At 38.2% G+C, this 105433-nt stretch overlaps 10 protein-coding genes across 24 annotated transcripts; 5 read left to right on the plus strand and 5 right to left on the minus strand.

Moving 5' to 3' along the window:
- The first annotated feature begins 2821 nt into the window (after positions 1 to 2821).
- Positions 2822 to 3764, plus strand: LOC126621707 (uncharacterized). The gene has a single exon (XM_050290273.1). It carries the CDS (start codon positions 2919 to 2921, stop codon positions 3591 to 3593), a length of 675 nt encoding a protein of 224 aa, XP_050146230.1. The 5' UTR covers positions 2822 to 2918; the 3' UTR covers positions 3594 to 3764.
- Positions 3765 to 6799: 3035 nt separating this feature from the next.
- LOC126621705 (protein CHAPERONE-LIKE PROTEIN OF POR1, chloroplastic-like) lies at positions 6800 to 8917 on the minus strand. Of its 3 annotated transcripts, none has more exons than XM_050290265.1 (4): positions 8482 to 8917; positions 7597 to 7957; positions 7374 to 7419; positions 6800 to 7226 (listed from the first exon to the last, which is right to left on the minus strand). In XM_050290265.1, the coding sequence occupies exons 1-4, from the start codon at positions 8809 to 8811 to the stop codon at positions 6818 to 6820; spliced, it is 1146 nt and encodes a 381-aa protein (XP_050146222.1). In that variant the 5' UTR covers positions 8812 to 8917; the 3' UTR covers positions 6800 to 6817. The 3 variants fall into 3 exon arrangements, with proteins under 3 accessions (XP_050146222.1, XP_050146223.1, XP_050146224.1); XM_050290267.1 differs by lacking the exon at positions 7374 to 7419 and adding an exon at positions 7420 to 7466 and having other exon boundaries at positions 7125 to 7226; positions 8482 to 8909; XM_050290266.1 differs by lacking the exon at positions 7374 to 7419 and having other exon boundaries at positions 6906 to 7226; positions 8482 to 8905.
- A 1654-nt stretch (positions 8918 to 10571) lies between these two features.
- Positions 10572 to 66502, plus strand: LOC126621695 (uncharacterized). 4 transcript variants are annotated; one of them, XM_050290250.1, is made up of 14 exons: positions 10580 to 10896; positions 11146 to 11215; positions 11385 to 11491; positions 11617 to 11685; positions 11796 to 11850; positions 12050 to 12097; positions 12205 to 12359; positions 12523 to 12761; positions 13021 to 13111; positions 13399 to 13527; positions 13635 to 13788; positions 14054 to 14148; positions 14256 to 14450; positions 66490 to 66502. In XM_050290250.1, the coding sequence occupies exons 1-13, from the start codon at positions 10669 to 10671 to the stop codon at positions 14439 to 14441; spliced, it is 1626 nt and encodes a 541-aa protein (XP_050146207.1). In that variant the 5' UTR covers positions 10580 to 10668; the 3' UTR covers positions 14442 to 14450; positions 66490 to 66502. The 4 variants fall into 4 exon arrangements, with proteins under 4 accessions (XP_050146209.1, XP_050146208.1, XP_050146207.1 ...); XM_050290251.1 differs by lacking the exon at positions 66490 to 66502 and having other exon boundaries at positions 10579 to 10896; positions 11146 to 11173; positions 14256 to 14529; XM_050290249.1 differs by lacking the exon at positions 66490 to 66502 and having other exon boundaries at positions 10581 to 10896; positions 14256 to 14529.
- Positions 16723 to 21791, plus strand: LOC126621698 (V-type proton ATPase subunit B2). Of its 2 annotated transcripts, none has more exons than XM_050290258.1 (15): positions 16723 to 16886; positions 17594 to 17658; positions 17914 to 17969; positions 18077 to 18175; positions 18401 to 18460; positions 18585 to 18696; positions 18784 to 18998; positions 19516 to 19644; positions 19765 to 19902; positions 20009 to 20159; positions 20249 to 20331; positions 20718 to 20765; positions 20861 to 20914; positions 21008 to 21091; positions 21188 to 21791. In XM_050290258.1, exons 2-15 carry the CDS (start codon positions 17601 to 17603, stop codon positions 21371 to 21373), a joined length of 1473 nt encoding a protein of 490 aa, XP_050146215.1. In that variant the 5' UTR covers positions 16723 to 16886; positions 17594 to 17600; the 3' UTR covers positions 21374 to 21791. The 2 variants fall into 2 exon arrangements, with proteins under 2 accessions (XP_050146215.1, XP_050146216.1); XM_050290259.1 differs by having other exon boundaries at positions 16724 to 16882.
- Positions 29375 to 33762, minus strand: LOC126621696 (probable hexosyltransferase MUCI70). 4 transcript variants are annotated; one of them, XR_007623136.1, is made up of 9 exons: positions 33312 to 33762; positions 32929 to 33031; positions 32582 to 32758; positions 31887 to 31964; positions 31602 to 31801; positions 30910 to 31325; positions 30640 to 30824; positions 29703 to 30465; positions 29375 to 29485 (listed from the first exon to the last, which is right to left on the minus strand). XR_007623136.1 is itself a non-coding variant. In XM_050290255.1 (8 exons), exons 2-8 carry the CDS (start codon positions 33008 to 33010, stop codon positions 30047 to 30049), a joined length of 1557 nt encoding a protein of 518 aa, XP_050146212.1. In that variant the 5' UTR covers positions 33011 to 33031; positions 33414 to 33762; the 3' UTR covers positions 29375 to 30046. The 4 variants fall into 4 exon arrangements, 3 of the variants coding, with proteins under 3 accessions (XP_050146212.1, XP_050146211.1, XP_050146213.1); XM_050290255.1 differs by having other exon boundaries at positions 29375 to 30465; positions 33414 to 33762; XM_050290254.1 differs by having other exon boundaries at positions 29375 to 30465.
- On the minus strand, positions 47283 to 48819 carry LOC126621709 (uncharacterized). Its single transcript, XM_050290274.1, has 3 exons — positions 48733 to 48819; positions 47900 to 48014; positions 47283 to 47827 (listed from the first exon to the last, which is right to left on the minus strand). The coding sequence occupies exons 1-3, from the start codon at positions 48790 to 48792 to the stop codon at positions 47337 to 47339; spliced, it is 666 nt and encodes a 221-aa protein (XP_050146231.1). The 5' UTR covers positions 48793 to 48819; the 3' UTR covers positions 47283 to 47336.
- LOC126621706 (uncharacterized) lies at positions 60570 to 64475 on the plus strand. 5 transcript variants are annotated; one of them, XM_050290268.1, is made up of 5 exons: positions 60570 to 60950; positions 61049 to 61106; positions 62537 to 63233; positions 63328 to 63510; positions 63944 to 64475. In XM_050290268.1, exons 3-5 carry the CDS (start codon positions 62562 to 62564, stop codon positions 63962 to 63964), a joined length of 876 nt encoding a protein of 291 aa, XP_050146225.1. In that variant the 5' UTR covers positions 60570 to 60950; positions 61049 to 61106; positions 62537 to 62561; the 3' UTR covers positions 63965 to 64475. The 5 variants fall into 5 exon arrangements, with proteins under 5 accessions (XP_050146225.1, XP_050146227.1, XP_050146226.1 ...); XM_050290270.1 differs by having other exon boundaries at positions 60570 to 60927; XM_050290269.1 differs by having other exon boundaries at positions 60571 to 60950; positions 62553 to 63233.
- Positions 66503 to 66928: 426 nt separating the features above from the next.
- On the plus strand, positions 66929 to 79972 carry LOC126621691 (transportin-1-like). Its single transcript, XM_050290246.1, has 29 exons — positions 66929 to 67280; positions 67814 to 68101; positions 68805 to 68894; positions 69028 to 69105; positions 69193 to 69273; positions 69520 to 69570; positions 70978 to 71063; positions 71906 to 71972; positions 72075 to 72131; positions 72223 to 72252; positions 72342 to 72401; positions 72545 to 72658; positions 73352 to 73465; positions 74120 to 74218; positions 74475 to 74600; positions 74683 to 74757; positions 74870 to 74941; positions 75030 to 75140; positions 75709 to 75804; positions 76651 to 76758; positions 77102 to 77203; positions 77427 to 77489; positions 77570 to 77644; positions 78211 to 78282; positions 78375 to 78499; positions 78769 to 78820; positions 78914 to 78982; positions 79074 to 79133; positions 79329 to 79972. The coding sequence occupies exons 1-29, from the start codon at positions 67095 to 67097 to the stop codon at positions 79416 to 79418; spliced, it is 2697 nt and encodes an 898-aa protein (XP_050146203.1). The 5' UTR covers positions 66929 to 67094; the 3' UTR covers positions 79419 to 79972.
- A 2177-nt stretch (positions 79973 to 82149) lies between these two features.
- LOC126621701 (serine/threonine protein phosphatase 2A 57 kDa regulatory subunit B' beta isoform-like) lies at positions 82150 to 84639 on the minus strand. The gene is made up of 2 exons (XM_050290262.1): positions 83493 to 84639; positions 82150 to 82689 (listed from the first exon to the last, which is right to left on the minus strand). The coding sequence occupies exons 1-2, from the start codon at positions 84534 to 84536 to the stop codon at positions 82348 to 82350; spliced, it is 1386 nt and encodes a 461-aa protein (XP_050146219.1). The 5' UTR covers positions 84537 to 84639; the 3' UTR covers positions 82150 to 82347.
- A 1668-nt stretch (positions 84640 to 86307) lies between these two features.
- Positions 86308 to 88788, minus strand: LOC126621699 (probable polyamine transporter At1g31830). 2 transcript variants are annotated; one of them, XM_050290260.1, is made up of 2 exons: positions 88557 to 88788; positions 86308 to 87891 (listed from the first exon to the last, which is right to left on the minus strand). In XM_050290260.1, exons 1-2 carry the CDS (start codon positions 88557 to 88559, stop codon positions 86440 to 86442), a joined length of 1455 nt encoding a protein of 484 aa, XP_050146217.1. In that variant the 5' UTR covers positions 88560 to 88788; the 3' UTR covers positions 86308 to 86439. The 2 variants fall into 2 exon arrangements, with proteins under 2 accessions (XP_050146217.1, XP_050146218.1); XM_050290261.1 differs by having other exon boundaries at positions 88465 to 88788.
- Positions 88789 to 105433: the final 16645 nt, after the last annotated feature.

The raw sequence follows: 105433 nt of genomic DNA on the forward strand, positions 1-105433 counted from the left end.
TTTGCTTTTGAAGAAGTAACTTTCCACAGGCTTATTCTTGAACTGAGCTGGAGGGTTTTCTGGTTTCCTCCAGAGTATAAGGCCGACTGAAGAATTTGAGGGTCAAAACAAGTCCATCAAATCTAGAGTACGTTCCACCCTGCTGATATGGGATACTTTTGCTTTTGACAGAGTAATGGATGTATCGGCACGTGTGCTGTTACGCTTGTCTCCACATGCTTCCTTGTATCCTTCGCACTTGCCCTATCTGTTCCTCAAGCAGATGCGGAATCTTCCCTGGAAACATAAGATGATGAAGATGAGTACTCGAGAGCAATGCCAGGTAAGTAATCAGGTAAGGGGTTCCAGGCAGTCAGTTCCTGGCTGGAAGCTTGATTCCAAGTGCTGACATATTGCTCTCTTTCTCCTTGTCTTGCAGGTAAAAACAAGGCCAAAAGAAAAAACAGGGAAAAAGCATGATATGGGATACTCTTGCTTTTAACCCTGATGATATGAGATATTCTTGCTCTAGTATAGCTTGTTTGCAGAGGTATTATCGGGGGGAAAGAAAGCTGAATATTTCGAAAGGCTTTGTTGGGAGTGCCCTCTCAGATATGATGAAGGGTTGAGCATTTTTGCAGGTCTGCCTGTCCGTTGGGATGGAGGTCGACATATATAGGAGTCTCCCTAACAACAAGTAGTAATGCTATTCCTTTACCCTGCTTGGTCATAGCACGGTAGTGGGAGCTGCCAGTTTTACATGTTTTAACTCTGTCAGAGCACTTTGAAAAAGTGGTCTGTGGTATCTGGCTCTCGAGATTCGGAGAACGATGCCTCTTCGATTTTTGAGAAAGCAATCATGCTGGGGGTCTGACTCTCGAGATTCGGAGAGCAGTCTCTTCGATTTTTGAGGAAGTAATCATGTTGGGAGTCTGGCTCTCGAGATTCGGAAGGCGGTGCCTCTTCGATTTTGGAGCAAGCAATCTTGTTGGGAGTGTTGTCTCGAATGTGAGTAAAGGTTGGACATGTTTGCTAGTCTACCTTGCCACGAAGCACAAAGGTTGACACTCAGGGACTTTCCAATTATCCAGCAATGGTACTGTTCCTTTACCCTCTCTTCGATTTTGAGAAAGTAGTCATGTTGGGAGTCTGGCTCTCGAGATTCGGAGGACGGTGCATCTTCGATTTTGGAGCAAGCAATCTTGTTGGGACTGTTTTCTCGAATGTGAGTAAAGGTTGGGCATGTTTGCTAGTCTACCTTGCCACGAAGCACAGAGGTTGACACACAGGGACTTTCCAATTATCCAGCAGTGGTACTGTTCCTTTACCCTTGTGGGTAATAATATGGTAGCTAGACCTTCAAAATTTATGTGTCTAAACTTTGTTAGTGCTGTTTCTTTGCTATTCTTTTACCTTTCTTGGTCAGAGCGATGTAGTGGGAGCTGCAAGCTTCACGTGCTCAACTTTGGCAGAGAACTTTGGCAAAGTGATCTGTGGTACCCATGAGTTATTGTTGCGTGTGGGAAGTGGGTGATTGAACAGTAAGATTCATGTGCTTTCTACTTCACCAGAAGTCTTCGACAGAATGCCCATAATTTCTGCAAAGCTGAGTGTGCGTGTGACAGGTGCTGACAAGGCTAGAAAAGTAGATGCCTCTTCGATTTCTGAGATCGGCCCTCGTGGTATCTGAGCAGCCCAGCTTTTGAGAAAGCGAGCGCCTCTTCGATTGATTCGGAGAACGGTGCCTCACCGATTTTTGAGAAAGCAATCATGCTGGGGGTCTCGCTCTCGAGATTCGGGGAGCAGTGTCTCTTCGATTTTTGAGAAAGTAATCATGTTGGGAAAGTGGCTCTCGAGATTCGGAGGGCGGTGCCTCTTCGATTTTGGAGCAAGCAATCTTGTTGGGAGTGTTTTCTCGAATGTGAGTAAAGGTTGGGCATGTTTGCTAGTCTACCTTGCCACGAAGCACAGAGGTTGACACACAGGGACTTTCCAATTCTCCAGCAATGGTACTGTTCCTTTACCCTCTCTTCGATTTTTAAGAAAGTAGTCATGTTGGGAGTCTGGCTCTTTAGATTCGGAGGACGGTGCCTCTTCGATTTTGGAGCAAGCAATCTTATTGGGAGTGTTTTCTCGAATGTGAGTAAAGGTTGGGCATGTTTGCTAGTCTACCTTGCCACGAAGCACAGAGGTTGACATACATGGACTTTCCAATTATCCAGCAGTATTACTGTTCCTTTACCCTTGTGGGTAATAATATGGTAGCTAGACCTTCAAAATTTATGGGTCTAAACTTTGTTAGTGCTGTTTCTTTGCTATTCTTTTACCCTTCTTGGTCAGAGCGATGTAGTGGGAGCTGCAAGCTTCACGTGCTCAACTTTGGCAGAGAACTTTGGCAAAGTTATCTGTGGTACCCATGAGCTATTGTTGCGTGTGGGAAGTGGGTGATTGAACAGTAAGATTCATGTGTTTTCTACTTCCCCAGAAGTCTTTGACAGAATGCCCATAATTTCCGCAAAGCTGAGTGTGCGTGTGACAGGTGCTGACAAGGCTGGAAAAGTAGGTGCCTCTTCGATTTCTGAGATCGGCCCTCGTGGTCTCTAGGGCGCCCAGCTTTTGAGAAAGCGAGCGCCTCTTCGATTTCTGAGATCGGCCTTCGTGGTCTTTGAGCAGCCCAACTTTTGAGAAAGCAAACGGCTCTTCGATTTCTGAGATCAACCCTCGTGATCTCTAAGCAGCCCAACTTTTGAGAAAGCAAACGCCTCTTCGATTTCTGAGCAGGCGCCTCTTTGATTTCTGAAGCTCCGTCGAGTGCAGATTTTTATAGAGGCTGGCATTAAGTTCCAAAGCACACTTGAATCTCCACCAGTAGAAGCTTCATTCTTGCACTTCTAAGATCTTGATTTGTCCGACCTCTTCTCTCTTCAACACCTTTGAAAATGTCTGGCCCCTCCGACCGTCGTTTTGACTTGAACCTTGTTGAAGAGGCAGCCCCGCCTTCTCCAGACAACATATGGCGCCCATCCTTCGTCTCCTCAACTGGTCCTCTTACCGTTGGGGATTCCGTGATGAAGAATGATATGACCGCTGCGGTGGTGGCCAGGAACCTTCTCACTCCCAAAGATAACAGACTACTTTCCAAACGGTCTGATGAGTTAGCTGTTAAGGATTCGCTGGCTCTCAGTGTTCAGTGTGCAGGTTCTGTGTCTAATATGGCCCAACGCCTATTTGCTCGAACCCGCCAAGTTGAATCATTGGCGGCTGAAGTGATGAGTCTCAAACAGGAGATTAGAGGGCTCAAGCATGAGAATAAACAATTGCACCGGCTCGCACATGACTATGCTACAAACATGAAGAGGAAGCTTGACCAGATGAAGGAAACTGATGGTCAGGTTTTACTTGATCATCAGAGATTTGTGGGTTTGTTCCAAAGGCATTTATTGCCTTCGTCTTCTGGGGCTGTACCGCGTAATGAAGCTCCAAATGATCAACCTCTGATGCCTCCTCCTTCTAGGGTTCTGTCCAGTACTGAGGCTCCAAATGATCCCCCTCCGGTGCCTTCTCTTTCTGGGGCTCTACCGACTGCTGAGACTTCTCCTAAGCAACCTTTGTGAAGGCTCCCTCTTGTGTGTTTATTTTGACTCATGTATATGTACATATTTGTAGCTTATCGGGGATATCAATAAATAAGCTTTCCTTCATTTCAACGTATTGTGTTAAATACACCAAAGCCTTCTTCGCTAAGTTCTTTAAATTTTCTTTTGTTGAAGCTTGTATGTTGAAGCTTTCTGAGTGGAGCATGTAGGTTGGGGTAGTGTTCCCTTAAGTTCCCGAGTGAGGAAAACTTCTTGGTTGGAGAATTGGAAAATCCAAGTCACTGAGTGGGATCGGCTATATGAATCTTAGAACGCCATTGTGCTCGATCCTGTGTCATGTCCTTCGTTAGATCCAAGTACTCTAAGTCTTTTCTTAGAGTCTCTTCCAAAGTTTTCCTAGGTCTTCCTCTACCCCTTCGGCCCTGAACCTCTGTCCCATAGTCGCATCTTCTAATCGGAGCGTCAGTAGGCCTTCTTTGCACATGTCCAAACCACCGTAACCGATTTTCTCTCATCTTTCCTTCAATTTCGGCTACTCCTACTTTACCCCGGATATCCTCATTCCTAATCTTATCCTTTCTCGTGTGCCCACACATCCAACGAAGCATCCTCATCTCCGCTACACCCATTTTGTGTACGTGTTGATGTTTCACCGCCCAACATTCTGTGCCATACATCATCGCCGGCCTTATTGCCGTCCTATAAAATTTTCCCTTGAGCTTCAATGGCATACGGCGGTCACACAACACGCCGGATGCACTCTTCCACTTCATCCATCCAGCTTGTATTCTATGGTTGAGATCTCCATCTAATTCTCCGTTCTTTTGCAAGATAGATCCTAGGTAACGAAAACGGTCGCTCTTTGGTATTTCTTGATCTCCGATCCTCACCCCTAACTCGTTTTGGCCTCCATTTGCACTGAACTTGCACTCCATATATTCTGTCTTTGATCGGCTTAGGCGAAGACCTTTAGATTCCAACACTTCTCTCCAAAGGTTAAGCTTTGCATTTACCCCTTCCTGAGTTTCATCTATCAACACTATATCGTCTGCGAAAAGCATACACCAAGGAATATCATCTTGAATATGTCCTGTTAACTCATCCATTACCAACGCAAAAAGGTAAGGACTTAAAAAAAAAAAAAATCAACACACCTCTTAGGAGAGAGTGAGTTCACCTCTTAGGAGAGAGTGAGTTTTAGTAGTTTTTTTTTTAATATTTAAGTTTTGTTAGTAAAATACAGAACGGTTAAGCACTTGAAAAAAACGTGTGTATTATTCGACAATTTGCTAAATTAATACTTTGCAAATTCGGAAATTTTATTTTTTAAATTATTTATTTATTATTATTTATTCAATAATATGTTTAAAATACAGGTGTAAAGTGTGAATATTAAATATATTATTGAAAAATGTGTGAAAATAACATGTTTTAATGTGAAAAATACGTATACAATTGTTGACCCTAAAAATTATTTAGCCTATGTGGCGCTCAAGCCAAATAGCTAATGAGCTAACTACGTCATTCGTTTGAATGATGCATGCCAACGCGACGATCGAGCTCGTTCAGTGAGTGAATGAATGCGGCGATGGTGGTGTCAAACGCGTTGCCGGCTTTTGTATCTTATGATTGCGGTTGAGAAAGGAACTTGTCTCGGCCTACGGGTTCTAGAACCTGAAGACTAGGTTGCTAGTCTTTGCGAAGTTTCATCTGCATAGGGTTTGGCCGCTTCAATTATATTTCTGCAAATATAAGTGCGCCAAATATGTAACAGATTGTACGGACACAAATACTCAAAGGAGATAAGTGCCTTGATTGTATATGTGGTTTGGCTGTCGAAGTGTCGAACTCTAAAATGTACTTATGAACATCCAACTATAAAACGGGTTCAACTTTCAATGTGCCAAACAATGTAACCTGATAACACATCACTTCGCTAAAAAAGCTAATGGAGTGACCTCTTCCAACAATGACTCAAAGAACCCTTGTTGATAGATACTTGGATAGGTAGTCAACTGAACTTGAAGTAGTGTCGTCCGATGCAAACTTTAAGATACTCCACGACCATGTGACTCTACGGTGCCAGTGTGTCCAATACAAACTCTAAGATGTCACTGGTTGCCAAGCACACTGTTGTCCAATACAAACTGTAAGATGTGTTTGACGAAGTTAGGGAGGTGCAAAAGCTAATGGAGTGACCTCTTCCAACAACTCAAAGAACCCTTGTTGATAAAGACTTGGTTGGATAGGTAGTCAAATGAACTTGAAGTAGTGTCGTCTGATGCAAACTTTAAAATACTCCACGACCGTGTGACTCTACGATGCCAGTGTGTCCAATACAAACTCTAAGATGTCGCCGGTTGCCAAGCACACTGTTGTCCAATACAAATTGTAAGATGTGTTTGACGAAGTTAGGGAGGTCAGTGTTTTCTAAAAAATGAGAGGGTTTCGTGTAGATCGAAAAATTGCGCAGGGCAAATTTCTGTGTTGCGTTGAAGGTCCTTTGAATGTTGTAAACCCTATTTGATTTATTGAAGTGATCCTCACCTAGAGTCCCACTCGGACTAAAACTCCTTAGCGTGTCTTGATCCAATAACGAAAAACAAAAGTTCAAAAAAAAAAAAAGCATAAATATATTTAGCCCGTCACAAACCTTTCCTTATTTTTAGCCGTCGAATTGAATAAATCAAATAAAAATAACCATCAGTATTAAACATCATGCATGAAAAAATAAAAAAGGTGTTTGTTTACCATTTCCCTTCCATGGCCCAACTTAAACAACAAGCATTCCACCCCACTAAAAGCCAATAAATAAAAACTTGTCCCACCGTCCTACTCCACCATGGTTTTGGTTCGGCCACGATTTTCTCTACCGGCCAAAGACGTCAAGCTCAAAGATATGCCAAGGCAACACACTTGGCTTTCTATCACCGTCCTTTTAATCTCTAACTCACGGTCGAAGACGAATGACTTTTTACAAAGACAGTAAATCTTGGGAAATCAGGTTCATCACAACGGGTGTCCTTAGCATTCTAGGTCTAACGGAAATCGGAAGGAATCCAAAAGGGTCATACCGGTATATAAGAAGTGCTTGGCCGGAGAATTTGAAGCTGAATCCAATCTTACAACGTGGTTAGTGAATCAAATGTGGGAAACTGTCTTCCGTGCTTTACTCCTAAACTCCATAAAAATCAGATTTAAGGATAGAAAATAACAAAGAAGAAAACTCTCAACCCCCATAGTTATTGCAGGTATAAAGTTATAAACAAACTCTTGAATCCACAATAGAGCAAGAAAAAGGAGAAGGAGAAACAGACGAGAGAGAAAGGGTGACCGAGAGAACGAGAAGTTCCACTACTTTCTATTGTCAGTTTTGTACAACATGCAACGGTATACATCCTAAATAGAGCTTGATATGATCTTGCCAATGAATAATTACAGATTTCACCATTCAAGTCACAGATACAATGCTGTTTTACCGTAAATATAGGGAGACCACTAATTGCAAAAAAATTATGAATTCGCTTACTACGGCAGCAGGAGAGTGGATGCCAAGAAATGGAACAATGTCTACTTGGAGAAAATTCTCTACAGCTGAACCCACCACGGCACCAGCAACAAGCCCCCCTACAGTTATGATGGTCGCCTTCCCTGCAAAGATGAACGGAAAATTAGTCCAAATTACTTAATGCCTAATCTCAGGTTTAGAAAAACACACAAAAAAAAATCTATGGAGCCCGAACTGCATAAAGTAAATGCACTTATCCACAGATCAGATGCGGAAAATTTCAGAAATACCCTTTTATTAACCAATCGTTCTCAAAGTTGGAGATAGATAACCAACCTGACAAAACAAACCCATGACTTTCATTCATGATTGATGAAACCATGCTAAACGATAAGACAAAAAGAAGTGAATACAAGGATTTATGACATAGAAACTTGCAAGTAATCTCCAATACCGTAAGGACGTCTAATAAGTGACAATAAGGAAATGCCTGTACATAAGAAAACTCCATACCTAACTTAATATTCTTTTTGGTCATGAAGTACAAGGAAGCTCCAAAGCTACCAGCCAGGATCAGTCCAGGAACATCAGCCCCTCCATACGGCCCCGAAGAAGAACCGGAAGCTCCATTGACATAAGTTAAGGCCATCAAAGCTCCATAGACACCAACTTGTACACCCAGATCACTTGTCGAGGGCGTTTCCACTGCAATAGGTGGATTCTTCACAGTAGCCTGCAGCCACTGCGGCACTGATCCAATCCCAGGAGCACTCACTGGCTTAACATCAGCATAACGAACACTGCTATTCACAACTTTCCCTGCCCGTCGCTGAGTTAAGCTTCTCATAAGCAACATGTCGTACGCAGCCTCAACCTAAACTAATTAACATTAGTGATAAGGAAATCATAATCATGGCATTATAAAATTCCAAACCAAAACTAGAAACCACCATAATAAATGCTTGTGAATTGTGATACTACTACAACCCATCACCCTCAATTACCCCAAAAAAATACATCTAAATTCATAGCTTCGTTTGCAAGCACTAAATTTAACTCTTTTGCAAATTTGTGGCCCAATCAATACTTCATTAGCAATTGAGTAAAACAAATCAAATTATTAACTGCTCAAATTATAAACATTTAACATAACATATTAAATATAAACATTTACTTATTTATAAGCTCAGAAACTAGAGCTAGAGTGGCTAAAATCATACATTATTCAATAGAATCCACATAAAAAACGCACCTTTAAACATTAAAATCTCTATAATTTTGCAAAAATTAATTAGTTCAACTTCAACCCAATAGTTGTCGTACACAACCCAGGAAATTACCAAAAGAGATTGACATAAATCTCAGAAATTCGAAAGGAAGATTAAGAGATGTAATAACCTGTGCAATCGCCTCCTGGTCATCTTTACAAGCTGCGACAATCGAGTTCTTGGCGCGAAGAATTTCATCGAACGAGGCGCCGTCTGAGACGCCGAGGAGCTTGAGGGCGTTCTCGACTGACATCTCGAACGGTGCGTTGTCGTCGGCTCTGGAGGCGGCCGTGGCAGCCCAGGTTAATGTGCGGCGGGATGGGGCGATGGAGCCCCTCCAAGGCTCGAATTGCATGGCCGGTTTTCGGATTCCAGTGGGTCCGGGGCGGCGGAGGGGCGGGCGAGGGAAGGAGGAGCCGGCGGAGAGGCGGTTGGGCCGGACGGAGAGAGTGGCTGCCATGTGTTTGAAGAAATGTGAGGCTGGATTTGGTGCGAAAGTAGCGTGCGTGACGATATGGGTTGTTGTGTTGGGCTGAGTCTTTTGCCGCGGAGTGGGTCATCTATAATTGTGGACCGTTGATGGACATGTCACCACCAATCAATAATTGTATTCTTCCTTCTACGCTATTTTCTTCCTTCCTTTTACGTTAAATACTTAATAGACGGCTTTTGGGCCAACTTGGTTCCCGATTATCATAATTCATCATTTTAGTCTTTGTAATTTAAAATTGATATAAACGGTTTTTTGATATTATCATCTGTCAATTATTTTGATCATTCTGCAAAAAAATATCCGTTAAAAAACACCAGTTCACGAAAATGGGCTAATTTGACAAAAATACCTTCAATTTGATGGAGATTTCTGACAGAAAGACCAAAATGATTAACTATCTCATGACTAATTTTGGATAAAAAGCCTTTAAAACAATCTCATAGACAATTTTGGATTTAAAAAAACCCTTAATCTGGATGGTGCTATTTACACACACATTTTTCTTCTCACACACTTCTTTCAATCTCCGACCGTCAGATCGTAAATTGAAGAAGATCAAAAAATTAATAAGGGTGTAAGAAGTAAAAAGAAGTGTGTAAATAACACTACCCTTAAATCTAAGAATTTTAGCTTACAAGTGCGAAAAAATATCATGAAAAATTAGTAATAAGTGGATAACTCAAGTTAGTACTAGCTAAAGTTGAATTTGTCTTGACCTCTATTATTTATAATATGTACGAGTAGGAGTCAATTGAGTTTGAGATTTGATATGTTGGAGCTTTTATAATTTATGAATAACTCGTTTAAAAGTGTTTGCTTGGACAGAAGCATCATTGGAATAAAAATTGCTTTGAAAGTTACTTAAAACAAAAAAAACTCACTTAAGATTTGATTAATTGAAACAAATTTCCACCCGTCCCTAATGCGTTTAGATGTATGTTTAGTTGTGTAGTTCCAAAATCTGTGATGCATCTTCGTGGAATTAACAAATCTCATGCTATCGTGTCGGTTACAAAAAAAAAGAAAAAAGAAAAAAAGATTTTGTTTGGTGTTATAGAGTATCAGATATTTCAAAATTTTTATAATGAATCGAGATTCGGCTAAAAGCATACAAGTATTTGTAGAATTTCACATTGGTTAGAGAAAAAGGAGAAAACCAATTTAAATAGGATTACCCTATTCTAACTAGCCTCGAGGTTTTTTTGTGATAAAATGCCACACCTGACGGATTGTGTAGGTGCCTTTTGTGATGAAACCCTACAGCTGACGGAATGTACAGGGGTAATTAACAAGTTGACGGATTGTACATAGGTAATTAACAAGTTGACGGATTGTACAATGGTAATTAACAAGTTGAGGACAATATCAATGTTGTTGGAAGTGGATATATGACTCGTCTTTTTGATAATACTACAGTATTGTAATGAGCGAAAAGAGTAATTGATCAAATTCGTGAGCGATTTTGTAAAGAAACACTTATGATATTAAAACTTATGCCTTATCGAGCATTTTACTAGAATATCGGAGAAATCCCTTGGATAAGTGAGGCAAAAGCTGAGATCGGACTTAAACTTACAATTCGAGGACCTTAAATTTTTTTCAAATGAAAAAAATACTAATCTAATTTTTTTTTTCAAAGCCTAATCTAATCTAATTACCTTTTCATTACTACCATTCATTTTCGTATGTATTCCTTGTGGGGTCCGCCTAAATTAACCGGCTCTTGGCGCCTCACATCCCTCCTGGATCTCTTTTGCACGTCAGTTACTCGAAGCGTGGGAAATTGGTAGCCTTTGAAAGTGTGCCGTACTGGAAACTCGAACGATGTCGTTGGCTGCCTGTTGGACGCTGACTCTGACATGCCCGCCACCGACCTCCTCACGGACTTCACCCTGCTTCTCTCCCAGAAGCCGAAGTGGGTTCCGTTGCAGAGCTTCTTCTGGGCAAGCCCACGCTGCAATTGGGGGCCCAAACGACAAGGAAAAGAAGAAGGTTGTCGTTGTTGGCTCTGGCTGGGCTGGCCTCGGCGCTGCTCACCACCTCTGCAACCAGGTTTCTCTTTCTATCTCTCTATGTTTGTGGAAGACTGTGAGAATCATTCCCACCTCAATCCACGCATACGATGCAATATATGATGAATGGTTCTACTACTAGTAATTGCACCGATGCTTTTGTGATAAAACTGCGCATATGTTTGGGCTAGTAGGTGATTAGATGATAAGTTAGGATATCGCTGTGATTAGTAGTAAGTTGCTTGTCCGTCTCTCTGAAATATACCGTATTTTGGTATTTCATTTGCAGGGTTTTGATGTTACTGTTATCGAACAAGGTAGTGGCTTGGGCGTACTTCATGAAATTGGTATCCAGCGCGGTAAAAGAAGCAATCTTTTGTTTTTTATAATGGATTTTGGAAACTGGGTTTCTTTTCGAATCTTAATTTGGCAGATACCCTTTTTGATTTTTGAGAAGCTCAACGTAGGGATTGTTGAATTGAATTCTGATAAATGAGGTCAGCATTTGAATTCTGCTGTGTTTTGTAGGTAATTGGTATCCCTTCCGGAATATTTTTAGCCTTGTTGATGAGCTAGGTATCAAACCCTTTACTAACTGGACAAAGTTTGCACAATATTCAGCAGAAGGGTTGGAGGTAAGTTAATCTACATTTTTAGTGTTTGAGCAATGCTCGGTGATTGGTTTCTTGTTATTGTTTTAAAACTTGAGATTGAGTTAGAAGTTTTGAAATGTGTTAACGGAGGCAGTAATGTTCTTCAGGCTGAGTTTCCGGTATTTCAGGACCTTCCTCAATTGCCAGCACCATTTGGAACCTTATACTATACACAGGTATAGTTTGCTTGTACGGTTGCAACCTTACGAATCATAGATTCATTCCTTGTTCCGGTGAAAAAGTTTAGCAGCATAGTGTTAGTCAATAGAGTTGGCATTGTTTGCAGTTTGCTCAGCTGCCATTGGTTGATAGATTAACTTCACTTCCCTTAACAGCTGCAGGTATGTCTCATACTAAAATCTAAGATCTAGATTTAAAAAGTTTAATGCGTAATCAGTACACATTTATCTGTCGAAGGAGCTAGTAGGAAGTCCTAAACAATTGTATATATGAGAAGCTGTTGGAAGAAATTGTTGAAGGTAGTCCTACACATCTTACAATTCCTGCACTGATGAATTTATCTCTGCATTTTCTTTACAGTGATCGATTTTGACAACACAGATACAGCCTGGAGAAAATACGATGCAAGTAGGCCCTCTATATCACAAACTATGGGTTCCATTATTCGGAAAATTATTTTTTACTTGCACTGAAAACACTCAAAGCTAAGTCTAAGTAAGAGGTTTCACTGGTAGTTACTGCAAGGGAGCTTTTTAAGCAGTTTGGATGTTCGGAAAACCTTTATCAGAATGTCTTATCACCATTGATTCAAGTGGGTCTTTCTGCACCGGCTGAACAATGTAGTGCTGCCGCAACTCTTGGTTTACTATCCTACATCTTTGCTCACCAGGTTTGATATGTTTAGTTACTTTTCTAGAGTAAGAGGGGTTTTTTGCATTCGTTTCTCACTGTTTTTTTTTTTGGTCAAAATTCGTTTCTCACTGTTGAGCATTATCTTTTGTTTCTTTCCTTTTTCGTTATCTAATTAAATCGTAATATATTGATGGGTGTAGAAAAATTTTGATCTCGTTTTGTGTCGTGGAACAAGTAGAGAAAGGATTTTCAAGCCGTGGATGGAGTCTTTGACAACTAAAGGTTGCAAATTCGAGAAGGGTATGCAATTAACAGACTTTGTGCTTAATGAGGAAACTGGTTCTATTTCAGAAGTAGTTTGCAATGGAGGAGTTTATAATGCTGATGCAGTTGTCTTAGCTATTGGAATATCCACACTCCAAAAAATTATTGAAAACAGGTATCTTATGAATATCAGGATGTTTAAATTATTTTCTCTTCTATCCAATGTTTATTTGAAATGCATTCCTTTGGATTTGGTTAGGAAACTATAGATTGGTATTGCAGCAATAATGTTACAACTACACTCAAACTACAGCACACATGATAACTTTTTTCGAGATATATTATTGTTTAAAACTGCAAAATGCATCGTAGAGCTTCAATTAAACCTAGACCTGCTATTCTACCTTAATTGACAGTACTTGAGTTCTGTATAGTGCAGTGTTGTGTACAAGGGAGGAGTTTCTCAAAGTCTTGAACTTGGCTAGCATTGATGCACTCTCCGTTAAGCTTTGGCTTGATAGGAAGGTGAGTGCAGCGAAAGTCTTTAACATAGCTTCCTTATCTTAATTGCTTTTTGATGTATACATTTATTCTCCTCTTTATTATTAGCAGGAAAGTTTTATGAAGTTTTTGTGATCACTTCTGAGCTCTGATTTCTCCTTTGCTTTCGTTTTTTTTTAATACAGAATCTAGTACCTACCTTATTAGTTGGCAGTCTGACTTAGCTTTCTGTAAACAAAGCTGGTAAAATGGTATTTTTCCGTTACTATTTGACAGATCTGATTCTTTTCGTAAACTTCACACCTAACCAGGTTAACATTCCAAATGCATGCAATGCTTGCTCCGGATTTGACGATTCATTTGGTTGGACTTTCTTTGATTTGAATGCAATCCATGACGATCATAAAGATAGTTCGGTAACAGTGTTACAAGCTGATTTTGTGAGTATCTATGTTCCTAATTTTTTCCCCTCTCATCTTGTGATTATTCTCAGTCTGCTTTAGAGGTAAAATCTTATCCTTTGTTGTTCCAAATGTCTCTTGAGTAGTATCACGCCAACGAGTTGTTGCCACTGAAAGATGAGCAAATAGTCTCTCGAGCAGTATCCTACCTGTCAAAGTACAATAAAGACTTCAAGAATGTTACTGTGACAAACAAGAAGATTGGCAGATTTCCAAAATCATTACCTCACTTCTTTCCTGGTAAGAGTTTTCATGTCATGACCTATCACCTATGCCATCTTGTTATAGGTATTCAATTGTTTAGGTATGATTGTGTACACATTTTTGTATAGGTAAGTAAATTGCAATAAAGTCTACTTTACATAAACTACATGAGAACTCAGTTGGGAAATCAAAGATTTTTCAACGATCCTTCAAATCAGAGCAGACCGCAGCTGTATCTTTGTTGTTATCATTGATCCTGGAATGCATCATCTTTCTTCGCTGTTGTGTTCTCTCGTAATAGGTTCATATAAGGACATGATGCGTGGGGCTACATCTTTCCAGAACTTGTTCATGGCGGGAGACTGGATTATAACCCGACATGGTTCATGGTCACAGGTTAGACTCAAAGTCTCAAACAAACTATATCATTCCCATCTTCCTGGTTCAAGATAAGCATAAACAAAAAGACTGAAGACATATGCTTTGCTGCATTTCCTCGACAGGAGAAAACTTACGTGACGGGACTTGAAGCTGCGAATCGTGCAGTAGACTACCTAGAAGAAGGAAGTTTTGCGAAAATAATACCTGTAGAGGAAGATGAACCGCACATTCAAGCGCTTCGCAGCCTGAACAGAAGCTTCAAGGATATCACAGCACAGCTTCCGTTGTCCAGTTACTTCCTCCAATGAGCTTGTCTGGTTTGATTGTTTGCTGCAGTTTAATCCCCCATGTATTATTCTTGAATCCTACCATTAAATGAAAAAATCTTTATAATTATGGACCTTTTATCACTAATGCTGAGTATTTGAATTGATGTATTGACCAAAATTTATCCCCCTATCAAGGCATCGATCAACACTAGCTTCGTATGTCTCTCTGTGAACAAAATTTTAGAGCGAAACTTTATTACTTTGAATACTTTCATTGAAGGACAAATTTTAGTACTATGAATACTAAAATTAATAATTCCTCCCTAAATTCATTCAAGGATTAATACCAAATAAAGATTTAAAATTTTTTTTCTTAAATTTGAATTGCATGACATTTGATCAGATTTTTTTTACTTTTTCAGAATAAAATATTTTAATTTTGTTGATTTTTTTAACAAACAATATTACCTACACTAAGGATGATGGTTGAGCTTAGCCTCACAATGGAATATGGTTTAAATTCAACTTTGGCAAGAATCGAATCTAAGACTTTTCACTTACAAGTGAATATGAATACGTCTAGACTGTAGTACTAAATGACATTTGGTAATTATTTTATTACATAACAGGGGTACATTAAAAATAAAAAACTGAATAACTTTTACGTTTAAAAAATGAGTATATTTTATATTAAACATCGGTACAATCCGCATATAACAAAGTGGTAATATTTAACATGAAAAAGATTTTAAAAAAAATATATGGATAGAACTAAAAGTTTAAAAATATGGGGCACAAAAAGAAATTAAAATATATTAGTACAAGTTAAAATTAAAAAATAAAATTGTTAAAGGTTGCAAAAATGATTGCAATAAAAAAATGGGTACAAATTAAAATAGAAATATGATACAAAATTTAGCCGTAAATATAAGTATATCAAATGCAATGTTTCTTATTACTAACTGAATATGTTTGGAAATAGTTAAATAATTTTAATTATGAAATTTAGATTTATAAATGTTTTATCATTTAAATAATGACATGGATACAAATCAAAGGACCTTGAACAAAAATGAAAAATGAATAAGATTTCAATCAATGAAATAAAAAAATTCAAGGATGAGAATCTAATTTCTTTTATTCTAAGTTACTCTAATTTAAAGATAGGAGAATTGATGCTTAAGTGCAATAGAATGGGTATACTGTCTTGACCAACTACGTAAAATTTCAAATTCATATATGCAAAAGTGACTTGTCTTTAGAAATTAGAACTGATTCATGTGTGTAAATATGTGTAAGCTGAGGCATGTTCCACCTCTAACTGAGATATAGTTTGTAGAGTCATGCATTGTATGAACTCAATGGCATACGAACAAATCTAATGGCTCCTAAGAAATATTACAGACAATCGTCCAAATGCAAGTAAGAGATTTCTGACCGTTGATGCATGAGAGTTCATAAATGAATCAATGATTGTACACACAAGTGACGTGCTTAGTACATTTTGTATGTAATATACATAATGTTCTAACTAATTGACCTAACCTACATCTATCATCAATAAACTGATCTTACCTAATTCTACGTCTGAAACATTTCTTTAGCTTACAAGTCTCTACCTTCCTATTATTATACTGGTAAAAGTGAACCACTTAATATCTTCAATTAGAGATTATATACAAGTATGACTTGATACTATTTATTTAAAAATAATTTTTTACAAAGTTATAATTTTAGACGAGATTATATTTAAAAGAACTTTAACGAAAAACACTCGGTACTATTCACTTTAACGAAAAACCATATTTTTACACTAAAAAGTCAATCATGATACTATTCATTTTACCCTTTATTTTGTCCTTATCATTAAAACTCAAAGTTTTCAAATCATTTTCATTAGTTTTCCTTATATTTAATCATTTCGATTGAAAATGACCTTACTAAGTAGGAAGAGTATCAATAGCCTGTCCAAACTAGGAAGCTGCAGTGGGCCCCAACCAGCTGTCCAAATCACCCACTTGGAGAGGATGGATGCCCAATCTTGTTGGACACTTGTGTCAGTCTTTTTGTTGTCTTTCACATTATTCCCATTATTACCACACACCAAAAATAAAAAAAATACAATTTTATTTAAATTTGCAATTAAATAATTTTAATTTCGTAATTCCGTTGAATCAATTTTAAATTTCTTAATTTCGCTAAATTAAAATTTAATGACATAAATTTTTTAATTTGATGAGCTTAATTTTAATTTTATAATTACGTTTAATCAAATTTCAATAACACGAATTCTTTAAAATTTTGGATATAGGGATTAGAAAGGATTCCTTTCCATTATTTATGTATACCTGAATTTCTAATTTATTTATTTTTCTAGTCCATCAGATATTCAGATCTCACTCTTTCTAATTCGTCTTCCTCCTCCGTTCTGCTCCACTCTCTCTCTCTTCCGCTTGGCTCCGCGCGCTCCAGATCGAAAAGTAGGTACGCTTTCAGATCCGTACGCAAGTATCAGCCGCTTGATCGCAGTTTTACTTGATTCAATTTGACTTTAACCGTCTGATCGTCGACTCCAAAAGGCGCAAACTTCACGTGATTGAAGACCGCGTTCATCGAATTGTTGTTGCAGATCCAAATTTGGTTATTTTTAACCAAGTATTGGAATCAGCAATTGGCTTTGTTTTTGTTTATCTTTTAGCTGTTTTGAATCAATTTTGAGGCTTGTTTGGTTGCTGAGAAAATTGATGGTAATGAAGAATAGCGGAATGTCAAAGACTATAGTTTTCGTTGTTTTGATTCGGAGAAACTCTACCGTACAGTTACCTGAACTTTGTCAAGTATTTAGACATGTTGGATTAATGCAATTCAGTGATTTATTGTGTTTTTCTGATTATTTTTAGTGTTACATTATTTTCCCCCAGCAGCCAAACAGAAAGTAAAAGACTTTGAAATTTTTTATTTTTTAATATTTTCTGTTCTCATTAACCTGCGTGCCCCTAGTGATAATTAAGCTCAATCGTATTGATATGATCTAAATCTTCACTCATTTGGTTCGACTAATTGGAAATTTAACTTTAGGAAGTGGTGTTAGTTGTCATCTTACAGATTTGGTTTCAGAATTCGCAGTTCATTTGGATGGCTTCTATTGGTTTTTTGTTCGTAATTGCTGATAATTTTTCTTTTTCATGAAGATTGCAAATGGCTGTTTCACAAAACAATCACGACATGGACGAGGGAAACCTAGAGGTCGGAATGGGTAAGTCTTGGACTGGTTTACTTCATACTTTTGTGGTAGACAGGGTGAAGTAATTTGATGAGGTAATAGCTATAGTGGGCATGCAGTTTTTGGTCAAAACTCATTAGTCGTAATGGAATCAATATGAGTCAGATGTCAAACTCTTCAAATATGTCCTGTTAGAAAGTCTTAGCATTGCGATGATTGTTTTATGGAGTGTTACACTTACATTAATGGTGTCAAGTTTGACATTTTCACCTTACATTGACATTGCAGAATACAGAACTGTGTCTGGTGTGGCCGGACCTCTGGTTATCCTTGAAAAAGTTAAGGTAGGTTATCCGCTCGCTTACTCATTTAAAATGTTTTTAAGCTTTCTCAACAGGGAATTTGTCCTCTTCAGAATAAAAAACTAATGTATACTCTTAAACTGCCCCAGGGACCTAAGTTTCAAGAGATTGTTAATATTCGTTTGGGAGATGGAACAACTCGACGTGGTCAGGTCCTGGAAGTTGATGGAGAGAAAGCTATTGTACAGGTGACTGCTGTGTAATGATTATTGGTTTCTTGTGGTTTTGCCCCTTCATATCATTCTGGCATAGGTGCATAATTTTGAGAATTTGTAGTTTTGGGGGCTTGTGTGCATCTTCTGGGACAGCAGCTGTTTTGATTGTCTTAACCTTTTTAAATAATAGCATCATTAGGTTTTCTGCAATGTGCTTATTATTTTGACTGTTTACACAATCAATTTATATGCTGCCAGGTTTTCGAAGGAACATCTGGAATTGACAACAAGTACACTACTGTGCAATTCACAGGAGAGGTATTAAACCCTCTAATTATATTCTTCCTTCATTGAATTGCGGAATCAAGAATAAATATATATTCTGACATGAACCGTAGAACCAATTATGCTGTTTTGACCCTCCCCCTTGCATATTTGTCAGGTTTTGAAAACTCCAGTCTCACTTGACATGCTTGGGCGCATCTTTAATGGCTCTGGGAAGCCCATTGATAATGGCCCCCCTATTTTGCCTGAGGCTTACCTAGACATATCTGGTGTGTTATTTGTTTCAATGAAAATAACTTATGCTCCAAGTTTCTTTGCATTAACATGCGTGTCAATCTATTGTTTGTCATCTCCAGGGAGTTCTATTAATCCTAGTGAGAGAACATATCCTGAAGAAATGATTCAGACTGGAATTTCTACTATTGATGTCATGAACTCCATTGCTAGAGGACAAAAAATCCCCCTTTTCTCTGCTGCTGGTCTTCCTCATAATGAAATAGCTGCTCAGATATGTCGCCAGGCCGGTTTGGTCAAGCGGTTGGAGAAATCTGAGAGTCTTCTTGACGCTGGGGTATGCTTTATTTTAAATATATATATATTTTTTTTAGCCAGCAGAGATCACATATATCTACTATTTTCATGTTCGACAGTCTTAAGTGCATGTGTAACATTATTTTACAAATAGCCAAATTGTTATGGCAAAACATCTTTGATTTCAAAACGAAATTCATTTACATTTAGTCATTTGATAAGATAGTAATCTTGATGATTCTAGTACATTGGAACTCCTAGTTAAATGAGTAAGTACTAGAAAAGAGCCTGCTCAGCTTGCTCGAAATAGTTTGAGCGCTTCACTAAAAATTTTGATTTGGGCCTCTTTATGTTTTTAAGTTTTGAATTTTCGCAGAAATTTGAAGAAAAAGTAATTGCAAACAAAACAAAGCAACAGTGAGAAAATAAATAACAGTAATAGGCTCCTTTTGCTTTTCAAGTTAATGGATTATTGTACATGGATAGGTGCTTGATTTATCACAAATTATCATTGTCTTCTAGCATTCATGTGACTAACCTACATTGTGAAATTACAGGACGTAGAAGACGACAACTTTGCCATTGTGTTTGCAGCTATGGGAGTAAATATGGAGACTGCACAGTTCTTTAAGCGTGATTTTGAGGAAAATGGTTCAATGGAGAGAGTGACCCTTTTTCTGAATCTGGTATATTATGAAGTGAACATATGAAGCGTTTCATGATATGTTTGTAACTTTTTTTCTTTTCAAATATCTCATGAGATTTCTATTTAGCCTAAATGTGTTTTCTGCCATTTTCTTCTACAGGCAAATGACCCTACAATTGAACGCATTATTACTCCTCGTATTGCTCTTACTACTGCAGAATATTTGGCATATGAATGTGGGAAGCACGTTCTTGTCATTCTCACAGATATGAGTTCTTATGCTGACGCTCTTCGTGAGGTAACATGAAAAAGTTTCTAATTATGAATTCACAAATTACGTGCCTCATTTTCATCTTCGTTCTTATATTAATTTCCATGACACAAACTGCTGATTGCTACTGCAGGTGTCTGCTGCCCGAGAGGAAGTGCCGGGAAGGCGTGGATACCCTGGGTACATGTATACTGATCTGGCACAAATCTATGAGCGTGCTGGACGAATTGAAGGGCGAAAAGGCTCTATTACCCAAATTCCAATTTTAACTATGCCAAATGATGGTAATGCTTGTTGTTACATGTTGATGGTCTCATATCATGCATCCAAGTGATATTCCTTAACTCAATCTTTAATTTCTTTATCTGCCCAGATATTACCCACCCCACTCCAGATCTTACTGGATATATTACTGAGGGACAGATATACATTGACAGGCAGCTCCACAACAGACAGGTTACTAAAATTTTATCATTTTTCATTGGATTAAGAAACAAGGTCTTGAGTATCTGCTCGTGGTCATGCATTCAGAATGCAAATCACAATACAACATTCGGCATGGTTTAATTCAAGGGAATTTACCATGGTTTTATCGTTTGTATTCCCATGGCCTTGGGAGTCTTTCATCAAGGTTTAATTTGATGAAATTGTTGTTGCGGTTGCTGCTGTATCAGTCCATTAAAAAAACTATGATTTAGCTTGATACTAAATCAAGGTAATTAATGATGCTTTTAGAAAGTTGGCTCTCTATGTTTGGTAAAAGTCCAAAGAGGTGGTAACGATCAGATATGTGGAGATTATAAATGAACTGAACTAACTATTAAGTTCTTTAACCTGTGCAGATATACCCACCAATCAATGTCCTTCCATCACTATCTCGTCTGATGAAGGTAATGATACATTGATGTCAACTCTAAAGATAGAGAGCTTTTTCATCCTCCTACAATAATGGGGGTTAAAATAAAATTGTTGGCTATAATTGCAGAGTGCTATTGGTGAAGGCATGACTCGCCGGGATCATTCTGATGTATCAAATCAGGTTTGTTTGGGGTTCCCTGGTAGTATCTATTTTAATCCGTCTTCACTTAAAAGCCTTCTAATCTTTCCCTCTCATGCAATGTTTGACTTTCAGTTATATGCAAATTATGCTATTGGGAAGGATGTCCAGGCAATGAAAGCTGTGGTCGGAGAAGAAGCACTTTCCTCGGAGGACTTGGTAATATTTCCCATATTCTTATTGAGAATGCTTCTGTTTATTAGCAATCACCTTCTGGAAGAAATTGATGTGATTTTTCTTTTGAATGAAACACAGCTATACCTGGAGTTCTTGGACAAATTTGAGAAGAAGTTTGTGTCCCAAGGAGCCTATGACACCCGTAACATCTTCCAGTCCCTTGATTTGGCATGGACGTTGCTGCGAATCTTCCCCCGTGAGCTTCTCCACCGTATACCTGCGAAGACCCTTGACCTGTTCTACAGCAGAGATGCAACTAATTGATGGAGTTCAGAGATCCCCGTTTGTCGAAGTTCTTCAGCCTATTTAGCCATCAATGAGCTCTGCAATTCGTTTATTGATTCTCTGCCCGCCTAGGTTTGCATCTCTTCTTTCCCGGCATATATAATAAAGGTTGCGGTCGGTTCAAGTCCCTGAAAGGTCTTGGCTAGTCCAGATTTTATTTCAATGAGCACGTTTAGAGATCTTGTAGCGCTTTGTATTTTCGTTTCTCATTTGTTAGTTGGTCACCCAGTTGTTGTTTGATTATTTTTTTTTCCTCCCCAAGTGAAAGTTTCGGAAACAGTCGAGGCCATCTAGGATCCAAAAAGCCCCTTCAGTAGTATATATTTGCTTTGTTTCAAGACCCCTATTATTTATTTTGTAATCTGTCATTTTTGCTTCTTATTAAATATTTCCTCTGTCTTTGATGTCTGTCTTGTGTATTTAGACATGCGAACGCGCCCAAGTTTGGTTCATTTAAATCTGAAATAAAATGAGTATTAGTATTCACCCTTTGTTAGTATCTCACCAAATCAATACGAGGTGGTTGGTTTTCATCCCCCGTTATAAGAAAGTCTCGCTGCAGATGTGGATTAGATGCAGTGTGTACGCTTTCTTACATTCAAGTTCGAACCTCTATAGACTAGAGACTAAAGAGAGCTTAGGATATTATTGCCCTAGTGAGAGAAAAAAAGGCCAAAAAAAATTCAAATTTATGCTTGCCCTTAAATCTACTCCAACACTTGGAATAAAACTCAAATTTTAGGTTCTAAACTTGCTCCAACTCTTAGGGCAAATATGAGTTCTAATCCAAAAATTATTTATGGGGCAAATTAGCCTAAGATTTCCCCGGGTTAGTGAGGCTAGGCCATCATATATGTGTACATTTTTTCTTTTTATATTTATAAATTCATTGAATCTAACGGCTAAGGTTTAATATGATCAAATTCAACGGTAAAAAAATGATCTAACGGTCAAATTTTAAATCTAACGGCTACAACAACAACAACAACAACAACAACAAAGCCTTTTCCCACTAAGTGGGGTCGGCTATATGAATCCTAGAACGTCATTGCGCTCGGTTTTGTGTCATGTCCTCCGTTAGATCCAAGTACTCTAAGTCTTTTCTTAGTCTCTTCCAAAGTTTTCCTAGGTCTTCCTCTACCCCTTCGGCCCTGAACCTCTGTCCCGTAGTCACATCTTCGAACCGGAGCGTCAGTCGGCCTTCTTTGCACATGTCCAAATCACCGGAGCTGATTTTCTCTCATCTTTCCTACAATTTCGGCTACTCCTACTTTACCTCGGATATCCTCATTCCCAATCTTATCCTTTCTCGTGTGCCCACACATCCCACGAAGCATCCTCATCTCCGCTACACCCATTTTGTGTACGTGTTGATGCTTCACCGCCCAACATTCTGTGCCATACAACATCGCTGGCCTTATTGCCGTCCTATAAAATTTTCCCTTGAGCTTCAGTGGCCTACGACGGTCACACAACACGCCGGATGCACTCTTACACTTCATCCATCCAGCTCGTATTCTATGGTTGAGATCTCCATCTAATTCTCCGTTCTCTTGCAAGATAGATCCTAGGTGGCGAAAACGGTCGCTTTTTGTGATCTTCGCTAGATTGCTCCGGTCATTAGTGTGGATAAGTATATAAATGGATAGAGATAGGAAAGCAAACACAAGATGTACGTGGTTCACCCAGATTGGCTACGTCCACGGAATAGAAGAGTTCTCATTAATTGTGAAGGGTTTACACAAGTACATAGGTTCAAGCTCTCCTTTAGTGAGTACAAGTGAATGATTTAGTACAAATGACATTAGGAAATATTGTGGGAGAATGATCTCGTAATCGCGAAACTTCTAAATATCGGAGTGTGGTGTCGTCTTGACTTGCCTTATCTGTCTCATAGGTAGATGTGGCATCTTCTCTGGAAGTACTCTTCCTCCATCCAGGGGTGGTATCTTTAACTGGTGGAGATGCACAAGGTAATGTATCAATTTCACTTGAAGCTTACTTGTAGTTTCAGGCTTGGTCAAGCGCGATACAAACCATGTAGTAGGAGTCCCCCAAGTTGCCGAGCTAGGGGGTCTGCTGAAAGAGGTGACAGACAAGGTAAGCAATCAGAGCTCCGACTGATTGTTCACCTTCTCCCCATCTTGCAGCAGCATGAAGGATAAAGAGAAGAAAAATGAGAAGAGATGATATGAGATACTTTTGCTTTTGAAGAAGTAACTTTCCACAGGCTTATTCGTGAACTGAGCTGGAGGGTTTTCTGGTTTCCTCCAGAATATAAGGCCGACTGAAGAATTTGAGGGTCAAAACAAGTCCATCAAATCTAGAGTACGTTCCACCCTGCTGATATGGGATACTTTTGCTTTTGACAGAGTAATGAATGTATCGGCACGTGTGCTGTTACGCTTGTCTCCACATGCTTCCTTGTATCCTTCGCACTTGCCCTATCTGTTCCTCAAGCAGATGTGGAATCTTCCCTGGAAACATAAGATGTTGAAGATGAGTACTCGAGAGCAATGTCAGGTAAGTAATCAGGTAAGGGGTTCCAGGCAATCAGTTCCTGGCTGGAAGCTTGATTCCAAGTGCTGACTGATTGCTCTCTTTCTCCTTGTCTTGCAGGTAAAAACAAGGCCAAAGGAAAAGACAGGGAAAAAGCATGATATGGGATACTCTTGCTTTTAACCCTGATGATATGAGATATTCTTGCTCTAGTATAGCTTGTTTGCAGAGGTATTATCGGGGGGAAAGAAAGCTGAATATTTCGAAAGGCTTCGTTGGGAGTGCCCTCTCAGATATGATGAAGGGTTGAGCATTTTTGCAGGTCTGCCTGTCCGTTGGGGATGAAGGTCGACATATATAGGAGTCTCCCTAACAACAAGTAGTAATGCTATTCCTTTACCCTGCTTGGTCATAGCACGGTAGTGGGAGCTGCTAGTTTCACATGTTTTAACTCTGTCAGAGCACTTTGAAAAAGTGGTCTGTGGTATCTGGCTCTCGAGATTCGGAGAACGATGCCTCTTCGATTTTTGAGAAAGCAATCATGCTGGGGGTCTGGCTCTCGAGATTCGGAGAGCAGTGTCTCTTCGATTTTTGAGAAAGTAATCATGTTGGGAGTCTGGCTCTCGAGATTCGGAGGGCGGTGCCTCTTCGATTTTGGAGCAAGCAATCCTGTTGGGAGTGTTGTCTCGAATGTGAGTAAAGGTTGGACATGTTTGCTAGTCTACCTTGCCACGAAGCACAAAGGTTGACACATAGGGACTTTCCAATTATCCAGCAATGGTACTGTTCCTTTACCCTCTCTTCGCTTTTGAGAAAGTAGTCATGTTGGGAGTCTGGCTCTCGAGATTCGGAGGACGGTGCCTCTTCGATTTTGGAGCAAGCAATCTTGTTGGGAGTGTTTTCTCGAATGTGAGTAAAGGTTGGGCATGCTTGCTAGTCTACCTTGCCACGAAGCACAGAGGTTGACACACAGGGACTTTCCAATTATCCAGCAGTGGTACTGTTCCTTTACCCTTGTGGGTAATAATATGGTAGCTAGACCTTCAAAATTTATGTGTCTAAACTTTGCTAGTGCTGTTTCTTTGCTATTCTTTTACCTTTCTTGGTCAGAGCGATGTAGTGGGAGCTGCAAGCTTCACGTGCTCAACTTTGGCAGAGAACTTTGGCAAAGTTATCTGTGGTACCCATGAGCTATTGTTGCGTGTGGGAAGTGGGTGATTGAACAGTAAGATTCATGTGCTTTCTACTTCACCAGAAGTCTTCGACAGAATGCCCATAATTTCTGCAAAGCTGAGTGTGCGTGTGACAGGTGCTGACAAGGCTAGAAAAGTAGGTGCCTCTTCGATTTCTGAGATCGGCCCTCGTGGTCTCTGAGCAGCCCAGCTTTTGAGAAAGCGAGCGCCTCTTCAATTGATTCGGAGAACGATGCCTCATCGATTTTTGAGAAAGCAATCATGTTGGGGGTCTGGCTCTCGAAGATTCGGGGAGCAGTGTCTCTTCGATTTTTGAGAAAGTAATCATGTTGGGAGTCTGGCTCTCGAGATTCGGAGGGCGGCGCCTCTTCGATTTTGGAGCAAGCAATCTTGTTGGGATTGTTTTCTCGAATGTGAGTAAAGGTTGGGCATGTTTGCTAGTCTACCTTGCCACGAAGCACAGAGGTTGACACATAGGGACTTTCCAATTATCCAGCAATGGTACTGTTCCTTTACCCTCTCTTCGATTTTTAAGAAAGTAGTCATGTTGGGAGTCTGGCTCTCGAGATTCGGAGGACGGTGCCTCTTCGATTTTGGAGCAAGCAATCTTATTGGGAGTGTTTTCTCGAATGTGAGTAAAGGTTGGGCATGTTTGCTAGTCTACCTTGCCACGAAGCACAGAGGTTGACACATAGGGACTTTCCAATTATCCAGCAATGGTACTGTTCCTTTACCCTCTCTTCGATTTTTAAGAAAGTAGTCATGTTGGAAGTCTAGCTCTCGAGATTCGGAGGACGGTGCCTCTTCGATTTTGGAGCAAGCAATCTTATTGGGAGTGTTTTCTCGAATGTGAGTAAAGGTTGGGCATGTTTGCTAGTCTACCTTGCCACGAAGCACAGAGGTTGACACACAGGGACTTTCCAATTATCCAGCAGTGGTACTGTTCCTTTACCCTTGTGGGTAATAATATGGTAGCTAGACCTTCAAAATTTATGGGTCTAAACTTTGTTAATGCTGTTTCTTTGCTATTCTTTTACCCTTCTTGGTCAGAGCGATGTAGTGGGAGCTGCAAGCTTCACGTGCTCAACTTTGGCAGAGAACTTTGGCAAAGTTATATGTGGTACCCATGAGCTATTGTTGCGTGTGGGAAGTGGGTGATTGAACAGTAAGATTCATGTGTTTTCTACTTCCCCAGAAGTCTTCGACAGAATGCCCATAATTTCCGCAAAGCTGAGTGTGCGTGTGACAAGTGCTGACAAGGCTGGAAAAGTAGGTGCCTCTTCGATTTCTGAGATCGGCCCTCGTGGTCTCTGGGGAGCCCAGCTTTTGAGAAAGCGAGCGCCTCTTCGATTTCTGAGATCGGCCTTCTTGGTCTTTGAGCAGCCCAACTTTTGAGAAAGCAAACGCCTCTTCGATTTCTAAGATCAACCCTCGTGATCTCTAAGCAGCCCAGCTTTTGAGAAAGCAAACGCCTCTTCGATTTCTGAGCAGGCGCCTCTTCGATTTCTGAAGCTCCGTCGAGTGCAGATTTTTATAGGGGCTGGCATTAAGTTCCAAAGCACACTTGAATCTCCACCAGTAGAAGCTTCATTCTTGCACTTCTAAGATCTTGATTTGTCCGACCTCTTCTCTCTTCAACACCTTTGAAAATGTCTGGCCTCTCCGACCGTCGTTTTGACTTGAACCTTGTTGAAGAGGCAGCCCCGCCTTCTCCAGACAACATATGGCGCCCATCCTTCGTCTCCCCTACTGGTCCTCTTACCGTTGGGGATTCCGTGATGAAGAATGATATGACCGCTGCGGTGGTGGCCAGGAACCTTCTCACTCCCAAAGATAACAGACTACTTTCCAAACGGTCTGATGAGTTAGCTGTTAAGGATTCGCTGGCTCTCAGTGTTCAGTGTGCAGGTTCTGTGTCTAATATGGCCCAACGCCTATTTGCGCGAACCCGCCAAGTTGAATCATTGGCGGCTGAAGTGATGAGTCTCAAACAGGAAATTAGAGGGCTCAAGCATGAGAATAAACAGTTGCACCGGCTCGCACATGACTATGCTACAAACATGAAGAGGAAGCTTGACCAGATGAAGGAAACTGATGGTCAGGTTTTACTTGATCATCAGAGATTTGTGGGTTTGTTCCAAAGGCATTTATTGCCTTCGTCTTCTGGGGCTGTACCGCGTAATGAAGCTCCGAATGATCAACCTCTGATGCCTCCTCCTTCTAGGGTTCTGTCCAGTACTGAGGCTCCAAATGATCCCCCTCCGGTGCCTTCTCTTTCTGGGGCTGTACCGACTGCTGAGACTTCTCCTAAGCAACCTTTGTGAAGGCTCCCTCTTGTGTGTTTATTTTGACTCATGTATATGTACATATTTGTAGCTTATCGGGGATATCAATAAATAAGCTTTCCTTCATTTCAACGAATTGTGTTAAATACACCAAAGCCTTCTTCGCTAAGTTCTTTGAATTTTCTTTTGTTGAAGCTTGTATATTGAAGCTTTCTGAGTGGAGCATGTAGGTTGGGGTAGTGTTCCCTTAATTTCCCGAGTGAGGAAAACTTCTCGGTTGGAGACTTGGAAAATCCAAGTCACTGAGTGGGATCGGCTATATGAATCTTAGAACGCCATTGTGCTCGATCCTGTGTCATGTCCTTCGTTAGATCCAAGTACTCTAAGTCTTTTCTTAGAGTCTCTTCCAAATTTTTCCTAGGTCTTCCTCTACCCCTTCGGCCCTGAACCTCTGTCCCATAGTCGCATCTTCTAATCGGAGCGTCAGTAGGCCTTCTTTGCACATGTCCAAACCACCGTAACCGATTTTCTCTCATCTTTCCTTCAATTTCGGCTACTCCTACTTTACCCCGGATATCCTCATTCCTAATCTTATCCTTTCTCGTGTGCCCACACATCCAACGAAGCATCCTCATCTCCGCTACACCCATTTTGTGTACGTGTTGATGTTTCACCGCCCAACATTCTGTGCCATACAGCATCGCCGGCCTTATTGCCGTCCTATAAAATTTTCCCTTGAGCTTCAGTGGCATACGGCGGTCACACAACACGCCGGATGCACTCTTCCACTTCATCCATCCAGCTTGTATTCTATGGTTGAGATCTCCATCTAATTCTCCGTTCTTTTGCAAGATAGATCCTAGGTAACGAAAACGGTCGCTCTTTGGTATTTCTTGATCTCCGATCCTCACCCCTAACTCGTTTTGGCCTCCATTTGCACTGAACTTGCACTCCATATATTCTGTCTTTGATCGGCTTAGGCGAAGACCTTTAGATTCCAACACTTCTCTCCAAAGGTTAAGCTTTGCATTTACCCCTTCCTGAGTTTCATCTATCAACACTATATCGTCTGCGAAAAGCATACACCAAGGAATATCATCTTGAATATGTCCTGTTAACTCATCCATTACCAACGCAAAAAGGTAAGGACTTAAGGATGAGCCTTGATGTAATCCTACAGTTATGGGAAAGCTTTCGGTTTGTCCTTCATGAGTTCTTACGGCAGTCTTTGCTCCTTCATACATATCCTTTACGGCAGTCTTTTATGTGTTTCATATTCTTTCATAGTGTTTCATGAGTTTTATGGTATCAGTTTAGTATTTTTCAATACTTATCGGAATCTAAATATTTTTAGGTTAAAATGTTCATAAAATTAAATTAGGATATACTACATATTTTTTTTCTTTTTAAAAAGTTACTTTAAGAAAAAAATTATCTTAAATTCATTCTTTAATAATTTCGTGTTAAAAATTTAACCCACAAGGATTGGAGGAGAAAAATTATTTCTGGGTTAAAATTTTTTTAGTTTGAACTTAAGGGTTGGAAATGGTCTAGAAGGGCTAAAAGTGCTTAGTGCTGGGTCTAATAAGGTCCTTACTCCTTTCTATAAAAGTTTTGTTGCTTTTAAGTTTTCAGCAAAAGTGCTTATAAGCCGAAGCGGTTACACAGAATAATAACGGTACGACAAAAGACAAGAGCCTGGGTAGTGTGGAAGCAGCAGTTACATATTCTCCATTTCAGATCATAGTAAAATACGGAATGGATATAAAAAACGTGGATTATTCAGCAACTTTGCTAAAATAGTACTTTGAAAAATTTGGCCTTTTTTTTAAAAATTTTAATATTTTATTTATCATTTCTTCAATAATATGCTACATATGCATATAAAAAACATGAATTTTATGTGTCAAAATAACGTGTAGCAAACGTACAAGATACATATACACATGTATAATACATTGGAGTTTTAAAAAAACATGCAATTTAACTAATACTTAAACGTGTACGGAAAAGCAGAAGTATTACTGAAAAATATGCACATATGCGTATAATACACATATTCACTAATTATGCTTCAGATACACATTAATCAATCAATCTTGCATTTTTTTTTTCTAGTAGAGGTCGCATTAATCTAATCAATCACTAATTATGCTTCAGATACACATTAATTAGAGGTCGCACTTGGTGCGATGGCAAGTGCCTTCGCCCATGAGCGGTAGGTCTCGGGTTCGAGACTTGGGAGCAGCCTCTCCATAAATGGGGGTAAGGCTAGCCGACATTCACCTCTCCCAGACCCTGCGTAAAGCGGGAGCCTGCACTGGGTACGACCCTTTTTAGTACCCCAGTAAAAACAATATATATACTCTATACTGTTTTTCCTTCCATTTTCTACCATCGGAACTCAAATAGATGCTAAACAAACGGTATCAAAATAGTACACAATGTGTTTCCAGTTTGAATCTCAGTGGTAGCAGAAAGGTTGCTGCAATTTCCTTGTTAATCATCTCTACAACACCCAGACCCAGAAATTTAAACGACCCGACGCTGCTATTCTTCTTCCTCTTCCTCTTCTTTTTATATACCGTTCGAGTCTCTTCTGGGATGACAGAAAATAGAGAACCAGGAGGAGCTCAATAAAAACTTCACACGACCAAATGGATCCAATTCACCCCTCAGCCAGCTTTCGACGTTCTTGCCACAGGGGGTAGGACAACTGAATCAAGATTTGCAGGGTAAGGAGTCCACAAGCCTAAGCCTCCCCTACTTTCTATCAAACCATTTTTTGCATTGGCCTGGTCCCAATCTTTACCCTTATTCGAAATAGTTCCTTTCCCCTTGAGCTGATTCCAACTTGTTACCCACTCTATACGAGAAGAATGCTCCCTTATGTGCGGATGCAACACAAACAGGGAATTGTACTCGCAATTCGGAAACATAAAGAACTTAAACAAACCCCCTAACCGGTACACAACATAACCAAAACTCAGTTGGTCTCTTGGTGTGAAGAGGTGGACCTCATTGAACCACAAGCAGCTAAACAAATTACTCATCGCAGTATGTTCCCGTATGATAATGGCACCCTCTGGTACATCTACATACAATAGCTTCCATCAATACTTTTAATAAATAGTATTATACCAATGCATATGTAGATAGTATTAGACATTCACTTTGTCGGCAGGTGCCTGTAACTTGAAGCAGAGGAGAAAGAAATAAGCAAAACCAACAAATGACACAACTCAAAATCTACGGTGTTCCTTCTTACCACTAACGGTTTTCTTGGTTGGATCCCATGACTCCAAACCCTCATAACGATAAATTTTCATGTGTAGATCAATAAGAGGTCGAGCATATCGCTTCCTCCGCTTGTTTGCATCAGCCTCCTCGTATATACTGTGATGGTGCTTGTGCTGAGAAATGGCAAATGTATGCTTCCCACGCCATAAATATCTGCAAATCAAATTAGATCCCTTGATAATAGCTATATGCGCACAAACAAATATAGAGAATGAGAAAGATAGAGTCGATTTATTACCTTTCTAAAATTTGCAGTGGATCAACCATGAGCTCCATTTTACCATCGATCCAAATGCTATACTGTGCGTTAGGGTACAAGCGGTGGGTTAATATCTTGGGGACCTTCCCATTCCTTCTTGGTTCATCATATGGTGGATGCTTCAACAAAACAAGACGCCAGATACCAACCCATTTTCCCCCATCATTATCCTCTCTGACAGTGACATTTTCCTTGATAAAATTAAGAGATGTTTCATCGACCGCCATGAGAAAACAGAAGAGCTTCTTAGAACGAGGACTTAAATCTGAAGGTTGATGGGGTACATCATAACCATCAAAAATGCCTGATGCAACCACAAACCTACATTTCTTGGCATATTTGATGTCTGCAGGAGCCATTTCAGCACCACCGTTTCGAATAAAACCACAGTGCACCTGCAGGATATAGACATCAACCAACTCACAATGGAGAATGGAAAAAGTAACACTCTTAAACAGACAGAAAAAGAACAATTCAATAAATAGGAAAGGGAAACACTACATTAAGTTGACAATTTTCTCCATATCCACCACCATTATTTTCAATTATTTTAACATAAGAAGATGCTAAGGAAGTCGGGGCCCTATAACTCTCTTACTTCTGATACCAAAACAAATAATTAAAGAACATGCTTTGACTGAAGATAACAGAGTATTGATGTTTGTCCTTACCTTCATGTCTGATTTTAGTCTAAAACTCTCCTCTCTCTGTGCCCAATTTTGATGTCCTCCGAATAGTGGGGATGACTGAGTTCCTTTGGGCAAAATCTCATCTTCCAAAACATAGGTTAAGTTTTTGACAATTTCATCAGGAGTTCCTCCCTTCGGAATTTTTATCTTATCAGGATCACCGACAACAGGAATTGGGCAGCCTATTTGATATGAAAACAAACAACATTATTAAATAAAACTAATAAGTTATCGATAGTTCAATGTAAAATATTTTAATGTTCTTACGGTGTTGATTTTGTCCTTTTGGTACAAACCCCAGGGAGCCTAACATGGAGAAGACCTTGCTCTCTTTGTTACACATAGCTGCAATTCAAGTGGATCAAAGTACTAAGAACACATATTGGTTTACCTCAAATTAAATGACAGAAACCTTATTTACAAAGCATGCGCTGGTAATATTACAAAATTGTATTTAGCAGCTATTGCAAGTTGATTATCTTACTATTGGATCATCGTGGAAACATTTGATACTCACAAGTTGACAACTATGACCCTTCATACTACAGGAAAGTTTAAACCAACAACAGCGATACATTCAGCATTTGTTCATGTATTTCAAGCCAGACCTTTACAGGCTTACTAAAATATGTTACCCAGACTCGTACAATTAAGTTTTAATTAAAAAAAAATCATAAAAAAATGTTTTATCACCCATGGTATGCAAAGAATTCCTAAAATCCACTGTTCGATATAGATAAAATGTATATGAAGACCAAAAACAGTAGATTTAAACACAAGACTTTGCATTTGTTGGAACAGGGTGCACCAATCAACTAGCCTACTTCAAACATTGGGCATCGGGGCTGAGCCAAACAGCAACAAAAAACATATCAAGCTCAAGCACTGTATTTATAAAACATGAACTCAAACAAAGAACCCAAAGAACTTAATGCATGGTTCCAACAGAAAAATTACGATACCTGAGAAGAAGGAGATAGAAGACTGGCAGGACCAAACATGAAATAATGACGCGAGGAGAATTAGCAGCATCCACAAAATGCCACCTACAAGAACCAATCGAATAAAGCCCTTCTTCCAAACAATCTTCATGGGATAATCCTGCGGCACTCTTCCCAGAGGAAATCCCTCTTCAACATCTGCACCACCAGCACCACCAAACATCTTATTCACATTTTTCATGCTACACAAAATATCCATTTCATCAATCCAAAAATCAATGCTACACCAAAAACCACACATCAATATCTTTAGACTCAACAATTAACATGATACAATTCACAATGGGACGACGGTAGGCTTTGCTTACCTTTACTCTGTTGGTTTAAATTACTCCTTTCGCCTCTACGATGTGTGCGAAAAGATACAGACCGCGGACTCTCTTTATCCATAATCAACCACTACAACTTCAACTGCAGCACAATGCATACATTCTACATTATATATCTAAAGTAAGAACCATAATCAAACACTATCCCCATATTGATTAGCATTATATTATACTTCCCAAAAATCTTCAAACCACGAATCAAGATTAATAAACATATTGCATATAAATTGGTTAACACAAATCAATCCAAGCGAATTCCAGATCTGGGTTACTCACAAAATTGATCAAGTTAATCGGCTGCAATTCAAGTTTGGTTTTTGAATACTGAAAAACGAAATCTTGGGTTGTGAAAATTGACTTACATATTGAAGATGGCGTGGTTGGAACCTCTCCCCATTAAAAGAAACTTCAGGATTTGTAAAAAGAAGAAAGAACCGCAATGTGAACGGTAAATATAAACTTACTCAAAACTTTCCAGAATCCAAAGGTTAACAAGGGAAGGGATTGAAGCCAAAAGCTTGAAATTTCAAAACCCAGATCAAATCTCAGCTGCAGATGCCACCTGAAGCGTGAAAGCGAGCTCCTTTTTCTGGTTTTACCTCAAAGAAAGCACCTTTTTTTTCTTCTGGGTATCCTCCAGAGAGTAAGAGCTGAAATTTAAAAACTTGCCGAGATTGAATTAACCCAAAAACACTGTGATCGAGAGAGAGGAGAGGGAGTATAAATGCCATAAATTAATAATTGGTGTATGAGAAATAAAAAAGATACGTAGATAACACATCTCTAATCTTTGTTTCTGTTTTCTTTGCTTGGGGGTGGTTTTTTTGGTAATTAGCTGACGTTGCCCTTTATGAAGGTTTAGATTCTTGATGGACGGCTCGGATTAAAAAGCAACTCAACAACATGTGCCTCCAAGTTTTCAGACCGAGTAAATTGTAATAATGATTATTCAACTTTAATCAAATTGAAACAATAATCTCTCAACTAAAAATCCATTACTATTGGTCTCTCAACTCATCAAAATGTGTAGCTACGGTCATTTTCATCAAATTCGTCAGAATTTTGTCAAAATGAGTTATGTTGGAAGAACCATTGCTACAATTGGGTCTCTCAACTCATAAAAACGTGTAGCTATGGTCATTTTTATCAACTTCGTCAAAATTTTGTCAAAATGAGTTATGTTGGAAGGACCATTGCTACAATTGGGTTAAAGTTGAGGGATCATTGCTCCAATTGGGTTAAAATTGAGAGACCATTTCTCCAGTTGGATTAAAGTTGAGGGACCAATGGTAATAGATTTTTAGTTGAGGGACCATAGTTGCACGTTTTGATGAGTTGATGGACTAATGATAATAGATTTTTAGTAGAGAGAACATTGCTCCAATTGAGTTAAGAGATTATTGCTACAATTTACTTGTTGAGCTTGTATGACATTTTACTTGAGAGCATTTCCATCGGGGTGCAAATGTGCCAGCACCCATTCAAAAAATTAAGTTGGGGGTCAGTCCATTCACTCCGGTCCACAAACTTGCCTGGCACCCAGCCCAAGCCAGGCAATAGACCAGCCCATTTTTGACAGACCCAGAGACCGGCCTATTTAGCTGGCATGTGTAGTGCACTTGCAAGTGGGCGCGACGCGAGTAGGGGACATGGGTGCAGGCGGCGGGGCCCTCTGTCAGCCCACTTGTTCTTTACCCGGAAGTAGGCGACGTGGCCCTCTCAGCACCGTTGGATTTCCAACAGTAAAAAAAAATTAAATTTTACTTTTAAAATGGACCGTCCGATCACATATCAACGGTCTATGTTTTTTTCCCCAAAAACAAAAATGCACAACGATCATAATTATGACCATTGGCCATGTGATTATGACCATTGGCCATGTGGCAGCTCCTTGGCTCTTGGATTTGAATATTTTCAAATCCAACAGTCCAGATTAATTAACTACATTAAAATTTATTAAAAATACATAAAAAATATTAAAAAATTCAAAACAAATTAATTTTTTTTTATTTTATAAATACCTAACCCTCATCTTCCACCTTTAACCATATTTCAATATTTTCTACACTTTGAGAGAAAAAAATGTCTGTGTGGAAGCTCATTGAAGATGTTGTATTTCTTATTTATTTTTATTTATAGATGTAATTTCTTATTTCTTATTAGTACTTTGTGTAATTTCTTATTTATTATTAGTACTTTATGTAATTCCTTATTTATTGTTAGAACTTTATGCAATTTCAATTTTTTTTTTGTACTTTATTTAAACACATCAAATAAGAATACATAACCTCACCAAATAAACTTAAAAAAAAACAAACAAAATAAAATTACATAAACTTAAAAAAAAATACACTTTGTTCTTCAACCACAAGCTCATTTTAATTATCTTCACTTTCTTGCAATCCCCATTTTTCACAAAATAGTACGTTCGGATAATGACATGTGGCGTTACGAGATTGATTAAAAATCTTATCCGAAATTAAAACTATTTTATTTATTTATTCTTTTATAAAAAAAATTTTAAAAAATTTTAAATGGGCTCGATGCCAGCGCATTTTGTAGGGGTGGAGATCGTTTGTGCTAGCGCATTTTTAGACTGGATGTCAGCGCATTTTTTTAGGGGTAGAGATGCTTTGGTCTATTACTGTTCACTGGGGTATATTATTGTTCACTTGAGTAGATAAATGTGATGGGTGCTGGCGCAAAGTCTTTAGGGGTGGAATTGCTCTAAGAATCCTTCCTATTTTTATTTATTTTTTGTTTCCAAAATCCCCTAATGTCATTTGTTGCCAAAATTATATGAACTTCCAAGTTTTTAGATTTTGATAGGGTGAGAAGCAAATAGGGGTACAACTCGAATGTGTTAGGCGAGTTGGATGGTCAACCCAACCTTGGATGGTCAACCCAACCTTAACCCAACTTTCATAATTTGAGTTCAGGTTGGGTTCGGGTTCATGCGAGTTCAGTCGAGTTCGGATTTCATTGTGTTCAGGTTTATTTGGTTGGGTTTGGGTTAGCCCAACTTTATTGAGTTTAATCTTATAACACCTTATTTTGGATGATTTTTCAAATTTTGAACCAAACAACGTTAATATTAGTTAAAATTGCATTCACATCATCATGCATGCAAAAGTTAAAACAAACAATTTGTACTATTTCTAATGTTTCAACCATGCAAAATAGAAATTAAATTAAAAGACATATACCAAAACTTCAACCAAAAGAAATGCAAAATTAACTCTATTATCTATATGAAAACTAACAATAAACATCAAGTATAGTCATTCCAAAACTTATACATAACTTATAGGGTAAATATTAGTTTACTACCCTTAAGTTTCTTGGTTTTAAACATTTGGTACATCAAGTTTTTTTTTGTCCCAGAGTCATACCTAAAGTGTTAATTTTGGGACAGTCTCATACATCTGTTAGTCAAACTGTTAACTCTGCCATTAACTGATGATGTGGCTCTTATGTGGACAATGACTGGATGTCACGTGTCATTAAGGGATCCACGTGGAAATTAAAAATTCAAAAAAATAATTATTTAAAGAAAAGTTAAAAAAAAGAAGGCAAAACCCATATCGTCTTCCCCAAATCCCCTCGTGCCCACCCTCCCACCCACAGCCATATCTTATTGTTGACCCGTGTCCCCCTCCCTAACCCAAACCTTCCTTCACCACCCTACTCTCGCGGTCCCAGGTGACGCAGAGGGTCAGGACTCCCTCTATCTCTCTCTCTCTCCCCGAACCTTCTTTTTCTTCTCCCAACACAGAAAGCCATGATCTCCCTTCCTCCTGCTTCACCGGCGCTGCTCCCCTCCCAGCTTTCTCTCGAACCCTCTAATCTAATCCAACGACCAACCCCTCTTTCTTTTCTCCCTCTCTGCTCGTCCCTTGTGCTCGCCACCAGCGCTGGCACCATCGGCCTGAGTTCGCACTCGATTTGTTCGAGCTTGCCCATCATATCGTACGATGGGCTCTTCCAAGCCGTCGAGATGCCAAAAGGGTCGAAGAGGACTCTGAATTGGTCCCCGTCTCTGTCTTGAGCGTTGGTGAATTGAACGGTGAGGCTGTCGAGGAAGAGGAAAGGTTTCTCGAGAGGGTTTCATGGCTTGAACGACGTTGTACGATCTGCGATTACATTTAGGGATTATTACAGATTATTGAGATTAGGAGATGAATTGATGTGGAAATTTTGAGATGATTAGGAAATTGGGATTAAGAAAATACAAATGATGGTTTTGGGGGAAGAAAAGGCAAGCTGCTAGAGTGGGCACACTGTAGATTAGGGTTTGGTGGGTTGGATGGGTGGAGTCGAAGATGGAGAGGGAAGATGGAGGGGGAAGGGTGGGTGGATGGGTGGAGTCGAAGATGAAGGGGGAAGGGTGGATGTATGATGAGTCGAAAAGGAGAGAAAGGTTTGGTGGGTTGGTGCGGGGAAGAAAATGGAGGGATAAGGGAGGAAGAAGATATCGTTGGAGAGAATGGAGGGATAAGAGAGGAAGAAGATGTCGGGGGAGGTAGAAAAGGACCAATTTTTTTTTTTTTTTGAATAATGGATGTATGAGACACGTGGCGCCCAGTCATTGTCCACATGAGTGCCACATCATCAGTTAACGAGAGATTTAACAGTTTGACTAACAGATGTATGAGACTGTCCCAAAATTAACACTTTAGGTATGACTATGGGACTAAAAAAACTTGATGTACCAAATGTTGAAAACCACGAAACATGAGGGTAGTAAACTGATATTTACCCTAACTTATATAATATGAAGTGGTATGGGTGATATGTACATGAGCGAATTCAAGCTCAAAATCAGGTTAGGTTTGGGTTGACATGGGTAGGCAAGATATCAGCCCAACCCAACCCAACAAATGATCAGTTTGAAGTCGAGTTGGGTTTTGGCCGATTTTTTCTTTATTCTAACCCACCTAATCAGATTTATAATCAAGTTGGGAATGGACAAATTCGGGTTGACTCAACTCAAGTTGCACCCCTAGATGCAAAACACTCGGGACACTAGGTTTCACTTTTCAAATGGCACTTTAGGAATAAGCCTTTTTGAAAAATGAAACGATTCAAATTGTTTTGTATTTTTATTTTTTTTAACAAACAATATTTCTACACTAAGGGAAAGGGGATAAGCTTAGTCTTATAATGGGCTTAGCACTACTTTGGTTCAAATTCGTATTTGGCAAAAATTGAATCTAAGACCTAACACTTACAAGGGAAGAGAAATACAACTAGACCGTAGTATTAAATGGCTGAAACGTTTCAATTATTGAAAACGAGTCAATAATATGCTTCTCTCAATGAATTTCAAGAAAATTGAAGGTCTCATAATGTGTTACGTATATAAGGAAAAATTCATTAATCTCAATAGGCCAGGGTGTATATGGTATCTTTTAGAGGTGGGCACGTGTTGGTTTGCGTCGGTTTTGGACCAAAACCGAAACCAAACCAACCTAGTTGGTTTGGCCAAAACTGCAAACCGAAACCAACCAAGTTGGGTCTAAAACCGATCAGGTCGGTTAACCGAATGTGGCGGGTTGGTTTGGATTGGTTTTTGGTTTGTATAAAGAATAAAATACATAATAAATTTCTCTTCCTAAAGCTACATAAGATAGCACCAATATGAGTGATTGTTAAAAGGAAAATATAAATGAAGCAGCCTAAGGATAGCACCAAAGCAACAACTGCTGCATTCTCCAAATGGTGCCCCTATTCTTCTCGAAAGGGACTCTTAAACTAATTAGGTTTTGTTTTCATGTGGTGGAAACACGGTAACTCGTAAATAACTAACTATTTATATTACTACACATATTAATTATGATTAAAAAATAAAATTAAATATATGTAGATCGGTTCGGTTAACCGCACCCTAAGAATTTTGGGAATCGATTGCCAAACTGATTAAGGACAGTGTGGTTTGGTTTAACCATTGAAAATTAAAATAAAAAAAAATCAAACCAAACCAAACCATTCGGTGCAGTTCGAGCGGTTCAATTTTTTCTTTTCTTTTTGTAATTATTATTATTATTATTTTATTTATGGGTAAATTACATAGTAACCTCTCAAGTTTGAAGTCTATTACAACTCCATACAACATCTTTAAAACATTTCACTTTCATACCTCAAGTACTATTTTATTTCAATATAATACATCTGTTAGATTTTCCATCCATTAATCTGTTAAATGCTGACGTGGCTGCCACATTTGTGCCACGTGGCTGCCAAATATGTGCCATGTGGCAAAAAAAATAATTTTTTAAAAACCTAAATCTTCTAAATAAATTATAAAAAAAAAAAACCAAAAACCAAAGCCCACTTCGTCTTCCATCCCTCCCTAAAAAAAAAAACCCAACCTGCAACCCAGAAGAAGAAGAGAGAGAGAGAGAGAAAAAAAGAAAAAAAACTCATCTTCATTTTCCCCGACCCCTCTTCCTTGCAACCCACCCCTTTCTTCCCTGTTCCTATCTTTCCCAAACCCATCGCACCCATCCTTCACGTCTTCCTCCGCACCAACCCTCGCACCCACCACACACCCACCCTCTTCCCTTCTCTACACACCCCACTCCTTAAATCCATACCCATTGGGGAAGATGGGATTTGGGTTGCAGGGAAAGGGAGATGGGTTTTTTTATTTTTTTTATTTTTTATTTCTTATTTTTTTATAATTATTTTTCTTTCTTTCTTTCTTTTTTGGGTTACAGGTAGTGTGGAGGGGGGCTTGAGTGAGGTGGGTCGTGGGGTTGGGGGGCGCTATGGTGAGGTTAGTCGCATAGGGGGGTTGGGGGGAGGGATAATTGTTGGGGGTGGGATGGGGGATCTGGGGAAGGGATAATCATTTTTTTGGGGAGGGGGGGTGATGGGATCTGGCTTTGGGGTTTTTTTTTTTTTTTTTTGGGGTTGAAGATTAAATTTTTTTTTAAATTTTTAATTTTTAAAATATTTTTTTGCCACGTGGCACAAATGTAGCAGTCACGTCAGCATTTAACGGATTAATGGATGGAAAATCTAACAGATGTATTATATTGAAATAAAATAGTACTTGAGGTATGAAAGTGAAATATTTTGTATGAAATTGTAATAGACCTCAAACCTGAGGGATTACTATGTAATTTACCCTTTATTTATTTAAATGCTCAGCCATATTATCTTAAATTAAAACCTATTTCGATTGAACTTAATTATACACTTTAATTTTGTCATATTAAACACAAATTTAAAACTGCTTCCGATATCTTTTTTCTAAAACTACACCCTATTTTAGTTTTTTTTTTCTTTTTTCGTACATTGATATTTTTTTTACACCAAGGGAAATGAGAGTTCAGCTAAGTCACACAATGGACAAACTAATTTGGTATCGATTTCGCCATCCACGAGATTCGAACTTAAGATCTCACACTTCTAAGTGAAGAGGAATACCACCAGACCGTAGTACTGAGTAGCACACCCCAATTTAGTTAAGAGTTAGATAAATAGACAAAGTTAATGAAAATTGATCCAAAATTTAATACAACCAACCCCAATACATGGAAGATGAATTAAACCTTGATCCAAAAGCAAAAAGTGAAAGCAAAGTGCTAATTCAAATAATAACATGTTTGATCCAGATTCTATATATCTAGTACGAAAGCATCATCCCCGAAATAGCATTGGATTGGCCAAATAAAGGGCAATAGCCTTATGTATGAGTGTGATTGAATGCTTCTGTAATTGAATCCAAGAGAGGAATAGAGAGCAACGTACTCTCCATTTTCCGAAGTGTTACTGGGACTAAGTTGTTTAGTCTGGAAACATCTGAGTTATAGTGGTCTTTTTCTAGAAGGCTACAAGCTACTAGAATGTGTGGCCATTATGCAAAAGTCCAAGTCGGTGGCAGTGCATGATCAATGCACTAGCTAGAAAGTTCTATCAATTCCTAGATCAACAAACATACCTATAAATATGTGTGTTTGATGTGTTAAGCAAGACAGAAGCAACAAGAAGCTAGAAGCGAGTGACAATCAAAGTGAGGAGCGTTGAGTGTTTTAGAATGTCTTTAAAAAGAGTGAGGGAGTGTCATAACTTTTAAAATTGTGTTTTTGAGAGTTTGCATGTTGCAATATTTTGTGAGTGTAATACAACAAATTTGTTTGCTTGTTTGTCACTTAACACTTAAAAATGAGAGTTGTGTACTCTAATTTTCTCATAAATTGGTATCAAAGCGGTACGATCAGAGACCAGCTCTGTTGAAGCTTCCAAGAATCATAAAAAGTTCGGTACTTCACAAGATTGCTGACTAATCTTGTTTGGCATATCGAAATTCTGTTGGCACAATGGATAATCTTCAAGTGGTTGGAGGAATCAAGAAGCTTAACAACAAAAATTACAATACGTGGGCGACATGCATGGAGTCTTATCTACATGGATAAGACCTTTGGGAGGTCCTCGACGGTAATGAAGTTTGTTGATGCACAAAACCGGAGGGGTCTTGAAACAACATAAATCTGACCGTGAATTTGCAAGAAAGTAAAGAACACAAAGATGTATCGTGGTTCACCCAATGTTTGGGCTACGTCCACACTGATGTTGATATTGTTTCACTCTGAATGGTGAATATACAAGAAGGTTAGAGGCAGTGTGCTCTCTAGCCTATTTTCTGTGTTTGCCCTATCTGAGATGTTTTCTCTCTTCCCATGGCCTAAACCTTGACCTTCTCTAAGGAAGAGAGTGATGAGTCATTTTATAGAATAAGGGCTCCTCACTTATTACATATTTGCCCCTTCATTTATTACATAATTACATTTGAGTCCCCCAAATATTTATACGAGGTCTAAATACGGAGGTCCTAAATATGGTACAAACAGTAGTCCCCCAAGTCTTCAGTCAAGATAGTCTTTTGGCTGGAGACTTGAAATTCAGTCCATGTGCGGGCCGAAGTAACTAGATGTCGTCTAGAACTGATACTCGATATGAGGCGGTGCTCAATGTGAAATGATGCTCAACTAGAAGTAGCAAATGTTGCGAGGTTGCTCTGCTTGTGGCTTATGTTGCCTTGGTTGGCTCGGCTTGTGGCGTTGAAGGTGAGGGAGTCCTTTTTATAGAATAAGGGCTCACTCCTCAATACATAAATGATGAGCTAGAGTTGATGCTTGCGGCGAGGCGGTTGCTCAACAGGCGGCGATGCTCTCTAATGATGGTGAGGGAGTCCCTTTTATAGAATAATGGCTCACTCCTCAATACATAAGTGATGGGTTAGGAGTGATGCTCGCGGCGAGACGGTTACTCAATTGGCGGTGATACTCTCTAATGAAGGTGAGGGAGTCCCTTTTATAGAATAATTGTTCGCACCTCAATACATAAGTGATGGGCTAAGAGTCTCTCTCTAATGAAGGTGAGGGAGTCATTTTTATAAAATAAGGGTTCATTCCTCAATACATGAATAATGGGTGCTCTCTAATGAAAGTGAGGGAATCCCTTTTATAGAATAAGGGTTCGCTCCTCAATACATAAATATTGGGCTAAGTCCCCCAAGTATTTTTCATGAGGCCCAGTTGCGGAAGCCCCAATATATGGTACATAATGTAGTCCCCCAAGTCTTCAGTCAATAGAGTTTGTTAGCTGGAGACTTCAAATTCAATCCATGTATGAGCCGAAGTGGCTGTTGTTCAGAGGTGGTCTTTGTATACCATGCATTGAAGCTTTGTAGGTGAAGCTTTAAAAGTGAAGTTTTATAGGTGAGGCTTTGAAAGTGAAGCTTTGAAGCTGGAGCTTTTGTAAATGAAGCTTTCACTGGAGTTATGTAAATGAAGCTTTCGAAGCTGATTGACATGAGTGATGCTTATGGATGTTGACATGAGTGATGCTCATGAATGTTTATGTATGATTGACATGAATGTTTATGTATGATTGACATGAGTGATGCTTATGAATGTTTATGTATGATTAGCATGAGTGATGCTCATGTATGATGGTGATTGTCATGAGTGATGCTTATGTATGATTTTTTGGAGGACGGGTTGTACTTTTGATCACCTGGTTGGTGATAATAACGGCAGGCTGCTGAATAATTTTGGAGTACTGGATGTACTTTTGATCACTTAGTTGGTGATAATTACAGCAGGCTGCCGAATAATTTTGGAGTACTGGATGTACTTTTGATCACTTAGTTTGTGATAATTGCAGCGGGCTGCCGAATAATTTTGGAGTACTGGACATACTTTTGATCACCTAGTTGATGATAATAGAGGGTGAACCTTAAGTGGAGGGATGGAGGTTGGAGTTTGAAGCCATAAGGCCTGACTATTTTGGGCTTGTCGACATTTTGCCTTTTTTTTTTTTGGCATGCTACCTTCTTATTTTATTTATGATTACCCTCTGGTGAGGTTATACAGACGTCTCCAAAATATAAGAAAATTAAATACATCATTAAAAAAAAACTGCTGGGACTTGGCAACAATGAGATTTCTCCCTTCACATCAACCTCAGCGGTCCAGCCGTTGGAGGAAACCTTCATGTGGAGGCAGGTTTGGTCAATAGGCATGGTCTCTCATACTTTAATAGTACAATCCTAGGAGCCTATATATGACATGGATTAATAATAGAATGATGGCAAATGATAGACGGAATAAAAACTTATCTTTTCAGACAATGGAGTGGGTGGGCAGCCATGCTTTCCACAGCCTTGCTTTCTACAGCCTTGCTTTCTACTTCTTGTCTCGGTTTTTCTCCATCTCCAGACATCATTTTTCTGTTTCTATTCTTTTCCTCCCTTTGTTTTTTTCTGCACCTCCAGACATCTTTTTCCTTTCTATATTCCTTTTCTTCCTTTTTTTTTTTTTTTTTTTTGCATTGCAGGTTTACAGCATGGGTGAGCAGCGCAAACCCTAGCAAAAGGTCAGTATACTTATCCAAGTGTTTTTCTCATTCCTCTTTTTCCTTTTCCGCTTGTTCGTTGTAAAGGTCAGTATACTCCAGCTGTAAAAGGTCAGTATAGCCTTTTTCGACTTGGAGACAATGGTGCCAACCCGACCCGAACAGGGCTTCACCATCTTGGAATTTGGGTCGATTCTCGTTTACCCGAGGAAGTTGGTGGAGCTCGAGAGCTACTCCACTCTGATTCGACCCGCCGACCTCTCCGCCATCAATTGCACCACTTGCCTCTCCCCCACCATGCTCTTCCTGTTCCGGGATTGGTAATCCTGGTTTGAAATTCGTCTTCCTCCTTGGACTCGGAGACCGAACCTCAAAAGCTGGAAGAAGACCCACTCGATGCAGAAGAGCAAGGCCTGAGCTTGAAGGATTTCTTCGAGCAAGCCAAGGATTTCATCAGCTCTGACGGTGGACTACCTCACTGGTTCTCTCATTTGGACGGTGGGATTTATGGCAGCGGCCTCTTCGGGGTTGGTGGAGAAGGCTCTAAATCGGAACGTCGTCGTCCAGCACGAGGTCGATAACGAGAGGATTCGACGTGGGGCTGAAGGACCGAATAGTGGATAACGATAGCGATGACGTGGATGATGATGGTGATGATAACGACGATGAGTGATGATTCAAGAGCAGCGCGCAGCAACTGTCGTACTGGATTGCCGCCATCTAAAGTTTGGTTTTTTTTTTGTTATTTCAGTTTAAACATTTCTCGGTACAAGCAGTTGAGACGGTGGAGTGTGGCATTGAACATTTCACCTCGGGGTCAGCGTTTTGGTTGAAAGATCTACAGAGAGATCTGAGCTTGTCCCAGTGGTAGCAACATAAGAAGATTCCACTGAGGCTGAACATGATGATCAGGAAAAGAGTCGTGCCAAGAGGGAAGCCCAAGGACGGTCGAGATGCATCTACATGGGGTGGTGAAAAGTTCTAGCTCTCAATCACTTGAATCCGATGATAACAACGACGATGGCGACTGTGAAGGTGGTGGCGATGGTCATCTTCCCTCACTCATGTGTTGGGGAGGACTCAGAGGAGCCAGCGTTGTTGTTAGGTCAAGGAATTGGGCTTTTGGTTTTGATTTTGGTTTTTGGGCTTATGCAGATTCACGGTGGAAAGTGATGAGGTCTCAAGGTGGTGAGATGAAAAAATGAAAGAGAACCGACATAGCTTTTCGTGTCGTTTCCCACAGACAGCGCCAAATGTTGATGCACAAAACCGGAGGGGTCTTGGAACAACATAAATCCGACCGTGAATCTGCAAGAAAGTAAAGAACACAAAGATGTATCGTGGTTCACCCCAATGTTTGGGCTACGTCCACACTGATGTTGATATTGTTTCACTCTGAATGGGGAATATATAAGAAGGCTAGAGGCAGTGTGCTCTCTAACCTATTTTCTGTGTTTGCCCTCTCTGAGATGTTTTCTCTCTTCCTATGGCTTAAACCTTGACATCCTCTAATGAGGAGAGTGATGAGTCCTTTTATAGAATAAGGGCTCCCCACTTATTACATATTTGCCCCTTCATTTATTACATAATTACATTTGAGTCCCCCGAGTATTTATACGAGGTCTAAATACGGAGGCCCTAAATATGGTACAAACAAAGTTACTCAGACACCAATGACACTTTACGTAAGTAGAAGATCAAAGCAGGAAAAACAATGTTTGCCCTGAAGACCACAATTGAAGAAGAATTGTTGGAGCACATACGAAAAGCACCGAAAGAAACATGGAAATCCTTCGCCACACTCTTTTTAAAAAGGAACGATACAAGGCTATAGCTTCTCAAGAATGAGCTATTATCGGTGTCACAAAGGGGCATAACGATTGCTCAATATTTCCACAAGGTAAAGTCCATGGACCATGAAATTTATGAATTAGACTCAACTGCTGCAATTATAGAATCCAGGATAAAATGAATAATTAACCATTGTTTGATCCCAAAAATTGAGGCTTCATTGCAGCTGTACAAGGATGGCCAACTCAATCATCACTTATTGAGTTTGAAAATTTATTTGCCGATCACAACTCATTCTAAAGAAGGTATAGCCTTGTATCGCTCCTTTTTGAAAAGAGTGTGGCAAAGGATTTCCATGTTTTTTTCGGTGTTGTGGTTTATCTTATATGCTCTAACAATTCTTCTTCAATTGTGGTCTTCAGGGCAAACATTGTTTTTCCTGCTTTGATCTTTCACTTATGTAAAGTGTCATTGGTGTCTTTTACCGACTGAGTAACTTCATTATCGCCGACGACCTCCCAAAGATCTTGTCCTTGTAGATAAGATTTCATGCACATCGTCCGCGTAGTGTAATGTTTGTTGTTAAGCTTTTTGATTCCTCCAACCACTTGAAGATTATCCATTGTGCCAGCAGAATTTCGATATGCCAAACAAGATTATTCGGCAATCTTGCGAATTACTAAACTTCCCAAGATTCTGGAAAGCTTCAACATAGGTGGTCTCCAATCATACTACTCTGATACCATTTGATGAGAAAAGTAGAGTACAGAACTCTAATATGTTGGAGAGACAAAACAAGTAAAAAAATTATTTGTATTACGCTCACAAAATATTACATCACGTAAACTCTCAAAAAAACAATTTTAAAAGGTATGACACTCTCTCACTTTCTAGGAACAAACTCTAAAATACTCACACTTCTCACTTTGATTGTCACTCAATTCTAGCTTCTTGCTTGCTTTACACAACAACATACACATTTATAGGCATGTTTGTAGACATAAGCATTGCTAGAACTTTCTAGCTAGTGCATTGGTCATGCACCGCTACCGACTTGGGCTTTTGCATAATGGCCACACATTTTAGTAGCTTCTAGTCTTTCTGGAAAAGACTACTATAACTTAGATGTTTCTAGACTAATCGACATTGTTGTGCATGAATTCTAGAATTCTTTAGTTTAGATTTGTGTAGAACTTTTAAAGGGCTAGGGTTGGTTTCTTTAACGATCTTTTCGTCACACATGCGATTGTTTGAAGAGTTCATTGAGACAACTCAAATCGGAAGTAAACTAGTGTGTGGAAACCAATGTGGATCCGAGTACGTTGATTTAGAAACCAGTGCGTAGAATATTGATTTGAACAATTAAAAGTTATCTCAATGCAATTGCAATCAGTACCCTACTTTGCCTTCTTCGCAAGACCGATTCATGCAACCTAACAATACAACCCATCCAAATGTTAAACAAAAAAATACATGTTATCCTATGCTGGACAGACCCATGATTCTCTATATACAACAAAATATAACATATCCAAGCTTGTATCCATAATTCAAACGTACTAATGGTTAAACCAGCAATATATAAACAAAATACACATCTACAAGGGTTGCTTGATGACAACTAACCAGTATTCTCACTTTGGCAATCCTCATGCATCATAGCACTAGAAACACTGCACATTCTTGTCATTTTAACCTTCGAAACGCGTTGAAATATGAGCATGTGAGCTTCAACACCCTTGCTGTTGAGTTGAAGTACTTTCTAGAGCACCCACTCCAAATGAACTAATGTTGATGCCTACATGTGCCAACATGGCTTTCAATTGCTTAACCATTTGCACCTTTGCTAACCTCAAATTCTCCTCTTGTTTGGCCCTAAGCCTTTGTATGCTTTCTTTTTGCTTTCTTTTCATCTTTTCCGCTTTCTCATTTGCCTCATGCATCATATGAGTCATTTTTTCTTCTGCAGCAACAGTGGCTTGTTTCTGTGCTTCATAAGCTTCCCGAAGATACTTCACTTTCTTAGAAATACCTCGCTGTTGAGTAACAATTCCTGGTACATTTGCCCAACCAACTCCAAGGCCAAAACCTTGCACTTGATTTCGCTTCTCTGACCTCAACACTTCTGCATAAATCCTATTGCAAACCTCAGTTGTTACCTCTTCACCACGCTCACGAACCTCCACTTCCAAATTTTCAAACACCAAATGTTTGAAAAAGCCTTAATCATTCGTAAATGCATAAAATTTCATTAAAGGTTATTGGAAATAAATTTGGTCAAGTGAAAATGTACAAATTACTATCATTCTGGCAGATTCATCATCAACTGAGAGTTGCTTAGGTCCTCTTATGTGTGTCATTTTGAAAAAAGTCACACGATCAAGTTCACTTCCATCATGTTCTTCAGCCTAAGACACAAAAAAAGATCCCAAAAACAACCACAATCATTAAACAATCACAGTTACAATGACTAAAAATATTGTGCACTATATATAAACATAAACATCAATGAGGGTAATAAACCGCCGGGCCTGAAAAATTGGAAGAAAAAAATACTTTAGTTTATGTCAAATGTATACCATATATAGTTTTTGACACATTTGGATGTTTGTATTGATCTCGTACATTAAATATCCATGCATGTGAATCCAGTTATCATTGACAAGACTGGGACATGATGACTACTTAAAGTTTTCATTTTTTGTTTCATTTTGTTCAAGCATTAACTTGAATAATTGCAGTCTTCTTTTTGCTCAACGTCTTCTTCTTGACAAGGCTACTCCATTACTCGGACATTATTACTTTTTGGATAATGCATTATCAATTTAAGGCAGGTCCAAGCACAATTAAGAAAGATCCTATTATCATCCCTAAACTAACATCTGATACAAAATGAGGAACAAATCACAAAAACTAAGTCAAGTTTTAACCATGTACTTATAACAGGAATGAAAACAAGACTAAGGTTGTGAGTTAATCATGAGATATGTTCACTATCTGTAGCACTATTCCTGTAACTTTATGTTAATCTTTAACAAATCATAAGATATAATGACTATCTTCAGTGCTATGTAAAACAAGTATTCATGGCAACATCAAATTATAATATTATAAGAATCCACTCACATAATCATTCCGTATTTGAGCAAAAGTTGTTGTCCCAGTTGTGTGACTCGTCTTTAACATATTTCGATTCTTGGCATTTGTTGCACATCTTCGTTGGATCACAACAAATAAAGAACACCACAAAGGAAAATACTCATTTTATCGAACCTTATATTTCGTTTCAACTATGGTTTAATGAAGTATAGTAACTATAGTGTTGAAAAGTTTTACAAACCTTATTTTCAATTTTATCCCAATAAGCTACCAAGACTTGCCATTGTGTTTGGAATACCTTAGAATCATTGCAATGCTTCCTCTGCTCGGATTTCTCAAAGGGAACATAATACAACTTACGAAGTTTTGCCCTCCATGTCCTGAAACAATCATGCAATTTTGTTTCCACAATGGCCTTGACTTTCTCCTTCTTGCCAGTAGCTCTTGGATTTCTCCAGTCTATAGTGGCCTACATAAACAATAATGAAGTTGTGACACAAGATTGTAAGCATCCAACAAGTCAAATCCTACAAATTAGCATCAATACCTGGACCAACGACCACACTCGATCAAGTTTCAAAGATTCTATTTGGTGCCAATCAGGTGAATCAATTAGGATCATTCCACCATCATGAGCCAACATTGCTATGTAGCGGCCAAATCTGGCCACATTGTCACAAGAAGAAATAGCTTGACCGAATCTGTTAAAGTTCAGTTTTTTGCACCTCCCCCTGCCCCCACCGTATTTTGTTAACTCCCCTATTCCTCTTTCGAGTTGTGGGTGACAAAGAAGTTAAGCCACTTGATTGCGTATGTCGACTACATGTCTTATTGGGTTGGTTGGTTTCAAATGATTCATTTTCGGTGACTACACCAAATTGGGAGTGTGGTTGAGTTCCCATAGATGCCAAAAATGCATCATCATCAAGCATCATATTAGCCATCTACATTGTAAATTGCAAATGAAGTGTAATCAACAAGAACTATTTATTTACACCAACAAGAACTAGGCTAAATAGCCAAAATAGTCCCTGATGATTTGCCTAACTCATCACTTTGGTCCCTAACACTTCAAATCAATCAAAGTGGTCCCTGAGATTGTCCACCATCCATCGTTTTGATCATTCCGTTAAAAACTCCGTTAAGTGTCCCGAAGCTCTTGACCGGAAGTTTGGGCAATTTTCAAAGCTTCGTAACTCAATCGTTTCTTAACCAAATTCGACCCATAATATATCAAAATGAAGATAGGAAAGTGTAAAATAATATTATACCTATTTAGAAGCGCAATGGTTACCGACGATGGCCGGAAAATAGCCTCAAAGTTGAATGGTCCGAAAGAAAACTGGAAAACTCGCCGGAAACTGGGTAAACTTTAAACGTTCATAACTTCTTCAATACTAAACGAAATCAAGTGATTCAAAAACAAAAATCATACTTCTCAACGAGATGAAGAGAATGGTATCTTTTTCGATGGCTAACTCATAGTGGTTTGGCCTGCAAACGGCTTGAAAATGGCCGTGGACAGCCAATTTTGAGCCTTTTTCCAGCCAAACCATGGCAATTTAACCATTGAAAAAGATACCATTCTCTTCGTCTCGTTGAGAAGTATGATTTTTGTTTTTGAATCACTTGATTTCATTTAATATTGAAGAAGTTATGAACGTTTAAAGTTTACCTAGTTTCCGGCGAGTTTTCCAGTTTTTTCTCGGACCAGCCAACTTTGAGGCTATTTTCCGGCCATCTCCGGTAATCATTGGGTTTCTAAATAGGTGTAATCTTATTTTTAAACTTTCCTATCTTCATTTTGATATATTATGGGTCGAATTTGGTTAAGAAACAATTGAGTTACGAAGCTTTGAAAATTGCCCAAACTTCCGGCCAAGAGCTCTGGGACACTTAACAGAGTTTTTAATGGAAAGACCAAAATGATGGATGGTGGACAATCTCAGGGACCACTTTGATTGATTTGAAATGTTAGGAACCAAAGGGATAAGTTATGCAAATCTCAGGGACCATTTTGGCTATTTACCCCAATAACTATTTCTTTACACCAATGAATATACAGGTAACATTAATAAGTTCTGTAACGATTCAAATTATCTACATTTTATAATCATGCATAAATTATCCTTAAATAAAAGGGACAAAATCTTTTCATTAAGACATTCAATTATTGATAGAAGAAAAAAGATGAACACACTATATGATGCCACCATTTAATGTAACCATCATGTGACTTTTGAGTTGACTGATCTTTGTCGAGGTGATCATCAAAGAAAGACCTAAGATTGACGGCTAGATCACAATGTGTAGTGTCTTAGAAGAGTTATAGTTTATATTGTGCATTCATTCAATGAACCACAACATCAAATACCGAAAAAGCCATGAATATGAGTACAATGGAATCTGAACACTAAATAGTCACATAGAGCATATCTGGTTTGATCATAGTGGTGTAAAGCAATCATACTTATGCACCATGGTGGAGGTTTGATCCCCATCGATTTCTCTCTCCCTTACTAATTAGTTATTTAACTCGCTAACATTATTGATGGTTAAAAATATAAAAAAATTAAAAAAAAAGAACAAAAGCAGGGTCACGTAGTAATAGGAGTATGATCGATATGATTAGGAGTATGATCGATCGAAGGATGATGGATGAACTCGCACACTCTATTCTATATGTTCCTTAGGAGGGATACTTATCTGAAAGACAACTGGGATGGTACTGGTAGGGAAATCCCTCATAATTTCAATGAGACCTGCAATCCCAAAGACTTGCACCCATCCTAGATTCTTAATCCCAAACCCACTGTCCTCTGAAACCCACTATCCTCAAACCATAAACCATATTCGACAAAATAAACATCCAATTTGACCTTAAACATTAAAGAACAGAAACCCATTGAAAAAATGAAATTCAGAAACCTTGCCTGTATCTTGGGCCTTTTGTGTCTCGGTGTGTGTAGCCAGAGGATAGAGGAGCACCTTTGAACTGGACAGAGGAGCAGCCTTGAGGTGGATGAACTCCACGGAGGAGTGGGTTCGAACTGGACGGAGGAGCGGGGAGGAGTGCTGTTAGAATTTTTGGAGAGTGAGGGTGAGACGGACTGAGAAAGGGTGGAATGGAAGCTTTCCAGTTTCTAACCATTTAATATAGCTACTATTTTTTAATTAATATTTTAAGAGTGAGTGGGCACAATTTTGTAATGAGGTGGGGTTAAATCAGATTGTGGCAAACCAAGTTTTTGAATTTGGTGGTGGGAACTTAATATAATAGAGGGAGAAGTCCAATTTTAAAAAATAGAGGGAGAATCCAATTTGGAGAAGGGGAAACTTAATATAAGTTCAATTTTATAAGTCATTATTAGTTATAGTCCAATTTAATTTGTTTTATTTTTCAGGTGAGGTCCAGTGATTAATTATCCATATAAGTTTATTTGTATTAACTTGCCAAATTTACCCGTAAATTGATTAATTAAGTAATTGCTGTTTATTTTTTCATTTGTGATTAATGTTAATCTTATCCTTAATTATAGGATTAGGGATTTAAATCTCTATTTTTTTTCTCATTACCCAAACCGTTCATTTTCTTTTCTTGTTTCAGTTCTCTTATCTTGTTTCTCCCTCACAATATCTTTATCTTCCTGTGTTATTTTGCATTACTCAATCTTGTGTTTTGGGTTCTTCCTCTTTTTTTTTTTTTTGGTTTCTTTCTCCTTTCCATTATTATTTTTATTATTTTTGAAGTTGTATCAAAGATTAATTGTGTTTATCTACCAATACCATAGGGTTTTTTTTGTTTATATATATATATATATATATATATATATATATATTATAACACTCTACCTATATTAGAGATTAATTGCATATGTATCATTTGTTTTCTTGTTTGTAAATTAACCACAGGCATCAGAAATTTATTGCATTGCCTACATGCATCACATATTAGTTGCATTCTCTATCATATATATAGTTTAATTAGACAGTATTTACATATTCATGTCCAACAGATGATTGGATACATTGATAGACAAGATGGAGACAATCATGCTCATCAGGCATCATCTGTCCAATAGATCATTTTGTGATCATATTCATTTGCCTTATTAAGCTCCCTGATTTTATGTAAATATTGATTTATAGAATTTGTCCTTATGCAAATTGTCAAAGCTTGTAAACCCTCTGTAAAACTGTATAAATACAATATATCGAGATGAATGAAGATCATTCAAAAAATTCTACCAAAAACTTGTGCGTGGTCTTCATGTTATTTCCCTGCAGTGTTTAATCTTTCATACATGACCAAGCTACATAGTAGATATAAGTTCTTGATCATTACAAGTCTAATAATTGTTCACAATTTCTGCAACATCCAGCCTTGTTTGCACTATATCATCATCCCCTAACGTGTTTTCTATATCTTGAGTTGTGTTGGGGTCTTCTACATCTATATCGAGCATGTTGTAAACGTCTCGTGGCTTTGTCTTTGTAGCAACAAACCAATCAGTGTTAATAGGATCTTGAACATAAAATACTTGCGTTGCTTGTGACCTCAGTATGAAGGAGTCATCCGATGGTAAACGATGTTCACAATTAATTAAAGTGAACCCAAACTCGTCCTTCTTAGTACGAAACATTTTGCTCTTGACATCAAACCAATCATAGTCAAACAGTATAACCTTCCGACCATTGTGATAATCTAACTCAATGATATCTGTCACAACACCATAATAATCCACATCTTCATACCTTGGATTCCTTTAGTTTACTAGCAATGTGTCATAAGCCTTGCGTTGCCACACTGTGAATTCATTGAATTCTGCGGTATGAACCAGACGGGAAACATAATTATAACCCTAAAAATATATATATACTAGGAGTAAATCTACAAGGGCTAATTAGAAAGAAAACATTATTATATTGGAATATGACATAAGTTGATAAAATGACCGAAGAGGAGTCCAGCATAGCATAAGATAATTATATTTTCAAACACTAGTGAAATATAACATAATACAAAATAGATCATTTGTCCTCATCATTGCTGCTTAAAATCTCAATGGTAACATTGTGCATATTTCATGAGTTCATATGTGGGAGAGACAGACTTGTAAGACGACTTTGTGCTTGATAAGTGTGTGGTTCTCCAACAATAACAACATAACTAGTAGACTCTTCATGAACGTTGAGCTGGATGATTGGTTGTGAATTTGCTGTTGAAATGTTTGAAGCAATAGACGAATGTGATGTTGGAGATTCAGTTCTAATTCTAATTCCATGACGTCGCTGTCCACCATTCTCAATGATGTACAACTTGATCAAATTCAAAACAAACGCAAGCGTATGAAGCAACCTTCTATTTTCTATAGACAACTTAGTGAAGGAGTGTGAACGTTTTACACTAGAATACAAGCACAAATTCATAATTGTGCCAACATATTCTTTTGTTATTATTTATTAATATTTATTGGACACAATTTATAACATTTGTGTCATAAAAAAGAATTTATAATTATTAACTCATTTGTCTAAAGACCCACTAACTCTTGTATGGAGAATGATGACCCTAAGGGCACAATTGTTAGTTTTGTGTCACTGCATGAAGGACTTTTTATACAATAAGAAAATAAATACTTACGATAAAGCCAAAACCATATCATCAAGTATCCAAAACAAAACTGTAGGAAGATAACAATCTATAAAGCAGTTGAAAAAGATAAGAATCTAACAAACATCTCCAATTCTAATTCCGCAACGTCGCCTATCAATGATGTAGAACTTGATGAAATTTAAAGAAACACAAGTGTATGAAGCAACCTTCTATTTTCCATACACAAATTAGTAAAGGAGTGTGGACGTTTTATATTAGAATACATGCACAAATCCATAATTGTGCCAACATATTATTTTGCTATAGAGTGATTTATTATTTATTAATATTTATTGGACACAATTTCTAACATTAGTGTCATAAAAATGATTTTATAATTATTAAAATATATTGTGTATTTGAAGACTGAATGGGAAGTAGGCTGATTCATTACTTATTAATATTTAATGGACACAATTTCTAACATTTGTGTCATATAAAGGAATTTATAATTATTAACTCATTTGTCCACTAACTTTTGTACGTACCCTAAGGGCACAATTGTTGGTTATGTGTCAATGCATGAAGGACTTTTAATAAAGTAAAAAAAATAAACACTTGCTATGAAACCAAAAACCATATCACAAATATAAAAAAAACAAATCTCCAGGAAGATAACAATCTAAAAAGTAGTTCAAAAATATATGAATCTAACAAACATTCATCGTAGCTAGAAATGATTCATTGTAAATCTAAAACACGCCACTTAGTACTACGGTGCAGTGATATTATTCTTTACTTGTAAGTGAGAGATCTGAGGTTCGGCTTTCGCGAAAAACGAATTTGAACAATATTATTGCTAACTTATTTTGAGGCTAAAATATTGCATAGTAATAAAGAGCTCCATACCATTATTTACCCCAATTTTATAAATTTTAATTTTGGTGTGCTAGAGGAGGTAAAGACAAAGGATAAAACACATACAATGCTTCTGACAAATAATTTTTATAGGCACAAAATGTTTTTTGTGCCCATCTTCAGTAAAAAAAGATGTCATCTAACCCTACTTAGCACGGTTTCCGTGCCCATTACTGTTTTGTGTCATTTTTTTTAACATTGGGCACCATAGATGGTGCCCTCTATGGAATGAGAACTGTTTAAGCTTTTTAGTGGTCAAACAGGCACAAAATTCTCAATTGTGCCCTTTATTTTGTATCCAAAGCTCATTTTTCTTGTAGTAATAGCTAACCATGAAAATGCGTCGCAAGGTTGAGCACAAAGAAAGCTACAGAAGCAGGCTCCTAAATGAAGAATAACGCGTCAAATAGCACCAACCGCAGAACTACGATACCATTATAATAATGGGAACTTTAACAAAAAGCTCCCGGTATTTTTTACTCTAACGAAAAACCATATTTTTACACTAAAAAGTCAATCATGGTACTATTCACTTTACTCTTTATTTTGTCTTTATTGTTAAAACTCAAAGTTTTCAAGCCATTTTCATTAGTTTTCCTTATAATATATTGTAAAAGAAAATGTTGCCAAGGCATGTAGTCCAAGAAGACAAACCTGCATCTCGTAAACACGCTCGAAGGGCCATTTACCATGATATTTGACTGGACCGTTCCCAGCTGCTTCTCTTTCTTTCTCTCTGTCAACCATACAATAGTAACGGCAATCACTTTGGCAATCCCATTATTTCCAGTGCTGATAAAGAGGTTCTTGCAAGGACCATGGACCATCAACGGAGACCCCATCGGAAGAAAAATTGCAATGTGGAAAGCATCTCTACGTTACACATTCGGTTTCTCCACATTGTTTTAGACATGCCCTAATTGCAATTAATCATTTATCAATTTCCAAATTCGCAATGTGAAATCTACATGACAAGTTACAAGTGAAGGCAAAATAACAAAATGTTGATCCACCAAAGAATTAATACTCAAGGAACTTGTACAACTTAGGAATAAACCAATTATTACAAATTACTTTCTAGCAAGGTACTTACCAAGAATAATTCCAATTGTGTAATAAAGCTTGGTAAATTAACTCTATGGAAGCTATTTTATTCAAGGGTTATTATGTATCAATTCATCCACTAAATTACTCATTAGTGAATCACCATATAGAAATTGCTGAAATTTCAGTCATTTGGAAGATAAATGGCTGATTCAAAGAAAGAACGCCTTGTGCATGCTAGAGTAATTTAGGAGGCTACATTGTGTTCTAACTGATGAACAAGAAGAGGTGACAATCCATATGTAGTTTTTAAACTTTGAACAAATATGAAAACCTCAAAAAACATACAACTTGCAGAACTCAATATGAACAATAAAAGAATATCTAAAAAATGGATAAAACAATTACCTATAGCCATGATGTGGGTTAAACAATCATTAATTATAAATAACATCATCATAATCTTTTCTGATATTATTCATTACAAAAACCAACCTATGCAAGAATGAAAAAAAAGGAAATTTACAACTGTTTACAGCGAAATGTCGAACCTTTCTGTTGGTGCCCATGTAGATTCAAACTTATCTTTTAGCTAACTGAATATGTAATCTATGTCGCTTTTGTCTTTCATAGCATTTTTTATCAAATTCCCTTTCATAATTTGTCTCCGAATTCATTATTCTGTATTTGCAAAGCAATTTGAAAAATATGCAAGGAAGAGAACATATTCATTTGTCACTAGAGTGCGTGGAAATATCGGTATACACAAAAATCATGAGGGTAACCTCTGAGATGTAACTCTATAATCAACATACCTCTGAATTAAAGAGGCGGCTAAGCTCCCAATCCCAAGCAATTCGACTGTGTAAATCCCACCTGCCGTAAAACAAAACACAATAAAATCGAATACAATCCTCTCAAAATTTTTGATGATTGGTCAACCGAAGCATATGTGATAGTACCGTATCGTATGCAATGCCTTGTAAGTGACTCGAATTCTTCCGGTAAATTCCTCTGAATTCTTTAGCAAACATCCGGTCGTTAAACTTAGCAATATATGCCATGTACACCGATGCAATCAAGAATTAAGCATGAAATCAAATGTGATATGTGATAGTATCTTCCTAGGTAACTCACTGGTGAAGATGGCATTTTACCGCAGAGGCAAAAAGTTTTCATGCCTAAGCACCTTGGTGCGGGTTTGATCTTCACTGACTTCCATAACAACTAATTATTTAACCCACTAACGCTATCGTTCTACTAAAAAAACTCAGTTGATAATACAAATGACATAATCGAAAGCTATAGAGTTGAACAAACAGTTAATACATGATACAAGATCAATACATTTTCCATTGCTGTAACTATTGAAGATTCATTTTTTACAATTAACATTCATTTTTTACGATTTTTACAGTCTGAGAGTATGCAAATAAAAAAGGATAAATTACACAAAACTACCTCAATTATTGGTCGAACCATAATTTCATACCTCATGTTTTAAAAATTACAATGTCATTCCTTATCTTACAAATTTATTGCAATGTCAGACCTCCGTCAGTTTTTCTGTTAATTTATTTGTTAAATGTTGACGTGGTTTGAGGCGGGCCCAATTCGTAGTTCAGTTGGATTAAAAATTAATTAAATATTCAAAAACTAAAACTAAAATTATTTAAATGTTTTTATTTAAAAATATGAGACCCACCCTACAAACCCATCCCCTCACCCTTCTTCACCACCCGTTTCCTCTACCACCGTTTCTTAGGCGAGCTTCTCAGGCGAGTTGACTACAAACTCTAGCGACAAGCATTGTTGCCACCACCACCATTCCACTGCTCTCGGTGCCACGAACAGGATCCACCCAGAGTTTAGGTTGCTTGGTTGCAGTTCATGGCGGATCGAACTAGGGAATTCTCGGGATTTCGACACCGGAAATCTCGTCTTTAGAGAGGACGGTGAGGGTGTAGCGTTAGAGATTGGGGATAAATTGTTTTAGGTATTTTATTAAGGTTTCTGAGTGAGCGAGAGTGACACTTGGGATTGGAGATGGTGGTAAGATTTGTAAAGCTTAAATGGTCTCCTGCCTTCTATGCAATATGACCCGCCGGAAGAAAAAAAAAAGGACGAAGAGGTTGGAGGAGGAACTTCAGAGAAGATTGGTGGGGAGAGATGGATGAGGAAGATGGGTAGGACGGACTAGGAAGATTTGAGCAGCGACGAGTGAATCGACAAACCAGTGGCCGAGATGGTGGAAGGGGGAAAAAGGTGAGGGGATGAGTTTGTAAGTGGTGGGTCCCTCTTCTTTAATAAAATATTTAAATAATTTTAGTTTTAGTTTTTGAATATTTAATTACTTTTTAATCCAACTGGATTAAGAAGTGGACCCGCCTCAAGCCACGTTAGCATTTAACAGAGAAATTAACAGAAAATTTGATGAAGGTCTGACATTGCAACAAATTTGTAAGATGAGGTATGATATTGTAATTTTTAAAACATGAGGTATGAGATTGTGTTTCGACCAATAGTTGAGGTAGTTTTGTGTAATTTACCCAGTGTTTTAAAAAACAGCCTAGGCGCTGTGCGTGGTTATGCTGATCCGATTAGGTTCGAATCGTTAAGAAAAATCAGGGAGCTGTTAGGCGTCAGCCTAGGCGCTCTTAGGAGGCCTGGGCGGTCTAGGCGGCGGTTTAGGCGGAGTGAAATGGTTTCCTGGGAATAAATCTAACCAAATACCTAGAATCGCAAAAGCTTTCTCGCCACTTTGACTCCCTCTCTCTGTGCACCACGACTTTCTTAGTTGTCGCGACTCCCTCTATCTGAAATTCATCGAAAAAGAGGAACTTACACCGAAATAGAAGAAGAGGAAACAAAAAAAAAAGGGAGAATTTACGGAGGGAAAACGGGAAAAAAAAAAAGAAGAAGAAGAAGAAGAAGAGGAAAGGGAAAAAAGGCGAAAACGATGAGGAAAAGGAAGAATAAAAAAGAATAAAGTTTCGGTTTTCAAAATGGTTGGGAGTCTCAAGGCGTCAAAATGGTGTTGGGAGTCTCTGACTCTCCTGGCTGATGTGAATTGTGAGGGATGCATGGGGACTAGGGGTGGAAGGGTGGGGTCACATCACACACATGGTGCTTTATGAAATGGGGAAGGATGCATGCACTTTTTCATAATTTTTTCTTTATTACAAACCACCTAACCCACTACGTGGGATTTATACTTTTATTTTTTAAAAAATTAGATACAATCATTCAAAATATCTTAAGTTATATGGTATATGTGCTTAATGTATTTTTTAATTTCGAACTTGTTGAATACTTTTTTTACATTTTATCATTATTTTATTATCTTATTTATAGATTTCACAAGTATAATTTTTTGTAAGTGTTAATATGCATATATTTACAAGAAATTTACCTAAATCCGCTTAGGCCGCCTAGGCGCTTGTCTAGCCGCCTAGGCATTAGATGCCAGCCCATCGCCTGACTAGCGCCTAACGTTTTTTAGAACCTTGAATTTACCTAATAAAAAAGGAAACTTTTTATTGATTTTTTGAAACTGGATCAGTTTAATTGGGTGTTGATAAATTATTGACAGCTATGATTGGAGAAACCATGGATGAGTGCGTACCTGGAGGGGCAGGATCGTGGCGGCAAAAGAGCGGTCAGCATATCAGAATCGAAAAAGGCATTCGTCGTTAACACGAGAGGGTGAGCAACTCAGTTCAAGTCAAGCGAATGACGCTCAGGTGGTTCAATTTTTCAGCGACAGTTTGGGTTGTTGTGTTGGAAAAAAAAACCGCTGTTTTCAAAAGTATGGCTGGAATTGCTTCTGCTTTCTCGAGCTTGATAAAAAACCACTTTCTTTTTTATTTATCAAATAAAATTTTAGTCTTAGATTTTTTAAAAAGTTGTTTTTAAAATAATTTCAACAATTCAAACTAACCATGATGGATGGAAAAAAACTACTTAATAATATGGTATAATAATATTTCTTTTCATTTATAAGCGAGAGATCTTGATTCTGGCCAAACGCACTCCCTCCTCTCACTATAAATAATATCGTTTGTTAAAGAAAAAAAAAACATAAAACCAAGAACTGAACCAATCAAATCCAAAGTCGAAAATTTTGGTTTCCTTCAGCTGCCATTCCGGTTTCAAAGCCCAAGTTCATTTCATCGTGTCTTGTCCAACTGGCCCACCCCCAGCCTAACACTATTGATGGGCGGCTCAGATTAAACTAAGGGTGGAAAAAAAATCGAAAATTCCAAACCAAATTGGAAAAATTCCGAAATCAAACCGAAAATATCCCAAACCAAAAATCCCAAAAATTTTAATACCCAATACCGAACCGATCCCGAAAATTTGGTATGGAAATCGGTCTCACATTTGTATTCGTTCGGTAGTCTCGAACTGAACCAAAAAAAAAAAAAATTTAATTTTAAATATATATTTGAAATTATAACAATCGTCTTATATTTGGTTGAGGTTTAATCTCAAGAATCCAAATAAACCCTAACTCAGACTCAAATCACTCTCTCTCAGTCTCTGTCAACCTCACCTCACCTCAGTGACCTCACCGGCTCACACTCCTCGTCGTCCTCGACCTCACCCATTGTCGACCTCACCTCACCTCGCTGGAGAATCACTTGTTTTGGAACTGCCCCATCGTGAGTTCGTACATCACCGCATTGTATAACCCTCGATTCCTATTTCAATTTCTTTTCTTCGAGGCCCTTTTTTGCTTTTCGAATTTTTACAATTTTTTATATGTCAATCAATTTTTTCCAGGTTTCCAGAGGCTGCCCCTTTCGCTGCCGTGCTAAAATTCGCTGCTAAGTAATTCAAAGTATGTAATTTTCTAATTGATTATATGAGTATTATTAGAAATTTTGGATTGGTTGGTTGTTTTTATCGGGCATTGATCAGATTAGGGTTCTTGGTTTCTGCTTTTTCAAATTGCATTCTTTCACTAATGACAATGGTATTATCGACATTGAAAGCTGGAAATGGAGCAACATGGTAATCACCAAGCGGTAGTGATTGTAGGCTTTTCATTTCTAAATTGATTCCTGATGTGATTCATCAATGTTTGAGTTCTGTGGAAGAATCTATTTATACAAGGTCCTAAATCATTTATTTCTCCACATATTCTTGATCTTTAAATTTGGTGCAATATGTCGATCTATACTTGCTAGAGGACTCAAAAGGTTGCATAAGGGTTATGTTGAGTTTTGTAGAGGAAAGGATGCTAGAGTTTTGTGGGTATGAGAAGTATTTTAGGGAAACAGTTCCATGGGCACGTTTAATGGTGTTATCTTCTCTGGCAATCTCGTGCTTGTTTTGGAATTGGTTTGTCTTTTCATGTCTAGCCATCAAATATCTGAACACTCTATCCTTTTCGTTGTCCACTTGATCATTCATTCGCTGAATGGATTACAAATCACTGTTGGGCAAGGTGTAAAGGGAGTAATGAGGAAAGGGAAAATTTGAATTAGGTCCAATTTTATAGGCTTACTTTTGAAATAGGTTCAATTTTTAGTTATTTTGGACTCATATCAAAAGATCCCTTGAAGAAAACACTAGGAGTAGGAGACTCAATGCTCGGGTTGTAGTGTTGTCTGCGAAATCTCGATTTGAGGAAAACACTAGGAATAGGAGACCCAAAATTATTTCGGGATTCCCGATTTGTCCCAAAATCCTGTATCTATTTTAGGATTCCCTAAAATTTAGTTTGAGATCGGTATTGAAATTAGGATTCTTGAAAACTTCGGTTTTAAAATCGGAACAAGGATTTTGGTTCGGTATCCCATACCGAACCGGCCCTAGATTAAACGCAAGAACTTACACGTACACACTAACGACACGCGCAATTGAATTCAGAGGTAAAAGGCATATTAGGGTTTGGATCTTCTAGCTGAAAGTAAATTGGGGATTTCGACAATTGAAGGAAGAGACTGGAGGAGTGCGCTGCCGATTTTCAATTTGAAACGCATTCGGTAATGGTAAACTTCCAAACAAAGTGTTTGAAATACATTTCTGCTTCTGAATTTTCTGTACATTTCTGTGGGTTTTCATGCCTTCGATTTTACTTGTTTGACCTCCATTTTTGATCCAATCGCCTTCTGCTAAAAACTGTTCTAGTTCTATATATATATAGACACACACATATTATATTAGGGTTTAGTGTAAATACCCCAGTTCCGTTAGTGTATGTTATTTATTTTTTAAGAATTATTAGACAAAGTTTCTGATTGCAGTTTTTTCTTACCCAAACAGAATATTGTGATTTTAGGGTTTAGATATGGATGTCGAGGTTGATCACTATAAGGTTCTCGGTTTACCTTCTGGCGAGGAAGGCGCCAAGCTTACACAGAATGATATAAAAAAGGCATATAGAGCCATGGCTTTGGTGTTGCACCCCGACAAGAGGCCCGATGATCCCGATGCCCCGGCCAACTTCCAGAGTCTCATGTCATCCTATGAGATACTCAAGGATGTAAAGGCCAGGAAATTGTTTGATGATTTACTCAGAGTTAAAAGAGACCAGCAGCGCCGCCATTTGGAACGCGATGCCAAGCGACAAAGGATGGTCTCTGATCTTGAAGCAAGAGAACGATCTGCCTTTGCTCCGGATGCGGCTGCCAGAGATAGAGCAGAAGAGGAGAGAATCGCTAGGAAGCTTAAAGAAGAGATTGAGAGAATACGCAAAAAGCATGCGGAGAAAGGGGCGGCAACTGCTTTTGCTCCTAACAGAGAGACTGGTGGAGTTGGCAAGGAAAATGTGGGTGGTGCGAAGATGGGGTTGGATGAGGAGAAGATGCTTAAAGTTTCATGGGAAAATGTTGGTGAAGGTTATACGGCAGAGAGGTTGAGAGGTTTGTTCTCAGAGTTCGGCGAGGTTGAAGATGTTGTCATCAGGGGCAAGAAGAAGAAAGGTTCGGCTCTTGTTGTGATGGCGACTAAAGATGCAGCTGTGAGTGTGCTATGATTTTCAGATTTGTCCGTTTTAATTTGAACGTTTATTTTCTTATTGCGCTAGTTACTTATGATGGGTGTACTATTTGTAGGCTACTGCAACAGGAACTCTGTTAGGTGATCTTTCTAATCCATTGCTGGTTATACCTCTTAAACCAGTTTCAGTGACTGATGCTCCCCCGGTTCAGAGGCCTGAGGAACCAGATCGACTTAATAACTTGGTTGGGGCTGGATATCAATCATTCGAAGATTCTGTTATGGAGAAACTCAAAAAGGTTTGACTTGGGCCAACTTTTCTTTATACCTAATCTAAAGATTGCAATTATCATGACGAGACTAATTAAAATTTTACTTGCCATGTTAATGTGATAATAAGACTTTGTGCATCCAAAAGCTTCGATGTGACCTCTTTTCTTTACTTGTCAAAAAGAAAAGTTACCTCTCTTATCTTTTGATTGTACTGTCGCTGCTGTAGCATTTTTCTAATTAGATGTTTCTGTTATTCAATTTTGCATCTTATCAATTTGAAGCAGAATATATGTTAATTAACTGGATCATTCACAGGCTATTATACCTGCTTGTAGTTGTAGTGTTAAAAGGACAATACGGTTGCAGATGCTCAAGTCTCTGACAACAGTTTTATATTTTATTAAATCTTGATCTGCACTTACTTCAGTTCTGAGTCGTTGTCTGGTTTGTCTAATGTAGGCTGGGCAGAAGAAAAAATAGTATTGATTATCCCAAAAGCACTATAAGGTTCTCGTCTCGCAAATGGAGCAAAGGGAAAGCTTATCATTTCCCCTGTGATTGGAGCAAAGGTCTCTGAACCAAAGCCTATTTGTGAAAACTTACAAATAGGGAACTCTTACGTGCGAGCAGGCTAATATACTATAAAATTCTTGGATTTGCAGGGAAGTCATGGGTGTCCCTCAAGTCCCAAGATTGTGCAAGAGAAGTGTATTAACTATTAACCAGTGTGCTGCTGTTGTACTGTTGCATCACATTAGTTACCAAGAGCTCAGGACTAGCGTTGAAGTTTGGGCTTGTATACTACCATTCTACATTCTCAAGGTTAGGACGGAATTGTTTTCAGTCTCCATTATGAATTGGGTGGGGGGTTAATAATCGGAGATATGACGTTTCGATTCACTTTAACAGAGTTTGAGGTTTCATCTTATGCTATTTCACAAATCACTGTACACTTTGTATTGTATCAATTCATGGTTCACTTTGGTTTTCATTTGTTTCACCGTTTTTCGTTTCTGTTCAACACTACGAGATTTACATTCAAAACCTCCTCAAATAAAGTGAAGATTAAGCGTCGTTAGACCAAATGATCAGCAGCTAGTGCTTTTCACTGCTAATCCTCTGCTTCTATATATTCCTTGTTCATTAAGCAGATTTGAATGTTTTATATTTGGTTGGGAAAAGTCATTGCCATTCTGGCGGCTGGATCTTATGATACAATATCATGTGTCGGTTTTTCATCACATTATGTTGCATTTTAAATTCGAATGTTACGTGGTGGTGGAAATCTTTCCATGCAAGTCGCTCTCCTATTAATTCAAAATATCATGTATAAGTTGCTCTCCTAATGAAGGAGTAACTATGTAACTATGTAGAGTCCTGATGATTGAGGACAGGTGTCTGAGAGTTGGTGGTTCTTGGCTTGTAACTATGTAGAGTCAGCTCTCTTTAGGTTTAACAGCTTCACAAAAAATTGGAATTTTATTCGTTCATAATTGTTGCAAAATGAAAAAGTTGTATTATTACATTTAACATACTAACAAGTAATAATTTAACCTACTAACGTTGAGTTAAAACAAAAAAAAAATCGTACCATTGCATTTTGGTTAGAGAAGTATGATATTTTGAAAAACATGATTTTGAAAATTCGGACCCTTTTCAAAGAAAAAGAATTGGACTTTCAAATTTCTTATGTGTTTCTCAAAATGATAATGATATTGGGGAAGATAAATTGAACTTAAAAACTGTAATGCGGGAGTTAGCGCTCTTGACCACTTGAAGTACTTACCCTTTGCTCACTTTTATGTATATTTATCTATTTAACAATGGAATCATTGATTGTGCTTATGGGAAGACCACAAGTAGTTTTAGGGCAAAGTGGACTTGGTTTAATGCCTACTATTGTGATAGAATGTTTCGCTTTTTATACATCCTGTCTCTCGTGATTAGGGATGGGTAAATACCCATTGGTTATAGGTAACTGTGGTTATCCATCTATTTAAATTTGACGATTACGGTTATGGGTAATCGTTTAGATAAATAAACGGTTATGGGTATAACCGTTTACCTATGAAATTTAAATGAGCGGTTATGGGTATTACCCACGGTTATAAACGGGTACCCAATTAACCATTTATTTTAATATATGTAAAACTAAAAAAAAAAATTAGTTTTTAACTAAGTTTAGTATCCAGAGACATATTTGGTTATAAAGGGCCATATAATATATATATGCCTCACTTGAGAGAAAAATATAGTTGATAGAACGGGTCAATGTTTAATATATGTGATTGAATGTGCTAAAGCATTAAAGTGTTTGACAGTTTTGTTTTGGAGTCTTTTGGAGCTTTGGTCAACTTAAGATAATGATTACCTTGAGCTTTTAGAAACATGTTATTGTCGGCTGATGCGTACCTATATATGTATGTATATATATTTAATTGGCCTCGAGTTTTCAATAAATATTTGACCCAAAAATTAGAAATCAATTAAATGGCTTGGATCGATGAACATATGTTTCTAAATAGGTAGACGGGTGAAAAAAAGAGAGTAAACGGGTTAAAATTGGGTAAACGAGTACACGATTATGGTTAAATAGATATGCGATTATGGGTAAATGAGTATGCGGTTATGAGTATGGTTAACTATGTATAAACGGTTATGGGGTATGGGTATACCCATTTATGTAAATATCTAACGGGTAAACGGTTATGTGGGTAAAAGCTTAAACGGTTATGGATAAATAACCGCGGTTACCCATCCGCCATAACCATTGCCCATCCCTACTCATGACTCCTTTCAAGTGATTTCTTTCAATCACATTGTCATGAAAGTGAATCAGCTTTTCGACTGAAAATGTTTGACAACTCTAAGGTTTTATTTATTTTTTATTTTTACAAATGATAAGATAATTTACATTAAATTCTAATAAACCAAGAAGAGCTGATTCTAATATCTTGGATGCATGGGCGAACACGAGTAATTCACAAGTGAAAAACTGCACCAAGATTTGATTGTTTGGTAGACTGTTTGCTAGGCGCTTTAAAATTTCTACAAAAGAAAACAAAAAAAATCAAATACAATGATTATTTTTTTATGTCTTATGACTCTCAGGTGAGTAATATTCATATATTTCTTTTTATTAAAGTTATATTTTATATTAATTTATATTGAAAAAAGAGTAAGATTTGAACTCCACAAAATGAGTAACAAGAAGATGATTTCACACATTATTTTTAACATTCACATGATGTTCTTTATTTTTAACCGTCGAATTAATAACTAATAAATAACAAAGAATATTAAATAAGCAAAAAAAATAAAGAAACTTTTGTTCATAAGAAAAACAGCAAAAAGGAAATCAAAAGAGTGATTATATATAATTCACCAAAAAAAAGAGTGATTATATATAATTAATATAATTATATGATAATTTCGTGTATTATTATTTAAACAGAGATCATCGACCTTTGCCTCGTCGCCGCCCCACCAAAACCCCTCAAAGCTGTCCTAAAATCCCCTTTTCTTCTTCTCTCTGCTCAAAACCCCCAAAGCCTGCGTGCGCTTCCAGCATCCAGGTTGCAGAAAACGAAAACCTTCTGTCTCCGTTTCAATGGCGGCAACTGGCCCGTGGCAGCCCAAGGAAGAAGGGTTCGCGGCGATCTGCGGGCTGCTGGAGCAGCAGATTTCGCATTCGGCTTCCTCCGCGGACAAGTCTCAGATTTGGCAGCAGCTCCAGCACTACTCTCAGTTCCCCGATTTCAACAACTACCTTGCGTTCATTCTCGCACGTGCCGAGGTATGCTCCTCCTCCCTCCACTTCCCCCCAATTGTGTATTCATTTCCAATTTGAGTCAGTAGGGTTTGTGTTTTTGTTTTTCAATTTTATTTTTTTATTTGATTTGGACGGATGTTGGTCTGATTGGATTGCATACTTAGAAATCGATAGTCGTTTTTCGAGTTAATGGGGGAATTGTGGGTTTGGGTCTGATGGAAGATATGAGTGCTGAAGCAGTAGGGGTTAGAATGTTTGCTTCGCAATTTGGATTGTTCCAATTGTATTTGGTATCGGTTCTCTTGATTTCGAGAGTGGTTTTCAGCTGGCGAAACCGGAAAAGCCTTGGAAACTAAAGAATGTTTGTCCACAAATCCTTGTTAATGTAAAAACTGTTTGCTGTGATTAAATAGTTGGATAGTTTACAATCCTGATGCGTGGTAACATGTGTTTTGAAGAAAATGTGAATTCGTGTTTGTGGTTGTTGGTTAACATAGCATGACACTTTCAGTTTCTATGTGCTGATGGAACTTTGAATTTGGGTAAATTGTGAACAGGGTAAATCGGTTGAGGTTCGACAGGCAGCGGGATTGCTTTTGAAGAATAATCTTAAAAATGCTTATACTTCCATGGCTCCTGCATACCAGCAATATATAAAATCGGAATTGTTGCCTTGCTTAGGAGTAGCAGACAGACACGTCAGATCTACAGTTGGGACCATTGTAACTGTTGTTGTTCAGCTAGAGGGAATTTTGGGGTGGCCTGAACTATTGCAAGCTCTTGTAAATTGTTTAGACAGTAATGACCTAAATCACATGGAAGGTGCTATGGACGCATTATCCAAGGTAAACACAATGATTACATTCATTTCCCATGCATATTTCCCCAAAGTTCCTTTGTTTTGGTGATACATTTGTGTTCCTTTCTCTTTGTTCTGCTGTGATCAACTCTTCATGATTGGTTAAGAATATTGGGTGAAGGATAATCAAATGTTTTCCAGCTAGTTGCTTATATCTTGATACATTTGTAGCTGTCTGTTTGATGAAAAAAATTCTGCCAGCTGAAACAACAGTACAGCTTTTTGTTTTTCAATTGGCCTTTCTTACAAGAAGTGCTTTAACATAAACAAAGTCACACCGTAATTTAAATGCTATAATGCTATAATCTTTTCCCTATAAAAAGGTTTTGTTATCTTGAACCACCGCACGCTGGGAGAATAGATTTCAATAGGACCCGGCTCTTAGTCTACAAAGGGCTATTTGTTTGCTGTATGAGAGAGTATCCTTTGTCAGTTGTTTTGAAAAGACTCTGTGTTCGAGCTTTTGTGCGCATCAAACCCTCTGTTTTTTATCTTCACCCCTTACCAAATTAAATTCAGTGAAGGCATTCATAGGGACCATTTATGTTATTTGTGTATCACCTTATGATAGCACCTAACAAGAACAGACATTGTGACAACTATAGTAGTTCCTAACCGTAGCTCTTAATACTAATGGCACAATCAGAACTTATTAATTTTTACGACATCGATGTTGTGATGTATCACAGATTTGTGAGGATATACCTCAACTGCTTGATTCAGATGTACCTGGATTGCCTGAACGTCCCATCAACGTTTTCTTTCCAAGATTACTTAAGGTAAAAATAAGATTGCTGTATTGTGTTAGACCCTCTCCCTCCCCCTTTCTCTATGCACTTATATTATGAACTTTTACTGATGATCTTTATTCTTTTTGGCCTGGTTGGCTGAACCTGGCTTCCCTTTACACAGTTTTTCCAATCGCCACATGCATCGCTTAGAAAGCTTTCCTTGGGTTCTGTAAATCAATATATTATGTTGATGCCAGCTGTAAGTATATCTCAAACCTTTTGGTACCTTTTCAACCTTTTTCTGATGATTGGTGGTGGGAGCAATTATGTATCTATTCTATTTCAGGCTCTGCATGCATCTATGGATCAATATCTTCAAGGTTTGTTTATCCTTGCTAATGATCCGTCTTCAGAAGTGAGGAAATTGGTGAGTACATAAGGACTGATTTATCTTATCTAGGTTGATTCTGAAGCTAAAGGTATTACATGGAAGTTGAATTAGTGGTTCTACATTTCAAATAAAAAGATTTCCCTTCACAGTTAACTTCCATTTACGATTTAATTGCTTGCTATTCAGTCTTACAATCGAAGAACACTCCTATAATGGATATACAATGTTGCTTTCATAGTTTGTCTTTGTTCTCATCTGCTTTTTGTTTTCTCTGTTCAACAGGTTAGTGCCGCATTTGTCCAACTAATTGAAGTCCGTCCGGCATTCTTGGAGGTGACATATTGCTCTGTCATTATAGTTTTCCCCTGGTTTGTGTCATTTCAATTATGTCTATGTGCTATATGCATATGTTGTGTCTAACATGGTATAGAACAAAATTGAATTAATCCTATATGCACATTCTATCAGGCATCTTACTTAATACTTATATAAGCTATCTTTTGGGTTGGTACATAATTATATACATATATGTGTAGCATGCATATATATGCTGACAAACGCATCATACACACACGTGCATATATATCTGTGTGTGTATATCAATGTTTTAAAAGTGTTGGGTTTTTTCCAGCCCATGATAAGTTGTCCTACGTCTACAAGGAATTATAGTCTTAGAGGATTAAATTGTTTTCCCAATTGGAGTTGTTTACCCAATTGGAGTTAGTTTCTCAAATGGAGAAGGATTCATAACTAGATTCCAATTAGGATTAATAATCCTTATTGAAGAAGACCTTTATTATGTCTATATAAAGGGGCTATTGTACTAGTTTTGAATTGGAGGGAGCAAAACAATATTTTGTATACCACTCAAGGGATTGGAGTGAGAGAATGTTGTAAGGGCAAAGTGCGTGCGAGAGAAAAGAAAAGAGAGTGTATTTCTTGTTCTTGTTCTTTCAGGTTTTTCGTCAAGTCCTAGTTCTAGAGATTTGGCAAGATTATTGGTTGTACTCATTATTGATATAGTGAAAGATTGTTGTTGCTGTCCCGTGGACGTAGGCACATATTGCCGAACCACGTAAATTCTTGGTGTTATTTATCTTGATTATTTGTTTTTTGATTTCTGGAGTTTGTTCTTGTTTTCCCTTTCTTAAACGCGATATTCTCAACAAAAAGGCTCGCCTCAGGGCGCGCCTAGGCGTCCTCTGAGGCGGAAGGCATCGCCGGAGCCGCTTAGGTGCGCCTTAGGGGCTTTTTTATTTATTTTTATATTTTATTTTATATTTTTTTACTCCCAAACCCAAATTTTGTGTAGGTTTTAATTGCCTCATACCTCTTGCACTATCGCCTCTCTGCCTTTTTTTTTTTCTGATTTTTATTTATTTTTATATAATGGATGTGTGTGCTATCTGCGTGCATTGTTATATGTGTGTGTGTGCTCAGGGTGATTATTGATTAATAATCTTTTTTTTAATATAATATATGTGTACGCTGAGTGTATATATTAAAAAATTTAGGTCTTGTGAGGCTTCGCCTCACGCCTAGGCTGGGCTATCCCTTGGACGCCTTGCCCACGCCTCACGCTTTTAATACATTGGTGTATATGACACACATGCATAGATGCACGTGCACACACACATAATCGTACTTTGATCTTTATCTCATATTTCTCTGATCATTGTTTTCTTATTGTCATCCATTGTCCTTGTCATACTTTGAAGTGACTCTTACCTGGTACTGCAGCCACATTTGAGGAATGTAATTGAATACATGTTGCAAGTCAACAACGATACTGAGGAAGAAGTGGCTCTTGAAGCCTGTGAATTTTGGTACTTTCTCCTAATTGAACATTTGCAGCATTAGCCTATGATTCATTGGGTGTATTTCAGAAATTAAGTGAATAAATTTGGTTTAATTGCTAGGGTCAGTTCATTAGATTTTTATGTAGTCTTGATGTATGTCTGCAAGCCTTTTCATGTCACTAATAATTCTGCTATATATTTAGTCTTAATGTATGTGTCAAAGCCTTTTGGTGTCTCTAATTCTGCTACCAAGACATGAGAGTTACTATTAGAATTGACAAATTGGATCATTTGCATGACATTGATGTCATTACCAATATACACTAGGTTTCAAGCATCACAGCTTAGTATCGATTCACACACCAAGTTATATGCCTCTGTACTCCCTCTAATTAAGCTTCTTCTGCGTAACTTGTCTAATTGTTAATACTTAATATCAACACTAGCCTGAGGTAGTGGTGATAAATGGTAGGGGTGGTGGAGAATCAAATGTGGTGGTCTATTGTGGTTGGTGAGCTAAGGAGGTAGTTTTTTTTTACTAGGAAGAAGAGTGATGGATATGTGTGATATTTGTAAAAATACCACATTTCAGATCAGAGATGAAATTCAATGAGTGATGATGGAAGAGCATGCTATGACTACCTTGTCGCTTATATGTAAATGACTTTTCCACAACTATCAAAATGTTGAATCCAATAGCTGTATCCATTTCTCGTTTTTCGTAAAACCTGGGGATACTTTTCATGCTTATACATTGTTATTATTACTTGAAAGATCTCTTCTTGTGGTTGATATGTACACATCACGGCTTCATTCATCATCTCCCAATTGTGTATTATTTTCATTTGACATTCAGTGGTTTGACACAGGTCTGCATATTGTGAAGCTCAGTTACCGCCTGAGAACTTAATAGAGTTTTTGCCACGCCTAATTCCGGTATAGCCAATTGTTTGTTGAACCTTATCAAGTTGTGATAAACCATACTTACTATGGAGTCTTTGGAATGCTTTTTTAACACACCTGGTACAACTTCTGCAGATTTTGTTATCAAACATGGTTTATTCTGATGATGATGAGTCCCTTGCTGATGCTGAGGTTATTTCTAGGTTTATTTATGTTTTTGGGTGATTTTGAATTGCCATGTGTTGTAGTTTGATATTTATTTGGCAACGCTTCATTGTTGCAGGAGGATGGATCTGTCCCAGACCGTGATCAGGTTCATACAGACATTTTTTGGGTGTTTTATGATTGTTTTGGTATCTTAATTTTTACTCCTGATTTATGGAGCTGATATGTGCACTGCAGGATATCAAACCTCGGTTTCATTCATCACGGCTTCATGGATCTGATAATGTGGAAGATGATGTAATTTGCTACACCGTTATTTGCTGTTTCTTATTTAAATTGTTTGTTGGATTACTTGGACTCAATTAAATACGACTCAAAATTTTCTACTTTATGTTGGGTATAAGTACGAGGGTAATGATTATTATATCCTTAAATGACAGGATGATGATATTGTTGGTATATGGAATTTACGCAAATGCAGTGCAGCAGCTCTCGATATCCTGTCAAATGTGTTTGGCGATGAGATTCTCCCAACGTTGATGCCGTTTGTTCAGGTTAGAGATTTGTTTGGCGTTAAAGTAAAAGAATTGATTGTGAAGATTTTATTCTTTTATTGGTATGAAAATGATTTTATTTTTCTCAACCTTCCCTTTTTTTCTTAAAGAAGATGATTTAGAAAATAATTTGGATGGTTCTCTTCATTAGAGGATTACACAAATCTTTAAATTGGGAGGTTACTCAGTTCCCCTCCAAAAAATGCAGGTTCCAGTAATCTTTTGGTTTTCTTATGTCATATATGCATATTCATGTTTATTTTTCTCTGTTCTCTCTTTGAGAAGTAATGTGAACAGTATGCTCCAAGTTTCTAAATGTGAAATGCAGGACTTGTGTGCTGTATTTGGGCAGGTGATGATTAAGTAGATATTCGAATAGAATTGCCAACTTGCAACAAGAATGAATTGTAGTTTACAGCTTGTCTATTTGCCTTATGGGTTGACCTTGCCAGTTAGTTATAATATTGGAAAATAGACGTGTATAAAATACGGCTATTTGGGCCTGCTTTTCTTCAAATGGAAATGAAGGAAGCAGAATTAGTTAGTAGAATCATACCATTTAAAAAAGGTCAATACTAATTGTAAGATCCATTGCCTTGTAAGTTATTCAATAAGGGGTGGCTAAAATTGTTTTCACTTTTCTAATGAGTACTCTTGTTTAAATACATGTTCTAACGTCTCAAACATTTGCAGGCCAAGTTGGCCACCAGTGATGATGAAACCTGGAAAGGAAGGGAAGCTGCTGTTTTGGCTCTAGGTGCCATAGCTGAAGGTTGCATTAGTGGTCTTTATCCTCATTTGAATGAGGTAATACCTTACGGCCTGATTTTTTTCTATGTTTAGAAGAAAAAGAAATGTTTATTATCATAAGCTTCAATCAGCATGAAAATTCACTTATAAAATACACCTTAATAGAAACAAGAGTTTTGTTTAAAGTTTTGAAGCAGATGCTATATGACTTGTTAGTTACTTACAGAATGATGCTTTGAACCAGTTTTCCCTATTCTTTCGGGGTTTTTTTTTTTTTTTTTTTGAGATTTTCTTCATTTGTGTGCTTGCTCTCCATTGGCTTCCTTTTACTACTTTCTTTGAGAAGATTAGTTTTGAGTCACACCTGTTTATCCATTTTCCATGCTTAAAGGATTTTGAAATTTTAAAAGAGTAGTCATCTTTATTTATTATATATGGAGATCAATGTTCTCTTTCTAGATATGCCTGCTATCTTGCATTCTAGGTTGCTGCAATGAATTTGGACTACACTTTTAAATAAGAATCTACACTATCAATTGCCCAGATTGATAATTTGAAAACTGTCTAGTGTGAGGAAACATTTCAGCAAATATACAACCTGCATATTTACCCAAATAAGATGAAAACTAAAACTTTATGTCCTACTAGATTGTTCTTTGTGTACTCGTTCTTGATTACTGAACTGCTCAAATACAAATTGATTTCCTGCAGATTATTGCATTTTTAATCCCCCTTTTGGACGATAAGTTTCCACTTATAAGGAGTATTTCTTGTTGGACACTTTCTCGTTTCAGCAAGTTCATTGTTCAGGTATGTAAATGATGTTTTAACTTTCTTGTTCTGGTATCTCTCTCAATTTTGCTATTTCTAGTGATGTGAAAAAGCACATGTTTTCTTTTGCAGGTTTTCATGCATTGAAATTTATTCCTCTAATTCATAGTTGAAATTTTTATGTTTGAAATTATCTCTTTATCTGTATATATATTTATGAATCTTATAGTTTTTGCTTAATTGTAAATATTGTTCTTGCACTTTGACATTTACCCCTTTTTTTTTCCTGTCTCAGGGTGCCGGACATCAAAAAGGTTATGAGCAATTTGACAAGGTTCTTGTGGGTCTATTAAGAAGAATATTAGATAATAACAAGCGGGTGCAAGAAGCCGCTTGCTCTGCTTTTGCAACACTAGAAGAGGTATAAATGTAGTCCAGCTCGTTCAATAATGTTGTTTAGCTATTACTTTTCTGGTTTTAAGTAATGATTATTTAACATGCAGGAGGCAGCAGAAGAGTTGGCACCACGCTTGGAAATGATTTTACAACACCTTATGTGTGCTTTTGGGAAATATCAGGTTTCTTCCTGACATTTACCAGAGTTTCTACAATTTGAGCATGAAGAGATAAAACACTGATTTTTCCCATTCTTTAGTTGATTATATATAACATTTGATTATTGTTATTCAGAGGAGAAACCTCAGAATTGTATACGATGCTATTGGAACTCTAGCAGATGCTGTCGGGGGAGAGTTGAATCAGGTATTTTGACTGATGAGTTATTAAGTTTATCAAATGCAAGTGATTGTGGTGAAACATTGTGCCAATTGACTGTAGTATTGCTTTGCAGCCCACTTATCTTGAAATTCTGATGCCACCATTAATTGCAAAGTGGCAACAGCTTTCAAATTCAGATAAAGATCTGTTTCCATTGCTAGAGTGCTTTACTTCTATATCACAGGTACTTATTGCTGTTTCTTTAGTTGTCTTTAAATTGATTGCTTTTTTACTTCTGTTGTTTTTTATTTTTTTGGTGTTATTTAACCCACTACATGTGTATATTTTCAAGGCACAGTGAAAGGAAAGTATTTTGTATTACTCTTTATTAGTGGTTAGTAGATGGAATCAAGAAGTTTGGATATAAAATATTATTAGGGACGACTTGTTTAAAATGTCAGTGCCATGAATAATAACTTTTTTGCCCTTGGGCTGACAAAAAATCAAATCTCTTGGTTCTAGGAACATTATCTGCCTGGAAGTAACTGAAGTGCATTTGATTGTTACTCTTGTTATTGTCTTCTGTACCTGTGATGTATAATTTGACAAAGATTCATGAATTATGCTACACTGCTGCCACCATATTCATTTTTACTCCTGTCCTTGGACATATGTCCATAGGTATTAATCTTTCTCATTTTAATAATGAGTACTCCATGAGCTAACAGCCTGAAGTAACATTAATTTCAAAAATTAACATTTATGTGTTACATCTAGTGGGTACAAAGCTTGATTTGTTAACTTATTTACAGGCATTGGGTGCTGGGTTCTCTCAGTTTGCTGAACCTGTATTTCAGAGATGCATAAGCATCATCGAGTCCCAACAACTCGCAAAGGTTCAGGCAAAGGTTCATTCCTGATCTTTTGGTTATACATGAATTATTTGTGATAAGTATGGACCCCTTCACTATATTTAAATATCTGGTTCTTATGTAGATAACTTCTGTTTCTTATACTAGGTTGACGTTATATCTATTGACTTCTACCATGTGCTTTCTAAAAGTGACTTCTAGGCCACCTTAGTGGTGTCAAATATCCATCTTAATGGGTTCCTTTCTTAGTTTGAGAGAGATGGCTAGGAGGAATGTCTCATAAATTGTATGGTTACATTATACAGACCATAATTATTTGTTTTAAATATATATATATATATATATATATATATATATATATATGTTTACTCCTAAATAGCTTGTCATGCATATGTGACCATTAAAAGGCATAATATTTATATTGCGATTCATAACGTCATTTGAGTATTCAGAGAAATATCAATCAATTTCTGGAAACTGTGGGAACCCCAAATGTTCTTAAGTCTCACTACATTCTGTATCCACCTTTGGAATTTGGAGTATCTCTATTATGATTATGAGTGGGTTTTCATTTTTTTTCCTTTAGGTGGTGGTAGGAAACATAAACTTTTAAAAATGAGAAGGATAGGTTTGAAGCAAAACCTTTATCAAACCCTAGCAAGTATCAAATTACACTTACTCAAAACACTTGCTACACAAGGTCCTTAGAAAGATGTCTTTGATCTTTGTAAATGTCTCACTAGTTTTTAAAGTTTGTACGTAGTCCCTCCTCTGGGTGCCTTTAATATATTTCCACACGAATGTTTGATTTATGAAAAATATGTACATTGGTGGTTCAACTTGCAAGTTCGTATGAGAAAATGTTTTGGACTTCTTTTGCAGGTCAATCCTGTACCTTCCGGGGTCCCGTATGATAAAGAATTTATTGTTTGCTCTCTTGATCTGCTCTCTGGACTTGCAGAAGGTCTTGGCAGTGGGATAGAGAGTTTGGTATTCTTCTTTCTCCATATTTCTTTATCAAGAATAAATATGGGATAATGGGTATTTACGTCATTATAAAGGTTCTCTGCCTTAATTATTTCTTTTCAGAATTTATATATTTGGTTCCTAGAAGGGAATTGGCCTAATGTGTTTCCAGGGTTTGTGCGTGGGCCTCTCTATAGTGTTTCAAAACTAATGCAGCCTCTCCTTTGAAAATTACATTGAATCCACACTTATTCTATTGTCCATGTTACTGCCCCTTTTAATGCCTTAGCCTGTTCCATTGTTCAACTACTATATAGCTTGCACATAGAAATGGTTTTTCATGTTTTCTTATTTGCGCTGCTCCAAGGTTTCACAAAGCAATTTGAGGGACCTGCTTTTGCAATGTTGCACGGATGATGCTTCGGATGTCCGGCAGAGTGGATTTGCACTACTTGGGGATCTTGCAAGAGTAAGTGAGAATATATCTACCCAATGATATAAAGCCTTCAGGTTGTGTTCCTGCCCCATCCGTGTGCATAATTTGAGAACGTATATCTAGTAAATTCCCGAGGAGGAAACTACTAGATAGCACAAGGCTGCAAGGCTAATGTAGTGGAAGATACTAAAGCTGTTTATTTATCTGCGAATGTATTTTTTAATGCCTAACCGTCGTGTCTACATGATTTGAGTAGGTATGCCCAGTTCACTTGCAACCTCGTTTGCCAGAATTTCTTGATATCGCAGCCAAGCAACTGGTATGTAAAAATTATCCGATGGTTGTTACTATTGCTTATGGCAGTCATGACTCATGATTAATTGATATATTGTGGTACAGAATACTCCTAAGCTGCAAGAAACTGTTTCAGTTGCAAACAATGCATGTTGGGCCATTGGAGAGTTAGCAGTTAAGGTAAACATTCCCATTCTTGCTGCAGTATTCCTAATACCAATTAAAGTCTGGTTGTAAAGTCATGCCATGATGTTGGGTTGACAGTAGATTTAGATCGTAAAGCTTCAGCTGAGATTTTTTGCAAATTAATGACTTGAAATTTGTGGTTGATTGCACTCTTTTTAGATGATCATTGTAAGTGCATAATCTCATCTATGGGAGGTCATGGCTTCTGCCATCATATTCCCATGCTTTGGTAAATAAATAGGCACAAATTTCTACAGCTTTGTGTATATATCTATTTTAGGCAAGCAGAGATGGTTCTACGCAAGTAGTGCTAAGATGGTGGGGATTTTATCAATTCTCTGTTCTTTTCTAAATATAAGCAAGCTGATTTCGTACACACACATTTTTGAAGTTCCAAGCAAGCTTTTGTTATCAACACGCAGTCGCACATATGCATGTGTCTGTTCGTGTCCTCCGGTCGGCTTCTTATGTTTCTTTCTTCCTTGTTACTTAGTTCATTACCTAATTGTTTAACTATAATTGCTTGATTATGTTATCATGAAAGTAACTTTGAATTTCAGGTTCGTCAAGAAATTTCTCCAATTGTTCTGACAGTTATCTCTTGCTTAGTTCAAATCCTTCAACACGCAGAGGTGACTCCTTTTCTATTATAATTACAATATGTACTACCAGTCTACCATGGAGGATGTGTCATCTTATAATTGATTCTATTGATGCTGAGCAGGAGCTGAACAAGTCACTAATTGAAAACAGTGCTATCACCCTTGGGAGGCTTGCGTGGGTCTGTCCAGAGCTTGTGGCTCCCCATATGGAGCATTTCATGCAACGATGGTGCATTGCTTTGTCAATGTAAGTTCTATATATCTACGTATGGCATATTAATAACAGCACACAAGTTGCAGCAGAAGCATCAGTAGTCGTAATATAGATTATTATAAGCAATGGATATTGTCCAATTTGACGATTGGGCAATGTACAATATACTTTCTCATACTGAAGTTAAGAGAGAAGATCAATGCTTGAGAAACTATATTGTCCACTTTGCTTTAAAAGTCTAGCAGGGAGGTATTATGTCATAACAATGGTCTGCTTCTGACATGCAAAAGTGTTTGTAACAGGATACGTGATGATGTAGAAAAGGAGGATGCCTTCCGAGGTCTCTGTGCTTTGGTATGCATCTGCATTTCTAATTTTTCATTTCCATATATGTGTACCACATGAATTTCTATTTACACTTAAACTTGGATTTTGTTAACTTTTCAGGTTAGAACCAATCCATCCGGAGCATTGAATTCACTCATTTATCTGTGCAATGCTATTGCAAGTTGGCATGTAAGAATCTTACTATTCCCATCTTAGATGTACAAGTCAAGTGTTCGTGTTTTTGAACAAGCTCAAAGTCGTGATTTGTTATGTTCTATAGGAAATACGGAGCGAAGAGCTTCATAATGAAGTTCACCAGGTGTTGCATGGTTATAAGCAGGTTAGTGTTGCTTTTTAGATTATGAAATTGAATTTTTTATTTATTTATTTTTCGGGGAGATAAACACAAACAATATGAAACCTTGCCCAAAATATTCAAGTTTCGTAAGGGGATGAAATTTTCTTTCTGAGATACATGCTGCAGAATAAGCCCAACGTATTTTGATTCACTTTGTACAAATAAATAATCCGGCAGATGCTTGCGAATGGAGGAGCTTGGGACCAATGTATGTCTGCCTTGGTGCCACCAGTGAAGGAAAAGCTTTCAAAAATATACCAAGTGTAGTATTGTACGCATAGCTGATGTATTGTACCGGCGGGTTCTCCCCTCCATGTGCTTATCGGAGCTCTGTATTTGCGTCCAAACATTGTGCATCACCATTGCATTGTGGTCATGAGTTTTACAGGCGAAGTCCAAATTTTCGGTCCCATATTTTTTGGGAAAGCTTTGTTGTTGACGCAAATGAAGCTTGAAGTTAGCTTGGAATTGGTCCGTAGAGCGCATGGCTTGATAAATGAAGCAGCTTAGGCTGTGGACGAGTGTGGTGTACAGGGGTGCAGCTTTCCAAGCTTTGAGGTGTGTTTGTTCTTTTTGTCTTGTATTTAAAAGAGAGGCAAGAAGTATATCGTTCGTGTCTTGGATTAATAGAATTTTCATGTTAGATTTAGAGTTTTGCATTGTTCAACGATTCTGGTGGTTAGGGTTTGTGTCGGTGATTCCCGCAGATTTCGGGGTTTTCACATTTAGCTATTAGAATTTTCCATTAAAGTTTTGCATTGTTTCTTATATTTTTCAAGAAGCTGTAAACCTTTATATATCTGAGGATGGAACACACTTAATTCTTGCTGTGTTAAGCGGCTGTGATACTTTATTAGTCGTGAGAACGCTAAAATTTTCTGTAACGGTTTATCTTGCGAATTGATCTGAGTGTTTTTTGTTTGGAGAAAAAGCATGCAATGTTTACTTGTTGACATTGATCATGTTCATGTAATCTTCCTCCATTTCATCCTCTAAATTTACGTGTTATAATAGCATCAAGGTATTTGGATGGTATCGACAGTAGTAAGAGTCTAGGTTATGGTTTCCGTGGTGCAAATTTTGGTGCAGCGCACACTAGTACTCGTTTGAAATTCTTTTTGTAAAAAACACCTATGTTCACAACTTTAGGGGTTATAAAAGCACTTTTTGGGATCATGATACCGATCTATTTCACAACTTCATAACATCTGGGTCAAAAGCACTCTAATTTGTAACAGAAATTCAACTTATGAATTAAGTGCTCATGAAAGCATTGTGAGGAAGGTGCTGTTTGGAAATGCTATATCTAATCTAAAAGCACTTTTTAACCAAAAGTGTTTTTGACGATGTTTAGTCCAGAAAAAGTTTTAAGATGAAGATGGATTACCAAAAGCTCTTTTTCATGGAGAATACGTAAGGTCTTTTTTTTTTTTTTGAGGAAGAATAATTCATTGTCCATATGTGACTTTAACCCCAGAAAGTAAATCATTGGAAAGTAGAGAACATGTAAATCCATCCGTACTTGTCGCCCAAGTAAAAACCTAGCCAACTCTGGAGGGAAGCTCCAATTCAAAACCCAAAAAGAAGAAAAGAAAAAAAGGAGGAGATAAAATCGCCCCTCTTCCTTCTGGATGTTACTGAAACGGAGTTGCAGTAATCGACTTTGGCCCCATTAGACTGTCTCATTCCAAACGCTAGTTTAGCATGACTGGAACGATGAACCAACCCTATATTACGGAAGAAAGAATGGAAAATGTACATTCAGTAAAATTTCCCACCATGTATATCCAAGAGAAAGGAGAGTCCGGGGATCGTGACCTCAGCACAACAGCCGCCACTTTCTCATCAAACAAACAAAACAATTCGCATAAATCAGAGAAGTAAAACTACCAGCAGCAGCGTGCTCCGTGGCTCGTATGATGGTGTTCCTCCGCCCGCAACGGCTTCGAGGTTGCTTTCGGCGGCGATGAGAGGCGGACACGGGGTCAATAATCCGGTTCTGTGAGGAGCAGCTGCTCCTAAGTCGCAGCAGAAACCGCGGATGAAAGAGTTTACTATTAATCCGACACGAAACGAAACAAAATAACAAATTTTAAGTATTTATTGAAGTAAAATTTACGAGACAAGTGACGTTGCAACTATGCTTCAAGTTCTTGGCCATATGCAGTAAACTTGCTAGTGCTAGCTTTTATTTTTAGGCACGTTTTAAAGCCTGAGCAAAGTGTAACATGACCATATACATGCCCGGAATTAGGTGAAAATTATGGATTCTTTAGTTAGGAGAGGAGAATCGAATTTAAAACCTCTTATATCAAAAGAACATATTCATCACTTGATTGAAAGTTCGTTGATAAATTTAATCTCCTTCGAAGCCGCAAAGCACGTATATAAATCCTTATAAAAATATATATTAAAAAGAAGATATTTATCTACCCAAACCAAACCTTAGGACTTCATGAATTTGACCTTTCAATTTTTCAAAGTTTGCCGGCCTGCCTGCCTGCCTTGTTCCAACTTCGTTGTAATCCTCACAACAAGAGAATTTATCCTTGGCCACTCTGAGCAGTTTCCATATGCGACACTTAATTAACAAACAAAGAATTAGGTTAAAACCCTTAATATAACTTGACCTGTCTTTGTCGTTCAATTTCAATTCTTCACCACCTTGAAATCATGCAATGTAAAGTGACATATGTACCTATCAATCAGATCACACATGTTCATAACATTTCACTTTGATCTGACATTATTAGTATTTTACTCACACAATTTGGCAATAACAAACTAACCCTTGGTGGTTGAGACTATGGTGCCGTATTAGAACAAAGGCACGTGGTATAGTAAATTTATGTGTTACTAAGTCTTACGTTTAACTTGTTGTCCGTCCTAATTATAATACGCGAAGTAATTATATGATGCGGCTGCGTACTAATACACAATGATTAGGTTGGCTTTATGTTGGAAATAGTTGTATTGTGTTTTGCTTCAAAAGCCCTAGTTAACCACAAAATAGAAAGTTTTAGCATACATATTATAATCTAATTGATCTGTAAGAAGGAATAACTCGTTACACGTAAGGAGTTGAGTATTTTCTTCTGATAAATAGAAGGACCAACTAGAAACCTTCTACAATGGGTATGAAACCAAACCCAAAAAACCCAGCAGAGACTACTTGTATACATTGTTGATTTAAATTTTAGTGAGAAACACACATGAAATGTTGTGGTTGGAGGAACTGATGCTTGGCTGCTGCAGCCATTTCTATTTGGTCCCACTTCTCCTTCCTCTTGAGTTCTGCTTGGTTGGCCTTGGATTCTCTTAGCTCAATTTCTTCCAGGCATTTGGAGTACAAAACTGGATCCATTTCTTCGAGCATCACCTTCACGTTTTCTGTCAGTTGCCGGACGCTTTTGCTCCAATGCCACTTCAAGTTCTTCTCCATGCCTTCAACCACGACTGGAAACACTTCCTCCATTGCCACTGATATCATCTTCACAAACTGCTCATTGTTCCAAACATAGAGGGCTCTCTCTGCTACCTAAAAGTACAACACAATAGTATAGCAAATGATTTTTAAACTAAAAAGGTATACACTTAGTTCATGTGATTGGCAGATAAGGAGGAATGACTCGTTAACTATAAGGAGCCAAGCAGTGTTAAATCTTCTATTGTATTTTGAAGATTCGGAGATTATAACACTTACAATAATTGAAGGACCCCAAAGCAGCTAAAGCTATGTAAAACTTCAGTAGGGAGTTCAAATTATAATAGGATTCCAAGAGTTTTTTTTTTCTCCGGTGCAGTGGAGGGAATCGAGCCCTTGACGGAGTAATCTTGACTCATTTGCCAGCCCGCCTTCACCACTTAGGCTAACCACAAAGGCTTGATTTCAAGAGGGTTTTACAAGAGGCACAGTTTCATCCCTACAAAGGACTCAAGAAACTAGTTTCCACTATCCAGCACATGCAGTCTTTACTAGTTTCAATTGTCAGGCATTGGAAAGAAGAGTGTCGTAGTTGTTAAGAAATTATTTTCTGCTTGTTTGTAACAAATTCATAGGAAAATACGATTATAGAATCTTGAAATCTGAATGAAAAGTTTCCAATGATAGCTATGGCATCTTGAAGTTCTATGAATACCTTATAAACTAATGGAAGTAACCAAATAGCCGGGGCAAAAACTAAACCTTCCTTCGAACATTAACAAACGAGGGTACTAATTTTCAGAATTAGCAATTGTTTTCTGTTTGGTTGCTAAGAAAGCAAAGGAAGAGAAGATGGATTTTCAAAACTTGCTATCCAAAAAATCATTAAGCCAGAAGAAAAAGAAAAAACAATGTACCTGTGAGTTCCAACTGTTCAAGCATCTTGTTATCTGTATGCACAGAGGCAGGGCCAACTTCCTATACTGATCAGGGTCAATATTTTCCACCAGCTCCTCCAGCTCCCCAACCAGCAAAACCTCCTTCTGGCAATTCGTCATGGGCCAATACCTCAGAATTCCTCTCACCACAATTCCGCCAAGTACGGGCTCCTTCTGCACAAATTGCGACACACAATAAGCCAGCTGCTTGTGGTAGCCCTGCAACCCCTTGGTCTTGTGGAAAGGAATAAGCACTCTCATCAAAAACAGCTTGTGCTCTTCCTTCAGCGGCACGGTGAAGCCATTGATTATGCTTCCCCATATCTCAAGCAACTCTCTGATCCCACAATGCCGCTCTGTCTCAAACACATAGTGCAAGAACACATCGTTCATCGATTTCCTCATTGACGAACGGTAGAATGTGAATCGAGAATATATTCTATGGTACACATTCTTCAAGCTGTTGCGCTCTCTCGGGTCTTCTGATTGGAAGAGGGCAAGGAGGTTGACAACAAACTGGTTGTCAATGTAGCCTCTGAGTAACTTAGGATCATTGTTAATCACAAGGCGGATGAGTATGTCGTAGACTAACTGCAGGTGTGACCACACAGGGGAAAAGGTGGAAATGGGGTCTTCATCGTCGGGAAAGTCCATGGCATATGTGGGATTGGAAGGAGGAGGGAGAGACCGGAAAATGTTCAACGATATCATGGAAATGAGAGACGTCATGACTTGATCATGCAGAGGCTTCTTCGAGGATTTGACAATCGAAAGAAGCTGCAAAAGCTTCTGCCTTTTAAGTTCTTGTTGCGTAGGGCATTCGCTCGGATCGGTGAAGGTGCAGATGAAATTGCAGATGGAGATTGCTGACAGGATTTCTTCATTTTCCAAACTGGAAGAAGATTGACTGCCAATAATAGTTTTGCTGTCAGAAGCGCTTTTGGCATCGAGATCAAACAAGTGTTGAAGGGTTGTAGATTTTCTTCTTGGGGAAGCTCTTGGACTGTTGTTTTGAACTCCCATTTTCTCTCTTTCCTCTGCCTTTTCTCTATCAGAAAAAGCACCTCATCCTCAAACTGCTTATGAAAGTACTTATTTGGTCAGTTTTTCTTCACTGGCTGATGAAACAAACAGCATTTTTGCTATTCTTAATTCTAGTAAACGGCCAAAAAGACAGCGGTGATATATAGACAACAAAGTGTTGTAAAATCCGATGGTTAACAAAAGACTGCAATTTTGACATAAACCCAATTGGCTGGTAAGGTAAGGTTAACCAATACATGTTAAGGGCCTTGGAATACTCCGTTTCACTGTTAAAAACACTTTAACAACGATTCGATTACTGAACACAACCTCAAATAGTTTTTTGACGATTTTATAATATAATTGTCAAAGTGTTTCTCACTAACATTAACAGTTGTCAGGGACTAACTAACAGCTCGTTTAGGGATTAATTAAGCATGGATCCTTCTTAGTTCTTGTGTGAGTGCCACGTGGATTATTTTGACATGATTATTGTAAGTTGCAGACAGAACAGCTTGTGGCAACTCACAAGAGAGGGAATGGATGTTAATGTTAAGCAACATGACAACATGTCATAAATATTAGTCTGGTTCCGTATACATGTGCCTCACCAACCTATCGTCTTCGACATTTTTGAGTGTGGGATCCACAGTGTAGAACACAATACAAGTAGACTCACCTGCCAAGGGACTGTTTGGCAAGCAAAGCAGATAAGTTTGAAGTAGTTAACATATAGGCAATGATATGTCGAGGGAGAACCAAATATTAGGAACCATCCAAACGCAGCATATAATTTGACCTAGAGCCCTTTAATGTATAGTTGCATATTGGAATGGCATTCGACAAGGCTAATCCATATCATTTTCATCAAGGCTGTTTAGGATTGCTTCTCTAGAAAGCACTTCTCATACGAAAGTGATTTATTGTAGCATTTTTTGAGTACGTTTTGGAAAAGCACTTGGAAGTACTTCATGAACTAACATCTATTAGTTACTTTTTCAAAAAGCACTTTTATGAATTGGAAACTCTTCTAAGTTTTCTGCAAAACACAATCATAATGTTTATTGTTAAAAAAACACTTTGAGCCATTTTACAAAAACACGCCGTTAGGCTAAGGCCATTGAACCTACCTTGCTTTTTCGCGTATCAGTTAACCCCGGTTTTTGTATGACGGGCCTCCGCCGTCAAGTACGCCAAAAAATCCATTAAGCTGCTAACATTGCATGACCTATGCCCAATTTTGAAGACCCAAAGTATACTCTTGTTATCCCCTTATATCAGCGAGTGATCGTTGTTGGGGAAGAGTTACTCCTCACAGTACTTATCGGCTTATTTATAGAATTTCGTGCATCATTTTTAAAGAGGAGTTGCTCCTCATAGTACTTCTCGGCCTAGCTACGGAACTTCATGCTTATTATCAGAACTGTTTATATTATAAAACACTTTGTAAAGACATCTTTGCAAAAAATTAATTAAAACTAAGATCGTTGGTCAATCAATTGTAACAAATAGATAGAAGATTCGTAATACTTTCATCAAATCCGTCCTTGTGCTTTTATACAATTCAATGACTAACAATCTTGATTTTAATTGATTTTTTTGTAGAGATAGTCTTTTACAAAGTAACTTATAATATGAACGGTTCTAATTATAAACACGATATACTATGAATAGGCCACAAAGTATTTTAAAGAGTTCCTAAGAAAAAAAAAAAAGCGCAATATCTACCTGTATATATTTCCTTCCACCACATTTTATAAGGGTCTCGAGATTTTTATATGCATAGTGCATCCATCACAATATTTCAACTATTAAGTAAAAGGGAATATACAAAGCATCCACAGTTCAAAGTCAGAAACAACCAATAATTTCAAACACCAAATGATTACAATCATTGATGGAATCATGCTACAATACTACACTGATCATATGCATTGTGGATATCTGGAAGGTCAGATTTCGTGGAGAAATTAAACCACCTCTTGTTTTTCGTGTACTCGATGCAAGGCTGCAGAAGAAGCCCAATGATCATGGCAGCGATGCTAATAACCATTACCTTTGGAGTAGCAAGAGCTAAAACTACAAAGATTAACAGCGTCGGAGGAATGCAGATCAAAATTGCTCCCACTGTACCAACCGGTATCTTAAAAGGCCGCGATGCAGCTGGTTGATTCATCCTCAACTTCACAAACGCGATGAATTCCATAATCATTCCAAAGCAATACAAGTAGTTCTCAGCAGCTACGATCTCTTGGAAGCTCAAAAAGGAAAGCAAGATTACACCGGATGCAGAGAATAAGATTCCGGTAAGCGGAGTGCCATGACGAGATCTTTTGGCAAAGATTGAAGGAAGCATACCACGTTCTGCCATACCCAAAAGTTGAAAGGAGTCGCTGCTCATTTCAGCCACAAACATACCCATGTTTGACAAAGCAGCAGCTGCCAGGACCCAGGTTCTTAACCATACACCTCCAAGCATTTTAGCAATATCTGCGAAATACCCGTCTGTCCATAGTTCACGTTCTACTGGAACAGCTCCGGTACCAATCAGAAGAGGGAAAATGTATCCAACCACAACCAAGATAAGAGCATAAAAGAGAGATTTAGGAAGAGTTGTACCAGGGTTTTCCACCTCCCCTGCAAGAGTACTAATTGAATCCCAGTAATTAAGATTCCAAAACAGCGTGTTGAAGTACATACTCCAATTCACAGTCTCCAGATTTACCACAAACCAATTTGAAGGATTTAGTTCGGGGATTGCTATAAATCCCATGAATATGAAAGGAAGAAGTGAAAACACCCCCAGTAAGGTAGCAGCCCAACCCACTATTGTCATACCCCTGTAGTTCATGTAAGTGAGAATTGCTGTCAAAACCAACACGGCAATTGTCCTTGGGAGACCGCTCTCTAAAGCCGGAATTGCTGATTTGAGATAATCAAGAAACAGAACAGGGTATAGAGCGTTATCAATCACCCCACTGAGCCATTTTACCCATCCTTGCTGAAAGCCCCAGTACGGACCCAAAGCCGATGAGACCCAAACAACATATCCCCCATTCTCGGGGAACATAGTACCCATTTCTGCAGTTATCAAGGCCTCTGGAACACTCCATATGATGGCAAAAACCAGAAAACCAAGGAGGGCTAAAAGGGGACCGGCTGCCTGGACACTATCTTCGACACCAAATGGACCTCCCGAAACCTCGTAGAAGATCAAGAAGACAAGAGGTATAATTGAAACCTTTTGATACTTATTTAAGTCGTGTGAGGATCCTTCCCCCAAACCAACATACTCAGCAACATTATTGTCCGACATTTTAGGATTACTTTGCCTAATAGGTAAGCTTCTATGTTTCTGCACATAACAGAGTAAACTTACCGTTACGAAAAGCCATGGCTTTCTAGATTGGAAAGTTAAAGTGGAAATAGGAAGCGAAAAATGCAGGCCTTCCGCTAATCACCATTTCAAATTATCAGAATCTACCTTTGTTCTTAGCAATCAGCATATCTAAAGCTACTAGCCAAAGCAAAAACTTTCAATCAAAGATAGATACTTTAGCAAATCAAAAAACATAAATTTAATTGAACTCCTTAACTATTTTAAGTAAATGCTACTCGCACACAAAAAAGACAACTTGCTATCATTCACAAATACAAAATTCTCTACTCAAATCGCAAACAAATCTGCTCATTTCATCAATCAAAGAATCTCCAGCCACAAAATACAGGTAAACAGGCAAAAGAATCTAAAAACACAAATACCCACCAAAACTATCACATCAAATTGGTATAAAAAAAAAAACCAATAACAATGTGGGTTCTCTCAAAAGTTCAAAACAGCCATATAAACCAAAATTCGCGAACCCCAATTGGGCAAATTCTAAATTAATACAGCATCAATCAATAAAATCCCCAATTGGAAAAGTACCTCTTCTCTGACTCAACAATCTGCGATCTCTAGAACAAATCAGTGAAGAAGGCCAAAATTAGGCGTTGAGTAAATAAGGAGGAGGAGCTAACCATGAAATGGAGGCGAGAGAAGTGACGTAATCGGAATTGCTGTGCGTTTATCGATGCGTAGTGATGTCAAGGAAAAGAGCATCCGAGTCTCAACCACGCGTCGGACTCAGTGGACACCCACGAGGAGTCTGATTCAGCTGCAGAGTGAGAGCGCTGCATCGCCAAGTTGGACACGGTTGGAGAGAAAAACAAACACAGATTCTGAAGTGTTGCATTTTGAACTTTCAAGGACTTGATTTATTATAAGGACTATCGGGCTGTCAGATACGGGAAAAACATGTTTTTATCGTGTTTGATTGGATATGGCAAAATGAGTTTTACGTCTGATGTTATTCACACATCTTTCTATTTTTCACACACACGTTATTTTAATTTTTTTTTTTGTCCAACATGGCGGAGTGAGGATTTTTTTTCTTTGGTGGGCTAGCTAAAATTAGGGGTGGGCATGTGCCCAAAATTGGAGGGATCAGACCTGAATTGTTTGAAAATACAACGGGGTGGGGTGGGGTGGATTTTACTATTTTAAAACTGAGAACCGGATCTAACCGGCCCGTATAAAACGGGGCCGGTTCCTACGGGTCCAATAGGTACAATAATTTTTTTTCTTTCTAATCTTTAGTATCCCAGATTCCCAGTCGAAGAGGGCGCCACCGGAGACAAATCAGAGAACTGTAGCCGGTGAAATTGATCAATTTTCAGTATCCCACTCTCCTTTGCAATTACCGAAGCACATCGACATCACCCCATCCAAGCTCCTTCCTTAGGTGATGCGAGAAAATCCTGCAAGCGTCCATCCTTACATTTTCGCTAACTAATTTTCAGTATCCCACTATCATTGATATTTATTCAACCATGCTTTGCTAACTAATTTACTGGATTAATAGCTTAATCAGAAATGTTAACAGATGGCTTAAAGTTAAATTACTAACCATGCAGAGGAGATTACCAACGGTTCGACTGCATCCATTAGTAACCGCGGCCTAAAATTATTCAAGAACAACAAAATAAGTAGACTAAAAATATAAATCCGTGGGATTATGAATTGCATGCATTTAAATCGGAAAACCCCGAAAATTAAGCAGAAAAAGAAGAAAAAAAATCAATGATTGAGAACCTCGTGAATGACGACGGTGAGGTTGGTGGTGACTTTGTTGTTGGCATCCAATCCGACTTTGAGGAAGAGCATGAGGTTTTTCTCCTTCTCAGAGGAGCCGGCGTCGTCCTTGTCGGGCATGGCTGAAACGGGAAGAACTCTGGAGACCAATTGACCCCCAAAGACTAGAGGTGTCGAGATTTGGAGGCTGGAAATGGTTGCTGAAAGGAAGAAGAACACCGACCAGTTAATGAACGGACGAAGCTGGGAGAATTTGAGATTGAGGTCGAAAGGAGTCGGGGACTCGGGAGGACTCTAGAGTGACATAACCTATGTGGCTATGTGTAAGAAATAAACGGTGGAGATTTGATCTCCCTATAATGAACGGTGGAAAAGGTTCAGGCCGGGGGCCCCGTTTTCTCTGAAATTTGTACTCGCCCTGCCCCACTAATTAAATGGACCCGTCCTGCCCCTGACACGCCCCAATCTCAAAATCCCCAAATACCAGGATAGGCATGTGCTGGCCGAGACCCGAGGGTGATGAAGCCATTTTCACACGCGTGCGAATTTAAAATATTGGATTAGTAAGAGATTTATTAATGCAGAACCGTGTTCAGAGTATACAACTACTTAAGAGTAATATGAAAAATTTATTATAAAAAGGTATGAACAAAGGAAAAAGTCATACATTGAGAAGACTCGAATATACCTATGTGGACGTGCTCTGACTCCGGGATCGTGTGCCTCGATTCTATCTCCTGAGGGGGCACAAAAATAGAAAAGGTGAGTGGACCATAATTTATAATAATACTAATAATACGAAAATCATTTTCTGTTGACGGTGTTTGAAACCTTCTTTCTAAGATTCGAAGAAGAAGCGAAGTCGTACCTAGCTTTCAACATGAGTTTGTAGGCGTTTGGATCAAAACCTTCTTCGGTCCTCTTGGTTGCAAGAAAGCTTGGTTCCACCCCCTTTGGTAGAGCTTTTATGAAGCCTTGTGGTAATCTTGCAACCTTAGCGTCGCCTAGCTGTGTTAGAGGCAAAACTGCATTTGTCTTGAGCAACTTTACATTATCCCTATACCGCTATGCATCAGCTTTGCTTGCTCCAGTTTCGAACGGAAATTGACCATTCTTTCTTCTCGACATCGGGATGTATTGGAAGACGGGTGTGTTTGGTCCATTTGAGGGCGTCCTACTCCCTTTGGTTGTTGCAAGTTTAGCAAGCTCATCATTGTTCTTGCTTGAAGAAGGCATAACTTCTCCTTCTTGCTTTTTGGGCATGGCTTGCCACTCCTGCTTTTTAGGTGTTGCTTTGCCTGTGGATTTGATCTCTTTTGGAAGAGCTTCGAGCATCATGTCTTCATCCATGTAGAACTTGGTGTCTGCGAAATGTGGCTTCGGTGAATGGTTTGGTGTTACCATAGATCACCTTCACTCATTCTCGGTAGAATTTTAAGCATTGGTGAAGGGTGGACGGTACTACTTCATTCGCATGGATCCAAGGCCTTCCTAAGAGCAAGCCATAGGAAGTTCTTGCATCAATCACGTGGAATATCGTGCTTGACTTGAGTTCACCAATGGTCATCTCCACTCGGATCATGCCCATCGCTTTTTGTCCTCATTGATTAAAACCTTGGATTAGTAGACCACTGAGGGACAGTTCATCCGCCTTGATGCCGATTGTAGTTATTGTTGACTTTGGCATGGTGTTTATGGCTGATCCACCATCCACAAGCATGCGGTTAACTTTGTGCTCCCTTACGTACCCAGTGACGAAGAGAGGATGGTTGTGAGGCTTGGATCTTAGCAGCAAGTCTTCGTCGGTGAAGTGGATTGCGTCATCAGCAGCACAACATGTGGCACGTTCATATGGCCGAAGCTTCAAGCCTTCGTTCTTGCCTTCTTGCACTTCCTGGTCATTGAGACTCTCCAAGACCGCTGCAAGTGCTCTTCGCATCTTTTTTAGCAATCGTAACGCTTCCTCGATGTTAAAGTGTATCAGTAGGCCTTCTTTGGGTGTGAGGGCAATTTCTCCCCCAATGGCGATGGCTTTGCCTTCTGAAGGTTCTTCCATTTCTACTTCGACCATGTGACATACAACGATAGTGCACTGTTGGAAGAAGTCATTCGGGAAGTACTCATGCAAGGAGACATGAATGCGTGGCTCTTGCTCCATAGGTTCCCCAACATATGTTGGCTTAGCAGCTTTTACGTTTTTTTTGGGTTTCCTACTGTTGCGGCTGTTGGAAATGTGCCCTAAAACCAATCATATGATGATACTTTACGAACATTTCACATGTTAAACTAAAATAGTTTAATTTAAAGGGAAAAGATTATTGTTTGAAGCCGTCTCATATAAATGTTATACGCTTAAACGATAAGTCCAAGGAATATGTAATTGGGAGAATGCGATCTAAAGAAGTTAGATTCATGAGACCATTCTCTTTCGTATACATATCCTAAACGTTCCTGATCATAGGATTGCCAATTGGGCATTGACAGTCTGTTAAGATCAGTACGTGTTATGTCTTCTCTTAGGGAGAGTGACTGGTCTCAAGTCATTGGTGTGATTGACACCAAGACAAGTACGTAGGTACTCAATAGAGAATGAGTTCACTGAACGCGATCAACAAGGAGTTCTCATATTTATGTCATATGAGAACTCATGGTTGGGATAATGCAAAGTAGTCATTTGACCTGAGGCATCATAGTTGTCTTGTGGTTAAGTCCTTGATCTTTGACTATGTCAAAGTCACTCCATCCGAGGGTGTCCATGACATAGTTGGGGTTAAGCCACTTAGCCATAGAGGCAAATGAATGCGCAACAAGGGATCTCTAACCTTCAAACTGTTTGAGGGAGAATATTCTATGATATGATTAAGAATCTCAAGTCATTCCAAATCACATTCAAGGTAATCATATAAGTAAATGAATCACATTGGATAGTAGACATGAATAAACTATCAAACCAAACAATGTGGTCAAGAGTATTGTATTAGAGAAATACCGTATTGCATTGTAATCCTAAACTGAATAGGTTCTCCACCTCTTCTGATTAGCTTGGGTAACCATGACATACTGCTAGGTGTCACTCATGGTTTGTGGAAGCCCTAAATGTGTATAATCACTAAAGGGAGAATTGAAAGTAAGTTTCAATTCACAATCGATTTGAAAGAGTTCTAATCGCCCACTGCCTCGCTAAAAGGAACCTAATGGATCGTACACCGTGTAAGGTAGAGATTGAAGAAACAACAGAGATGAGTAAGGATAATTAAATGGTTTAATTATTTATGGCTAGGATTAATTAATATGTTAATTAATCAAACGAATAAGTTCGTTATAGACCTCGAGTTAGTTTTGGGCCACAAGGTCCAATGGGATTTGAATGTCAAATCCATTAACTCAAGTTGTATGACAACTTGAAACCACAAAGAGCTTGACAGCCCAATGATCCCTTAATGGCCGGCCATATAGAGAGGGGTAGTGAACTTGGCTTAATTGCAAGTTTGCCACTCTATTGTGAGTTGGTATAAAGTCAACTTTATAGCCATTTCATCCTTAGGGTTTCTTTTGGAGAAAAAGATGAGAACACAAGCTCCATTTTCTCTTTAAGAGGCCGGCCACCCTAGAGGATTTTAGCTAGCAATCTTACTTCCTCTAGGTCACACATCTCTTCTTTAAGTCCTACCTTGGTGTGGAGACTTAGAGGTTCTCAACTTTGGGAACTTGGAGAATCCTTTCAACCATGCTTATCTAAGAAATCCATGGAGCTAAGAAGCAAGGAATGAAGGCCCTTTCCTTGGGTGATTAGCCTTTGCTTGTGCAAAGAGGAATCAACAAAGGTATAAAATTTCTCAACTCACTTTGTTCTTGAGTTGAGTCTTGGTTCACATAACTACTAGGCTTTGAATTTCATGGGTAATATTTTGTTTTGAGTGCATACAAGCATGATTCCACCTTTAATTGTTAATTGCATGCCATAGATGTTGCTCAAATGAACATGTTTTTCACAAAATTTCCTTCAGCGACGACGGTGTTTTCTCACTTGTTCCACCTTTGGTCTAATGGCTTGTGGTTTTGGTTTCCTTGTTTTTTTGTAGGTCACCAATGCCCATTCTTTTTTATCATCGGTATGTGCATCTTGATCGCTTGCCCCCAGTGATGGTTGTGCCGAAGGTGCCGTTCAGCTTGAGCATTGGCGGGAATGCTCAAGTGTCGCTTGGAGAGGTACGGGATTGAAGGATCCAAATGCAATTGTAGTAGTATGTGTTGCGGTTGTGTCTTTAAGGTCAAGCTCGATTCGCCTTCGTTGTGCTAGCTTCGAGGTTGAGGTCGAGGTCGAGGTCGGTATACCAGTCAAATGCGTTACCTTTTAGCGAGCGCACAAACTGCTTGATGAGGTAGTCTCCCTCCGTTCTAGCATTGTTGCAGGTTTCAATGAAATGGGCAACATGTTATTTTGGGTTTCCCTTTCCATCGAACTGCATGAATTTTGGCAGCTGATAACCCTTTGGCATCTTCAAAGCCTCAATCTTCTTGAAGTAAGGCTTTGAGTATAGTACGGAGTCCTGTGAGCTTTATTCGTACTGTGCCTTGATGGTGCTGGCGATCATCTTCTGCAGCTGCTAGATAGAAAGAGATCCCATGAGTACCACTGCTTAGTCTGGCTCCGGCTTCACATCGACTTTCTCCACCGGGGGCTCATCTTCTTCGCCAGCTTCTCCCTTTAGTGGATTACCCTTTAGGTCGGGTTTCTCGTTTTGCTGCGCCTCAAATTAGTTAACGAGTGCAGCGATTTGTGAGTCTTTTTCTTCCACAATCCGTGTTAGCCTTGCGATCGCTTCATTTATATGAGCCAGTTGCTCATTGATTGAAGTTGCTTCAGTGGTCATGACTTGCATGGCTGAGCTGCCGCTTGAGTCGGCATTAGAAATCATGGAACCAGAGTACTTGCTTAGGCTTTCCTCCCTTGGATCCCTTAGCGAGGCCAAGGTGATCACAGGTTCATGCCTTGTATGCTCTTGTTCCTTCGGTGGAGTTGATGCAGGGGTAAAAGAGGTGGCAGAAAGAGCTCTTACCTTGCTTCGAGTTGTGACGCCCGAAGTGACACCACCTGCGGTGATGATGCTCTTGTTCCTTACATTGGTTGGGAGAACAACTTGAGCCTTCTTTGATGCCATTTGTGCTTTTTGCAGATTCAAAGATAGAGATGAGAGGTAGAGAAAGGTCCCACTAGGCGTGCCAAATTTGTAAACACGGAAATTTCTACGATGAACGAGACAAGAACACGTGTACAAAATAATATTTGTATTAATGATTTAGGGGTTACAATCTCTTCTACAAATTTAGCCTCCGATTCGATCTTCGTAATGTGTGGATTTATGGATTGGGCTGTTGATCCAAGGGCCGTCGGGGCTTGATCTTAGGATAAACAGTTGTGCGGATTTGTTGACGTCGTTGATCCAAATGGGCCGTCAGGGCCTGATCTAGGGATGGACGGATGATGAATGATGAACACTTTCTTCAAGGGGCTGTCGAGGCTTGATCTTGAATGAGGAAGTTCTTCAAGGGCCATTGGGGCTTGATCTTGAATGAGGATTTGTTGAAGAATGAAGAGAGCTTTCTTGATCTTCGGAATTTGTTGGGAGCTTTGGAGTTTCAAAGCTTCAAGGTTTTGGTGTGAGGTGAATTGGTTATCAATTGGTGTCCCAAAATGAATGCCTTGGCTTCCTATTTATAGAATTCCAAAACTTGATTTATTTGGATTTAAATAATCAAATGAAATAAATCATTTCTGCCAAGTGTTGACACGTGTCATGTTTGATGACTTTTCTGATGATTCTCGATTTTTCGTTGAGTCACATGCTATGTGTAAAATTTATGTGACATGTGAACGTTGAAATTTTGATTATTGATCAACATTTATTTCACCAAAATTTCGATGTCTACACTTTGTTCAACACCTTGGTAGCCTTAAAACTATGTGGAATGAGCTGGATATATATCTTCCTCATACCACTGATCCATCTATTCTTCTCAAACGTGCCGAGGAAGATAAGATATATCAGTTCCTAGGAAGCTTAAGCTCTGAGTATGAAGATCTCAGAAGCCACATTTTAATGATCATGGAGCTGCCATCGTTTCAAAATGTTTGTGCTATCGTGCAACGTGAAGAAGCAAGAAGAAGGGTGATGAACCAAGAGTCAAGCTATAAACTGCTTAAGACTCAAGGGTATGCTATGAACTACAATCAAGCTGACAGCAAGGCATACAAGGTGAGGTATCCACACCTAAAGTGCAAGTACTGCAATGCTACAGGGCATGTGGAAGAAAAGTGCTGGGAACTACATCTAGAGCTGAAACTTAAGTTCAATAAAAATGTTAGGCCATTCACTCCCCGAGCATCACAGACAACCCCCTACAAAGCATAACATACTACAAACCATGCCTTGAGCTCACTCAACTATGGTTCAGTAGACTTCACTGCAAATCCCTTGTCTCTTATAAATGAATGTGCAACATATCTTCAAAGCAAAGGACATGGAGAGTTGTACCAACTCCCAAGGTCGAGAGTGACAATCACATTACACTTCTTGGCCAGTTTGCTGGGTTCCTTGCTGACCATGATTATATCCCTCCTGATGAAGTTGTAGGTATCTTAAACTCTTTCTCAACTGAACTCCAAACTAATATTGAACTTGATTGTTGGATAATTGACTCACGTGCCACTGTTCACATGACAAATAAAGTCTCAAACTTGCATGTCTTTCATCATTTTCCAAAACCTTCTCAAGTGTCAGTTGAAAATGGAAAAAGTGTCTCAGTAATGAGTAGAGGAAAAATATATTTGAGTATAGTGCCTTATATGGTCCATCTTTTCCTTTCAAATTACTTTCCATAGAGCAACTCACTTTCACTCTAAAATGCATTGCCATTTTCTCACCAACTAATGTGATTTTTTTCAGGACTGTATCACCAAGAAGATGATTGGTGAAGGTTTTTTTTTTTTTTTTCTTTTCTAAATGGCCTGTATTATTTTTGCAAGAAGCCCCATCTACCTAAATCTCTTCAAGCAAACTCAAGTAACCCTTAGGATCAACAACATTGGCATTAAATTATAGCTTATCCATCCGAAGTTGTTTTGTCAAAACTATTTCCCATGTTTTGTCACCCATCCTTTAAGTGTGATACCTGTCATTTTTCCAAATTTGCTAGGCTTCCTTTTGGTTATTCAATGTCCAAGTCTAGTACACCATTTGAAATGGTACACACTGATGTATGGGGTCCAACTTTTGAATCAATAGAGGGTTACAAGTATTTTGTCATATTCGTGGATGACTACACTCGAATTACTTTTCTTTATCTCATGAAATCTAAAAATGAGGTTTCAACTATTTTTAAAGATTTTCATAAGTTGGTGGTAACACAATTTCACTCATCCATTAAAACCTTGAGATCAGACAATGGCACCGAGTTCTTGTCCAATATCATGACTCAATACTTGAGTTCACAAGGCATTATTCACCAAACAAGTTGTGTGGGAACCCCACAGCAAAATGGGATAGTTGAGAGGAAGAATAGAGACCTACTTGAGAAGACTCGGGCACTAATGTTGCATATGAATGTCCCCAAAAATTTTTGGTTATATGCAATCCTTACAACCACCTATTTGATCAATAGGCTTCCCAGTCGAGTTCTAGGTTTCAAATCACCATATGAAACCCTTAAAGACAGACCAATTAATCTATCACACTTGAAAGTTTTCAGTTACACTTGTTTTGTACATGTGCAAACTCAACATCTTGACAAATTGGATGCTAGGGCTATGAAATGTGTGTTCATGGGATACTCCTCCACTTAAAAGGGATATAAATGTTTTAATCCTATCACTAACAAGTGTGTTGTATCCATAGATGTTCGCGAGGAAGAAACTCTATCATTTAAAAGGGATCCTACTTCATGTGAGGGGGAGCTTATGTGTGATTTGTTTCCATTGCCTATCTACACTGAGCCCTTGATTCATGAAGACCCCGTACAAGGTAGTGGCAGTCATGAAGCTCCATCTCAATCCAACTCACAAGAAAATAATGATCTCGAGGCTACATCTCAATTCTTCACTCACCAACCTTCTCAAGATGTGAGGAGGAATCCACCTCGAGAAAGGATGGCCCCTACCAAGTTTGTAGACTATGTTACTTATGCTTCTAGATATCCCATTTCTGAAGTAATAAGTAATCATAGTTTTTCAAACTCCCATATTGCCTTTCTTACCGAAGTCTCAACACTTGTAGAGCCTAACACCTTTCAAGAAGCCAATCTCATCCCTCACTGGAGGAAAGCCATGTCTGAAGAACTTCAAGCCTTGGAGGAGAATTGTACTTGGAGTATTGTTCAATTACCTCCAAGAAAGAAGGCAGTTAGGAGTCGTTGGGTTTACAAAACTAAACTCAAGTATGATGGCTCAATAGAGAGACACAAAGTTAGGCTTGTTGCTCGTGGTTTCACCCAAACCTTTGCTCCAGTAGCAAAAATGAACACAGCACGTGTGTTACTTTCTGTTGTTGTCAACCGTGGTTAGTTGTTATATCAAATGGATGTTAAAAATACTTTCCTTTATAGAGAGCTTCGAGAGGAAGTATACATGCAAATTCCCCTAGGATACTCTCCAGAAAAAGATGGCATGGTGTGCAAACTGCACAAGGTTATCTACGGTTTAAAACAATCACTAAGAGCTTGGTATCCCTACATCAAACCTTTGCCATCAAGGATCTTGGGAAGTTGAAGTATTTTCTTGGCATCGAGATGGCGACCTCACGACAAGGTTTGTTTTTAAACCAACGCAAATATGTCATGGATTTACTCGAGGAAGCTAAGTTCACTGATTGCAAGCCAGTTGCCACCCCACTTGACAGTAAACTCAAGCTTATCATAGATGGCGAAGCACTTAAGAATGTCACATATTATCAAAGATTGGTTGGTAAGCTAATCTATCTTACCATTACTCATCCAGATATTACTTTTGCTGTCAGCTTGGTCAGTCAATTCATGCATGCACCTATAGTTGAACATCTCAATATTGTTAAAATGATCCTTCGCTATCTCAAAGGGTCCATCGATAAGGGTATTCTTATGAGTAACAATCATTCCACCAAGATTCATGCATACACTGATGCTGACTGGGCAAACAGTGTAATTGACAGAAAATCCACCACCAATTATTGCACATTTGTTGGAGGCAACATGGTTACTTGGAAAAGTAAAAAACAACAAGTCATTGCTTGCTCTAGTGCTAAAACTGAGTACCGCGCCATGGTTGCTACTGCTTGTGAATTGATTTGGCTAAAAGGTATCTTGCTTGACCTAGGGTTCTTGAGTACAACTCTCATGTCTCTCATGTGTGATAATCAGGCAGCTATGCACATAGCTGCAAACCCAGTTTTTCATGAAATGACCAAGCATCTTGAAGTTGATTGTCATTTCATTAGGGCTTAAGTTTAGTCACAACTCATTCAAACCATCTTCACTCGCAGTTATGATTAATTGGCTGATGTGTTCACTAAGGCACTATCATCTGCACATTTTTAGCGTCTTCTAAGCAAGCTTGGCTCGACTATATTACTCGATCCAGCTTGAGGGGGAGTATTGAGAGTTCCTCACTAACCCTAGACATATTTTGTAGATTATGTAATCCGGAAATCAAGGCATATCTTTGTCAACTTTAGTTGCCTAGTTGTAGCATGGCTGCTGTTCTATCCTTGACAGAAAAGTGTAAATCACTCCTTACTTGTAGTTGGTTTCCTCCAATTAAGGAGCATGGCCGGTCACTAGTATTTGGTGTAAGAGTATGGTCTAAAGACAGTTGGTTGTAACTAGTCCTTCTTCTCATATATATATGTGTATCCTTGTACATTCAATATATGAAATAAACAAGAAAACTTAAACCAAATTGCAACACTATCATTGCTGGAGCTTGTTTAGGTGATTGTACAATAACAGTGGCTGAAGTGTTGGCGCTCAGAGATGTTCTTAAGCTTGCAAATCAAAAGGTTTCACTAAAATCTCAGTGGAGGGAGACTCTAATATAGTTATAGACGCCGTAGAAGGGAGGTGTGGTGTCCCTTGGAGAATTTGAGACATGTTGCAGATATTCGTTGGTTGGCGTCCTCCTTTTTTGCATGACCTGGAAACATATTTATCGTGAAGCAAAATTTGTGGCAGATACTATGACTAATGTAGGCTTATCTCTTTCTAATATGTATAATGGGATTGTACCCTTCCTTCGCATACTACCTGCTCCTTCATTTGATTGTAATAATACTGGTTGTTTGCTAGGTTTCTCGTTTTAATTGATTTCTTTCTTAAGTAAAAAAAAAAAAGTTTAAATTGACATATTGAGTGGAGAGCAAACTTTAAAAGATGTCAAAGTGCCATATAGACTGTCAAATTTAAATTTTATGTTTAAAATTTGATATCTCATTTGAAGATTCTCTTATACACTCCTGTTTAATATTGTTTGTTCTTTTTGTTTGATTTATTCAATCTGTTGACAAAAAAAGTTAAAAATGGTGTGTGGAAATCATCCGGTAAATTTTAAAGCACTAGAATCCATTGTTGCACAACTTACAAATTATGCGAGTTCTATGTTATCAAGTTCTTTTCAATTAGCTGACCAAATATCCGTTGTTGCACCACCATACAAATTAATATATGATGAGCGGAAACCCTCGTCTAATGGCATAGCCGTTGCTTGATTCGCCCTCAAATAGGGTTCCTAGTTGTTTGCAAATGGGAAGAAAAATTTATCATCGTGATAGCATGAGGATTCAACTTATCTGCCTCTAGCATCTGTTTCATGCAAGAAAGTCAATCAAATAGTTCGACGAACAATTATGACCTGCTTAGAACTAGATTGGATAGGATAACTCGCTAAATTCAAGACCGAGACTATTTTTCAGCTTCATGGTTCCATCCAACTTTGACAGCCACTTCAAAAACAAAATATAAAAGGTGCACCATTTGGTATGTTTCCTCTTTGGACTTGTAACAATTTAATAGTTGATTAAAATGAAGGAAATTACCTAGTTTGTAGAAGTGTGAAGTCCAATTATTAATATCAACTACGTACGACCTTCAATTTAATTCAATGGCAATATAATTGAGTTTCGAAAGCCATAGGATTAAAACAAGAAAGACTAGAACTAGGGCAGACATTCCTTATATACTAAGGTTACATCAAATCCCTACTGTACATGTATACGATAATTATAATGAACATTTACTTGATATACAAGGAACTATAACTAAGGAGATGAATTCAGAAGTAAGGAATTTATTCAAAGTTTTAACAGCCACAATTATAAACAATAAGACAAGGCTTGAACTAGTCCCCTACCACATTCGCTTCATCTTGCGCCTTAAATCTTGTACTTCTAATTTTTTTCTTTTCTGTGCTTCAACTGTTGGTTCCCTCTAACTTGACGATTTCAGCATCTTGAGCATACAAGAAGCAGATCCCACACTTTTCCACCTTCAACCTTGTTACGGGTCTGTTGGGATAATATGTCATGTCATAGAGAGGTCGAATTCAGCAGCAAGAGATAGAGCGAAACCCAAGAAATCAGTACCAGACCAATCTGGAGGAAGCTGTAGGAATTTTAGATCGACAGGCCCGTTGGGGTTCACTCTAAAGACACTGATATTGTCCCCAACTTGGTAATTACAACTTACCCAATCCCTCACGTGTGGGGTTTTATGACAAAAGACCTTGGTATTAGTTAGAGTGGTGTAATCATATTTAAACCCATTACTTTTCTTTTTCCCCACATAAGCCAACACGCCCCCTCCCCCACGTGGAACCCCATTTAGTGGTTCACACGTGGAGATCCCTACATCGGCAATTGAAACTCAGAGGTCGACTCCATACTTATTTCCAATCCTTTCAGGAGGTGTTCATTAAGAACTCAGAGGTCGGCTCTATGTAAAGAGTCCAGATTTGTGTCCAAGGCTACACTTCCTGGTGACAAGCACTTTGCCTTGCATAGGCCCGTAACCTTGGCCCTAATACCATGTTAGAATGTATTTACCAATATATGAATTCAATGGATAATTTAGGAACATGAGAATCTATCTCAGGAAGAACAATCACAAGAAAAACTAGCGAGAAGTTTTAGAGAGATTTTTCACAGATATTTTTGAATGCTTCTTGGATTGATTCTCTCACAAGGTGTGAGGAATATTACCGTTAGAGAGTAGAGCTCTCTCTCTCTCATACATCATTACACAAACTGATCTCAACCATTCATCCATAACTAAATGCATAGGATGCTTACACTTGTCATGAATTATGACTCACTACAATTTAATCTAAGATATCCACTATACTATGATCTAATGGCTTAGATTATTCACTACATAAAATTAGCAAGTACATTTATAATTCAACACTCTCTTCTAAATGTTTAGCTGATTTCACTCCAAGTTCCTTTCTGAGAGCTTCAAAACGATTCTTTGCCAAAGACTTTGCAAATATGTCAGTCAATTGATCTTCTGTTTTGCAGTTTATCAGATCAATTTTTCCATCTTGAATTGCCTCTCGAATGAAATGATACCTTATGTTAATGTGTCTAGTTTTCTGGTGGAAAACTGGATTCTTTGATATGCTATGGCTGATCTATTATCACATAATAGAGGTGTTGCTTCAACTTGTTCTTCTCCAAAGTCAGCTAGGATAAACCTCAACCAAATTTCTTGTACTGTGGCTTTTGTAGCACTCACATATTCAGCTTATGCAGTGGATAGTGCAACACTGCACGGCTTCACACCCTTGAACCAAAGCTAAATGCATATCTAGATGTACTCCTCATGTCATCCTCATTCCCAACCCAGTTACTATCACATTAACCTATCAACATAGTTGCTTTACCTTTCACATACCGAATTCCAAAGTCCAAAGTCCCTTGAACATACCTCAATACTCTTTTGGTAGTTCCCAAGTGTTTTCTAGTTGGACTATGCATAAATCGAGCAAGTAAGAAAGCTTTATACATCAAGTCATGTCATGTAGCTATTAAATACAACAAGCTACCCACAATCTTCCTATATAGACCTTCATCTACCCTCTTACTACCATCAACCTTACTTAATTTCTCATTCACTGCCAAAAGTGTGCTAACTGCCTTGCAATCATTCAAACCAAATCTTCCTACCAGTGTCTTGGCATATTTCTTTTGATGTATGAATATTCCATTCTCAGTCTATACAATCCCCAAACCAAGAAAGTGATGTACCAACCTAAATTAGACATTTCATACTGATTCATCATCTCCATTTTGAACTCCTGCATCATAGCTTATGAGCTGCTAGTGTAGATAATGTCATCTACATACAGAAACACAATGAGAATCCCTGCATCACTGGACTTAATGTACAATGTAGCCTCACTTGGACTCTTCTCAAACCCAGCTTTACTGAAGTAAGTGTCAATCTCATCATACCAAGCCCTAGAGGCTTGTTTCAGGCCATATAATGTCTTCTTCAATTTGAAGACTTTATCTTCCTGTCCCCTGACAACAAATCTCAATGGCTAATCAACATAAACTTCTTCATGTAAAGTTCCATGCAGACTTGACATCCAATTGGAACAATTTACAATCTTTTTTAGTTGCCTAGGCAATTAATGTTCTAATGGTGTCCAATCTTGCTACAAGTGCAAAAGTCTTCTTGAAGTCAACTTCTGCCTTATGGGAATAGCCTTTTTCTACTAATATTGCCTTATTCTTCTGCACTGAACCATCTAGATTTAATTTAGTTTTATAAACCCATTTAACACCAATAACTGGCTTATCAAAAGGTCTAATCCCAGGTAGAGTTCTTTTCAATCATCTATATCTTAATAGACATTGCCTTCTTCCAGGCTTCATCTTTTGCTGCTTCCTCAAAAGACGCAGGCTCAGTTGTGCACAAGTTGCATCTTTCATATGCCTCATTCAGACATTTGAATCTCAGTGTGATCAAAATCATGTTGACTTGTGCAAGAAACTTGAGGAGATTGAATAGTTGAACCTGCATTCACTTGATCATTTTGATCTTGTGAGAAGCTAGTAGTACTATAAGCTTTATGTTCATTCATACTTGTACTCCCTTCATATCAATATACCTATTGAATTTCATGATTTCCAGAAATATTCATTTCCTTCACAACCTTTGAATTCCAGTCGCAACTTGCATCTTCATTGAATATGACATCTTTGGAGACAATCATCTTCTCAGCTTCCAGATTATAGAGCCTATAACCCTTTTCACAAGTTTCATATCTAAGAAAGATACATTTGGAACTAGTCACATCTAGTTTCTGTCTTAATTGACTTGGAACTTGAGCATAACACAAAGATCCAAACACTCTTAGGTGTTTAATTCCAGGCTTTCTCCCACTGTAGGCTTCAAATGGATTCATTATGTCCATTGATTTAGTTGGACTTCTATTGAGAATGTAGACTGCAGTATTGACTGCTTCTGCCTAAAGTTCAAAGTGGGATACCCTTTTCAATTAGCAGACATTTAGCCATCTCTACAATGGTTCTATTTCTTCTCTCTGCCACTCCACTTTGTTGGGCTGAGTAGGCAACAGTTCTAAGCCAAAACTTGCACATAATTTAGTAAACTCAAGATAAGTATATTCACCCTCTTTGTCATTTCTCAATCTCTTCAGTTTGTTTCCATTTTGCAGTTCAACATTACTTAAACTTTTTAAACACACTGAAGGTTTCTGACTTATTTATCAGAAAATATACCCATCCCAAATCATTAATGAAAGTGAGAAAATATTTGTTCCCAGCTTTGGTTGATGTTTGCATAAGACCACATATGTCTGTGTGAACTAACTCTAATGAAAATGAAGTTCTCCAGTTTATTTTTCTTGGAAATGCTTCTCTGCAATGTTTCCCAAGAGCACAACCCTCATAGACATTGTTTGTAGCTTTCCACTCTGGCATACCATCCTGCAACTGCTTCAAAGCATTCATGTTCAAATGCCTCATCCTCTTATGCCATATCTCAGTTGATTAACAGAGACTAACTTTCATTGTCATTTGTATTACTAGTTAAAGTTTCAAGGGAAAATTTTTATTACCCTTCATAGGAACGTTCATAACGAGATTGGAACATGTGTAGTCATCATAGATACACTTCAGTACCATCAAAGACTAAATAATGACCACCCTCTATCATTTGCCCTACACTTAACATATTTTTCTTTAGTCCATGAACCAATATAACTTCTCTGATATATCATACTTGGTCTCAACCAACAAATGTCCCTTGCCAGTTACATCTACAAGCTACCCTGTGCCAATTTCAACCTTAACAGTTATACTCTTATCAATGTCAACCAACAAATCCTCTCTTCTTATCATATGGTTACTGTAACCACTATCTATATACCATATATCTTCACATTTTTTCACAATGCATTATTACATGCATAAAACATTGTAGGGGGTTTCATCAACCTGATTTGCAAAATTAACATGTTGAATTCTTTTCTCATTCTTATCATGACAATCCAACTTATTGCAAATATGGCATCTAGGCTTATCCTTGAACCAACACTCACCAAAGTGAAGCTTATAACATTACTTACAAGGATTCTTTGCTCCATCAGAGGTACTAACAGCTTTTCCAGCTTGGATTGCAGGCCTATTATCCCACTTTTTACCTTTTGACTTCCAATTCTTCTAAGACTTGAAGTTTTGGTTTCCATTGTACCTGTTATGCTTAGGAGCAA

Source organism: Malus sylvestris, chromosome 5 (genome assembly GCF_916048215.2).
Source record: "Malus sylvestris chromosome 5, drMalSylv7.2, whole genome shotgun sequence".
Classification (NCBI taxonomy): Eukaryota; Viridiplantae; Streptophyta; class Magnoliopsida; order Rosales; family Rosaceae; genus Malus; species Malus sylvestris.

Excerpts from the sequence above, each read along its gene's own strand:
- LOC126621707 (XM_050290273.1), top strand. The coding sequence starts at position 2,919 with ATGTCTGGCCCCTCCGACCGTCGTTTTGACTTGAACCTTGTTGAAGAG.
- LOC126621705 (XM_050290265.1), bottom strand. The coding sequence starts at position 8,811 with ATGGCAGCCACTCTCTCCGTCCGGCCCAACCGCCTCTCCGCCGGCTCC. Across the intron at positions 7,958-8,481 it reads ACCAGGAGGCGATTGCACAG|GTTGAGGCTGCGTACGACAT; the intron begins GTTATTACATCT and ends TAATTAGTTTAG. Across the intron at positions 7,420-7,596 it reads CAAAAAGAATATTAAGTTAG|GTTGGTTATCTATCTCCAAC; the intron begins GTATGGAGTTTT and ends TTGTTTTGTCAG.
- LOC126621695 (XM_050290250.1), top strand. The coding sequence starts at position 10,669 with ATGTCGTTGGCTGCCTGTTGGACGCTGACTCTGACATGCCCGCCACCG. Across the intron at positions 12,098-12,204 it reads CTGGAGAAAATACGATGCAA|TTACTGCAAGGGAGCTTTTT; the intron begins GTAGGCCCTCTA and ends TTTCACTGGTAG. Across the intron at positions 13,528-13,634 it reads CAGTGTTACAAGCTGATTTT|TATCACGCCAACGAGTTGTT; the intron begins GTGAGTATCTAT and ends TCTCTTGAGTAG.
- LOC126621698 (XM_050290258.1), top strand. The coding sequence starts at position 17,601 with ATGGCTGTTTCACAAAACAATCACGACATGGACGAGGGAAACCTAGAG. Across the intron at positions 18,176-18,400 it reads GAGAGAAAGCTATTGTACAG|GTTTTCGAAGGAACATCTGG; the intron begins GTGACTGCTGTG and ends ATATGCTGCCAG. Across the intron at positions 18,461-18,584 it reads CTGTGCAATTCACAGGAGAG|GTTTTGAAAACTCCAGTCTC; the intron begins GTATTAAACCCT and ends CATATTTGTCAG.
- LOC126621696 (XM_050290255.1), bottom strand. The coding sequence starts at position 33,010 with ATGGATAAAGAGAGTCCGCGGTCTGTATCTTTTCGCACACATCGTAGA. Across the intron at positions 30,825-30,909 it reads CCACTGCAAATTTTAGAAAG|ATATTTATGGCGTGGGAAGC; the intron begins GTAATAAATCGA and ends TTTGATTTGCAG. Across the intron at positions 30,466-30,639 it reads AACCAAGAAAACCGTTAGTG|ATGTACCAGAGGGTGCCATT; the intron begins GTAAGAAGGAAC and ends TATTGTATGTAG.
- LOC126621709 (XM_050290274.1), bottom strand. The coding sequence starts at position 48,792 with ATGTTAAAGACGAGTCACACAACTGGGACAACAACTTTTGCTCAAATA. Across the intron at positions 48,015-48,732 it reads CTCAAATACGGAATGATTAT|GCTGAAGAACATGATGGAAG; the intron begins GTGAGTGGATTC and ends TTTGTGTCTTAG. Across the intron at positions 47,828-47,899 it reads TGCCAGAATGATAGTAATTT|GCTTTTTCAAACATTTGGTG; the intron begins GTACATTTTCAC and ends CGAATGATTAAG.
- LOC126621706 (XM_050290268.1), top strand. The coding sequence starts at position 62,562 with ATGGATGTCGAGGTTGATCACTATAAGGTTCTCGGTTTACCTTCTGGC. Across the intron at positions 63,234-63,327 it reads TGGCGACTAAAGATGCAGCT|GCTACTGCAACAGGAACTCT; the intron begins GTGAGTGTGCTA and ends TACTATTTGTAG. Across the intron at positions 63,511-63,943 it reads TTATGGAGAAACTCAAAAAG|GCTGGGCAGAAGAAAAAATA; the intron begins GTTTGACTTGGG and ends TGTCTAATGTAG.
- LOC126621691 (XM_050290246.1), top strand. The coding sequence starts at position 67,095 with ATGGCGGCAACTGGCCCGTGGCAGCCCAAGGAAGAAGGGTTCGCGGCG. Across the intron at positions 69,571-70,977 it reads TCCGTCCGGCATTCTTGGAG|CCACATTTGAGGAATGTAAT; the intron begins GTGACATATTGC and ends CTGGTACTGCAG. Across the intron at positions 74,601-74,682 it reads CTTTTGCAACACTAGAAGAG|GAGGCAGCAGAAGAGTTGGC; the intron begins GTATAAATGTAG and ends TTTAACATGCAG.
- LOC126621701 (XM_050290262.1), bottom strand. The coding sequence starts at position 84,536 with ATGGGAGTTCAAAACAACAGTCCAAGAGCTTCCCCAAGAAGAAAATCT. Across the intron at positions 82,690-83,492 it reads TGAACAGTTGGAACTCACAG|GTAGCAGAGAGAGCCCTCTA; the intron begins GTACATTGTTTT and ends TTGTACTTTTAG.